Source organism: Brachyhypopomus gauderio, chromosome 18 (genome assembly GCF_052324685.1).
Source record: "Brachyhypopomus gauderio isolate BG-103 chromosome 18, BGAUD_0.2, whole genome shotgun sequence".
Taxonomy (NCBI): Eukaryota; Metazoa; Chordata; class Actinopteri; order Gymnotiformes; family Hypopomidae; genus Brachyhypopomus; species Brachyhypopomus gauderio.
This window is the reverse complement of record NC_135228.1, coordinates 2032320-2153249: the sequence shown is the minus strand read 5'-3', so window position 1 is coordinate 2153249 and position 120930 is coordinate 2032320. Positions and strand designations below refer to the sequence as shown.

The following is a 120930-nucleotide window of genomic DNA, read 5'->3' as shown; positions in this document are numbered from 1 at the left end:
AGATCCCTGTTACAAACGCACAAGGTGTCTGCCACAGAGAGCCCAGAGATCCCTGTTACAAACGCACAAGGTGTCTGCCACAGAGAGCCCAGAGACCCCTCTCCGAGAGACCCCCAAGGCATCTGGAGATGCACAAGGCATCTGCAAAAGAAAAAGCTAATTCCCCTCTCCAAACTCTCATCTTTTATACTTTAATCACAAGCACACAAGGTGTCCACGAGGTGAACATGAGGTGATCAAAGTATATGATTGGATGAACATAACACAAATCACACATGATTGGACAAATGTATATTGGCTTATCCCCTTGCATGCCCCATCCACGCTCAGCATCCTCGTGATGGCATGATGGACTGAGTGCCGCCGTAGTCCCTTCCAAGTGGAGATTAGGCGCCTCCAGCGAGGTCAGTTTAGGAACATCAGAGGCCGTCCAGAGAGAAGGCAAACACATCTGAGGCCTACTGAAGCCATTATTAACACACATATATGCAAAGAGCCCTAACATATACATATAATGTGTTTAATATATACTAAGAAAGCCTGGCATAAAGGGAAATCATAACATTTCCATCACACCGTTTAGGGATCGCCACAGCGGATCAAACTCCTCTATCTGGCCCTGTCCTGAGTGTCCTCCTCTGACCCACCAGCCACTCTCATATCCTCTACCACTGCATCCATAAACCTCCTCTTAGGTCTACCTCTCATGCATTACTATTTGCATTTTTTAATGGCATACTTATATATGGCTAGTCAGAGTAAATACGCAGTATAATCAGTAAGATTTATAGTAGAATTACCATATAGTTGCCCAGTTATTTGTTTTCTTTTTTATCACCTTATCTTTAATAGTCTCTGATATCTGTCTGATACTGTGCCAGACAACATTCACCAAAATTACATGGAAATTGGAGGATAATGCTGTTGTAAATAACAAAGAAGAGCTGTTTGCAAATATTCTAACATGCCATGTGGAATGCTGAATTTGTGTAACTTGTGCAACTACAGAAAGTTGGAAAGCATTATACTGGGCCATCACACAGAGGTAAATTAACTCTGATAGTCTCACGAAACCAATAGCACTTCTAGCAGCAACACAAGCAAAGGCCTTCCCATTCTAGGACTTGATTTCCACAAACCTGTTTAATTTTAGTGGATTACCTGTTCAGAAGTGCAGCTGATATGGCATTTGGAAAATCTGTATGAAATCAATCAATCTAATTTTATTTATATAGTGCTTTTTACAACAGTTGTTGTCACAAAGCAGCTTTACAAGTGCCGAGTCCTAGCCTCCAGTGAGCAAGCCAAAAGCGACAGTGGCAAGGAAAAACTCCCTAGTTTTTTTGCATGAAGAAACCTTGAGAGGAACCAAGACTCAGGGGGGGAGCCCATCCTCCTCTGGCCGACACCGGTCACCATGACAACAACAACAATTTAACAAATTAACAATTTAAACAGAAAGAAATAAAGAAAAAGAAAAGATGTAGTAATGTCCATCATGGTGTAGGCTCATCTGGTCAGGCAGTAGGTGGCTGGCACTGGATGGATCGCTTGTTTCTCCTCATCTCATTTTTCCTCGAGCAGGCGGGCAGCCATGTGGAGAAAATAAAACAGGGAAAATTAGCTCTGTATGAGGACATATACCGGACAGATTAAATTAAACACATTTCTGGAGTGTGGCAGCAACTCCAGCATTAAGTGAAACTATTACAGCCTAGCTAAAAAGGCAGAACCAGAAGGTAACATAGACTTGGGGGCATTCTGAGAAAATGGCATCCATCCACTGCACTGTCAACAAACTTGAGTGACCATGAGCAGTGACAGGACGACAGCACCAGAGCCCAAGTCTACCATAAAACCCTTCGCCTGTGAACCCCTGGATCTGTACCTTTATCTAAGGGGGGATGTTAATTATCAAACGGTAAACCAAATAGGTGGGTTTTCAACCTAGACTTAAAGATTGTGACTGTCTCAGAGTCCCGTACGCATTTTGAAAGGTTGTTCCAAAGCTGGGGGGCCTTATAAGAAAAGGCTCTTCCCCCTGCTGTTACCTTATTAATTTGTGGAACTAATAAAAGACCAGCACCCTGTGATCTTAGTTGACGTGGGGGTTCATAGTAGGAAATAAGTTCCTGGAGGTATTCAGGAGCAATCAGGATAAATGACAAACAAATACTGTTGTTCTATATTTAGAACATAAAGAGTGAACTAGAAACAACAAGTCCAACTGGGAAATTATGTTTATAATTAATTGTTATATATTCACCCTTACAGTCAGATATTTAAACATTTTTTTGAAGATGAAAACTTATGTAAGATCTCAAAAGTATAATACACTGAACAGATATCGCCTGATATGCCAAATTCACAGGATGATTGTAAAAATATTCTACAGTAAAAACTCTTCTTCTTCTGGATTTACACAGTCACTTATGTGGTCAATCAAAACTGCTTGTCAGATCTCTGAGACGATGTAAGAATCAGGAGATACAGCCATAGAAACTAAGACCAATGCACTGTATGCACAGTACATTCTATCGCCTGACATGCCAAATTCACAGGATGATTGTAAAAATATTCTACAGTAAAAAATCTTCTTCTGGATTTAAACAGTCACCTATGTGGTCAACCAAACCTGCTTGTCAGATCTCTGAGACGATGTAAGAATCAGGAGATACAGCCATAGAAACTAAGACCAATGCACTGTAGGCACAGTACATTCTATCGCCTGACATGCCAAGTTCACAAGATGATTGTGACACTGGCGAATAAGGAACCAACTTCAGCCTCGTAGCAAAACCATTTAAAAAATGAGTTTGCAGAATGTATAATCATTGCCAAGTAAAACGAAACGTGCTATTTTAATTTGAAAACATGAAAGATTATTTTATTAAATTATAACGCGCATGCGCATGCACTGACGAATTCCAACGGGATTCCATCAACTAGTTGTAGGTAGTGTGTTTTCTACCGATTATAACTACCGAATGCATCTTCTGCGGGGCGCATGCGCAGCACGTATGTTTAGAGGACACCTGGGGCCAGTCTGAACGTCCGCGAGCCCCCGTGGTGCGAAAAAAACACCGTCGCGAGCCACAGACATCGCGCTTGGTTAGCGCGTGACAGCAGCACCAGCCCAACCGTGGAGGACTGGACAAGTTTTTCCATGAGTAGCGCCACATCCAAACGTCTCAACACGCACGCAGTTTGGAGCAAAACCAAAATGAAGCGGTACGTACAAATATAAACCTCACTTTCAGAACTCAAAACATAACCACAGAACGACCTAACCAAGCCAAAAACACAATCTATTATCTCGGACGCAGCCCGCCAGCTGTTACGAACCAAACATAAATCTATCTAATAATATGGAGCCAGTTGTCTAGCTAAACGCACAAAGCACACTAGCCTCCTCATAACGTGATGCGCACCCGGAGACAACTGCCCCGATGTTGATATTTAAAAGTAATAATATAGTTGAAAACATTTTAAGGATATTTCATTGCAAATGGCAAATTTGATTTGTCAGTTACTTTACTAATTTATGTTTCTATTGGTTTGTCTCCTGGGCCAGTTGGTGACACTCCAGCAGTAACCAGTCATTTCACAGACTGTTGTGCTAATTTTTAAATTTTCTGTATGATACTGTTGTATGTTCACAAAATGACTTGTTTAACAGAACAATTTAAACACGAGGCCTCAGGCATGTTTTCAGTCGGTCTCTGTCGCCCCCTGCCGGTCAGACATGCAGCGGTAGTTTGTATGTGCACACATGCGCGACTGGAAGTTTGTTTACAATGATCAGAAACAAAGTGACCCATGGGATGCCACCAAGGATTTGGTGTCCTATTAAATGACTTCACATTAGGAAAAAATAGCTAATATTCTAATTATCTTTAGGGTCCTTTTCAGTTACATGGCCCTACAATCATCCTTATGGCACCACTGGACATTCCCATCATGTAAGAGAAATACTGACATGCTCGTGAAAACACTACAGTCCTTAAGAGTCTTTAATAAAGTGTGAGAAAAACACCATGCAACCAGCAGAAATATGAATCTGATGTGTCATGAATATTTAGAGAAAGTTTATAAAGCAACAGTTAAAGCAGCCAATTTAAAGAGTCAGGTAGTATTCACAGATGTCAAAGGAATCCTGAACGTTATTTAATGTATAGGTATTTATTGTTTGTTCATTTTTTAGCATCAGAGATACTGTGTGAATAACTTCACAGTTAAACAAAAAATCAGCATAGCAGTATTGGCCAAATAAGATGCTTTTTATGGAATAGTTCCTCTTAACCACCACTAGATGGAGCCAAATACTTACGTGTGCTTGCATTTGCACTGTACTGGTCCAAGATAAAAAGCGCATGCAGTTATTTTGAAAAATCTTGTAATGATTTAATGTGGGCTGCCACCACTAAAGAGAATATGTCCCTGTCTGCAAGATTAAATTAATACAATGAAATAGAACATGGAACAGTTTGTAAACTCAATTTCTACATGGAGAGAAATTGATTATTCCCGTGTCTGATTATTGCCATGATTTGGAAATTAGATTGAAGTGTACAGGACAACCCTGATTAGTAGACGGGAAAGTATGAGAAGTGTATGTGTGTGTCAGTGGTGCGTGTGGAGTAATTTAGCTTATGAAATACATTCTTATTAAGCCTGATCACTCCCAGTACAAACACACAGATCCATTCGTGATTACTGCAGTGGTCTCCCAGTAAAAATGCACAGATTTATGGGAATTTCCTGCTACCGCATCCTTTATCTATTCCACTATTACATACGTTTACTTCCAGTCAACATTCAAATGTTACTTTTATTTAAAAAAAAAAAATTGTCACCAACACACCTGAACCATATTGTTAATAAATGAATAATGATGTTTTATTTAAAGGTGTGTGTTTGCTACAATTGAACAAGAACAAACCAAATATTTCATCTCAGGGTTAGGGTTATGAGCCCACATTAAGAGTCCTTTTGTAATGTAATGTAATGTGCCATATTTGTGATTTTCACCCCAATCAAAATTTGTCCTCTACATTTACCAATCTGTGCAGTGAAAACACACACACACACACACACACACACACACACAGTAGTGATCACTAGGAGGCTATAGTGCACACGTCCCCAGAGCGGTGGGCAGCCCTGGCCCGGCGCCTGGGGATCAGTTGGGGTTAAGTGCCTTGCTCAAGGGCATTTCACTTTTGCAACTGTTAAAACTGGTAAAAACACAAATCCTGCAAACATTCAAGTCATGACCCTAGCAACCAGGCATGAGGTCATCCCCCTAAAATCCAGATACAAAGTCATAACAGCAGTCTACACAGACTAAACAAAATAGTTTTCCCCTGAATCAGCTTAGCAGAAACCTGCTAGTTGAGGTTCAAACATTTTTGCAGTCCTCAAAAACAGCCACAATCACACAGAGATCACAGTACATTAAAGGCAACGTCTGTTGAAATCCTCACAATTTCACACCGTAGCTGGTCTGCATGAAAGGGAAATAGCCCTCTCGCAGGACAAGTAAGACTTGGAGAAATTAGATCTTGAGGTCTGTCTCAAGCCTCCTAGAGGCAGACAGGGGTACAACAGCCTCCCTGACCTGAAAGACTGCTAACATATTCCATTTCAGCTTTGTATACTCCTCTTCACACTCATCTTGTTGCTTATTTCCTGTATCAAGTTTGGAGTCTTTCTAGGTCTTCAGTTCTTCTTGAGGCGCTGTGCTTTGTTCTCTGGTGTTCTGCTCTGAGGCGGCAGTTAGCCGTGCGGGGGAGGAACTAGTTGTGAGACCGAGCGGGGGAGGGTATATCAGGAGAGACAAAGGGGCCGTTTACGTCATCTCACAAGCCTCCAATTCAAGCCGCCACTACGCCGTCTACTCTGCATATTTCCCACAATACACTCCGGCGAGCTAAAGCAGTAAGAACTAAACCACTAATGCTTAAAAGTATTTACTTTTACAAATGTGAATCATTGTATATCTTATCTCCAGGGACATGCTAGTTATTTTGGACTATTCTGAGGGCATTTTGAGCCAAATAATCTTTTTTTTTCCCATTCCAGAGACAAGACGCATAGTAAAAGTCCCCAGCATTTATAGGGGACGTTCAGATGTCTTGTTCGTGCTTGCTACGGCAGCACATATACTAAAATTGGAACGATACAGAGAAGATTAGCATGGCCCCTGCGCAAAGGATGGGAGCCAATCTTCTCTGTGGCCAGTTTGGGCCCTTGGGGGCCCTTCCAGGTGCCAGGGGTGCTCTAGAAACCAAATTTGGGGTGCCCGATCTCATTCGAGACATCCCCAGGGTTCCTGGGTGCCCGCTTCACCCTAAACCCAGAATCTACCCAAATCTTGTACCATGTGACCTCTTTGGCAAGGAGGCGGGACAATGGTGACAGAGGGTGGGACATGTCTTGCATGTTAAGTAGCCATGTGCTTTACAAATTGCATGTCAAGTAGCCATGTGCTATGCACAACAAATGTTGTAATGAATGATTGAATTATATTTTTTGAATGATTGAATTATATTTTTAAATCATATTATATAAATATATATTTATTATATATTTCTGTTTTTAATCATCTTGATATTGTTGTAATTCTATTGAATATTTAATTATGCCACAATTTTTATAAAATCCAAATAAAACTGTTTATAAATTGTGGAAACAGCAAATTGTGTGAACAGTGTTTTCTTTAATCAACAATAAAAATCTGAATAAATAAACTTTTAAATAAATCAGTGCCAATCAGTATAATATAATTATAATAAATGCTTATAATATAATACATATATACATACATACATACATACATACATGCATACATACAGAAACATATTTACATAAACTATTTACAACATCAGGTAGGTGTTTGGATCACTGACCCTGTCCAGCACCTCCTCTCTTCATCTCCTCCACCCACTGCTCCACTGTCTTCCCCGCTGCTGTCGCACAGAAGTGCACCCCACGAAAGCGGCTGTGGCCAAACTCTTTAGTCTTTGGCTGGCCACATTGTTTACATAAATAATGTTCATGTTTGAGCCGCTTCGTGGGGACGGGCTGTCCATCAGCAGCAGGGGGTGCAGTGCTGGAGGCAGCAGCAGCAGCAGCAGCCTCTGCCTTCTTCTTCCACCGCCACGCTGTGGTCCGGGGCACTTTGGGCCCAGGCTGTGTGGCGGGGGCAGTTGGAGTGTCGGGGGTGGCAGAAGCTGGAGCAGCTGTGGCGTCACCGGAGGCGAGAGGATGGTGGCCTCGGACGCGCTGGGAAGCCTGTCCGGAAGCGTCCTCCTGGATGTTAAAATCGTACGCAGGGTGGGCGTACGTGGGACGCTCCCGGAGCTTGCTCAGCGCGGGAGGGAGGGGTTCCGAGGCCACCGTGGGAGTGCTGGACTGGCCAACGCTCAGGTGCAGAACCTCCTGTTCCTGCTTCTTCTTCCTGGCGTTGTACCTGTAACAGAAATGCAACACAGTCTATCAGTAATCAGCCTGTATAGCTCACAGTGTCAACGAGATCAATTTCAGACAAAGAAGACTGGATAAACTCACCACTGGGTCAGTGTCCTCTGATTGAGCTCAAAGAGCTGTATGCGTGTCCGAGCCATGAGGCCAGGGCTGCCCAGGACTACGTCCCTGATGACGCCGTAGTCCCTCATGATGGCAGCCCACCTGTTCACCCTGACGCCGGCGATGGTCTGCCCGCCAGGGTGAAGGCGACAAAGCGCCAGGCAAATGGCCTCGACAAGGCGGCTGACGCTGGGCCACTGAGCAGGCCCACTGCCTTGTCCGAGGAAGCAGCTACAGACAGACACAGACAGAAATCAGTGACACGGCTACAAGCCAACCTAGAAAATCCTGAAGCTACTGGATTACTGAAGGTTCTCCTACCGCTTCAGACTCTCTGTCCCAGCAACAACAGAGGTCTTGGAATGGCTGCTTTTGAAGCGTCCCTTCACCAGTCGGTCTCTGTGACGCGGCGGGTAGACAACACCGCCTTTGTCGCTCTCTGGCAGTTTGTCCCAGAGAGCCACGATGCCGTCTACCCTCTGCTGTGTCACAAAAGCCTGGTGACGCAGCTCCACCAGACTGTCGGCCAGGTTGACCACGTGATGATAGCCTGGAACACCGTCGGGTCCCAGACTCTCCTGGAAATTAAAGAAAGAGAAATCATTATACAGATATCAGACACTGTGGCGAAAGGGTCAGGACATAACAGCTGAATCCTGCTACGATTTAACACAATGAATAAACTACACTTACATCAGTACAGGCATGGGTCTGGGTAGCAACCTGGCCAGGGACGCTCTCCTCGGTTGGCTCGGACGTGGAGTCTTCGGCAGGGTCAGACTGGGCCTGCGACGATGCAGCCGGAGAACGAGGCCTCACTGCTGCACGATGGAGAGGCAGCAGTGGCTCGAGGCTGTGCTCAGAGCATGTGGGGTCCGCGTATTCGTCGAACCCCACATCCTCGAAGCCTTCGTCCTCCGGCTCTGGAAGGTCCTCGTCGCAAAGCCCATCCGGAGCGTCTGGATCCCTGCCGAGGTCCTCATGCAGCACTACGCCGGTCTGAGAGTACAGGTACTCCACCCCAATGAGTTCACCTACGTGAGGAATACAGACAAGAAAGTTTAAGTGTGTGTGTGGGTGCGAGAGAGAGAGAGAGAGAGAGAGAGAGAGAGAGAGAGAGACACACACACACAACATTACCTGTATACTCTCCAGGCCTTGTGTAATCCTCAGCCAGCTGGTGCCCAAGGAGTTGCTGGCTGAGCTGGTTGGCGTAGTGCTGCAGCTGGCCACTGTAGCAGACCCGAGCAGGATCGCTCCCCTCCACTGCTGCTGCCGCGCGGTCCTCGTTCCACCTCACCAACCCTTCCAGCAGGTACGCCTGGAAGTGCAGGGCACTTGCACTCGTACCTGTAACAGTCAAGCACAAGAGGCACTTAGCAAACAGTCCTGACGCGTACGTCTGCATGTACATCAGAGAGAAGGAGAGAGTGTGAGACACTCACCAGGCACGAAGCGGTTCAGGTGGAGGTGGAACGACTCCAGGGACGTGGACCCGCGCGCACAGCGATATACGGGCAGGATGACCCCTCCCCTGGTCACCTGCCCGACCCTCCTGTAGAGCTGAATGCCAGGAGGGTCCTGAATGCAGTGGAGGTGGCGCCTCTGGGTCTGCCAGATGTCCTCCATCTTCTCCCGGTCCAGAAGCCTGATGCCCATGGTGTCTGTTCTGTCCATGAAGTCCTCCAGCAGCTCCTGGATGAGCTCCTCGGACGCCTGGGCCCCGCGTGTGCGGCGGCGGCAGTGCCGAGCCAGCTCCTTAGCTGTAGGTCTGCTGGAAGACGTAGCATCAGTCAGGTGGCCTCTGGACCGCGGTGCCTCCCCGAGCTCCGACTGCTTGGCCTCTTCTAGTCGGGCCACATCCTCCGCATCCCACTCGAAGACGCAGAAGGAGAGGCGGCCCATGAAGAGGCCGTACAGCTGGTGGCTGTCCGTGGTGACACCCGCCGCGAAACGGCGCATGAAGTGCCACACGTCCAGCCTGACAACCAGCTGGTCCCACGCGTGGAACATGGCAGCTGCCTTGCCCTTGCCCGCGGTGGAACAGCAGTCCCGGTCTACGTAGAGGAGCTGGGGAGGATCCTCTCCGGCTCGCTGGTACCGCTCCATCAGCTTCACGCACATGGGCAGCAGGCCCTGGCCCTCTCCCGCCGTGAGGACGCTGATGAGGACCTGCCCAAACTCGTTGCCGACGTTTGTTGCCCATGCCGCCGTGCCGGAAGCAGCACCAGCAAGTTTCTTGGTCACCTGAACAGACAAGACACAGCGCATGACAAAAAAGCCCACCATAGAGATTACTGTGTGTGTGTGTGTGTGTGCTCCTATACAATCTTACCTTCTTAGTGGAGTCCATCTTTAAAATGGCTCCATAGATGGAGGTGACCCTGGCCTTCGTCTCCTCAAGCCGTGACAGTACATCCTGGGCATATACTGTCAGCAGCCATTTTGGAGTGGGCACTGGCACCATCGGGGGCAGCTGGTGGGTGATGGTGCTGGGGTCAGTGCCCGGGACCAGAAACTTTTTGAGCACGGAGAGGTACTCGGAGGACTGGGTCAGCCATTGCTGTCTGTGCCTGACACACAGATGCTTGTACAGCGAGGTCACACTGTTCCCGAGAGTGCGGCCTCGCATCAAGCTCACAACCTCCTTGTCGCAGGACAGCCTACAGCACAGAAAACCACAGGTTACATAGCAATCAAACACAACTTCTCACAAGCTTACAAATGCGCACGCACGCTCACTCATCGAGTGCACGCACGCTCACCTGTAAGTCAGGATCGCTGGAAACATCTCCCGATGGACGGGGTCCAGCTGATCCAGGATGTCCTGCGACCATCCCGCCACCTTCTTCTTACAGCGGCGGCACTCCAGGTACTCTGTGGCCATGAAGTACCAGCCGCTGAAGTTCAAGACCCTCCGGACGGTCTTGTACATCCCGCAGGCCGTCAGCTTATGGCCCAGCCGACGGCACTCGGGATGCACGCACAGCAGCTTGAATGCCCACATGCGGTAGGGCATCCACAGGAACAGCCTGCTGTGGAAGAAGGTGTCTGGCCATGACGGAGGTTGCGTGTAAACCAGCCGGGGTCCGGGAGGCGACCACCACAGGCGCAGGTTCTTGGTCAGCGCCAGCCTCCCAGACTGGTCTCTGGTGAAGAGAGCCCGGCTGACCCACTGATGCTGCTCTTTGGGCAGCGTCTGCTTCCAGCCCTCGGGCAGAAGCACCTTAGACAGACAGACAGATGTAATGAATACGGGCTTCGCATTTTCACTGAATCTACAACAAAAACCCCAGAGCTGGGGCTGGGATGCTCACCTCAGCAGTGGGCACTGGCTGCGTTTGCGAAGGCTGCTGTTCCGGTTCAGCCGTCGGTAGGGAGCGCTGAGGTGGGTCAGGGACCACGACAGAGGAAGAGGAAGCTGGAAGGACACGCGTTAATGAGCTTATGAAGGGGAGAAACATCATAACAGCATCGGTGTATGTAAGTGACAGCAGTCTCAAGAAACGTGTCATTACGTGCAGATACTATGTTAATGAAATAAGCAGATGAAACAAAGACGACTTGCCTCCCCCTCTCGACCCCATGTTACCCTCAAAAGTAATTAATGAGCTAAAGATTATGAAGATTGATGAAGTGCAGCATGAATTAATGAGCGTGCAGCGTGAGACTATTCTAGCACCACCACCCTTCATTACCTACCTTACCACTTCCATTTCCTTTCCAATACAGCTGCATTACAACAAAACAAGTTAAGTTAAGGCCAAACAACAAGACATTCAATCCAATACTAGTGTACTTCACTCAGTCCAACCTGCAGGACAACTCACCTTCAACGTCCAGTTCCACTGATGCAGCCAGCAGCTCGGCGTCTGTTGGATCCTGTGAGCTGCGGCTGGCTGTGGAAGTCCGGCGCTTGGACAAGCCTGTATGGACACAAGAGACACGTTATCAGACAGGAGTTGTGCTTGGAGGCACACACACACACACACACACACACACACACACACACACACACACGTCTCTACACATGCGAACTGTACAACCTGGGAGACGGGGCACTGCAGCTGGAGCAGGCACAGAGCAGGACGAGGACGCAGCGAGTGCTGGCCGGCTGCTCTTCTCCGCGTCTCTGCGCTGTACATACTTTTGCAGCGCCTCCATCTTGGTCCCAGGTCTGACCTTCTGCTGCCGGATCCACTGGACGTAGCTGTATTAAACAAAAAACCAATCGTGAGAGTGCAGCACGTTCCACCTTTAACATCCACTGCATGTCGTACATGAAGGTAGCACCTACCTCCTCTTCTCTCTGTCCTGGGCCTGGTACAGGTCCCTGTACGAGACGCTCTGGTGCACCCCAAACCCAACAAGACACTGGCCCTCCTGCCCAGAGGAAGAGGGCTCGTCCCTGGCACGGCGCTCCCTGACTGCTCTAGTCACGTCAGGAAACAGGTTGACGTACCGCACCAGGGCGTCTTTGTTGGCCATGGAGGGGGACACCAAAGCGTCTCCACCCTCGCGCTCCCGTTGATGGGCTGCCGACACCATCACGGCGTAGCCCACGTCATGGGTCAGCAGCCATCTGAATGTCTGACCCCGGTACTGGCCAAACTGGATGGTGCTTTCACTCAGCACCAGCCGGGCGTTCCCGGGGTCGCCTCCTCCAGCCTTCACCCGATCCTTGGCCTCATCCCTCACCCTGTCAGCGCTCCAAGGACGGGAAGAGGTCGGCCGCTGCTTGTAGGCGCTGACCAGCGCCGCGGCATCGGGTGAAGGTTGGAGGGTGAGATCACCACAGGCCTCACGCCTGAATGTAGGTGTGTAGTCCATTCTGTACAACAGGAGAGAGCAAAATGAGCATGCACACGACTACACACACACACACACATACATAAATACATGCATACATACATGCATCCATACATACATACATGCATCCATACATGCATGCATGCATGCATGCATGCATGCATGCATGCATACATACATACATATATACATGCATGCACGCGCACACACACACACACACACACACACACACACACAGACATGCGCACACAAGTGTGATCTCTAGTAAAAAAAAAAAGCTGTCTAACGAAAGAAAAAGAAACACATGATTATAAACCGTGTTTCAGTTACTGAACGCTTATAACGACGTCGTACGCTGTGCATCGCGTTACTACAGTTGCAACAGACACCTGTTTAAGACCGAGACTGTGTAGCAGTAGCCACCCGATCGTACACTTTGTATTTTGCACACAAATTACAGAGATCACGTAGCTGGATGCATTTAATCACTCATTTTAATGAATTTATTTTGCACAGAAAAGACCGAGACTGTGTAGCAGTTGTACATTCAACCATCGATGTTTAACGGCAGATAAATAGTCAGCCTTCGTATTTTGCACAGAAGTTACAGAGATCGCGTAACTGGATGCATTTAATCACTCATTTTAATGAATTTTAAACGTGTCAGCTCACTATCCAGCTGGTCCGACAGCCGCATTTTGAACAGAAACGACGGATCGAGACGCAACCGAGCGGCGGTTTTAGCTAAATGACACGGTCGATCTTCGCACTTTAAATCTCCACTACAGGCTATCGAGACAGAGGGAGGAAAGAAATAAACTGCACATAAGACTTACCAGAAAGTAAGAAGTAAAAATGCAAAAATCGAAAGGATGTTGATCTATCGAAGAAAACCTTTAGCGCTAACTGACAGCGAGAAAGGGGGTGCGAACGTGATCAGCAACGAGGTAGCAACGGAGAGCCAATGAGAATTCGAGAAGCACATTGGAACAGGCCAATGGCGCTCTGCACGTTTTCTGTTATATATTGGAACAGGCCAATGAGAGGACGCAAGCACATTGGAACAAATTGGAACAAATTGGAACAGAAGATCGGTCTGCCAGAGGCGCAAGGATGACACGCAAAATCGTGAAGCGTCCAATATTTTGGCCCCTGGGGGCCCCCCGGGGCCAATAGAGTCATCAGAACTCCTATAGAAGGCTCAGAGAGCCACAGGTACTTATCAATTATTAAAACCTATAAATAATATACACTACAAACAACTTTAAAATAAAAATAAACAGAAAAAAACTAACAGCTAAACATATGTAGACCTGTCAGATCGGTCAAACCATACATATACTGCATAAATATGTATATAACTACATGAAAATGTTCTATATATACATATCTATTCTCTGTACAAGGATGACACACAAAATTGTAAAGTGTCCAATATTTTGGCCCCTGGGGCCAATATTGGGCCCCGTGGGGGAAATAGTCATCAGAACTCTTATAAAAGGCTCAGAGAGCCACAGATCATTTCATGAACAAAAATGCACTGAAAACACATAACAAATGGCCAAAAATATATGAAATATACAGAAACTTTTCTATCATACATAAACCATGTTAAAATAGATAAAAATGGCTCTATTTTAAAATTATTTAAATCAAACAGACTCACATAGCCTTTAATGAAAAATCTCAAAAATTAACCAGAAGTTTGATAGACATTTTAAAGATTTAAATCAATCAAAATATGCTATATTAAAACTGCTCTTGAGCATTTGAGATTACATTCATATTTATGTAGGTTTCATTGTGCATTCTCAACTGAAGCCGAAATACAATGTTTTTCATTGGTAGGTATTTTGCACCATCTAGTGGACATGAAGAGAAACTCATGTAAATCCCCCTTGCTGAACTTATGCTTTATATGGTATAACCTACACAGCAATGTACATTTATTTTGTTTGTACGTTTTAATTTTGTTTCCTAAAATTCACATTTGTCTTGCCCTTCTTGGCTATCTTAGCTCTGTGTCACACAGAATGGTTTCCATGACTCCATGAAGTTTTGTTTCTTAGGCCTGAACTGGAGAAAGAGATCGGGAGCTACCCAGCTGTTGGTGTCACAGGAGAAACTCTTATTCAAATAAATGGTAGAAACTCACTACCAATATGGATCTGTTATTGTGATACCTCATCTTTCTGATGTGTCCTTGAGGCATTGGTGGGTCTCCTTCCAGACCCACTTGCACTTCTGACCCAAGTTCTCCACCGCCGGCTGCTTCAACACATGAGGATTCTAGGGGTACACTGGAAGTTGAAACCCCAGCACACACTCAAAAGGGGTGATGTGCATGGCAGAGAAAGTTCTGGGTGTATTCTGCCCAGGATACCACCATGCCCACAGGAACCTACCTAACACCTTGTTAACCAGTGTTGACACTTCTTTAAGACTTCCGCAATTTGTCTCGGCATGATGAACATCAGCTTCTGGACAAAATCCTCTTGCATAAAGCCCCCCGCACACAGCGAGCAACTAGCTGAGCAAACGGTCACGCGTGCCCGTTTGCTCAGCTAGTTGCTCGCCGTGTGCGGACGCTTGAGACAGAATTCTCTGCCTCTTGAGCCTGTGAGACATTTATCTAACGTGTTGGATATTTTCTGGCACGCGTGCCCGAAATCTCACCGTGTGCGCTCGGCTGAGCAATTTGGCTCAGCAACTTTTCGTCACCAGCCAATTGGAAGCTCGCTTGGAGTCACATGACACTTCAGTGTCACGTGGTACTAACGGTAGCGTAGACCAAAAGAAGAACAAGTTGCGGAGCTGCCGTAACTTGTTCATTATGGAAACTGTAAAATACATTTTTTTCTATTACTTTTTTTCTAATAAATACATTTATACAATTTCTGTGTTGTTTTTTGCTAAATCCAAGTCGAGTTGAAGAAGAGCATAGCCCCTGGTAAGTAGTTAACTGGATAGAATACAGCTACATGCAAAAATATATATATCAAATATACATCAAAAGTAGTAATCAAAAGTACAGAAAGAAGTTGAACAGATAATAAATGAGATACAAGAGGAGACAACAACCATGAGATATAAGATAGTTAACATGGCTTATTGCATCGAATTCGGCGATAGAATAAAATAATACTTTAATCAATTCGGTGTAGGGTTGCCACCTGTCCCGGTTTTCACGTGACTGTCCCGGTTTTCCTTCTTTTTAATATTCGGTCCCGGCAAAAAAAATTAATTTAATGTCCTGTTTTTCACTAGGTTAGTTCAAACGACTATTTAGACTGTTTCTGCACACTTTAAATCTGTCTTTTTTTCTCGCTGTGTCCATTTTACACCCCCCGGTAACATTTTACGTTCGCCACCCCGTCAACATTTTACACTCGCCACCCACCACCCCGTGTCAGTATGTCTGTTTTGTCAGACAGGTGGTAACCCTAATTCGGTGTCGTCAGTATATGGTGTCTCAACCAAATGAAAATGCTGCTATGTGTTTCATAAACACATGTTTCACGACACCGAATTTATTAAATTATTTTTTTCTTGTTCTATCGCCAAACTCTATGTAATAAGCCATGATAACTATCTTATATCTCATGGTTGTTGTTTATTATTTGTTCAACTTCTTTCTTTACTTTTGATTAGTGATGGCCGTTATCGGCGTTAACGCCGAAGTGTCATGTGACTCCAAGCGAGCTTCCAATTGGCTGGTGACGAAAAGTTGCTGAGCTTAAACAAAAGCTTAAACTAGTGACCATCTATCGACCACCGGGTCCTTACTCAGAATTTCTTAAGGAATTTGCTGAGTTTCTTTCGGAATTAGTCCTAACAATTGAAAGATTTCTAATTGTGGGTGATTTCAACATTCATTATGAAAATAAATCAGACCCACTGAAAACCGCGTTCGATTTCATACTAAACTCAGTAGGTATAGCCCAAAATGTGACAGGGCCTACTCACCGCTGTAAACACACCTTAGACTTAAGAAAGCAGAAAAATACCATATAAATAATGCTGTATTTTTCTGTTAAAAAAAGAGAAAGGATGTAATTTGTAATTATTGTCATAATACTTAAAATAAAGGACATTTTGTCAAATTACAAATAATGTCTGTAATTTTACAAAGTTTTGTATACAATTGGAAAAAATTTTTTTATACATTTAAATATTTACAGTTATTTTCCATAAAATTAGGATTTTTTTAGTGTAGAGGTTTTATTATTAAGTTTACTTCTGTTGTGAACAAACCAGTTGTCTCAGGTTGAGAGAATTTAATTTAATGGATGTAAATGCACTTTATATAGTGTAAGTGTTTACTTTTGCTTTTTTAATATATATATATATATATATATATATATATATATATAAAGGATTTTATCCTGCACTGGTCTATGGATGTGCAATAAATATCAAAAGTTAAACACCTTTCTGATCTACTCATTTCAACTGACTGTGAAAACTGCTTTTTCAAAAAAATCCTTATTCATTGGCACATAATTTTTTTTAACTGTAATGCAAATAGTTACTTTCCCTGGTAACAAGTTACTTTTATTATAGAGTAATTCAGTTACTAACTCAGTTACTTTTTTGAACAAGTAGTGAGTAACTATAACTAATTAAATTTTTTAAGTAACGTTCCCAACACTGTACACCAGTGATGTTTTGTCTTGTCCTTGTTGCTGTCAGAAGCCTCATAGCAGCACTCTGAGCTGTAGGTAGATGTGACAAGTTCAACTGATACCAACACAGAGCTGCAGTTGTCACACAGAGAAGAAATGAGAACATGAATGAAAACCTCCAGAGACAAAATTTATTTGAGTTTTTTTATTTTACTCAGATGGAATAAGTTTCATTTTCCAACTGTGTTTAGACATTTGTATTATGTTAGTAGCACATGTAATGTTATATATTGAAATTAAATAAACCCAGAACAAGAAATAAAAAATGATTATAGATTTGACAAATTTACACACACACAGTAGAATACAGGTAGATGGCAGAGATTAAAAAAGTATTAAGTCTCTAAAGCAGAAGTAAAAGTATTTAAGGCAGACAGAAGTCATTATGTATTCTCACTCCTCCTTCACTGCATTCAGACTTTGGTTTTCACCAGTTTGAGCTGTAGAAAAAAAGACTGAATTGATTAAAAGTGCAGGAGTCAGAATGTCTCACTATGATACACTATTACATTTGTATCTGTGAGATTCACACAGTACAGATGTGGTGAGAGATGTTTCAGACACAGAACTCTGTAAAACAACATGATCTTTGGTGACAGTTGTGCCATTTTAAATTACTTTCTACAGCTGCCAAAGTGTATTAATTCAAATCCTCTGTTGACTGTTTCTAGATATATGAGCTTTTATTCCAGTGTGTGTGATGTGTACAGGCAAAGATGAAGAGTTCTTACCTTGAGCTCTGTAGCATTTGACCCCCAGTATGATGGACACCAGCAGATATGGAGATGCTGCCAATAGACTACTGAACAGTCTGAGAACTGAGAATGGAGCTTCTGAATGTGACAGACCACACACACACACACACACACACATCTAAAATTTAAATTAAAAGATGTGATGGTGTGCTGTTTAGTTTACCGGGCTCAGAGTATACTCAATACCGACACACCCACTTATGCACACCCACAATGCATATAGCGCTTGACTACGCCACCCCTATACGATGGGAAAGGGGCCACTCAAATAAATGAGTGAAAAGAACCAGCAAATAACACAACAAGTATCTAATTGGATCACAATCTTTTATTGCAAATATAAAAATATGCAAACTTTGTTATAAAAATAGACACTCTATTGGGGGATAAGCTAGTTAAGTTATTACAAAGACTAAGTAGTACTGCACAGACTAAAAACCCCGTGGCCAAGGCTATGTACCACCCACAGTGTTTATTCCCAAATGACCACAAGCGCTAATTCTACTACACCAAATCCTTGTAACCACACTAAGCGGCTGCACCAACTGTGCTCACCAAGAAAGCCACACTGCCACAGCAAACACCCCACATAGGGCACAACCTAGACACAACACCCCCACAAAGGGCACAACCTGGACGCTGGAGTGGCCCACGCCTTGACCACAAACAAACAAATAAACTCTCCTCTCTCTGGGTGTTTACAGTTGTAGAGACCCTCATCTGACTTTGAGACAGTGTGGATGGTCATCTCTCCTGCATTCTGGTTCTGGATGAGTAATCCATCTTTATATAAATCAGCTCTGAGGTCTGATGTGACAGTGGGGTGAAGTAAACAGTGTAGAGTCAGAGGATCTCCCTCAGTTACAGGATGGACAGGACTCTCCAGGATCACAGAACCATCTAGAACAGAGAAAATTTTACTCATAATTTATGATGAGACTACAAAAAAATATTTCTACTGCCATAAACATCTACATTCATCAAAGTTGATATGTGATTAATCAATTTAATCTTTCATCACATTTAGCTTCCAATGCCAGAACTTTGGATTTAAGTAAAGCACATTATGTGAATGTATTTGTCAGGAATGTCACCTGATTGCGCCTCGTACAGCTGTTTCCTATCACCACGCCCACATTCCTAGCGTATTTAATCACTCTCGTCCCACTTCCTAGACGTGAAGTACTGCCGACTATGTTGACTACTGAGCGTTATTCTCTGGCTATTCTCCTTCTGTGTACCGACCTCTGCTTGTTCCCTAGACCTCCTCTCCTGCCTGATCCACGGATACCTCCCGGACTCTGCTTACCCCCTATGACATATATGTCAAAGTCAAGGCTGATTATCTATGCCTTGATTATCTACCTGGATGATATTTAATTACTATTAGGCCACAGCCGCCCGATGGTGTTTTGCACGCACAAACACTACATTCCCCACAATGCAACGGTAGCCCGCGAAGTCACTGCAGCGCACACAAGCGGCGAGGGTCTGCGCGGCGAAAATGACGTAATCGCAGTGGCTCCGCCCGTGCGCGAGGGCGTCACAAGCTGTCGATTCGCAAGGTCGTGCACCTCTCGAATTTTGTAACTGCGCGCACCAGTTAAACTTAATTAAGTTAAATATTTATACATATAGTCGATGATTCGAAAATGATTCGAAATAATTCGCTTTTTTATTCACAATATTTAATGGTTGTTTATTTTCAAAACGCCCAATCTTAACGTCTTCACGTTCTCTCATGTTTCGTCCTGGAATTACAAGAGGCTCGTATTTGTTAACGTTATACAAGAGAACTGTTCAGTCAGACAGATATTTGTTGTGAAACGAAGTAGTTACACTTTAGCCTAAATTCCAGCACTTTTCAAACCTTTATTACTTTATTCATTTAATGTACAGGACATGTTTTCTTTGAAGGAAGTTTGTTTTTATCTGTTTGCTTGTTGAAAAATGTTTTCACTTGAAATTACTGACAGATCCATAAGAAATTATTGCTTTATTCATTTAAGCATTAAATAATAAACACTGTTAGGTCTTGGTTAAATAGGCTATGTGCAATCATTTCAATATGTCTTAATAAACATTGAACCAGTCCGGCCCTCGGCTTGTAGCAAATTTGGTTTTTTGTACAACCCTGTTGAGTGTTTAACCTGCTCTACCAAATCTGATTCTCCTCAACAGTGCAGTAATGTTGCACCACTCATTGTTTTAATACTGCAGCACGTTCAGGAGTCTTTGTGGGTGTTTGTATCATGCAACTGAAGTTAATTCAGTAACTGCACAAGTCAACACGAGACCAGGAAAGAGACAAAAACACCAGAGAGGAATAAAAACAAGAACAAATCCAGGACCACAAGATTAAAAAATATCAGCAAAGTCATCAGAACTCAGCAGTGCAGTCAATGAAAGAACTGACAGTGATTCATGGATGAAGGAGGAGAGGAAGATGTACAGAGAGGGTAATGAGAGAATGATGAGGGACAGGTGATGAAGATGAGGGTCACTATAGAGATGAGGACACCTGGTGTCTAGAAGTGGTATTACTGACTGATGTATTTATGACAGTTTCATGAATCTGTAGTGTAAAGTAGTTCATAGATATTTCTAGTTTTAATAAAGGCCAATGTTCAGTCTTAGGACAGTACTGTCTCACACTCCTCTATAGTTCATAATATTGTGATCAAACATTTCCTTTTCCCCTTAATAAGTAAATGCACTACATGGAGACTCACTGTGTACTGTGATGTTGACAGGATTACTGCTCCCTCCAGATTCAGACTGACACCAGTACACTCCAGTGTGGGATGTGTAGAGGAATCTGATATTACAAGTAGATCCTGTAACTGATCCCCAGAATAATGAACAATCTGACACACTCCATCTGTGTTTGTATCGTATCACTCTCCATCCAGTAGTGTCACTCCGTCCCTCACAGCTCAGTGAGAGAGAGTCTCCACTAAAGTGTTGAGTTCTGTTGGGTCTGATGATCAGAGAGACTGGAGGAGATTCACCTTACAGACAGAAAATGCAATTATGATGTGTTATTATGACAGTCTAATCATTACATGTTTAATGATCTAATCATGTAATGAACACATATAACATGGAAATATCCAGTTTTACAACTAAGTTTAGCAATGAATATGTAAACATAGCAACCAGTTTTACACCTTTAAACATACTTAAAATCTTAACCTACTAATTATTCAGAGACTATTATGATTTTTTCTGTAATTTGAATAAAGCCTTTGGTTAAATACAGGATCCTTGTGTAAGTTTTCATTAGTTCTAGTATTTAGTTTTAGTTTTTTATACTTTGGGTTATTTGTCAGGTGCAGGATTCAAAAAGTTAAAAGTAAATATTGTGTAATAAAAACTCAACAAAAGATACCATTAAAAAAATAGTTGAACAACCAACAGTCCATAAGATAGAAGCCTAAAGTGCAAAATGTGTAATATTGCTGCTGAAAATTGTCAGACTAAGGACAGACACGAACATAGGAGCGTAACCATATTTTGGTTCGTGTGAAAAGCTAAACTTTTTGAAGGCAATCGAGTCACACAGTCGTGTTGACATCCAGTCTCAACACATTAACTAGTGCATCCACCCGCTTGTGGTTTTTCTGCATATTAACTAACCATCAGCGGATTCATTTTGGTTCTCCTTCCCGGTGCTACCTAGCCAGGACGGTGCTTCTCTTTCGGCTGAGCTACTCAGAGGCTAACTTGTCAAGGTAATGGCAGTTAGCCCTGTTGTGTGAGTTTTGAGATTCCTGGGGTTTTTCCTCTTGAGAACTACTCCATATATTTTATCACTCGTTTCCACTACAAGACATGTAGTCTTTCTCGTAGTCATATTTAAATAATCCCATACAGGACTCCCAGTTTTTTCCCAACTTTTGTTGTGGTAATTTTGCAGGCTAGCAAGGTGAGCAGGAGCTCTAAATAAGAGACGTGACGGACCATGAGGTGTCGTACGCTTCTGCCAGCTAATATAAAACTTCTAGTGAAAATTTTTTATTTCATATCAGTTCACAAGACATAAATTGACAAACACGAAAACGAAGGGTATCCTATCTATAATTTCTATAATATAGTTTTCTAAACATGGAATATAGTTACAGTTAGTTATCATGTTTTCTTTTAATTACCATTATAATTTTTTTCAGTTAACGAAAATGTTTTTTAAATATCAGTTTTCATTTTTTTTGTTCGTTTTTGCTAACAATTTTAACCTTGCCCCCCACTGGTTTTCTTACTCCCTACTGGTTCAGTGGGTTGAGTTGTGCTCTCCTGCTGCCTCTGTTCCTGGTTCTAGTCCCTGTTCTGTTATTCACCCCAGTTCTATTTCCCCTCAGGTGTCTTTCCCATTTAGTCCACCAGGGTAGAGGTCTGCACTCCCGCGGTAATCCCGCGGGACCCGACAGAATATCTTGCGGCGCGGGACAGAATTTAATTGTTATTGGCGGGAGCGGGAGTTGAATTAGTCCAGGCGATGCGGGAGCGGTACCACATATACATGTAGAAAAATCCCGCAAATTAATAGTCTAGAAAATTATAATAATAACAACGCAATGATTTCCATGCATAAGGAACAGGACGAAAACAACTAATCATTCAGTAAGTAAGCAATAAACTAATTCAAAATATTGGCTAAGCAAGTGATCACGTGAACATGAAGTGTGCGTCATTTTGTCATTTTGATACAGAAATGGCAGAGACTGTAGACCAGGGGTCGGCAACCTTTGAGACATGGAGTGCCAACTTTAACATGTCCAGTCAATGAGTGTGCCACTATGGCGGCGAGTTTAAATTGTTGACCGAGGAGGGGGGGAGGTGTAAATCGACACAAAAAGTATTATATCGCAATCGATCGCCAAGTTTAAACGCCTCCGCCGTTCGCGCGAGGTGTGCGTGCGGAGTCGCGCGCTACGGTCACTCGCGAAAGTATAATCCATTAATATAATAATTTATATTAAAATATATATATTTTTGCTGATGCTGGTCCAGCGTGTCGCGTGCCAGTGACTATGCCTCGGTGTGCCAATGGTGGCACGCGTGCCATAGGTTGCCGACCCCTGCTGTAGACGGTCAACCAGTTTCAGCTGTGGAAAATTCTATTAAAACAGGCGAATACACCACAATTAAGCCAACTACAGGAAAGTCTGATGTATGGAAGTCATATTCCATTGTAATTAATGGAGATGGAAATCGGCTTGTTGTGATACATGTCAGAAAGTGTTGGTGTACGTCACCTAACGGGATGTGTTTGGACTGTGATAAGAAATGGGACAGCGCGATCCATCGCTATATTGCTGTTTTAATTAATACATAAGAAAATTTCAAGTACTAAATCTAATTAATTCAATTCATATTAGGATTGCGGGCGGGGGCGACAGAAATGTGTATGTGGTGGGCGGGTGCGGGATTAAAACAAGCGATTTTTTGCCCGGTGCGGGCGGGAGCGGGATTAAAACAAGCAGGTGCGGGCGGGAGCGGGATTAAAACAAGCGATTTTTTGGCGGGAGCGGGTCTAAAACAAGCGGGAGCGGGCGGGAGCGGGATTAAAAAAGCAGTCCCGCGCAGACCTCTAGACCAGGGGTCGGCAACCTTTGAGACATGGAGTGCCAACTTTAACATGTCCAGTCAATGAGTGTGCCACTATGGCGGCGAGTTTAAATTGTTGACCGAGGAGGGGGGGAGGTGTAAATCGACACAAAAAGTATTATATCGCAATCGATCGCCAAGTTTAAACGCCTCCGCCGTTCGCGCGAGGTGTGCGTGCGGAGTCGCGCGCTACGGTCACTCGCGAAAGTATAATCCATTAATATAATAATTTATATTAAAATATATATATTTTTGCTGATGCTGGTCCAGCGTGTCGCGTGCCAGTGACTATGCCTCGGTGTGCCAATGGTGGCACGCGTGCCATAGGTTGCCGACCCCTGCTGTAGACGGTCAACCAGTTTCAGCTGTGGAAAATTCTATTAAAACAGGCGAATACACCACAATTAAGCCAACTACAGGAAAGTCTGATGTATGGAAGTCATATTCCATTGTAATTAATGGAGATGGAAATCGGCTTGTTGTGATACATGTCAGAAAGTGTTGGTGTACGTCACCTAACGGGATGTGTTTGGACTGTGATAAGAAATGGGACAGCGCGATCCATCGCTATATTGCTGTTTTAATTAATACATAAGAAAATTTCAAGTACTAAATCTAATTAATTCAATTCATATTAGGATTGCGGGCGGGGGCGACAGAAATGTGTATGTGGTGGGCGGGTGCGGGATTAAAACAAGCGATTTTTTGCCCGGTGCGGGCGGGAGCGGGATTAAAACAAGCAGGTGCGGGCGGGAGCGGGATTAAAACAAGCGATTTTTTGGCGGGAGCGGGTCTAAAACAAGCGGGAGCGGGCGGGAGCGGGATTAAAAAAGCAGTCCCGCGCAGACCTCTAGACCAGGGGTCGGCAACCTTTGAGACATGGAGTGCCAACTTTAACATGTCCAGTCAATGAGTGTGCCACTATGGCGGCGAGTTTAAATTGTTGACCGAGGAGGGGGGGAGGTGTAAATCGACACAAAAAGTATTATATCGCAATCGATCGCCAAGTTTAAACGCCTCCGCCGTTCGCGCGAGGTGTGCGTGCGGAGTCGCGCGCTGCGGTCACTCGCGAAAGTATAATCCATTAATATAATAATTTATATTAAAATATATTTTTTTGCTGATGCTGGTCCAGCGTGTCGCGTGCCAGTGACTATGCCTCGGTGTGCCAATGGTGGCACGCGTGCCATAGGTTGCCGACCCCTGCTGTAGACGGTCAACCAGTTTCAGCTGTGGAAAATTCTATTAAAACAGGCGAATACACCACAATTAAGCCAACTACAGGAAAGTCTGATGTATGGAAGTCATATTCCATTGTAATTAATGGAGATGGAAATCGGCTTGTTGTGATACATGTCAGAAAGTGTTGGTGTACGTCACCTAACGGGATGTGTTTGGACTGTGATAAGAAATGGGACAGCGCGATCCATCGCTATATTGCTGTTTTAATTAATACATAAGAAAATTTCAAGTACTAAATCTAATTAATTCAATTCATATTAGGATTGCGGGCGGGGGCGACAGAAATGTGTATGTGGTGGGCGGGTGCGGGATTAAAACAAGCGATTTTTTGCCCGGTGCGGGCGGGAGCGGGATTAAAACAAGCAGGTGCGGGCGGGAGCGGGATTAAAACAAGCGATTTTTTGGCGGGAGCGGGTCTAAAACAAGCGGGAGCGGGCGGGAGCGGGATTAAAAAAGCAGTCCCGCGCAGACCTCTAGACCAGGGGTCGGCAACCTTTGAGACATGGAGTGCCAACTTTAACATGTCCAGCCAATGAGTGTGCCACTATGGCGGCGAGTTTAAATTGTTGACCGAGGAGGGGGGGAGGTGTAAATCGACACAAAAAGTATTATATCGCAATCGATCGCCAAGTTTAAACGCCTCCGCCGTTCGCGCGAGGTGTGCGTGCGGAGTCGCGCGCTACGGTCACTCGCGAAAGTATAATCCATTAATATAATAATTTATATTAAAATATATATATTTTTGCTGATGCTGGTCCAGCGTGTCGCGTGCCAGTGACTATGCCTCGGTGTGCCAATGGTGGCACGCGTGCCATAGGTTGCCGACCCCTGCTGTAGACGGTCAACCAGTTTCAGCTGTGGAAAATTCTATTAAAACAGGCGAATACACCACAATTAAGCCAACTACAGGAAAGTCTGATGTATGGAAGTCATATTCCATTGTAATTAATGGAGATGGAAATCGGCTTGTTGTGATACATGTCAGAAAGTGTTGGTGTACGTCACCTAACGGGATGTGTTTGGACTGTGATAAGAAATGGGACAGCGCGATCCATCGCTATATTGCTGTTTTAATTAATACATAAGAAAATTTCAAGTACTAAGTCTAATTAATTCAATTCATATTAGGATTGCGGGCGGGGGCGACAGAAATGTGTATGTGGTGGGCGGGTGCGGGATTAAAACAAGCGATTTTTTGCCCGGTGCGGGCGGGAGCGGGATTAAAACAAGCAGGTGCGGGCGGGAGCGGGATTAAAACAAGCGATTTTTTGGCGGGAGCGGGCGGGAGCGGGTCTAAAACAAGCGGGAGCGGGCGGGAGCGGGATTAAAAAAGCAGTCCCGCGCAGACCTCTACACCAGGGTTCTTAACCCCTGATCACCCTCATTGTCCTGCTGACCCCTTAGACCCCAGAGTGAATGAAATGAACACCACCCATTTAGAGAGATTCATGCAAAAAAAAACAACAGCAGTTCTCAGTATTCAACCTCCCGTAAATATCTGCACTTTCTGCTTGATTATCTGATATATTATCTGATATATTACATTCTAATCAGGTAGTGCTCTGAAGCAGCTCGCCAAGTTCCCTTTCTGTGACTGTCACATTTTCACTTGTGGACTTGTGCCTCTCACTGTTGTCTAGATCATTGTCGATGTTGCTGTGGTTTATATAAAGATATGTTTTGCTTTTTGTTGTTGTCACTTTAAACATCATCAGTATCCTGTATCTACCATTATTATTTCAGACACCAACCCATATTGCTGTTGTATTTCCTCACCAGTGATCCATAGTGGCTGTAGGTTGCTGTACTGTGTCTGATTGGCTGGTTCTCCTCTCTCTGCTCTGCACACATAAACTCCTGTGTGATGAAGAGCAGCAGGACTGAGAGTGTAGGAGACTCCAGCTCCTGTGCTGCTGTCTGAGATGAGATCTACATAATACCTCACATAGCCATTAATGTCTAATACTGGAGTTAAATCTTATCTGTAGGGAACAACTCTGTACCAGCTGAATGTCCATCCTGTAGAGGAGTCTCTGACATCACAGCTTAGAGTCACTGAGACTCCTTCAGTCAGCCAGCTCTGTGGAGACACACTCAGTACTGTCTGGGTTCTCACTGTAACAGAGAAGAAACAAAATAAAAATGCCGAGTGTATAAATTGACTCATGTACAATACCAACCGTGTCATTAAGGAGTAAAGTCAGAATTCCATGTGTCTTGGTACAAACACACACTCTCCTGAAGTCATAATAACAGCATCACTGAGGTCTGAGTGTTACTGCTTGTGTTCATAGTGACGGTAGAAAGGTATAAATTACCTTGAGCAGGCCACATTTGAAGTGATATCAGCACTAAAAAAGTATGAGGTTAAAAGAATAAACACAAATTATTTATTGGATAAAACACTCAAGTCAAAATGAAAACAGTAAGGGCCATTCTCTGTTCGTTGGGGTTTTATATTCTCTATTTTCACGGACACTAGCATATAAATGTTTGCCATTGTCATGACCAGCGGAGATGCACTAATCCGGTGCAGTTACAAATATAGATTAGACTAGTTTGAGATGAGTAGCGCCTCTCCTGTGTGGTCAGAGTTTCCTGCTGAAGAGGAAAGGAGCTGGTGAGAGGAGGAGATATTCAAATGTCATGTTGTTGTGAAAAACTGAACATGTCCTTATGTCTTAATGTGGTTTCATGAAGTGAGACAGTGTGTGTTGTGTTTGCGTTTTAGAAAAGAGAAATTCAGAGAAGGCAGCCGTGAAGATACAGACCCCTAAACTAATGCTGCACCCGCAGGTTTTAAATGTCACACCTCCTGATGTGTCACTGCATCCATCTCGTCACACGCGCATTTATTTCTGTCTCCAAATAAATGGTGATAAATACTCGTGCACAATATAAAATGAAAAAGCAGCATTAACTCCACAGCACAGACACAAAATTGGAGCCAAGCGACTGCAGTGGAATTGACTTCACAGTAAAAGTAAACAGTAGCAGCTGAACTTCATATTTTCTACCCAGGACCCCTAAACTCTGAACCAGCTGAACATCCAGCTCATATTCTCTGAGTCCTTTTCACTCTGTATTGAGCACATGTCATAATATACAATCTGCTGTCAGTGATCTGCTTTCTACTCAGACTCACTAAATTCTCTCTCCTTCAGCTCTCACATAAAGTACACTTCTCTTTTCCTTTGATAGTACCTGGAATTTGCTGAGCACATTTCCCACCATTTCTCTCTCTGTTATTCACATTCACACAATTTCTCCTCTCAATATTTGAGTTGAACATATTTCAGATCACCTGTGGCAGATTTCCTCTCACTCCCATTATGAGTCTTTTAAATGTCTTCATATATTTGTCTATTATATTTATAATATATTTAATATATCTAGTATATTTAAATTAACGTGACCTATTTCTAACTCTCTCAACTCTGCATCTTGTCTGTGCATCACACTGTTACACTTCCTATTTGCTACAGACTTTTATTTTTTAGCAACTTACAATAAAGCTTGAGTTTGGAGTTTGAAAGCAAACACACATTGGTACAGTGAGGACACCTGACCACATGGGACTGGATCTCTGATACTCCCCTCAGATACACAACTATCTCACTGGACCTCATCACTCAGGATACTCAGACTGGATATTACCAACTTCATATAGCACCACTCACTCTAATGAAGACATGAAGAGCACATTTACTCACAGAGCATCACAGGCAGTGGACTGAGCCCCATACTGAACCAGTAATGACACACAGAATGAGCTACTGTCAGTATTAAATACTCAACACTTCATGTGTTCATGTAGTACAAACACATCTGAAAGAGAGAAGGGGGATGTGGTTACCCTTTTATGTTTCATGTCTATCATGTGTTTCACAGATCAGTAACAACTTTAGTGGACACAGACTAGAGTTCTAGTTCCTTCCCTTTTCTCATGAAGAGATCTCATTTTACTCCCTCTTACAGATACACTCACAACCAGATCTGGAGTATGAGGAGCAGCAGCAGATGTTCATTGTAAAGGTCGTGGTTGCCACTACCTGCAGTAAGAGCACTGCCCACCTGCTCAAGTGGGATGTAGAACAAATCTGGAAAATATCCAAGATACCAAAGTAGAATTACCAAAGTGTCGTTATGTCCATGTTTGTAGTTCCGTGGGTGTGGGTTGTCCGTGAGCGTGTTCGTAGTCGCACCTGTGCCTTGTCTCGAGATCACAAGGGTTTGTGTTAATCACCTATTTAATGTGCGTTCGCGCACTGTCTTGTGCTCGTCTTTGTCTAAAGTTCCGTGACTGTGTAAGTCTGTTACGGTGCTTACGCTCCCCACTGATCTTTACCATGTGTGTGTGTGTGAGAAATAAATGTTCTATAAAAGAAATAAACGTGTTGCACCTTCTACGCTCGTCGTGCCTCCTTCCGTCGGGCGTTACACATAGTGTATAGTGTATTTATCACTACAGTGTGTGTGTGTTTGTGTGTGTGTGTGTGTGTATGTGTGTGTGTGTGTGTGTGTGTATATACTCAGATTCACTGTAGAATACAGGTGGTCCTGTATGAAGACACTAACAGAGTGAGGCTGTAATGAGTTCTGTAGTTCTAGAGTGACATTCTTCATTTAGGGCCTCTAAGTGTCCATGTGGACAGACAGACAGACAGACCAGATCAGTGGGGAACCGTCAGGGCCCTCTACGCCCTCTCAGAGGGCCTAAAATATTCTTAAAACATAAATATAATATAATTTATCCAGTTTTATTTTATCTACTTACAGTTTGACAATCGACATCAAAACAATTACAAAAATAAGCAAATGTGGCGAGCAGAACTAACAAAACCCAAAAAGAAGATGCACGACTACGCCACCTAGGGGAATTTCACCCCAAGGAATTATACTGGGGCAAATGAAAGCCTCAGCACCAACTAAGACCATTAAAACAAAGGACACAAGTTCAAGACCACTGGACCAGAGAGGTAGTTCCAATAATTTCTTTAATATAAAAATATTATTTTGAGCAACTCTTTATAAAAAATATAATTTGCACAGACTCACAATGACAAGTAAAACAAGAGGGAACAGGGCTGCGGCCTTGGTAATTAAGATGGGAGCTAGTGGATCACCTCTATACTGTGCGCTCACCGTGACCACACTTCACAATCAATACTCTTCACTCCCTACCAAACCCGTGCACGAGATTCCACCACCAGGGACATCTGCCTCTGTCCGGCCTGCAGCTCCTGCCCTGCACAAACAATCAAATAATTACACAAAACCAAGACAATGAGAGGACCAGTAAATAAACAAACAAAAGAAAACTTCCTCACAAACACACCAACACGACACCCTTCACAAACAACACGAAAAACCAAACGCTTTACAGCGCAGTTTGTCACAAACACTATTTAAAGAAACCACGAAAGAAATCACACCACCAAATCACTGCAAACGAATAAAGGGATAAAGAAATAAAAACCACACACACTCAACCACATCAAACATGTAAACTAAGAAAAAGGTCGCCGCCAAACTAAGCCTAAAAACGTAGCAAGAAAACAAATAGAAAACACGAAACACACGATCACTCGGACAACGTGAACCACAAACGCCCCCAAACAAAACACAGCACAAAACAAAACTGACTAAAAACGAATCAAAGCAAAACAAAACAGCAGCACTGCTGGCTACTGAAACCACGCAGCAAACTATCCTGGGGCGAAAGTCTATAATGCTGTTGTCTTCTTTCCCCCTTATGACTGGAATCCGCTCATTGCTCCGACGGCCACTGCGAATTCTTCAGAACAGCGTGATGACTAACCAGGTTCTCAAAGGGCATATAGCAACTGCCCACCCGTGGTATATCAGCGCAGTAATTCTCATGGCGCGCCCACCGAACTTGACGGTATTAAGCTGGTCCACCAAAGGAAGCCAGGCCCAACAACAATAACTTGGCACCACTAAAGGTGCTGGAGAAGCAGGATGACGGAAGGGAGTCTGCCCCAGTAACCACACCCCTGCTATTTATAACACCAGGATAAACCTGCCCCGCGACTCGCACGGCTCCACCGCAATTTATAATTAGGGAGGGAATTAGTGAGATTGCCCCAACAATCTCACTCTGCCACACAAATAAATTATTCACCCATGTCTATTCAATCTGTGTTTGAAGGTGAGGGGTTAAGTTAAATGGAAACCTGTGAGCTTGTGTCTCCCCCTATCAGGACTGTGGTGCCCACTGTTCGTTTACAGAGGGCCTGGCAGTTACAATAGGATATATGCACATGGGGTGCTGACGTATTTCCGCTTAAATATTAGCCAGGTCAGCCTCTTCCACTTCCACACTGTTGTGTAGAGTTTATGGAAGTCACGATAATGTCTCACGCAAAGAAGTTTAAGTATCAGCGACCTGACAGCACTACAGCTGAACATTGTTGTGTACCCTTGTGTCAGGTCTCCAGTAAGTACAACAAAGTACTTAGTTTTCATACGTTTCCCTCCAATGCGGAAAACCGGGGTAAATAGATTGTTGCTATCCGGAAGGAGAACTTTACAATCACTCCGCATACCCGCGTATGTAGCCGGCATTTCAGGAAAGAGGATTTGCGTGAACCAGACTCCGATTCAGGATGGCGACGGTTGAAGAAGGGAGCGGTGCCGATGTTATTTGAGTGGAACAATTTCTCCGTCCCACTTTCAAGACCAGGAGTTTGGGAGAGGAGAAAGCGACCATCTGAGGATGACACACCTTTCACGGAGGCTGATAGACTCCCCGAGGACCACGACTACGCTTCGGCTACAGATCCCGCTGCTGTCGACTTAGTTCTCGAAGAAAATGCGCTTCTTAGAGAGGAGATCCTCCAACTGAAGCAAAAAATTGAGAAGCTTACTCTGGAGCATTGGTTTGGCATTCACCGCTTTGCTGGCTCGGACAGTGACATTCGGTTTTATACAAGGTAAGATGTTTAGCATCATGATACACTAAACTTACAACATAAGTAATGTAAACATACATTATACATACATACATACATACATACATTAAACATACATACATACATACATACATACATACATCAAACCTACGTACTGTATGTTCACCTTCATTATATGCTCTCTTTCAAATATACATTTGTTACTATTAAAATTAAGTTCTTAATAAGCACTGATACACATTTTGATCATAAAAGTAATTTTTTCTTTTAGGTTTGCATCCTATGACCTCCTTATGCTCTTCTGGGCCTTAATAGAGCCCTGTCTGCCATCTATGGTCAGTGTCACACAAGCAAAGAGAGACACCTTTGCAGAGCCAAGTTCCACTGTGGTAAGTACTCTTTGTTGTTATTGCAATTATGATTATAAGGACCATACAACATAAATATGACCTGGATAATGGCTTATAGAAAATTAATATAGACATGTAATATTATCTTGTTTTTTTAGACTCGTTACCTGCAGCCCATAGGTGAGATGTTCATGTTTCTGAACTATCTTGCACTGGGTTTAAAACAGCATGACCTTGCTGACCGGTATGGTGACTCCAGATCTGCAAATCCGATAGTAAGGACTCCTGCATGTGGTGCAGCAGAAGGTGCTGTTAAGCCCAAGAAGAATATGCTTATATAATAATATACGCAGGATATGCCGTGTAATAGCAAGGATCTCAAAGATTATTAGAAAGGTAAGGCTGTCTGTTATTTATTTATTATGTACTTCATAATGAATTGTTTGAAGCATTTTATTATTAATTTAGTCTGTTGTGTTGAGCATTATAAATACTCCATATGTTTTCTATAACCCACAACAAAGGAACACTTACACTATTGTATTGCTCTGTCAGACTGTGTTTGCCAGTCTAACAATGTGTGACAAATGGACTTTAAGCTTTGGACTAATTCACTTGATACAACAGAAACCCAAGGCTGCCAAACAGACAACATACAGGTCCAGCAAGGATGAAGACCAAACTCTGAGCTCTGTTGTACCTAAAAGTGAGGTTCTCATTCTTCATAAGCAAAGGAAAATAGTGTAGCAGAACACATTATAAAGCATGAATGTTGAGCACAGTTTATTTTATTTATAAAATAGAAGGTAGAATAGAAGGTCTTTAGGTCCATCTCAGAAGACAGATGCTACATGGATGAAGATGCTTTGGTCATCTCCTATGCAAAGATTGTAATAAAGCGGGGCAAATAAATCAATATAAAAGTGCTGCTATGTGTCACGGTATGGCGGGCCCCCTACTGGTCGCCCCTGTCTACAGCAGCAGCTGTCCTGTCAATTGTTGCGTTGTGTTCGTCCCTCGGGTGGGCGGAGCCCGTGATCCGTCTCACCTGAGGGTCGTTTGTTTGGCTATATATGTCTTGTCTTTGTACCAGTTGACCACTGGTTATTATATCCTTAATTTGGATCAAGTCACGGGTTTTTGGTTTGCACACTTTCTATATTAAGCCATCCTTTTTCCCTGAGACTTGGCGTGATCGCTTCCGTTTTATTTCGCTCACCCTGCCCGTCACACTATGAGATATAGAGAAGTTATTTCATTCACTATCTGCCAGAATCTAGTGAAAGGCAAGCTATTAATGAATAAATGTAGTAATAATGTAAATTTGTTGTAGACAGTGGAAGATGTTTTTGTAACATTTGTAGCGGATACAAATGTTAGTTTATGGATTATGAACGGCCCCCATGGATGGGAGCCAATCTTCTCTGTGGCCAGTTTGGGCCCTTGGGGGGGGGGGCACAATGGTGACAGAGGGTGGGACATGTCTTGCATGTTGAGTAGCCATGTGCTTTAATCAAATCAAATCAAATATATTTGTATAGTGCTTTTCACAACACATGTTGTTACAAAGCACTTTACAGGATTTACAAGGTTAACAACACTATGGGTCCAAATCCCTAATGAGCAAGCCAAAGGCGACAGTGGCAAGGAAAAACTCCCTAGATGGTGGGGAATAGGAAGAAACCTTGGGAGAACCAAGACTCAAAAGGGAACCCATCCTCCATTGGGCAGCCCGTTAACACACAAATTACACAAAAACAAATTATACAGACTAATACACAAGTCACAAACAAATCACACAATCAGGCTAAGTATAAGGTAACTAGAATGAAAGTTCTGGGTGTTGATATTGTCAATGTAAATGTCTTGTGATAAACGCCAGGTTTTCATTCCGTGTCAGAGTGATGATACTGGTATTGTAGGCTCCGACTGCAGTGTTACTCCCCAGGTGAACCTCGGAAAAGAAAGATATGTGATGTGGTAAATATGTAACAGATTATTCAAAGGCCAAACTAAACAGATAAAATCATCATTATCATCATTATCAACAGATAATCAACATCATTGCTGCTGACGTTAGGAACTTTCAACTTTCGTCGAAATTTTACCGTTGCTGCAACATAGAATTGTTGTAAGAATTTCAACCTCAACTAAAATGATGGTCCTGATCAAAAATCTACATTGTATCAATATCTCCTTGCTATCTGGGATTACATTACAAAAGGACTCTAAATATGGGCTCATAACCCTAACCCTGAGATGACATATTTGGTTTGCTCTTTGTTCAACTGTAGCAAACACACACCTTTAAATAAAACATTATTCATTTATTAAAAATATGGTTCAGGTGTGTTGGTGACAATTTTATTTTTTAATAAAAGTAACATTTGAATGTTGACTGGAAGCAAACGTATGTGATAGTGGAATAGATAAAGGATGTGGTAGCAGGAAATTCCCATTTACTGGGAGACCACTGCAGTAATCACGAATGGATCTGTGTCTTTGTACTGGGAGTGATCAGGCTTAATAAAAATGTATTTCATAAGCAAAATTATTCCACACGCACCACTGACACACACATACACTTCTCATACTTTCCCATCTACTAATCAGGGTTGTCCTGTACACTTCAATCTAAGCTCCAAATCATGGCAATAATCAGACACTGGAATAATAATTTCCGAGAGCATTCATTTAAACACCCAGTCTCCAAAATGCAACCTGCTGGACATTAGTTTCAAGCAGTTGATATTATTACACTAAGAAAGCTGTTTGACAATCGACATCTAAACAATAACAAATATATAAGGAAATAAATTATTCACCCGTGTCTATTCAATCTGTGTTGGAAGGTGAGGGGTTAAGTGGAAGCCTATGAGCCTGTGTCTCCCCCTATCAGGACTGTGATGCCCGCTGTTCGTTTACAGAGGGCAGTTATAATTCAGCAATACCAATTTCAAATGACAGCAAAATTGACCAATCATATCTTCCGTCTTAGTGGGCGGGCTTAACTGTATGATAATTTCCGCCCTCTGTGGCGACGCTAGCTGTCGTTAGCACCACCGCTAGCTAGTTTCGATTAATTCATTTGATGTCCTCGTGCGCGTTGTTTACATATTCCGCTCCCGAGGAACACGGAGCTGTGAACCTTATGTTTTTTGGACCCTTATTTTGCTTAAGAAGTTATCTAGTACATATGTTATTGTGTTTTTAAAGCTGTACTGTCGTCTGGATTTTTTATTTGTTTTTTATAATTGCAGTGGGATGGGAGCGTGCCCAGGTTTAACGGGTCACGGTTCGCTACTGGTTTTGACCGATCTGACAGGTCTACATATGTTTAGATGTTTGTTTTTTTCTGTTAATTTTTATTTAAAAGTTGTTTGTACTGTATATTATTGATAGGTTTTAATAATTGATAAGTACCTGAGCCTTCTATAGGAGTTCTGATGACTGTATTGGCCCCAAAATATTGGACGTTTCACGATTTAGCACGTCATCCTTTCACAGGAGCCATGCAAATGTACTCTGTAATTCGTCACTGTTACATGTGCTGCTGTAAGGCGCACAAACTAGATATCTGAACGTCCCCTATAAATGCTGCGGACTTTTACTGTGCGTCTTGTCTCTGGAATGCCCTCAGAACAGACCAAAATAAATAGCATGTCCCTGGAGATAAGATATACAATGATTCACATTTGTGTAAATACTTTTAAGCATTAGTGGTTCAGTTCTTACTGATTTAGCTCGCCGGAGTGTATTGTGGGAAATATGCAGAGTAGACGGCGTAGTGGCGGCTTGAATTGGAGGCTTGTGAGGTGACGTAAACGGCCCCTTTGTCTCTCCTGACATAAGGGCCGTAAGGTGAACATCGAAAAGTCCTTCAGAAAAAGAATTCCGCTCCGCGCTCTCCGTACCAAACACGCTTCAGTTCATAAAAAGAACGAGTTATGCTGAGGTTTAAAAAAGTTTCGCCGCTCAAAATACTGTACTTTTTTTGTTCGCAGCGTTTGATGTAAGGACTAGTGCCTGGTAGGCGTAATAACACTTTGGCTCTTGAGAGGTGCCACGGTTGAGACGTCATCAGAATGGACCAATCGGATCGCTGGTATGTCAGCTGAGCTAGTAAACGCAAGCAGACGTAGTAGTAGCAGCGTGTTCATCCAGCAGTACCGAAGAAGAGGAAATCTCGTCCGAAAGTGTTCAAAAAAAGAAATCCTCGAAACGTAAGATTTGTTACATGCATATATCATCTGTTAAGCATGAGGAAATACAGAATTTCACCAGCACAAAGTGGAATACTTATCGAAATAGTCTTCGGCAGTGGCTAGAGTTGAGGGGCGAGTGCAGAGACTAGCAGAAAGTTTCAAACAGTCTTGAACTGGATTTTGAAGAAATTCCCGATGATGCGGCTTTCCGTCCCACACGGTACCGGAGGATTATTGACCAGCGAGAGATCGAAAGAACTAAACGGCGTCTCGTGCGAGAAACAGAGAGGGGAGATGACCAACAGGCTATCCCTGCTTCAACTACTGGGACTCCGACCAGGAAACCGGTCCAGATCAAGCCTGCCCATCTCGAGCTCTGGCCCTGTTCTTCCTGACATCTGCATCGTTTACAAGAAAGGCTGCAAATTTGTCGTCGCGGGTGGCAGACGCTATAAAGAAGCTTTGATAAAAACACAGACTTTAACTGCAGGTAAGACTGGGTATCACCCTCACCCCCACCACACAGTAGGTAGTCTATGCAAATGCATCCCATCCAACAACACACACACACACACAGATGTTGGGAGAAGTTGAATGACTATGTAGCCTACACTGCTACACAATCCTTGTATTTGTCTAATTCTAATATCAATGTATGTCTGAATTGTCATAATGTGTTGTGCATGTGTGTGGGTGTGAAATTACTTTCCAATACATAACTATGGGCGGCCCCAGCAACCACACTTGTCTCTAGAGGTGTGTCCTGGCTGTGCTGTACATCTGTGTGCACAAGAAATCCTTTTTTTGGGTGCAACACCTAGCACAATTTTTCCAACCACACCACCAGGTAAAATTAAGTCTTCATTTTTTTGCCTGCCTATTTATTCATCCTTTGTTTTCTTTTGTACAAGGCAAGTTGCAGGAAGCTGTTGAAGTGAAGGATGACCAGAGCATCCTCATTCACATCAAGGACACAGACTGGAAGATGGAAACCTTCAAGTGACATGATGACAAGAAATCCAGCCCTGATTCTGTTCTACATGTCATACACTGTGGTTGCAGAGGGAGTGCCTGTGAGACAAACAGATGCTCCTGTTTCTCTGCAGGACTGTTGTACAGACTTGTGCAGGTGTTCCAGTTGTGTGAACACAAAGGAAACAGAGGATAAAGATGATGATAGGTGCCCTGACACTGACAGTGAGGAATAGCACATGTGTGTGTGTGTGTGTGTGTGTGTGAGAGAGAGAGGGAGAGAGATATATTTTACCTCTATTCTATTTGTATCATTGTCATTCCTTTTATTATGGTTATGTATATAAATTTATGCCGGTTGATGTGTATGCCCTCATTGTTTTGATTGTTTTTTATGTGTTGTTAGTGAATAAATGAATACCTGAAGGGTCCTTATTGATAATTACAATTATTTCCATTTATTCAAAAAAATGTCAACATGAAAAGGTAACCTTATCATCAACTTGCACAATTTGCTTGGAATTCATTTAGCGCCTGTTACAAACACATGGATGGCTATCAATAATTACTGAAATTGTTTCCATTATTTGAACAAAATGACAACATGAAAGGTCACTTGTATAATTGTGATTTGTGCTGTAAATAAAGCACTATTTATACTATTATTCATGTATTTCAGAGTATAGTATACTAAGTATTTATGTGGCCCTCAGAAATACATGAATGAGCGTCACATAAATACTAAATAGTGCGTTATTGTATATAAAGTGGGCATAAAATAATATTAATCAACGATATTGTTAATTATTATTTTATGCCCACTATAAAATTATATTTTGCGAGATTCCTTTCTGTAGGTTATATTTGACAGCACAAGGCAAGTTGTAATTTTTTCCAGTTTGTTGTCATAAATCGGCTACGTGATTGGTTTAGCGCGGTCACGCGGTGTGATGTGATGTCAAAATCGTCATTCAGCCTGAGGAGAATAGTTATTCAGAAAACGTCTCGGTTTAAACAAAGTACAGGATTCTGTGACGCGAAACTTTTTTGGTAAGTGCAATATAACTTGATAATTTTTATCAGCTAACGGGCATGTAGTACGGAGAGCGCAGAGAGGATCAGAACGATAACGGGGTTCACCTTATGGCCTATATATAGTGGCATGTCTGCTGACAAACTATGAAAGTGGGCCTCTTGTAAAGGCCTGGACAATGAAGCAAGGCTCATGATCTTCTGTTGGGCTTTTTTGAAGGTGGAAAAGTTGTTGATGTTTTTGATGTTTATTTCATTTTTATTACATTTTTTTAAACATTGTAACAGTATTTAGCTCTTGTGTTTATTTGCTCTTGCTTCATATGGATTGCGCTGCTGTAACACACGATTTTCCCCTCTGGGATAGATAGATAAATAAATAAATATCTATCTATCTATCGTTAGTCAAAAATCCCAACAGAGGATGTAATGTAATTATCTGTAGTTATGTATGTATTCATGTACATTATTGCACATTAGTGTTGTGACCAAATGCTGATTTACTGCAATAAATTTACTGTTTAAGTACTGTTTAATTTATTTTAGTAATAATTTGTCACCCACCTGAGAGTTCTGACTGCTTACCATACTGTATTAATTACACAAGACACTGACCAGATTAATGCGAATTTCTTTATTATAATAATTCATTTTCTATAAAATTATTACATTCATATCTTTTTAATGAATATAATTACAGCTATAATAAAACAACAACAATGAAATATATTTAAATACACCTTTAAACACAACTTACACAACAGCTGAAACTGAATCCAGTGCAGTGAAACACATTTATATACACACACAGGTGAAGTGAGCACACGTGCCCGGATCAGTGAGCAGCCTCTAGGGCTGAAGTGCCCTTGGGTAAGGCACCTAACCCTGAATTGGTCCACGGGCACTGTAGAGGCTGCTCACCGCTCCGGGCACGTGTGCTCACTTCACCTGTGTGTGTATATAAATGTGTGTTTCACTGCACTTGATGGGTTAAAGGAGGAGGACCAATTTCACTGTGTGTAAAAACATAGTGACAAATTCACTTTCTTATATCTGCACAAAAACAATTGGAATTTTAGTTACACATTAGTTTGTAAGACCTCTCCAACCTATCTATTTAGGGATGCATAGAGGTAAAATTAAAAAAAGAAATGGTTTTCATGATTTCTTTGTCTTGGGGGATTCTCTGAATAAACATGTCTTTCTGTGTATAGACCACAAAATCACACCAGTCCAATCCAGAGATCAGCATCTGGCCCTGAATCTGTCAAAAGTAAGGATGGGTTTTCCTGAGTGTTTGTGCCCTCACTGATCTCAATATATGGGCAGTCCACATAGCTTGTTACATTTGGGCATTTTATTTCAACAAGCCCAAACTCAGGCTGCTCCTTTGGATCATACACACTCCCATCGGGCGATGACCCCATCCATGGTGCATCAGGGTGGGTAAGAAACCCACAAGGATAGTGGTTAACCTCCCTTGCTTGGCAGTACTCCTCTACTGCTACAGGCTCCAGCTCAAGCCCCCTTCTCATGTCTGCAGTCTGATGGCTAGGTCTCACAAGCCTTTTTGCTAAATTTTCAGCAGAGCTCTGTCCTCTGGTGTGACAGACTTCTCTGAATTTGGAGGAGGTGACACGAGACTGTCTCAATTTATGCCACTCAACACAGGAACTCTGCTCTTTTGTAGAATTTTCTATTTTGTGTGCTGTTTCTAATGATGTTTCCAGGGACATCATGTGGAGCTGCTGATGTTCTGTGCAGATAAAGGAACAGGTAGAGGGTCCCAGCCTATATTCACGATGTGGTAGTTGGGGGGGAGAAGGTGCATCTGTGTGTGGACAGGTTTTTGGCACTCTCTTCATTGGCATATGATAAGATAACACACTTCCTTCTTGCACTTTTCCAAATGCAGAGTCAACCAGAAGTACATTACTTGATATGCCCATAGTTGTAATCATTGGAGCCACATCACTAGAAAGGCCACAGTAGACTTCATCCACCCTGAGTGCAGAAACTTCAGGCAGAAGTGAACTCACTCCCTTGTACAAGCTGCTCCTATGAATAAGACAAAGCACAAAAAAAGAAGAAGAAAAAGCATTTTTATTGTTTGCACAAAGTCTTATAAAGTATAAGCTCAAATGCAAGACCATGACTAGAGAAAGATTGTCGTGTTTAAGTAGCACTGGAAAAATGTGCCTGAAGCTATCTGATTTAGGCTTTCTTGTTTGATCAATTAACAGTATAAATACATATAACGTAGCACTGATAATTATACTAAAAATATCAATACATAAATCAACAACGATTAAAAAATAGTAATAGTATTAATACAAATATTAATAAAAAATTAAAAAAATTATAAAAACCTGATGCCTTTTGCTACCCTGCTTTCCTTAGGTCTGGCTGAAAGAATGGTCATCTCACTCACAAGACCAGGGGGGTATTCCACAAAGCGGGTTTAACAAACTCTAAACTTAACCCTGAACTCTGAGTTGTCTTACCCCAATCTGACATACTCAGAGTTTTCGGTTCCAAAACGGCTGATCGGAGTTAAAGTAATCAGGGTCGCTCAACTGAGTAGGTTGACCCAGACAGAAGCGTGTTCACGCGTAACTATAAAAGGCATCCTTAATGGAACGCAGATAAATAGGATTTATCATGGACTTAAATGCGAAAATCAGCCGAGCATCGTATTTCACACAACTGTAGCTTGAAGTATTAATGACTGCGTATGCAGAATATTTAGATATTATTAAACGTAAATGTAATACTGCGGTAGCTGCTAGAGAAAGGCAGTCAGCATGTCAAAAAATTGCCAACAGAGTTAATGCGTGAGTGAAAATGATATTTTTATATTTAGCAGAAGGGTGCGATTATATCATTATATTCTCCACATTTATAATACTGTATTGAGTTTTTAAATATTTTTTTAATTGAACACTTACTAATTCCAGATCTAATCTGAGTGGTGTGAAACACACATGGCATCAGATAAAAATGAAGTATAAGAATATAGTACAAAGTGGTATGGCTGTACATAACTATATCTTATTCTTAAAATATATTCTAAAATATATTTATTTACAGGAAAAATGAAATAATGAAACATTACAGTGAATGTGACTGTAATGTATATTAAAAGGTTACAGGGTGGATGGTGGGGTGGGTGGTGGTGGTGCATGATTTAATGTGAAAAGCAGTGATTGCAGATGGAGTCTCTGACAACTCCACCATCTCTGTTGTCACCCACATGCATGTAAGGTTCCTCATCTGTGGGCATGTCAGAGATGGTAGGCTGTCGCTCTTCCTGGATGGTTGCAATGTTGTGTAATACCACATATGCCATTATTATGTGGCACGCCCTATCAGGGGTTACTCTGACCTCCTTCAGGCACTGGAACCTGGCCTTGAGGATTCCTAGGGTCATTTAAATTCTTGCCCTGGTTTTGCTGTGGGCCTGATTGTAGTGGCACTGTGGTCCAGGTGCAGGATCTGAATAGGGAGTCATGAGGTATAGGGCAGGCAGGGATACCCTCTGTCTCCATGAAGGAGGCCGTCAGAGTGTCCTATAATCACACTAGGGTTTGCAATGATTTAACTATTACACTGCATGTGAACAACTAGCATAACTACCTCAGGCCTACTCTGTTCAGATTTGTTGTACAGTGTGGAATCATACATGGATCCTGGCCATCTGGCTTCAACATTTGTGATGAGGTGGGAAGCATCACATATGATCTTGATGGGGAGAACGGTCAGTTACAATAGCTACGTTATTTTTGTTACCATTAAAGATAAGTACATTATTCATTAAGGATTATAAAGGTTAGTACCTGTACATTTATGCTATGGATGGATTTTCTGTTTATGTAATCACCTTCATGTTCTAATGGTGCTGTAATACGTAGCATATGTAGGCAGGGGAGTAGCAGTTAATTCTGGGCCCTGTATACTCTTAATGTCAGTGGGCCCCTATAAATGCCAGAAAATGAGGCACATGAGCAAAATGGGCCCCTCTCCCTACTCGGGCACTGGGTAGCCAGGTCCACTTTTCCCCCCACTACCACACCCATGTATGTAGGTTCCATCAATGCAGCCAATCACTCTAGGAAATCCATAAAATGTTAATGGAATTAAGTTCGTTATATATTGCTTCTCCTTTGCTTAATTTCTTTATTGTCCGTGTGAATTAAAGACAAACCAACGATGCTGTGGAATTCCTCTTTGATGTCCATAACTGGCTTATGCCCAGGAAACACCACAAAACTGGGCACTAGTCATTTTAATGCCAGACATACTTTTCGGACAGACCGACATACAGTAGCTTTGCTGACAGGTTCCGCATCTCCTACACTATAAAAAAAACTTCCACTAGCAAAAAAAAGAAGAGCGATGTATAAAAATCTGGAGAGAATTGAGGGCTGATCCGCGATGTGTAATATTTGAAATGTGACGCTTAATAATGTTATTGATGTAAGTAATGGATTGTGCCGAAAAAAGATAACGTTCATTAAAAAAGAATCTGAAAATGATAGTAGGCCTACGTGTATTTGGGATTTTATAAGGCTTTCCCGATGAAGAGCTCGGCGAATAAATTGAGCTTTAATATCCACATGATCCTCGAGGAAAGGACATGTCATGATGACGTGTTTGTAACTCTGGTTCAGGTACAAGTTAACCTGCCAGCGAGCAGGTTAGCTTCAGAGCATAAGTTGCTATAGTAAAGGACTCAGGTTTTCTCTAAGCTCGGTTTCTGGAACGGAAAACCTTGAGTTTCCGTGTATTCTGAGTTAACTTACCCGGTTTTCTCGCTTAACCCGCTTTGTGGAATACCCCCCAGGTTTAAAACCCTGGATGTACACAAAATAATTTTCAATAAACAAACAAACTATATACATATATGAAATCAAAGTACCATGTTAAAAACATTAGTTACCATAGTCCTTGGTTTATGCCACTTGTGTTCAGTCTCAGTGCAGCTGTGTATTGGGGGAACAACAGTGATTCTCATCTGAGAATAATGTGCAGTCTGGTACAGAAGTGCAGCCACATGGCTGCACAAAGCTGCACCTGCAACACAAGTACACTGGCAGCTCTGTAGCTGCACCGGATGAGAATCACTACGCAAAATCTGTGAAAATACACAAATCTGTTATAATACATACTGGGTTGCAAGTGCAGTTGAACATGAAAACATTAATTTCTAAATATGAAATTTTTTTTATACAAGAGAATACATGAGTAAAGTGAGACGGTTGTGTTCTGAAAAACAAATATGGACCATATTACTACAGTTCATTGGCATGATATGTTAAAGGATAAGATTGAAGCCAAAACATTGTTAATCTCACTTTATTCATTGAAAATTCACACAGAACGTGTGAAAGTGACAACACAGAAGTCAATCTAGTTTCTGTGAATCTGTGTAAGTTACTGTGTACAGATTTTACACTAATATTACTGATGGAATATAGTACCAATCATGTACTTAACAGTAGCCTTTAACAGTATTAGATTTAAAGCTTTGATGTAATTCACAGAAACCTGACTAACAGGAACCTGTCTAATGAACCAGCCTGCACTGAACCTGCAGGATAACTTTCCCTTACGCTCAAACTGTGAGGCTTTTTTACTTCTCCTCATTGATCTATAGCTCTCTGCCCTAATGGTGACCTCTCCTGTCCTTGAGTCCTTGTTTGAAACTCAGACCGACAAAGATTAGTAACATTTTCATACATTAGCAGTATCACCACACTAGCATTGGGTAGTAAACAGTTTAGCCGCGGGTTAACATTACACGACCGGATCTTACCTTCATAATTGTGGACGTAGCTTGAAATGTAGAGTTTGAAGGCCTTCTCTTTCATGGTCGATGAGGTCCGACACGATGTGTGAATAATACGCGTAACGTCGTTGATCGTGATCCTGGGCAGATCCTGAAGCGAGCGAGTGTAAAACGCCATAGCTGCACTGATTACTAGCAAGACCGGAAGTGATGAAGCTGACTAACACGGAATGCGGAAGAGAGCGTGCATATAGGCTGTTAGCACCGCGATCATAATGCTAATTTCCGCTAGCAAGCCTATGGGATTTCTAATGTAACATTAGCATCAAGCTAATGGTCCATCGCACCGTGAATCGAGAATATCTTTACTATTGTTGTTGGAAACAGAAAGTGTTCAATTACAACAAATATTATATAGTATAGTAAAGGAAATATACAAAGAGCAACATTCAAACTATTTTATTTATTTATTTTTATTGTTTGGCGGGACTCATTAGAGAAATCGTCTCTACGTCTGCTGCTAATTTTAACGTTTGAAACACGAATCTACAAATGTTCTGCTGTTTGTTGTAGGATCGGTAACATATACAGTCTGCTTGGGCGTTAATCGCTTCACAGCAGGGGAGTGGGCTGCATGGACCTTACGAAATGTTCCGTAGCTGTCGGGAGATTAGTTTAAACAGCAGCGTGACTACGGGCCGGGGCCGCTAGTAATGTATGCCAGTCCGCCCCGACTCTAAACTACAGTCATTTGTTATGTATGAGGAGGGAGTAGATTAGTATTGTGACGCAATTCATTCGATTTTGGTGAGCGAGTATTTGCGGAGCAACGTTCATCACAAACGGTAAACATTTCAAACAAAAATAACTGCTGAAAAGTCGCGGCCGGGAGCTGAAGGGAACCAACTTCAGTATTAACGATCAGTTCCCCAAAGAAATCCTGGAGCGACGCAAGGTCTTGTTTCCCATCCGCAAGAGTTTCATCCAGGCAGGATCCCGGGCTGTAATATCAGTGGATAAACTACGTGAACGGTCAACTCTACCGCGACACCAACACAACACCATGGCTGTTCTAAACAGGTGAACTGTATCAACACCGACACCAACTCCTTACTACACATTACTTTTCGCCTAGAACAATAAGACATGTTTAAGTTTAAATAACTAATGCCGGTCTAATTAGCACCGTACCGTATGTTTTTCGTCATAAGTCCTAGTTGTTTATACTTTTTTTTGTTGTATATGCACTTTCAGTGTACGTCACCTTTTCCTTTTCCCTTCCCCTCTCTTTTTCTCTTTCTACACTCACCCAGCGATTTGTTCACCCACTTTCAAGACTGCAATGTATTGTATGCACACACACACGCACATGCAGGCAGGTATGCAAAACAGACACACACGTAGACATAGGCTATAGCACAATCTCACACTAACACACAGGAGATACACACACGCGACCGATTCATGCAGGCACAGACACACAGGCATATAGCGCAGACACATACACGAAACATTCAACACAGGCATACAACACAGAAGTGCAACACACACACCTTTAGCAACCATCCAACACTCAAACAAGTAGTTTTAACATTAGTTCACTGAAGTTCGTCACATGGAATGTACGTGGAACTGGTTCGAGGGAAAAGAGATTGAAAAATTTTTAATCGGCTAAATGACTTACAAGCAGATATTGTCTTTCTACAGGAAACTCATATGTCTAAAACACCTACATACACACTGACCTCTCCTCAGTTCCCACACTTGTACTCAGCCTGTTACAACTCAAAACAAAGGGGGGTGGCCATACTAATTAACAAAAGGATAAGCTTTTCCATTAGCAACAATATAACTGATCCAGATGGTAGATACATAATACTCAACCTATCCATTCTAAATATGCGTTTATGTTTTGCTAACATATATGGACCAAATGTTGACGACCCCTCCTTTTTCCACAATATTTTCACTGCACTCTCTGATCACTCTGACACCAAACTAATAATAGGAGGAGACTTCAACTTGGTACTTGATCCAGATATCGACAGGCTCAGTACAGCAGTGAGTCAAAGGAACTGGCAGTCTATAGACACCCTAAAACAATATATGAACGATTTTGGGCTCTCTGATGCGTGGTGTTCACAACACCCCACTCTCCGGGACTACTTTCTTTTCGGCAGTACACTTCTCACATTCTCGTTTAGACAACTTCTTAGTTAGCAATTCCATTATGACAGATGTCACAGACACTTGTATTCACCCTATCACTATCAGTGACCATGCACCGGTCTCTCTCTCTTTGACACAGAAAAGAACCACACCAGCAACGAGGAACTGGAGATTAAATACATCATTACTTAAGGAACAAGATTTCATTAATTACTTCAAAAAAGAATGGGCAACATATTTAGAATATAACGATCTACCAGGTACCTCTCCGTGTGTTCTTTGGGAAGCAGGGAAGGCAGTAATGCGGGGGAAAATAATATCCTACTGCACACATAAGAAAAAGACAGAAAAAACACAGGTATTAGAATTGGAAGGAAAAATAAAATCTTTAGAAGCTGCCCATGCTGCTTCACCACAAGAACACACACTGAACAAGCTGAGGAAACTCAAACTGGAATTAAATGAAATAATAGATAAAAAGACACAATTTTTACTGCAAAGACTGCGTTGGCAGAATTTTGAACATGGCAATAAATCCTAAATAAATAAGAAAATTCCTTGCTAATCAGTTAAAGCTTAATAAGGAAAAACAACTATCTCCTCTATTAAGAACTCAACAGGTAGCATTATTCACGACCCACAACAAATAAATAAAGCTTTTAAAGAGTTTTATAAAGCTTTATACGCATCACAGATTAATCCATCTGATTCAGCTATTGAAGAATTTATTAATAATATAAATCTCCCAAATCTGGAAAACGAACAAATTGTTGCACTGGATTCACCACTTGCTCTGCCCGAATTACATGAAGCCCTACAGCAGCTACCAAATAACAAAGCTCCAGGACCAGATGGATTTCCTGTAGAATTCTACAAAGAATTATGGTCGGTGCTAGAACCAACCTTTTTTAGAATGGTAAATCAAATTCAAAAAGATCATGTACTGTCTCCAGACATGAATTCTGCTAACATCAGTGTACTTCGAAAGCCAGGCAAAGACCCTACACTAGATTCTAAAATACAAACACAATACATTAACTAAACTTACTAAAATAAACATTACTTTCCATAGTATGTTTTAAAATATGAACTATATCAATGTTAAATATTTTTCAACCAAATTGAAATGCAATGCAATATTTATTTAATTAGTTGTAAAACATTGAAAATTCTGAATAAATGTAATCAGTCAATCATTTTTTTTATTTGTATTGTTCATAGTTCTGTCCTTTCACTTCCACATTTTGAATAAAAACAAATAACAATTTTTACCAAATTTATTTTTGTAATACACACATACATATCAGTGTAATATTCTGGTATGACTGTGTATAAACACCCCCACAGGACATTCTCACTGCTTGTTGCGTTCTTGCCGTCCACCCCCTCGGTCACAGGACAAGTTGAACCATCTGATGGCATGCAGAGTTATTTTAGTGTCTGTTGCTCTTGCAGAAGTGGGACATTTCCGAACAGAACCTAAACACAAATTAATGAGAAAGCAGTGCTGGACAACAGAATATTAACCACAGCTAATACAACAAAAAGAAAAAGGTTAAAAATAAATTGTTGAAAAAAAAGTGAGTAGACAGGCCAGCACATATTACTAGACTATTCACATTTACATGCAATTAATAATTTGGTAACACATTTTAACATTTAACATGTGATTTGGTACGCCTGTTTTCAAAGTGGAATCCCTACAAAACAACATTTTCTATAGATCAAATGGCAAACCCTGCTAAACGATGCACAGAATAATCTGCAACTTGCAGCATTACACTGAACAAAATCTCAAGCTCTGACAAACGGTTTAACTATATACAACTAACTAACTATATACTATATAATAACCATAATTATATGCCTAAATTTATCCACACACACAAAAATGAGGCCCCAACCCTTTTGAGTGACACGGCACTTACCAGAAAACATTTCTGGGTTTGAGTATTCAGTATTATAGCCTTGGATGCAGATCTGCGAACTATTTCCTGAAAACAAAAATAAGATGGGAAAATGCAGTAAATAAATAATGCTTGACATTAACAAGAAAGACAGAAATCAGAGGAAATACAGTGTGCCTCTGTATGATAATAATCCAGATACTCTCCATTCCCCTGGATTTACCTGGATCCTGATTCAGGATGCGAGATAGAAAGAGCTTGGAAGCAACAGACCTGCTTACTTCATTGATCGGTCCCTGGGGTTTAGCAGGTAAAGCCAAACAGATACAAATACATGCAATTACACAGCAGTGAACATTTTATATAATACATTTTAAATAGGGTGTGAATGGATGTTGCAGGTTGTGAATGGATGTTGCAGGTTGTGAATGGATGTTGCAGGTTGTGAATGGATGTTGCAGGTTGTGAATGGATGTTGCAGGTTATGTATGGATGTTGCAGGTTGTGTTGGAGCTTGTGTTGGTGTTGGAGGTTGTGTATGGATGTTGGAGGTTGTGTATGGATGTTGGAGGTTGTGTATGGATGTTGCAGGTTGTGTATGGATGTTGCAGGTTGTGTATGGATGTTGCAGGTTGTGTATGGATGTTGCAGGTTGTGTTGTTGAAGGTTGTGTATGAATGTTGGAGGTTGTGTTGGTGTTGCAGGTTGTATTGGAGGTTGTGTATGGATGTTGCAGGTTTTGTTAGTGTTGCAGGTTTTGTTAGTGTTGCAGGTTTTGATAGTGTTGCAGGTTTTGATAGTGTTGCAGGTTTTGATAGTGTTGCAGGTTTTGATAGTGTTGCAGGTTTTGATAGTGTTGCAGGTTTTGATAGTGTTGCAGGTTTTGATAGTGTTGCAGGTTGTGTATGGATGTTGCAGGTTGTGTTGTTGAAGGTTGGAGGTTGTGTTGGTGTTGCAGGTTGTGTTGGTGTTGCAGGTTGTGTTGGTGTTGCAGGTTGTGTATGGAAGTTGGAGGTTGTGTATGGAAGTTGGAGGTTGTGTATGGAAGTTGGAGGTTGTGTATGGAAGTTGGAGGTTGTGTATGGAAGTTGGAGGTTGTGTATGGAAGTTGGAGGTTGTGTATGGAAGTTGGAGGTTGTGTATGGATGTTGGAGGTTGTGTATGGATGTTGGAGGTTGTGTATGGATGTTGGAGGTTGTGTATGGATGTTGGAGGTTGTGTATGGATGTTGGAGGTTGTGTATGGATGTTGGAGGTTGTGTATGGATGTTGCAGGTTGTGTATGGATGTTGCAGGTTGTGTATGGATGTTGCAGGTTGTGTTGTTGAAGGTTGTGTATGAATGTTGGAGGTTGTGTTGGTGTTGCAGGTTGTATTGGAGGTTGTGTATGGATGTTGCAGGTTTTGTTAGTGTTGCAGGTTTTGTTAGTGTTGCAGGTTTTGATAGTGTTGCAGGTTTTGATAGTGTTGCAGGTTTTGATAGTGTTGCAGGTTTTGATAGTGTTGCAGGTTTTGATAGTGTTGCAGGTTGTGTATGGATGTTGCAGGTTGTGTTGTTGAAGGTTGGAGGTTGTGTTGGTGTTGCAGGTTGTGTTGGTGTTGCAGGTTGTGTTGGTGTTGCAGGTTGTGTATGGAAGTTGGAGGTTGTGTATGGAAGTTGGAGGTTGTGTATGGAAGTTGGAGGTTGTGTATGGAAGTTGGAGGTTGTGTATGGATGTTGGAGGTTGTGTATGGATGTTGGAGGTTGTGTATGGATGTTGGAGGTTGTGTATGGATGTTGGAGGTTGTGTATGGATGTTGGAGGTTGTGTATGGATGTTGGAGGTTGTGTATGGATGTTGGAGGTTGTGTTGGTGTTGCAGGTTGTGTTGGAGGTTGTGTATGGATGTTGCAGGTTGTGTATGGATGTTGCATTTTGTGTTGGATGTTGCATTTTGTGTTGGATGTTGCAGGTTGTGTATGGATGTTGCAGGTTGTGTATGGATGTTGCAGGTTGTGTTGGTGTTGGAGGTTGTGTTGGTGTTGGAGGTTGTGTATGGATGTTGGAGGTTGTGTATGGATGTTGGAGGTTGTGATGGTGTTGCAGGTTGTGTTGGAGGTTGTGTATGGATGTTGGAAGTTGTGTATGGATGTTGGAGGTTGTGTATGGATGTTGGAGGTTGTGTATGGATGTTGGAGGTTGTGTATGGATGTTGCAGGTTGTGTTGGTGTTGCAGGTTGTGTTGGAGGTTGTGTATGGATGTTGGAGGTTGTGTATGGATGTTGCAGGTTGTGTATGGATGTTGCATTTTGTGTATGGATGTTGCATTTTGTGTTGGATATTGCAGGTTGTGTTGGATGTTGCAGGTTGTGTATGAATGTTGCAGGTTGTGTATGGATGTTGCAGGTTGTGTATGGATGTTGCAGGTTGTGTTGGAGGATGTGTATGGATGTTGGAGGTTGTGTATGGATGTTACAGGTTGTGTATGGATGTTACAGGTTGTGTATGGATGTTACAGGTTGTGTATGGATGTTGCAGGTTGTGTTGGTGTTGCAGGTTGTGTTGTTGAAGATTGTGTATGGATGTTGCAGGTTGTGTTCGTTTTGCAGGTTGTGTATGGATGTTGGAGGTTGTGTATGGATGTTGGAGGTTGTGTATGGATGTTGGAGGTTGTGTATGGATGTTGCCGGTTGTGTTGTTGGAGGTTGCCGGTTGTGTTGTTGGAGGTTGTGTATGGATGTTGGAGGTTGTGTTGATGTTGGAGGTTGTGTTGATGTTGGAGGTTGTGTATGGATGTTGGAGGTTGTGTATGGATGTTGCAGGTTGTGTATGGATGTTGCAGGTTGTGTATGGATGTTGCAGGTTGTGTTGGAGGTTGTGTATGGATGTTGGAGGTTGTGATGGTGTTGCAGGTTGTGTTGGAGGTTGTGTATGGATGTTGCAGGTTGTGTATGGATGTTGCAGGTTGTGTATGGATGTTGCAGGTTGTGTATGGATGTTGCTGGTTGTTGTTGTTGGAGGTTGTGTATGGATGTTGCAGGTTGAGTATGGATGTTGCAGGTTGTGTTGGTGTTGCAGGTTGTGTTGGAGGTTGTGTATGGATGTTGGAGGTTGTGTTGGTGTTCCAGGGTGTGTATGGATGTTGCAGGTTGTGTATGGATGTTGCAGGTTGTGTATGGATGTTGCAGGTTGTGTATGGATGTTGCAGGTTGTGTATGGATGTTGGAGGTTGTGTTGGTGTTGCAGGTTGTATTGGAGGTTGTGTATGGATGTTGCAGGTTTTGTTGGTGTTGCAGGTTGTGTTGGTGTTGGAGGTTGTGTATGGATGTTGGAGGTTGTGTATGGATGTTGGAGGTTGTGTATGGATGTTGGAGGTTGTGTATGGATGTTGGAGGTTGTGTTGGTGTTGCAGGTTGTATTGGTGGTTGTGTATGGATGTTTCAGGTTGTGTTGGTGTTGGAGGTTGTGTATGGATGTTGGAGGTTGTGTTGGTGTTGCAGGTTGTATTGGTGGTTGTGTATGGATGTTGCAGGTTGTGTTGGTGTTGCAGGTTGTGTATGGATGTTGGAAGTTGTGTATGGATGTTACAGGTTGTGTATGGATGTTACAGGTTGTGTATGGATGTTACAGGTTGTGTATGGATGTTGCAGGTTGTGTTGGTGTTTGAGGTTGTGTTGGTGTTGCAGGTCGTTTTGGAGGTTGTGTATGGATGTTGGAGGTTGTGTTGGTGTTGCAGGTAGTATTGGAGGTTGTGTATGGATGTTGCAGGTTGTGTATGGATGTTGCAGGTTGTGTTGGTGTTGCAGGTTGTGTTGGTGTTGCAGGTTGTGTTGGTGTTGCAGGTTGTGTTGGTGTTGCAGGTTGTGTTGGTGTTGCAGGTTGTGTATGTATGTTGCAGGTTGTGTTCGTGTTGGAGGTTGTGTATGGATGTTGCAGGTTGTGTTGGTGTTGCAGGTTGTGTATGGATGTTGGAAGTTGTGTTGGTGTTGCAGGTTGTGTTGGTGTTGCAGGTTGTGTATGGATGTTGCAGCTTGTGTATGGATGTTGCAGGTTGTTTTGGTGTTGCAGGTTGTTTTGGTGTTGCAGGTTGTGTATGGATGTTGGAGGTTGTGTTGGTGTTGGAGGTTGTGTATGGATGTTGGAGGTTGTGTTGGTGTTGCAGGTTGTGTTGGAGGTTGTGTATGGATGTTGCAGGTTGTGTTGGTGTTGCAGGTTGTGTTGGTGTTGGAGGTTGTGTATGGATGTTGCAGGTTGTGTATGGATGTTGCAGGTTGTGTATGGATGTTGCAGGTTGTGTTGGTGTTGGAGGTTGTGTATGGATGTTGGAGGTTGTGTTGGTGTTGCAGGTTGTGTTGGAGGTTGTGTTGGTGTTGCAGGTTGTGTTGGTGTTGCAGGTTGTGTTGGAGGTTGTGTATGGATGTTGGAGGTTGTGTTGATGTTGAAGGTTGTGTATGGATGTTGGAGGTTGTGTTGGTGTTGCAGGTCGTTTTGGAGGTTGTGTATGGATGTTGGAGGTTGTGTTGGTGTTACAGGTAGTATTGGAGGTTGTGTATGGATGTTGCAGGTTGTGTATGGATGTTGCAAGTTGTGTTGGTGTTGGAGGTTGTGTATGGATGTTGGAGGTTGTGTTGGTGTATCAGGTTGTGTTGGAGGTTGTGTATGGATGTTGGAGGTTGTGTTGGTGTTGCAGGTTGTATTGGTGGTTGTGTATGGATGTTGCAGGTTGTGTTGGTGTTGCAGGTTGTGTTGGTGTTGCAGGTTGTGTATGGATGTTGGAGGTTGTGTTGGAGGTTGTGTATGGATGTTGGAGGTTGTGTTGGAGGTTGTGTATGGATGTTGCAGGTTGTGTTGGAGGTTGTGTATAGATGTTGCAGGTTGTGTATAGATGTTGCAGGTTGTGTTGGTGTTGCAGGTTGTGTTGGTGTTGCAGGTTGTGTTGGTGTTGCAGGTTGTGTTAGTGTTGGAGGTTGTGTTAGTGTTGGAGGTTGTGTATGGATGTTGGAGGTTGTGTATGGATGTTGGAGGTTGTGTATGGATGTTGGAGGTTGTGTATGGATGTTGGAGGTTGTGTATGGATGTTGGAGGTTGTGTTGGTGTTGGAGGTTGTGTTGGTGTTGGAGGTTGTGTTGGTGTTGGAGGTTGTGTTGGTGTTGGAGGTTGTGTTAGTGTTGGAGGTTGTGTTAGTGTTGGAGGTTGTGTTAGTGTTGGAGGTTGTGTATGGGTGTTGGAGGTTGTGTATGGGTGTTGGAGGTTGTGTATGGGTGTTGGAGGTTGTGTATGGGTGTTGGAGGTTGTGTATGGGTGTTGGAGGTTGTGTATGGGTGTTGGAGGTTGTGTATGGGTGTTGGAGGTTGTGTATGGGTGTTGCATGTTGTGTTGGTGTTGCATGTTGTGTTGGTGTTGCATGTTGTGTTGGTGTTGCATGTTGTGTTGGTGTTGCATGTTGTGTTGGTGTTGCATGTTGTGTTGGTGTTGCATGTTGTGTTGGTGTTGGAGGTTGTGTTGGTCTTGCAGTTTGTGTATGGATGTTGCAGGTTGTGTTGGAGTTGCAGGTTATGTTGGTGTTGCAGATTGTGTTGGAGGTTGTGTATGATGTTGGAGGTTGTGTTGGTGCTGCAGGTTGTGTATGGATGTTGCAGGTTGTGTTGGAGTTGCAGGTTGTGTTGGTGTTGCAGATTGTGTTGCAGGTTGTGTATGGATGTTGCAGGCTGTGTTGGTAATGCAGGTTGTGTTGGCGGTTGTGTTGGTGTTGCAGGTTGTTTTGGTCTAGCAGTTTGTGTATGGATGTTGCAGGTTGTGTTGGAGTTGCAGGTTGTGTTGGTGTTGCAGATTGTGTTGGAGGTTGTGTATGGATGTTGGAGGTTGTGTTGGTGCTGCAGGTTGTGTATGGATGTTGCAGGTTGTGTATGGATGTTGCAGGTTGTGTTGGTGTTGCAGATTGTGTTGGAGGTTGTGTATGGATGTTGGAGGTTGTGTTGGTGTTGCAGGTTGTGTTGAAGGTTGTGTATGGATGTTGGAGGTTGAGTTGGTGTTGCAGGTTGTGTTGGAGGTTGTGTATGGATGTTGGAGGTTGTGTTGGTGTTGCAGGTTGTGTTGGAGGTTGTGTTGGTGCTGGAGGTTGTGTATGGATGTTGCAGGCTGTGTTGGTAATGCAGGTTTTGTTGGTGCTGGAGGTTGTGTATGGATGATGCAGGTTGTGTTGGTGTTGCAGGTTGTGTATGGATGATGCAGGTTGTGTTGGTGTTGCAGGTTGTGTATGGATGATGCAGGTTGTGTTGGTGTTGCAGGTTGTGTTGGAGGTTGTGTATGGATGTTGCAGGTTGTGTTGGTGTTTCAGATTGTGTTGGAGGTTGTGTATGGATGTTGGAGGTTGTGTTGGTGTTGCAGGTTGTGTTGGAGGTTGTGTATGGATGTTGGAGGTTGTGTTGGTGTTGCAGATTGTGTTGGAGGTTGTGTATGGATGTTGGAGGTTGTGTTGGTGTTTCATGTTGTGTTGGAGGTTGTGTTGGTGCTGGAGGTTGTGTATGGATGTTGCAGGCTGTGTTGGTAATGCAGGTTGTGTTGGTGCTGGAGGTTGTGTATGGATGTTGCAGGCTGTGTTGGTAATGCAGGTTGTGTATGGATGTTACAGGTTGTGTATGGATGTTGGAGGTTGTGTTGGTGTTGCAGGTTGTATTGGAGGTTGTGTATGGATGTTGCAGGTTTGTGTTGGTGTTGCAGGTTGTGTATGGATGTTGGAGGTTGTGTTGGTGTTGCAGGTTGTGTATGGATGTTGCAGGTTGTGTTGCAGGTTGTGTTGGTGTTGCAGGTTGTATTGGTGGTTGTGTATGGATGTTGCAGGTTGTGTATGGATGTTGCAGGTTGTGTATGGATGTTGCAGGTTGTGTATGGATGTTGCAGGTTGTGTTGGAAGTTGTGTATGGATGTTACAGGTTGTGTATGGATGTTACAGGTTGTGTATGGATGTTGCAGGTTGTGTTGGTGTTTGAGGTTGTGTTGGTGTTGCAGGTTGTGTTGGTGTTGCAGGTTGTGTTGGAGGTTGTGTATGGATGTTGCAGGTTGTGTATGGATGTTGCCGGTTGTGTTGTTGGAGGTTGTGTATGGATGTTACAGGTTGTGTTGGTGCTGCAGGGTGTGTATGGATGTTGCAGGTTGTGTTGGAGGTTGTGTATGGATGTTGCAGGTTGTGTATGGATGTTGGCGGTTGTGTTGTTGGAGGTTGTGTATGGATGTTGGAGGTTGTGTTGATGTTGAAGGTTGTGTTAGAGGTTGTGTTGGAGTTGCAGGTTGTGTTGGTGTTTCAGATTGTGTTGGAGGTTGTGTATGGATGTTGGAGGTTGTGTATGGATGTTGGAGGTTGTGTTGGTGTTGCAGGTTGTGTTGGAGGTTGTGTATGGATGTTGGAGGTTGTGTATGGATGTTGGAGGTTGTGTTGGTGTTGCATGTTGTGTTGGAGGTTGTGTTGGTGCTGGAGGTTGTGTATGGATGTTGCAGGCTGTGTTGGTAATGCAGGTTGTGTTGATGCTGGAGGTTGTGTATGGATGTTGCAGGCTGTGTTGGTGTTGCAGGTTGTGTTGGTGTTGCAGGTTGTGTATGGATGTTGCAGGTTGTGTATGGATGTTGCAGGTTTTGTTGGTGTTGCAGGTTGTGTTGGAGGATGTGTATGGATGTTGGAGGTTGTGTTGGTGTTGCAGGTTGTATTTGAGGTTGTGTATGGATGTTGCAGGTTGTGTTGGTGTTGCAGGTTGTGTATGGATGTTGGGAGGTTGTGTTGGTGTTGCAGGTTGTGTATGGATGTTGCAGGTTGTGTTGGAGGTTGTGTATGGATGTTGGAGGTTGTGTTGGTGTTGCAGGTTGTGTTGGAGGTTGTGTATGGATGTTGGAGGTTGTGTTGGTGTTGCAGGTTGTGTTGGAGGTTGTGTATGGATGTTGGAGGTTGTGTTGGTGTTGCAGGTTGTATTTGAGGTTGTGTATGGATGTTGCAGGTTGTGTTGGTGTTGGAGGTTGTGTTGGTGTTGCAGGTTGTGTTGCAGGTTGTGTATGGATGTTGCAGGTTGTGTTGGTGTTGCAGGTTGTGTATGGATGTTGCAGGTTGTGTTGGTGTTGCAGGTAGTGTTGGAGGTTGTGTTGGTGCTGGAGGTTGTGTTGGAGGTTGTGTATGGATGTTGGAGGTTGTGTTGGTGTTGCAGGTTGTGTTGGAGGTTGTGTATGGATGTTGGAGGTTGTGTTGGCGTTGCAGGTTGTGTTGGTGCTGGAGGTTGTGTATGGATGTTGCAGGCTGTGTTGGTAATGCAGGTTTTGTTGGTGCTGGAGGTTGTGTATGGATGTTGCAGGCTGTGTTGGTAATGCAGGTTTTGTTGGTGCTGCAGGTTGTGTATGGATGTTGCAGGTTGTGTATGGATGTTGCAGGTTTTGTTGGTGTTGCAGGTTGTGTTGGAGGTTGTGTATGGATGTTGGAGGTTGTGTTGGTGTTGCAGGTTGTATTGGAGGTTGTGTATGGATGTTGCAGGTTTTGTTGGTGTTGCAGGTTGTGTTGGAGGTTGTGTATGGATGTTGGAGGTTGTGTTGGTGTTGCAGGTTGTATTGGAGGTTGTGTATGGATGTTGCAGGTTGTGTTGGTGTTGCAGGTTGTGTTGGAGGTTGTGTATGGATGTTGCAGGTTGTGTTGGTGTTTCAGATTGTGTTGGAGGTTGTGTATGGATGTTGGAGGTTGTGTTGGTGTTGCAGGTTGTGTTGGAGGTTGTGTATGGATGTTGGAGGTTGTGTTGGTGTTGCAGATTGTGTTGGTGGTTGTGTATGGATGTTGGAGGTTGTGTTGGTGTTGCATGTTGTGTTGGAGGTTGTGTTGGTGCTGGAGGTTGTGTATGGATGTTGCAGGCTGTGTTGGTAATGCAGGTTGTGTTGGTGCTGGAGGTTGTGTATGGATGTTGCAGGCTGTGTTGGTAATGCAGGTTGTGTTGGTGTTGCAGGTTGTGTATGGATGTTACAGGTTGTGTATGGATGTTGCAGGTTGTGTTGGTGTTGCAGGTTGTGTTGGAGGTTGTGTTGGTGCTGGAGGTTGTGTATGGATGTTGCAGGCTGTGTTGGTAATTCAGGTTTTGTTGGTGCTGGAGGTTGTGTATGGATGTTGCAGGCTGTGTTGGTAATGCAGGTTGTGTATGGATGTTGCAGGTTGTGTATGGATGTTGCAGGTTGTGTATGGATGTTGCAGGTTGTGTATGGATGTTGCAGGTTTTGTTGGTGTGGCAGGTTGTGTTGGAGGATGTGTATGGATGTTGGAGGTTGTGTTGGTGTTGCAGGTTGTATTGGAGGTTGTGTATGAATGTTGCAGGTTGTGTTGGTGTTGCAGGTTGTGTTGCAGGTTGTGTATGGATGTTGCAGGTTGTGTTGGTGTTGCAGGTTGTGCTGCAGGTTGTGTATGGATGTTGCAGGTTGTGTTGGCGTTGCAGGTTGTGTTGGAGGTTGTGTTGGTGCTGGAGGTTGTGTATGGATGTTGCAGGCTGTGTTGGTAATGCAGGTTTTGTTGGTAATGCAGGTTTTGTTGGTGCTGCAGGTTGTGTATGGATGTTGCAGGTTGTGTATGGATGTTGCAGGTTGTGTTGGAGGTTATATATGGATGTTGCAGGTTGTGTTGGTGTTGCAGGTAGTGTTGGAGGTTGTGTTGGTGCTGGAGGTTGTGTTGGAGGTTGTGTATGGATGTTGGAGGTTGTGTATGGATGTTGGAGGTTGTGTTGGTGTTGCAGGTTGTGTTGGAGGTTGTGTATGGATGTTGGAGGTTGTGTTGGCGTTGTAGGTTGTGTTGGTGCTGGAGGTTGTGTATGGATGTTGCAGGCTGTGTTGGTAATGCAGGTTTTGTTGGTGCTGGAGGTTGTGTATGGATGTTGCAGGCTGTGTTGGTAATGCAGGTTGTGTTGGTAATGCAGGTTGTGTTGGTAATGCAGGTTGTGTTGGTAATGCAGGTTGTGTTGGTGTTGCAGGTTGTGTATGGATGTTACAGGTTGTGTATGGATGTTGCAGGTTTTGTTGGTGTTGCAGGTTGTGTTGCAGGTTGTGTATGGATGTTGGAGGTTGTGTTGGTGTTGCAGGTTGTATTGGAGGTTGTGTATGGATGTTGGAGGTTGTGTTGGTGTTGCAGGTTGTGTATGAATGTTGCAGGTTGTGTTTGGATGTTGCAGGTTGTGTTGGTGTTGGAGGTTGTGTTGGTGTTGCAGGTTGTGTATGGATGTTGCAGGTTGTGTTGGTGTTGCAGGTAGTGTTGGAGGTTGTGTTGGATCTGGAGGTTGTGTTGGAGGTTGTGTATGGATGTTGGAGGTTGTGTATGGATGTTGGAGGTTGTGTATGGATGTTGGAGGTTGTGTATGGATGTTGGAGGTTGTGTTGGAGGTTGTGTATGGATGTTGGAGGTTGTGTTGGCGTTGCAGGTTGTGTTGGAGGTTGTGTTGGTGCTGGAGGTTGTGTATGGATGTTGCAGGCTGTGTTGGTAATGCAGGTTTTGTTGGTGCTGCAGGTTGTGTATGGATGTTGCAGGTTGTGTATGGATGTTGCAGGTTTTGTTGGTGTTGCAGGTTGTGTTGGAGGTTGTGTATGGATGTTGGAGGTTGTGTTGGTGTTGCAGGTTGTATTGGAGGTTGTGTTGGTGTTGCAGGTTGTATTGGAGGTTGTGTATGGATGTTGCAGGTTGTGTTGTGTTGGAGGTTGTGTATGGATTTTGGAGGTTGTGTTGGTGTTGCAGGTTGTGTATGGATGTTGCAGGTTGTGTTGGTGTTGCAGGTTGTGTTGGAGGTTGTGTATGGATGTTGCAGGTTGTGTTGGTGTTTCAGATTGTGTTGGAGGTTGTGTATGGATGTTGGAGGTTGTGTTGGTGTTGCAGGTTGTGTTGGAGGTTGTGTATGGATGTTGGAGGTTGTGTTGGTGTTGCAGATTGTGTTGGTGGTTGTGTATGGATGTTGGAGGTTGTGTTGGTGTTGCATGTTGTGTTGGAGGTTGTGTTGGTGCTGGAGGTTGTGTATGGATGTTGCAGGCTGTGTTGGTAATGCAGGTTGTGTTGGTGCTGGAGGTTGTGTATGGATGTTGCAGGCTGTGTTGGTAATGCAGGTTGTGTTGGTGTTGCAGGTTGTGTGTGGATGTTACAGGTTGTGTATGGATGTTGCAGGTTGTGTTGGTGTTGCAGGTTGTGTTGGAGGTTGTGTTGGTGCTGGAGGTTGTGTATGGATGTTGCAGGCTGTGTTGGTAATGCAGGTTTTGTTGGTGCTGGAGGTTGTGTATGGATGTTTCAGGCTGTGTTGGTAATGCAGGTTGTGTTGGTAATGCAGGTTGTGTTGGTAATGCAGGTTGTGTATGGATGTTGCAGGTTGTGTATGGATGTTGCAGGTTTTGTTGGTGTGGCAGGTTGTGTTGGAGGATGTGTATGGATGTTGGAGGTTGTGTTGGTGTTGTAGGTTGTATTGGAGGTTGTGTATGAATGTTGCAGGTTGTGTTGGTGTTGGAGGTTGTGTTGGTGTTGCAGGTTGTGTTGCAGGTTGTGTATGGATGTTGCAGGTTGTGTTGGTGTTGCAGGTTGTGTATGGATGTTGCAGGTTGTGTTGGCGTTGCAGGTTGTGTTGGAGGTTGTGTTGGTGCTGGAGGTTGTGTATGGATGTTGCAGGCTGTGTTGGTAATGCAGGTTTTGTTGGTGCTGCAGGTTGTGTATGGATGTTGCAGGTTGTGTATGGATGTTGCAGGTTTTGTTGGTGTTGCAGGTAGTGTTGAAGGTTGTGTTGGTGCTGGAGGTTGTGTTGGAGGTTGTGTATGGGTGTTGGAGGTTGTGTTGATGTTGCAGGTTGTGTTGATGTTGCAGGTTGTGTTGGTGTTGCAGGTTGTGTATGGATGTTGCAGGTTGTGTTGGTGTTGCAGGTTGTGTTGGAGGTTGTATATGGATGTTGCAGGTTGTGTTGGTGTTGGAGGTTGTGTTGGTGTTGCAGGTTGTGTTGGAGGTTGTGTATGAATGTTGCAGGTTTTGTTTGGATGTTGCAGGTTGTGTTGGTGTTGCAGGTTGTGTTGGTGTTGCAGGTTGTGTCGATGTTGCAGGTTGTGTTGATGTTGCAGGTTGTGTTGATGTTGCAGGTTGTGTATGGATGTTGCAGGTTGTGTTGGAGGTTATATATGGATGTTGCAGGTTGTGTTGGTGTTGGAGGTTGTGTATGGATGTTGCAGGTTGTGTATGGATGTTGCAGGTTGTGTTGGAGGTTGTGTATGGATGTTGGAGGTTGAGTTGGTGTTGCAGATTGTGTTGGAGGTTGTGTATGATGTTGGAGGTTGTGTTGGAGGTTGTGTTGGTGCTGCAGGTTGTGTATGGATGTTGCAGGTTGTGTATGGATGTTGCAGGTTGTGTTGGAGTTGCAGGTTGTGTTGGTGTTGCAGATTGTGTTGCAGGTTGTGTATGGATGTTGCAGGCTGTGTTGGTAATGCAGGTTGTGTTGGCGGTTGTGTTGGTGTTGCAGGTTGTATTGGTCTTGCAGTTTGTGTATGGATGTTGCAGGTTGTGTTGGTGTTGCAGATTGTGTTGGAGGTTGTGTATGGATGTTGGAGGTTGTGTTGGTGCTGCAGGTTGTGTATGGATGTTGCAGGTTGTGTTGGTGTTGCAGATTGTGTTGGAGGTTGTGTATGAATGTTGCAGGTTGTGTTGGTGTTGCAGGTTGTATTGGTCTTGCAGTTTGTGTATGGATGTTGCAGGTTGTGTTGGTGTTGCAGGTTATGTTGGTGTTGCAGATTGTGTTGGAGGTTGTGTATGATGTTGGAGGTTGTGTTGGAGGTTGTGTTGGTGCTGCAGGTTGTGTATGGATGTTGCAGGTTGTGTTGGTGTTGCAGATTGTGTTGCAGGTTGTGTATGGATGTTGCAGGCTGTGTTGGTAATGCAGGTTGTGTTGGCGGTTGTGTTGGTGTTGCAGATTGTGTTAGAGGTTGTGTATGGATGTTGGAGGTTGTGTTGGTGTTGCAGGTTGTGTTGGAGGTTGTGTATGGATGTTGGAGGTTGAGTTGGTGTTGCAGGTTGTGTTGGAGGTTGTGTATGGATGTTGGAGGTTGTGTTGGTGTTGCAGGTTGTGTTGCAGGTTGTGTTGGAGGTTGTGTTGGTGCTGGAGGTTGTGTATGGATGTTGCAGGCTGTGTTGGTAATGCAGGTTTTGTTGGTGCTGGAGGTTGTGTATGGATGTTGCAGGTTGTGTTGGTAATGCAGGTTGTGTTGGTAATGCAGGTTGTGTTGGTGTTGCAGGTTGTGTATGGATGTTGCAGGTTGTGTTGGAGGTTGTGTATGGATGTTGGAGGTTGTGTTGGTGTTGCAGATTGTGTTGGAGGTTGTGTATGGATGTTGGAGGTTGTGTTGGTGTTGCATGTTGTGTTGGAGGTTGTGTTGGTGCTGGAGGTTGTGTATGGATGTTGCAGGCTGTGTTGGTAATGCAGGTTGTGTTGGTGCTGGAGGTTGTGTATGGATGTTGCAGGCTGTGTTGGTAATGCAGGTTGTGTATGGATGTTACAGGTTGTGTATGGATGTTACAGGTTGTGTATGGATGTTGCAGGTTGTGTTGGTGTTGCAGGTTGTGTTGGAGGTTGTGTTGGTGCTGGAGGTTGTGTATGGATGTTGCAGGCTGTGTTGGTAATGCAGGTTTTGTTGGTGCTGGAGGTTGTGTATGGATGATGCAGGTTGTGTATGGATGATGCAGGTTGTGTTGGTAATGCAGGTTGTGTTGGTAATGCAGGTTGTGTTGGTAATGCAGGTTGTGTTGGTGTTGCAGGTTGTGTTGGTGTTGCAGGTTGTGTTGGTGTTGCAGGTTGTGTATGGATGTTACAGGTTGTGTATGGATGTTGCAGGTTTTTTTGGTGTTGCAGGTTGTGTTGGAGGTTGTGTATGGATGTTGGAGGTTGTGTTGGTGTTGCAGGTTGTATTGGAGGTTGTGTATGGATGTTGCAGGTTGTGTTGGTGTTGCAGGTTGTGTATGGATGTTGGAGGTTGTGTTGGTGTTGCAGGTTGTGTATGGATGTTGCAGGTTGTGTTGGAGGTTGTGTATGGATGTTGCAGGTTGTGTTGGAGTTGCAGGTTGTGTTGGAGGTTGTGTATGGATGTTGGAGGTTGTGTTGGTGTTGCATGTTGTGTTGGAGGTTGTGTTGGTGCTGGAGGTTGTGTATGGATGTTGCAGGCTGTGTTGGTAATGCAGGTTGTGTTGATGCTGGAGGTTGTGTATGGATGTTGCAGGCTGTGTTGGTAATGCAGGTTGTGTTGGTGTTGCAGGTTGTGTATGGATGTTGCAGGTTGTGTATGGATGTTGCAGGTTTTGTTGGTGTTGCAGGTTGTGTATGGATGTTGCAGGCTGTGTTGGTAATGCAGGTTTTGTTGGTGCTGGAGGTTGTGTATGGATGTTGCAGGTTGTGTTGGTAATGCAGGTTGTGTTGGTGTTGCAGGTTGTGTATGGATGTTGCAGGTTGTGTATGGATGTTGCAGGTTGTGTTGGTGTTGCAGGTTGTGTATGGATGTTGCAGGTTGTGTATGGATGTTGCAGGTTGTGTTGGTGTTGCAGGTTGTGTTGGAGGTTGTGTATGGATGTTGGAGGTTGTGTATGGATGTTGGAGGTTGTGTATGGATGTTGCAGGTTGTGTTGGTGTTTCAGATTGTGTTGGAGGTTGTGTATGGATGTTGGAGGTTGTGTTGGTGTTGCAGGTTGTGTTGGAGGTTGTGTATGGATGTTGCAGGTTGTGTTGTGTTGGAGGTTGTGTTGGTGCTGGAGGTTGTGTATGGATGTTGCAGGCTGTGTTGGTAATGCAGGTTTTGTTGGTGCTGCAGGTTGTGTATGGATGTTGCACATTGTGTATGGATGTTGCAGGTTGTGTATGGATGTTGCAGGTTGTGTATGGATGTTGCAGGTTTTGTTGGTGTTGCAGGTAGTGTTGCAGGTAGTGTTGAAGGTTGTGTTGGAGGTTGTGTATGAGTGTTGGAGGTTGTGTTGATGTTGCAGGTTGTGTTGGAGGTTGTGTTGGTGTTGCAGGTTGTGTATGGATGTTGCAGGTTGTGTTGGTGTTGCAGGTTGTGTTGGAGGTTGTATATGGATGTTGCAGGTTGTGTTGGTGTTGGAGGTTGTGTTGGTGTTGCAGGTTGTGTTGGAGGTTGTGTATGAATGTTGCAGGTTTTGTTTGGATGTTGGAGGTTGTGTTGGTGTTTCAGGTTGTGTTGGTGTTGCAGGTTGTGTTGATGTTGCAGGTTGTGTTGATGTTGCAGGTTGTGTTGATGTTGCAGGTTGTGTTGGAGGTTATATATGGATGTTGCAGGTTGTGTTGGTGTTGCAGGTAGTGTTGGAGGTTGTGTTGGTGCTGGAGGTTGTGTTGGAGGTTGTGTATGGATGTTGGAGGTTGTGTATGGATGTTGGAGGTTGTGTTGGTGTTGCAGGTTGTGTTGGAGGTTGTGTATGGATGTTGGAGGTTGTGTTGGCGTTGTAGGTTGTGTTGGTGCTGGAGGTTGTGTATGGATGTTGCAGGCTGTGTTGGTAATGCAGGTTTTGTTGGTGCTGGAGGTTGTGTATGAATGTTGCAGGCTGTGTTGGTAATGCAGGTTGTGTTGGTAATGCAGGTTGTGTTGGTAATGCAGGTTGTGTTGGTAATGCAGGTTGTGTTGGTGTTGCAGGTTGTGTTGGTGTTGCAGGTTGTGTATGGATGTTACAGGTTGTGTATGGATGTTGCAGGTTTTGTTGGTGTTGCAGGTTGTGTTGGAGGTTGTGTATGGATGTTGGAGGTTGTGTTGGTGTTGCAGGTTGTATTGGAGGTTGTGTATGGATGTTGGAGGTTGTGTTGGTGTTGCAGGTTGTGTATGAATGTTGCAGGTTGTGTTTGGATGTTGCAGGTTGTGTTGGTGTTGGAGGTTGTGTTGGTGTTGCAGGTTGTGTATCGATGTTGCAGGTTGTGTTGGTGTTGCAGGTAGTGTTGGAGGTTGTGTTGGATCTGGAGGTTGTGTTGGAGGTTGTGTATGGATGTTGGAGGTTGTGTATGGATGTTGGAGGTTGTGTTGGAGGTTGTGTATGGATGTTGGAGGTTGTGTTGGCGTTGCAGGTTGTGTTGGAGGTTGTGTTGGTGCTGGAGGTTGTGTATGGATGTTGCAGGCTGTGTTGGTAATGCAGGTTTTGTTGGTGCTGCAGGTTGTGTATGGATGTTGCAGGTTGTGTATGGATGTTGCAGGTTTTGTTGGTGTTGCAGGTTGTGTTGGAGGTTGTGTATGGATGTTGGAGGTTGTGTTGGTGTTGCAGGTTGTATTGGAGGTTGTGTTGGTGTTGCAGGTTGTATTGGAGGTTGTGTATGGATGTTGGAGGTTGTGTTGGAGGTTTTGTTTGGATGTTGGAGGTTGTGTTGGTGTTTCAGGTTGTGTTGGTGTTGCAGGTTGTGTTGGTGTTGCAGGTTGTGTTGGTGTTGCAGGTTGTGTTGGAGGTTGTGTATGGATGTTGCAGGTTGTGTTGGTGTTTCAGATTGTGTTGGAGGTTGTGTATGGATGTTGGAGGTTGTGTTGGTGTTGCAGGTTGTGTTGGAGGTTGTGTATGGATGTTGGAGGTTGTGTTGGTGTTGCAGATTGTGTTGGTGGTTGTGTATGGATGTTGGAGGTTGTGTTGGTGTTGCATGTTGTGTTGGAGGTTGTGTTGGTGCTGGAGGTTGTGTATGGATGTTGCAGGCTGTGTTGGTAATGCAGGTTGTGTTGGTGCTGGAGGTTGTGTATGGATGTTGCAGGCTGTGTTGGTAATGCAGGTTGTGTTGGTGTTGCAGGTTGTGTATGGATGTTACAGGTTGTGTATGGATGTTGCAGGTTGTGTTGGAGGTTGTGTTGGTGCTGGAGGTTGTGTATGGATGTTGCAGGCTGTGTTGGTAATTCAGGTTTTGTTGGTGCTGGAGGTTGTGTATGGATGTTGCAGGCTGTGTTGGTAATGCAGGTTGTGTATGGATGTTGCAGGTTGTGTATGGATGTTGCAGGTTGTGTATGGATGTTGCAGGTTTTGTTGGTGTGGCAGGTTGTGTTGGAGGATGTGTATGGATGTTGGAGGTTGTGTTGGTGTTGCAGGTAGTGTTGGAGGTTGTGTTGGATCTGGAGGTTGTGTTGGAGGTTGTGTATGGATGTTGGAGGTTGTGTATGGATGTTGGAGGTTGTGTTGGAGGTTGTGTATGGATGTTGCAGGCTGTGTTGGTAATTCAGGTTTTGTTGGTGCTGGAGGTTGTGTATGGATGTTGCAGGCTGTGTTGGTAATGCAGGTTGTGTATGGATGTTGCAGGTTGTGTATGGATGTTGCAGGTTGTGTATGGATGTTGCAGGTTTTGTTGGTGTGGCAGGTTGTGTTGGAGGATGTGTATGGATGTTGGAGGTTGTGTTGGTGTTGCAGGTTGTATTGGAGGTTGTGTATGAATGTTGCAGGTTGTGTTGGTGTTGCAGGTTGTGTTGCAGGTTGTGTATGGATGTTGCAGGTTGTGTTGGTGTTGCAGGTTGTGCTGCAGGTTGTGTATGGATGTTGCAGGTTGTGTTGGCGTTGCAGGTTGTGTTGGAGGTTGTGTTGGTGCTGGAGGTTGTGTATGGATGTTGCAGGCTGTGTTGGTAATGCAGGTTTTGTTGGTGCTGCAGGTTGTGTATGGATGTTGCAGATTGTGTATGGATGTTGCAGGTTGTGTATGGATGTTGCAGGTTTTGTTGGTGTTGCAGGTAGTGTTGAAGGTTGTGTTGGAGGTTGTGTATGAGTGTTGGAGGTTGTGTTGATGTTGCAGGTTGTGTTGGAGGTTGTGTTGGTGTTGCAGGTTGTGTATGGATGTTGCAGGTTGTGTTGGTGTTGCAGGTTGTGTTGGAGGTTGTATATGGATGTTGCAGGTTGTGTTGGTGTTGGAGGTTGTGTTGGTGTTGCAGGTTGTGTTGGAGGTTGTGTATGAATGTTGCAGGTTTTGTTTGGATGTTGGAGGTTGTGTTGGTGTTTCAGGTTGTGTTGGTGTTGCAGGTTGTGTTGGTGTTGCAGGTTGTGTTGATGTTGCAGGTTGTGTTGATGTTGGAGGTTGTGTTGGTGTTGCAGGTTGTATTTGAGGTTGTGTATGGATGTTGCAGGTTGTGTTGGTGTTGGAGGTTGTGTTGGTGTTGCAGGTTGTGTTGGAGGTTGTGTTGGTGTTGCAGGTTGTGTTGCAGGTTGTGTATGGATGTTGCAGGTTGTGTATGGATGTTGGAGGTTGTGTTGGAGGTTGTGTATGGATGTTGGAGGTTGTGTTGGCGTTGCAGGTTGTGTTGGAGGTTGTGTTGGTGCTGGAGGTTGTGTATGGATGTTGCAGGCTGTGTTGGTAATGCAGGTTTTGTTGGTGCTGCAGGTTGTGTATGGATGTTGCAGGTTGTGTATGGATGTTGCAGGTTTTGTTGGTGTTGCAGGTTGTGTTGGAGGTTGTGTATGGATGTTGGAGGTTGTGTTGGTGTTGCAGGTTGTATTGGAGGTTGTGTTGGTGTTGCAGGTTGTATTGGAGGTTGTGTATGGATGTTGGAGGTTGTGTTGGAGGTTTTGTTTGGATGTTGGAGGTTGTGTTGGTGTTTCAGGTTGTGTTGGTGTTGCAGGTTGTGTTGGTGTTGCAGGTTGTGTTGGTGTTGCAGGTTGTGTTGGAGGTTGTGTATGGATGTTGCAGGTTGTGTTGGTGTTTCAGATTGTGTTGGAGGTTGTGTATGGATGTTGGAGGTTGTGTTGGTGTTGCAGGTTGTGTTGGAGGTTGTGTATGGATGTTGGAGGTTGTGTTGGTGTTGCAGATTGTGTTGGTGGTTGTGTATGGATGTTGGAGGTTGTGTTGGTGTTGCATGTTGTGTTGGAGGTTGTGTTGGTGCTGGAGGTTGTGTATGGATGTTGCAGGCTGTGTTGGTAATGCAGGTTGTGTTGGTGCTGGAGGTTGTGTATGGATGTTGCAGGCTGTGTTGGTAATGCAGGTTGTGTTGGTGTTGCAGGTTGTGTATGGATGTTACAGGTTGTGTATGGATGTTGCAGGTTGTGTTGGTGTTGCAGGTTGTGTTGGAGGTTGTGTTGGTGCTGGAGGTTGTGTATGGATGTTGCAGGCTGTGTTGGTAATTCAGGTTTTGTTGGTGCTGGAGGTTGTGTATGGATGTTGCAGGCTGTGTTGGTAATGCAGGTTTTGTTGGTGCTGGAGGTTGTGTATGGATGTTGCAGGCTGTGTTGGTAATGCAGGTTGTGTTGGTAATGCAGGTTGTGTTGGTAATGCAGGTTGTGTATGGATGTTGCAGGTTGTGTATGGATGTTGCAGGTTTTGTTGGTGTGGCAGGTTGTGTTGGAGGATGTGTATGGATGTTGGAGGTTGTGTTGGTGTTGTAGGTTGTATTGGAGGTTGTGTATGAATGTTGCAGGTTGTGTTGGTGTTGGAGGTTGTGTTGGTGTTGCAGGTTGTGTTGCAGGTTGTGTATGGATGTTGCAGGTTGTGTTGGTGTTGCAGGTTGTGTATGGATGTTGCAGGTTGTGTTGGCGTTGCAGGTTGTGTTGGAGGTTGTGTTGGTGCTGGAGGTTGTGTATGGATGTTGCAGGCTGTGTTGGTAATGCAGGTTTTGTTGGTGCTGCAGGTTGTGTATGGATGTTGCAGGTTGTGTATGGATGTTGCAGGTTTTGTTGGTGTTGCAGGTAGTGTTGAAGGTTGTGTTGGTGCTGGAGGTTGTGTTGGAGGTTGTGTATGGGTGTTGGAGGTTGTGTTGATGTTGCAGGTTGTGTTGGTGTTGCAGGTTGTGTATGGATGTTGCAGGTTGTGTTGGTGTTGCAGGTTGTGTTGGAGGTTGTATATGGATGTTGCAGGTTGTGTTGGTGTTGGAGGTTGTGTTGGTGTTGCAGGTTGTGTTGGAGGTTGTGTATGAATGTTGCAGGTTTTGTTTGGATGTTGCAGGTTGTGTTGGTGTTGCAGGTTGTGTTGGTGTTGCAGGTTGTGTCGATGTTGCAGGTTGTGTTGATGTTGCAGGTTGTGTTGATGTTGCAGGTTGTGTATGGATGTTGCAGGTTGTGTTGGAGGTTATATATGGATGTTGCAGGTTGTGTTGGTGTTGGAGGTTGTGTATGGATGTTGCAGGTTGTGTATGGATGTTGCAGGTTGTGTTGGAGGTTGTGTATGGATGTTGGAGGTTGAGTTGGTGTTGCAGATTGTGTTGGAGGTAGGGTTGCAACGGTATGAGATTTTCACGGTATGATAACCGTCTCAGAAAATACCGCGGTATCACGGTTATCACGGTATCACAGTTAGTTTGTATATTATTAAAAGATACACTGACCCTTAAAGAAATTACAACAAGTTTTTTTTGTTCAATTAACTATTTATTGTAGAAACCTGCAACTATTGTATACAAAATGTCTCCTTTAAAAAAATAAGCTGTAAACATGTTTATATAAATACTGCAAAATTAGAGAAACCTAAATCATGGATTTCATTACAATTATTTAAGTTTAAATTATTTAATATCTGACAAACTCAGCCTGGGTCAGTGTCTGATCAACAACTGTTGTAAACGTCCGTTTTACTGCCAAGTTGGAATATAACCAGATACTGCAGAAAGAGAGGATTTATTTCTGACATCATCACAATAGAGATTTCTATTTTAAGGCTTTCACACCGAGTCTGGTTTTAACATATGAAAAACAGGCACGTTAGAATTTGAAAATGAACGCATGTCAATTAATGGCGTCTTTCACATCCAATGAAAGCAAGGACCTTAAAAAGCTAGAATTATACTTTCACTAGTGACCGTAGCGCGCGACTCCGCACAGTTCTTTTGTATTACGTTAACAAATACGAGCCTCTTGTAATTCCAGGACTAAACGTGAAGAGAAACGTGGAGAGAACGTGAAGACGTTAAGATTGGGCGTTTTGAAAATAAACAACCATTAAATAATGTGATGAAAAAGCGAATTATTTCGAGTATATGTATAAATATGTAACTTTATTAAGTTTAAGGTGCTGGGAAATATTGAAACGGACCTTTAAAATGACGTACAGGTGCTTTAATTCCACCTTATAAAGGTGTATGAACCCTGCAAATATGACTTTGTTCATTGCGCTGAGGCGCGGCGCACGCAAAGTTACAAAATTCGAGAGGTGCACGACCTCGCTAATCGACAGCGCGTGAGACCCTCGCGCACGGGCGGAGCCACCGCGATTACGTTATTTTTGCCGCTGACATTAGTTTAGCTTTTTTTTTTGTTAAAAAATTTGTTAAGTCTGATACACGTTCTGCCATTCTCACCGCTGTGCTGAGTAGCTGAACCGGAGCGGAGTTGCGCATGCGCGGGTCAGTTTCTCCGCTGGCTTGCTTTTTACCGGTAATAAGCAAACGCACACGGTATGATAACCGTGCATTTTAATACCGTGGTATACCGTGAAACCGGTTACCGCTGCAACCCTAGTTGGAGGTTGTGTATGATGTTGGAGGTTGTGTTGGAGGTTGTGTTGGTGCTGCAGGTTGTGTATGGATGTTGCAGGTTGTGTATGGATGTTGCAGGTTGTGTTGGAGTTGCAGGTTGTGTTGGTGTTGCAGATTGTGTTGCAGGTTGTGTATGGATGTTGCAGGCTGTGTTGGTAATGCAGGTTGTGTTGGCGGTTGTGTTGGTGTTGCAGGTTGTATTGGTCTTGCAGTTTGTGTATGGATGTTGCAGGTTGTGTTGGTGTTGCAGATTGTGTTGGAGGTTGTGTATGGATGTTGGAGGTTGTGTTGGTGCTGCAGGTTGTGTATGGATGTTGCAGGTTGTGTTGGTGTTGCAGATTGTGTTGGAGGTTGTGTATGAATGTTGCAGGTTGTGTTGGTGTTGCAGGTTGTATTGGTCTTGCAGTTTGTGTATGGATGTTGCAGGTTGTGTTGGTGTTGCAGGTTATGTTGGTGTTGCAGATTGTGTTGGAGGTTGTGTATGATGTTGGAGGTTGTGTTGGAGGTTGTGTTGGTGCTGCAGGTTGTGTATGGATGTTGCAGGTTGTGTTGGTGTTGCAGATTGTGTTGCAGGTTGTGTATGGATGTTGCAGGCTGTGTTGGTAATGCAGGTTGTGTTGGCGGTTGTGTTGGTGTTGCAGATTGTGTTAGAGGTTGTGTATGGATGTTGGAGGTTGTGTTGGTGTTGCAGGTTGTGTTGGAGGTTGTGTATGGATGTTGGAGGTTGAGTTGGTGTTGCAGGTTGTGTTGGAGGTTGTGTATGGATGTTGGAGGTTGTGTTGGTGTTGCAGGTTGTGTTGCAGGTTGTGTTGGAGGTTGTGTTGGTGCTGGAGGTTGTGTATGGATGTTGCAGGCTGTGTTGGTAATGCAGGTTTTGTTGGTGCTGGAGGTTGTGTATGGATGTTGCAGGTTGTGTTGGTAATGCAGGTTGTGTTGGTAATGCAGGTTGTGTTGGTGTTGCAGGTTGTGTATGGATGTTGCAGGTTGTGTTGGAGGTTGTGTATGGATGTTGGAGGTTGTGTTGGTGTTGCAGATTGTGTTGGAGGTTGTGTATGGATGTTGGAGGTTGTGTTGGTGTTGCATGTTGTGTTGGAGGTTGTGTTGGTGCTGGAGGTTGTGTATGGATGTTGCAGGCTGTGTTGGTAATGCAGGTTGTGTTGGTGCTGGAGGTTGTGTATGGATGTTGCAGGCTGTGTTGGTAATGCAGGTTGTGTATGGATGTTACAGGTTGTGTATGGATGTTACAGGTTGTGTATGGATGTTGCAGGTTGTGTTGGTGTTGCAGGTTGTGTTGGAGGTTGTGTTGGTGCTGGAGGTTGTGTATGGATGTTGCAGGCTGTGTTGGTAATGCAGGTTTTGTTGGTGCTGGAGGTTGTGTATGGATGATGCAGGTTGTGTTGGTAATGCAGGTTGTGTTGGTAATGCAGGTTGTGTTGGTAATGCAGGTTGTGTTGGTAATGCAGGTTGTGTTGGTGTTGCAGGTTGTGTTGGTGTTGCAGGTTGTGTTGGTGTTGCAGGTTGTGTTGGTGTTGCAGGTTGTGTTGGTGTTGCAGGTTGTGTTGGTGTTGCAGGTTGTGTATGGATGTTACAGGTTGTGTATGGATGTTGCAGGTTTTTTTGGTGTTGCAGGTTGTGTTGGAGGTTGTGTATGGATGTTGGAGGTTGTGTTGGTGTTGCAGGTTGTATTGGAGGTTGTGTATGGATGTTGCAGGTTGTGTTGGTGTTGCAGGTTGTGTATGGATGTTGGAGGTTGTGTTGGTGTTGCAGGTTGTGTATGGATGTTGCAGGTTGTGTTGGAGGTTGTGTATGGATGTTGCAGGTTGTGTTGGAGTTGCAGGTTGTGTTGGAGGTTGTGTATGGATGTTGGAGGTTGTGTTGGTGTTGCATGTTGTGTTGGAGGTTGTGTTGGTGCTGGAGGTTGTGTATGGATGTTGCAGGCTGTGTTGGTAATGCAGGTTGTGTTGATGCTGGAGGTTGTGTATGGATGTTGCAGGCTGTGTTGGTAATGCAGGTTGTGTTGGTGTTGCAGGTTGTGTATGGATGTTGCAGGTTGTGTATGGATGTTGCAGGTTTTGTTGGTGTTGCAGGTTGTGTATGGATGTTGCAGGCTGTGTTGGTAATGCAGGTTTTGTTGGTGCTGGAGGTTGTGTATGGATGTTGCAGGTTGTGTTGGTAATGCAGGTTGTGTTGGTGTTGCAGGTTGTGTATGGATGTTGCAGGTTGTGTTGGTGTTGCAGGTTGTGTATGGATGTTGCAGGTTGTGTATGGATGTTGCAGGTTGTGTATGGATGTTGCAGGTTGTGTTGGTGTTGCAGGTTGTGTTGGAGGTTGTGTATGGATGTTGGAGGTTGTGTATGGATGTTGGAGGTTGTGTATGGATGTTGCAGGTTGTGTTGGTGTTTCAGATTGTGTTGGAGGTTGTGTATGGATGTTGGAGGTTGTGTTGGTGTTGCAGGTTGTGTTGGAGGTTGTGTATGGATGTTGCAGGTTGTGTTGTGTTGGAGGTTGTGTTGGTGCTGGAGGTTGTGTATGGATGTTGCAGGCTGTGTTGGTAATGCAGGTTTTGTTGGTGCTGCAGGTTGTGTATGGATGTTGCACATTGTGTATGGATGTTGCAGGTTGTGTATGGATGTTGCAGGTTGTGTATGGATGTTGCAGGTTTTGTTGGTGTTGCAGGTAGTGTTGCAGGTAGTGTTGAAGGTTGTGTTGGAGGTTGTGTATGAGTGTTGGAGGTTGTGTTGATGTTGCAGGTTGTGTTGGAGGTTGTGTTGGTGTTGCAGGTTGTGTATGGATGTTGCAGGTTGTGTTGGTGTTGCAGGTTGTGTTGGAGGTTGTATATGGATGTTGCAGGTTGTGTTGGTGTTGGAGGTTGTGTTGGTGTTGCAGGTTGTGTTGGAGGTTGTGTATGAATGTTGCAGGTTTTGTTTGGATGTTGCAGGTTGTGTTGGTGTTGCAGGTTGTGTTGGTGTTGCAGGTTGTGTTGATGTTGCAGGTTGTGTTGATGTTGCAGGTTGTGTTGGAGGTTATATATGGATGTTGCAGGTTGTGTTGGTGTTGCAGGTAGTGTTGGAGGTTGTGTTGGTGCTGGAGGTTGTGTTGGAGGTTGTGTATGGATGTTGGAGGTTGTGTATGGATGTTGGAGGTTGTGTTGGTGTTGCAGGTTGTGTTGGAGGTTGTGTATGGATGTTGGAGGTTGTGTTGGCGTTGTAGGTTGTGTTGGTGCTGGAGGTTGTGTATGGATGTTGCAGGCTGTGTTGGTAATGCAGGTTTTGTTGGTGCTGGAGGTTGTGTATGAATGTTGCAGGCTGTGTTGGTAATGCAGGTTGTGTTGGTAATGCAGGTTGTGTTGGTAATGCAGGTTGTGTTGGTGTTGCAGGTTGTGTTGGTGTTGCAGGTTGTGTATGGATGTTACAGGTTGTGTATGGATGTTGCAGGTTTTGTTGGTGTTGCAGGTTGTGTTGGAGGTTGTGTATGGATGTTGGAGGTTGTGTTGGTGTTGCAGGTTGTATTGGAGGTTGTGTATGGATGTTGGAGGTTGTGTTGGTGTTGCAGGTTGTGTATGAATGTTGCAGGTTGTGTTTGGATGTTGCAGGTTGTGTTGGTGTTGGAGGTTGTGTTGGTGTTGCAGGTTGTGTATCGATGTTGCAGGTTGTGTTGGTGTTGCAGGTAGTGTTGGAGGTTGTGTTGGATCTGGAGGTTGTGTTGGAGGTTGTGTATGGATGTTGGAGGTTGTGTATGGATGTTGGAGGTTGTGTTGGAGGTTGTGTATGGATGTTGGAGGTTGTGTTGGCGTTGCAGGTTGTGTTGGAGGTTGTGTTGGTGCTGGAGGTTGTGTATGGATGTTGCAGGCTGTGTTGGTAATGCAGGTTTTGTTGGTGCTGCAGGTTGTGTATGGATGTTGCAGGTTGTGTATGGATGTTGCAGGTTTTGTTGGTGTTGCAGGTTGTGTTGGAGGTTGTGTATGGATGTTGGAGGTTGTGTTGGTGTTGCAGGTTGTATTGGAGGTTGTGTTGGTGTTGCAGGTTGTATTGGAGGTTGTGTATGGATGTTGGAGGTTGTGTTGGAGGTTTTGTTTGGATGTTGGAGGTTGTGTTGGTGTTTCAGGTTGTGTTGGTGTTGCAGGTTGTGTTGGTGTTGCAGGTTGTGTTGGTGTTGCAGGTTGTGTTGGAGGTTGTGTATGGATGTTGCAGGTTGTGTTGGTGTTTCAGATTGTGTTGGAGGTTGTGTATGGATGTTGGAGGTTGTGTTGGTGTTGCAGGTTGTGTTGGAGGTTGTGTATGGATGTTGGAGGTTGTGTTGGTGTTGCAGATTGTGTTGGTGGTTGTGTATGGATGTTGGAGGTTGTGTTGGTGTTGCATGTTGTGTTGGAGGTTGTGTTGGTGCTGGAGGTTGTGTATGGATGTTGCAGGCTGTGTTGGTAATGCAGGTTGTGTTGGTGCTGGAGGTTGTGTATGGATGTTGCAGGCTGTGTTGGTAATGCAGGTTGTGTTGGTGTTGCAGGTTGTGTATGGATGTTGGAGGTTGTGTATGGATGTTGGAGGTTGTGTTGGTGTTGCAGGTTGTGTTGGAGGTTGTGTTGGTGCTGGAGGTTGTGTTGGAGGTTGTGTATGGATGTTGGAGGTTGTGTATGGATGTTGGAGGTTGTGTTGGAGGTTGTGTATGGATGTTGCAGGCTGTGTTGGTAATTCAGGTTTTGTTGGTGCTGGAGGTTGTGTATGGATGTTGCAGGCTGTGTTGGTAATGCAGGTTGTGTATGGATGTTGCAGGTTGTGTATGGATGTTGCAGGTTGTGTATGGATGTTGCAGGTTTTGTTGGTGTGGCAGGTTGTGTTGGAGGATGTGTATGGATGTTGGAGGTTGTGTTGGTGTTGCAGGTTGTATTGGAGGTTGTGTATGAATGTTGCAGGTTGTGTTGGTGTTGCAGGTTGTGTTGCAGGTTGTGTATGGATGTTGCAGGTTGTGTTGGTGTTGCAGGTTGTGCTGCAGGTTGTGTATGGATGTTGCAGGTTGTGTTGGCGTTGCAGGTTGTGTTGCAGGTTGTGTTGGTGCTGGAGGTTGTGTATGGATGTTGCAGGCTGTGTTGGTAATGCAGGTTTTGTTGGTGCTGCAGGTTGTGTATGGATGTTGCAGATTGTGTATGGATGTTGCAGGTTGTGTATGGATGTTGCAGGTTTTGTTGGTGTTGCAGGTAGTGTTGAAGGTTGTGTTGGAGGTTGTGTATGAGTGTTGGAGGTTGTGTTGGTGTTGCAGGTTGTATTGGAGGTTGTGTATGGATGTTGGAGGTTGTGTTGGTGTTGCAGGTTGTGTATGAATGTTGCAGGTTGTGTTTGGATGTTGCAGGTTGTGTTGGTGTTGGAGGTTGTGTTGGTGTTGCAGGTTGTGTATCGATGTTGCAGGTTGTGTTGGTGTTGCAGGTAGTGTTGGAGGTTGTGTTGGATCTGGAGGTTGTGTTGGAGGTTGTGTATGGATGTTGGAGGTTGTGTATGGATGTTGGAGGTTGTGTTGGAGGTTGTGTATGGATGTTGGAGGTTGTGTTGGCGTTGCAGGTTGTGTTGGAGGTTGTGTTGGTGCTGGAGGTTGTGTATGGATGTTGCAGGCTGTGTTGGTAATGCAGGTTTTGTTGGTGCTGCAGGTTGTGTATGGATGTTGCAGGTTGTGTATGGATGTTGCAGGTTTTGTTGGTGTTGCAGGTTGTGTTGGAGGTTGTGTATGGATGTTGGAGGTTGTGTTGGTGTTGCAGGTTGTATTGGAGGTTGTGTTGGTGTTGCAGGTTGTATTGGAGGTTGTGTATGGATGTTGGAGGTTGTGTTGGAGGTTTTGTTTGGATGTTGGAGGTTGTGTTGGTGTTTCAGGTTGTGTTGGTGTTGCAGGTTGTGTTGGTGTTGCAGGTTGTGTTGGTGTTGCAGGTTGTGTTGGAGGTTGTGTATGGATGTTGCAGGTTGTGTTGGTGTTTCAGATTGTGTTGGAGGTTGTGTATGGATGTTGGAGGTTGTGTTGGTGTTGCAGGTTGTGTTGGAGGTTGTGTATGGATGTTGGAGGTTGTGTTGGTGTTGCAGATTGTGTTGGTGGTTGTGTATGGATGTTGGAGGTTGTGTTGGTGTTGCATGTTGTGTTGGAGGTTGTGTTGGTGCTGGAGGTTGTGTATGGATGTTGCAGGCTGTGTTGGTAATGCAGGTTGTGTTGGTGCTGGAGGTTGTGTATGGATGTTGCAGGCTGTGTTGGTAATGCAGGTTGTGTTGGTGTTGCAGGTTGTGTATGGATGTTGGAGGTTGTGTATGGATGTTGGAGGTTGTGTTGGTGTTGCAGGTTGTGTTGGAGGTTGTGTTGGTGCTGGAGGTTGTGTTGGAGGTTGTGTATGGATGTTGGAGGTTGTGTATGGATGTTGGAGGTTGTGTTGGAGGTTGTGTATGGATGTTGCAGGCTGTGTTGGTAATTCAGGTTTTGTTGGTGCTGGAGGTTGTGTATGGATGTTGCAGGCTGTGTTGGTAATGCAGGTTGTGTATGGATGTTGCAGGTTGTGTATGGATGTTGCAGGTTGTGTATGGATGTTGCAGGTTTTGTTGGTGTGGCAGGTTGTGTTGGAGGATGTGTATGGATGTTGGAGGTTGTGTTGGTGTTGCAGGTTGTATTGGAGGTTGTGTATGAATGTTGCAGGTTGTGTTGGTGTTGCAGGTTGTGTTGCAGGTTGTGTATGGATGTTGCAGGTTGTGTTGGTGTTGCAGGTTGTGCTGCAGGTTGTGTATGGATGTTGCAGGTTGTGTTGGCGTTGCAGGTTGTGTTGCAGGTTGTGTTGGTGCTGGAGGTTGTGTATGGATGTTGCAGGCTGTGTTGGTAATGCAGGTTTTGTTGGTGCTGCAGGTTGTGTATGGATGTTGCAGATTGTGTATGGATGTTGCAGGTTGTGTATGGATGTTGCAGGTTTTGTTGGTGTTGCAGGTAGTGTTGAAGGTTGTGTTGGAGGTTGTGTATGAGTGTTGGAGGTTGTGTTGATGTTGCAGGTTGTGTTGGAGGTTGTGTTGGTGTTGCAGGTTGTGTATGGATGTTGCAGGTTGTGTTGGTGTTGCAGGTTGTGTTGGAGGTTGTATATGGATGTTGCAGGTTGTGTTGGTGTTGGAGGTTGTGTTGGTGTTGCAGGTTGTGTTGGAGGTTGTGTATGAATGTTGCAGGTTTTGTTTGGATGTTGGAGGTTGTGTTGGTGTTGCAGGTTGTGTTGGTGTTGCAGGTTGTGTTGGTGTTGCAGGTTGTGTTGATGTTGCAGGTTGTGTTGATGTTGGAGGTTGTGTTGGTGTTGCAGGTTGTATTTGAGGTTGTGTATGGATGTTGCAGGTTGTGTTGGTGTTGGAGGTTGTGTTGGTGTTGCAGGTTGTGTTGGAGGTTGTGTTGGTGTTGCAGGTTGTGTTGCAGGTTGTGTATGGATGTTGCAGGTTGTGTATGGATGTTGGAGGTTGTGTTGGAGGTTGTGTATGGATGTTGGAGGTTGTGTTGGCGTTGCAGGTTGTGTTGGAGGTTGTGTTGGTGCTGGAGGTTGTGTATGGATGTTGCAGGCTGTGTTGGTAATGCAGGTTTTGTTGGTGCTGCAGGTTGTGTATGGATGTTGCAGGTTGTGTATGGATGTTGCAGGTTTTGTTGGTGTTGCAGGTTGTGTTGGAGGTTGTGTATGGATGTTGGAGGTTGTGTTGGTGTTGCAGGTTGTATTGGAGGTTGTGTTGGTGTTGCAGGTTGTATTGGAGGTTGTGTATGGATGTTGGAGGTTGTGTTGGAGGTTTTGTTTGGATGTTGGAGGTTGTGTTGGTGTTGCAGGTTGTGTTGGTGTTGCAGGTTGTGTTGGTGTTGCAGGTTGTGTTGGAGGTTGTGTATGGATGTTGCAGGTTGTGTTGGTGTTTCAGATTGTGTTGGAGGTTGTGTATGGATGTTGGAGGTTGTGTTGGTGTTGCAGGTTGTGTTGGAGGTTGTGTATGGATGTTGGAGGTTGTGTTGGTGTTGCAGATTGTGTTGGTGGTTGTGTATGGATGTTGGAGGTTGTGTTGGTGTTGCATGTTGTGTTGGAGGTTGTGTTGGTGCTGGAGGTTGTGTATGGATGTTGCAGGCTGTGTTGGTAATGCAGGTTGTGTTGGTGCTGGAGGTTGTGTATGGATGTTGCAGGCTGTGTTGGTAATGCAGGTTGTGTTGGTGTTGCAGGTTGTGTATGGATGTTACAGGTTGTGTATGGATGTTGCAGGTTGTGTTGGTGTTGCAGGTTGTGTTGGAGGTTGTGTTGGTGCTGGAGGTTGTGTATGGATGTTGCAGGCTGTGTTGGTAATTCAGGTTTTGTTGGTGCTGGAGGTTGTGTATGGATGTTGCAGGCTGTGTTGGTAATGCAGGTTGTGTATGGATGTTGCAGGTTGTGTATGGATGTTGCAGGTTGTGTATGGATGTTGCAGGTTTTGTTGGTGTGGCAGGTTGTGTTGGAGGATGTGTATGGATGTTGGAGGTTGTGTTGGTGTTGCAGGTAGTGTTGGAGGTTGTGTTGGATCTGGAGGTTGTGTTGGAGGTTGTGTATGGATGTTGGAGGTTGTGTATGGATGTTGGAGGTTGTGTTGGAGGTTGTGTATGGATGTTGCAGGCTGTGTTGGTAATTCAGGTTTTGTTGGTGCTGGAGGTTGTGTATGGATGTTGCAGGCTGTGTTGGTAATGCAGGTTGTGTATGGATGTTGCAGGTTGTGTATGGATGTTGCAGGTTGTGTATGGATGTTGCAGGTTTTGTTGGTGTGGCAGGTTGTGTTGGAGGATGTGTATGGATGTTGGAGGTTGTGTTGGTGTTGCAGGTTGTATTGGAGGTTGTGTATGAATGTTGCAGGTTGTGTTGGTGTTGCAGGTTGTGTTGCAGGTTGTGTATGGATGTTGCAGGTTGTGTTGGTGTTGCAGGTTGTGCTGCAGGTTGTGTATGGATGTTGCAGGTTGTGTTGGCGTTGCAGGTTGTGTTGGAGGTTGTGTTGGTGCTGGAGGTTGTGTATGGATGTTGCAGGCTGTGTTGGTAATGCAGGTTTTGTTGGTGCTGCAGGTTGTGTATGGATGTTGCAGATTGTGTATGGATGTTGCAGGTTGTGTATGGATGTTGCAGGTTTTGTTGGTGTTGCAGGTAGTGTTGAAGGTTGTGTTGGAGGTTGTGTATGAGTGTTGGAGGTTGTGTTGATGTTGCAGGTTGTGTTGGAGGTTGTGTTGGTGTTGCAGGTTGTGTATGGATGTTGCAGGTTGTGTTGGTGTTGCAGGTTGTGTTGGAGGTTGTATATGGATGTTGCAGGTTGTGTTGGTGTTGGAGGTTGTGTTGGTGTTGCAGGTTGTGTTGGAGGTTGTGTATGAATGTTGCAGGTTTTGTTTGGATGTTGGAGGTTGTGTTGGTGTTTCAGGTTGTGTTGGTGTTGCAGGTTGTGTTGGTGTTGCAGGTTGTGTTGATGTTGCAGGTTGTGTTGATGTTGGAGGTTGTGTTGGTGTTGCAGGTTGTATTTGAGGTTGTGTATGGATGTTGCAGGTTGTGTTGGTGTTGGAGGTTGTGTTGGTGTTGCAGGTTGTGTTGGAGGTTGTGTTGGTGTTGCAGGTTGTGTTGCAGGTTGTGTATGGATGTTGCAGGTTGTGTATGGATGTTGCAGGTTGTGTATGGATGTTGCAGGTTGTGTTGGTGTTGCAGGTAGTGTTGGAGGTTGTGTTGGTGCTGGAGGTTGTGTTGGAGGTTGTGTATGGATGTTGGAGGTTGTGTTGGTGTTGCAGGTTGTGTTGGAGGTTGTGTATGGATGTTGGAGGTTGTGTTGGTGTTGCAGGTTGTGTTGCAGGTTGTGTATGGATGTTGCAGGTTGTGTTGTTGTTGCAGGTTGTGTATGGATGTTGCAGGTTGTGTTGGTGTTGCAGGTAGTGTTGGAGGTTGTGTATGGATGTTGGAGGTTGTGTTGGAGGTTGTGTATGGATGTTGCAGGTTGTGTTGGAGGTTGTGTTGGTGTTGCAGGTTGTGTTGCAGGTTGTGTATGGATGTTGCAGGTTGTGTATGGATGTTGGAGGTTGTGTTGGAGGTTGTGTATGGATGTTGGAGGTTGTGTTGGCGTTGCAGGTTGTGTTGGAGGTTGTGTTGGTGCTGGAGGTTGTGTATGGATGTTGCAGGCTGTGTTGGTAATGCAGGTTTTGTTGGTGCTGCAGGTTGTGTATGGATGTTGCAGGTTGTGTATGGATGTTGCAGGTTTTGTTGGTGTTGCAGGTTGTGTTGGAGGTTGTGTATGGATGTTGGAGGTTGTGTTGGTGTTGCAGGTTGTATTGGAGGTTGTGTTGGTGTTGCAGGTTGTATTGGAGGTTGTGTATGGATGTTGGAGGTTGTGTTGGAGGTTTTGTTTGGATGTTGGAGGTTGTGTTGGTGTTTCAGGTTGTGTTGGTGTTGCAGGTTGTGTTGGTGTTGCAGGTTGTGTTGGAGGTTGTGTATGGATGTTGCAGGTTGTGTTGGTGTTTCAGATTGTGTTGGAGGTTGTGTATGGATGTTGGAGGTTGTGTTGGTGTTGCAGGTTGTGTTGGAGGTTGTGTATGGATGTTGGAGGTTGTGTTGGTGTTGCAGATTGTGTTGGTGGTTGTGTATGGATGTTGGAGGTTGTGTTGGTGTTGCATGTTGTGTTGGAGGTTGTGTTGGTGCTGGAGGTTGTGTATGGATGTTGCAGGCTGTGTTGGTAATGCAGGTTGTGTTGGTGCTGGAGGTTGTGTATGGATGTTGCAGGCTGTGTTGGTAATGCAGGTTGTGTTGGTGTTGCAGGTTGTGTATGGATGTTACAGGTTGTGTATGGATGTTACAGGTTGTGTATGGATGTTGCAGGTTGTGTTGGTGTTGCAGGTTGTGTTGGAGGTTGTGTTGGTGCTGGAGGTTGTGTATGGATGTTGCAGGCTGTGTTGGTAATTCAGGTTTTGTTGGTGCTGGAGGTTGTGTATGGATGTTGCAGGCTGTGTTGGTAATGCAGGTTGTGTATGGATGTTGCAGGTTGTGTATGGATGTTGCAGGTTGTGTATGGATGTTGCAGGTTTTGTTGGTGTGGCAGGTTGTGTTGGAGGATGTGTATGGATGTTGGAGGTTGTGTTGGTGTTGCAGGTAGTGTTGGAGGTTGTGTTGGATCTGGAGGTTGTGTTGGAGGTTGTGTATGGATGTTGGAGGTTGTGTATGGATGTTGGAGGTTGTGTTGGAGGTTGTGTATGGATGTTGCAGGCTGTGTTGGTAATTCAGGTTTTGTTGGTGCTGGAGGTTGTGTATGGATGTTGCAGGCTGTGTTGGTAATGCAGGTTGTGTATGGATGTTGCAGGTTGTGTATGGATGTTGCAGGTTGTGTATGGATGTTGCAGGTTTTGTTGGTGTGGCAGGTTGTGTTGGAGGATGTGTATGGATGTTGGAGGTTGTGTTGGTGTTGCAGGTTGTATTGGAGGTTGTGTATGAATGTTGCAGGTTGTGTTGGTGTTGCAGGTTGTGTTGCAGGTTGTGTATGGATGTTGCAGGTTGTGTTGGTGTTGCAGGTTGTGCTGCAGGTTGTGTATGGATGTTGCAGGTTGTGTTGGCGTTGCAGGTTGTGTTGGAGGTTGTGTTGGTGCTGGAGGTTGTGTATGGATGTTGCAGGCTGTGTTGGTAATGCAGGTTTTGTTGGTGCTGCAGGTTGTGTATGGATGTTGCAGATTGTGTATGGATGTTGCAGGTTGTGTATGGATGTTGCAGGTTTTGTTGGTGTTGCAGGTAGTGTTGAAGGTTGTGTTGGAGGTTGTGTATGAGTGTTGGAGGTTGTGTTGATGTTGCAGGTTGTGTTGGAGGTTGTGTTGGTGTTGCAGGTTGTGTATGGATGTTGCAGGTTGTGTTGGTGTTGCAGGTTGTGTTGGAGGTTGTATATGGATGTTGCAGGTTGTGTTGGTGTTGGAGGTTGTGTTGGTGTTGCAGGTTGTGTTGGAGGTTGTGTATGAATGTTGCAGGTTTTGTTTGGATGTTGGAGGTTGTGTTGGTGTTTCAGGTTGTGTTGGTGTTGCAGGTTGTGTTGGTGTTGCAGGTTGTGTTGATGTTGCAGGTTGTGTTGATGTTGGAGGTTGTGTTGGTGTTGCAGGTTGTATTTGAGGTTGTGTATGGATGTTGCAGGTTGTGTTGGTGTTGGAGGTTGTGTTGGTGTTGCAGGTTGTGTTGGAGGTTGTGTTGGTGTTGCAGGTTGTGTTGCAGGTTGTGTATGGATGTTGCAGGTTGTGTATGGATGTTGCAGGTTGTGTATGGATGTTGCAGGTTGTGTTGGTGTTGCAGGTAGTGTTGGAGGTTGTGTTGGTGCTGGAGGTTGTGTTGGAGGTTGTGTATGGATGTTGGAGGTTGTGTTGGTGTTGCAGGTTGTGTTGGAGGTTGTGTATGGATGTTGGAGGTTGTGTTGGTGTTGCAGGTTGTGTTGCAGGTTGTGTATGGATGTTGCAGGTTGTGTTGTTGTTGCAGGTTGTGTATGGATGTTGCAGGTTGTGTTGGTGTTGCAGGTAGTGTTGGAGGTTGTGTATGGATGTTGGAGGTTGTGTTGGAGGTTGTGTATGGATGTTGGAGGTTGTGTTGGAGGTTGTGTATGGATGTTGGAGGTTGTGTTGGCGTTGCAGGTTGTGTTGCAGGTTGTGTATGGATGTTGCAGGTTGTGTATGGATGTTGCAGGTTGTGTATGGATGTTGCAGGTTTTGTTGGTGTGGCAGGTTGTGTTGGAGGATGTGTATGGATGTTGGAGGTTGTGTTGGTGTTGCAGGTAGTGTTGGAGGTTGTGTTGGATCTGGAGGTTGTGTTGGAGGTTGTGTATGGATGTTGGAGGTTGTGTATGGATGTTGGAGGTTGTGTTGGAGGTTGTGTATGGATGTTGCAGGCTGTGTTGGTAATTCAGGTTTTGTTGGTGCTGGAGGTTGTGTATGGATGTTGCAGGCTGTGTTGGTAATGCAGGTTGTGTATGGATGTTGCAGGTTGTGTATGGATGTTGCAGGTTGTGTATGGATGTTGCAGGTTTTGTTGGTGTGGCAGGTTGTGTTGGAGGATGTGTATGGATGTTGGAGGTTGTGTTGGTGTTGCAGGTTGTATTGGAGGTTGTGTATGAATGTTGCAGGTTGTGTTGGTGTTGCAGGTTGTGTTGCAGGTTGTGTATGGATGTTGCAGGTTGTGTTGGTGTTGCAGGTTGTGCTGCAGGTTGTGTATGGATGTTGCAGGTTGTGTTGGCGTTGCAGGTTGTGTTGGAGGTTGTGTTGGTGCTGGAGGTTGTGTATGGATGTTGCAGGCTGTGTTGGTAATGCAGGTTTTGTTGGTGCTGCAGGTTGTGTATGGATGTTGCAGATTGTGTATGGATGTTGCAGGTTGTGTATGGATGTTGCAGGTTTTGTTGGTGTTGCAGGTAGTGTTGAAGGTTGTGTTGGAGGTTGTGTATGAGTGTTGGAGGTTGTGTTGATGTTGCAGGTTGTGTTGGAGGTTGTGTTGGTGTTGCAGGTTGTGTATGGATGTTGCAGGTTGTGTTGGTGTTGCAGGTTGTGTTGGAGGTTGTATATGGATGTTGCAGGTTGTGTTGGTGTTGGAGGTTGTGTTGGTGTTGCAGGTTGTGTTGGAGGTTGTGTATGAATGTTGCAGGTTTTGTTTGGATGTTGGAGGTTGTGTTGGTGTTTCAGGTTGTGTTGGTGTTGCAGGTTGTGTTGGTGTTGCAGGTTGTGTTGATGTTGCAGGTTGTGTTGATGTTGGAGGTTGTGTTGGTGTTGCAGGTTGTATTTGAGGTTGTGTATGGATGTTGCAGGTTGTGTTGGTGTTGGAGGTTGTGTTGGTGTTGCAGGTTGTGTTGGAGGTTGTGTTGGTGTTGCAGGTTGTGTTGCAGGTTGTGTATGGATGTTGCAGGTTGTGTATGGATGTTGCAGGTTGTGTATGGATGTTGCAGGTTGTGTTGGTGTTGCAGGTAGTGTTGGAGGTTGTGTTGGTGCTGGAGGTTGTGTTGGAGGTTGTGTATGGATGTTGGAGGTTGTGTTGGTGTTGCAGGTTGTGTTGGAGGTTGTGTATGGATGTTGGAGGTTGTGTTGGTGTTGCAGGTTGTGTTGCAGGTTGTGTATGGATGTTGCAGGTTGTGTTGTTGTTGCAGGTTGTGTATGGATGTTGCAGGTTGTGTTGGTGTTGCAGGTAGTGTTGGAGGTTGTGTATGGATGTTGGAGGTTGTGTTGGAGGTTGTGTATGGATGTTGGAGGTTGTGTTGGAGGTTGTGTATGGATGTTGGAGGTTGTGTTGGCGTTGCAGGTTGTGTTGGAGGTTGTGTTGGTGCTGGAGGTTGTGTATGGATGTTGCAGGCTGTGTTGGTAATGCAGGTTTTGTTGGTGCTGCAGGTTGTGTATGGATGTTGCAGGTTGTGTATGGATGTTGCAGGTTTTGTTGGTGTTGCAGGTTGTGTTGGAGGTTGTGTATGGATGTTGGAGGTTGTGTTGGTGTTGCAGGTTGTATTGGAGGTTGTGTATGGATGTTGCAGGTTGTGTTGTGTTGGAGGTTGTGTGGATTTTGGAGGTTGTGTATGGATTTTGGAGGTTGTGTATGGATTTTGGAGGTTGTGTATGGATGTTGCAGGTTGTGTTGTGTTGGAGGTTGTGTATGGATTTTGGAGGTTGTGTATGGATTTTGGAGGTTGTGTATGGATTTTGGAGGTTTTGTTTGGATGTTGGAGGTTGTGTTGGTGTTTCAGGTTGTGTTGGTGTTTCAGGTTGTGTTGGTGTTGCAGGTTGTGTTGGTGTTGCAGGTTGTGTTGGAGGTTGTGTATGGATGTTGCAGGTTGTGTTGGTGTTTCAGATTGTGTTGGAGGTTGTGTATGGATGTTGGAGGTTGTGTTGGTGTTGCAGGTTGTGTTGGAGGTTGTGTATGGATGTTGGAGGTTGTGTTGGAGGTTGTGTATGGATGTTGGAGGTTGTGTTGGCGTTGCAGGTTGTGTTGGAGGTTGTGTTGGTGCTGGAGGTTGTGTATGGATGTTGCAGGCTGTGTTGGTAATGCAGGTTTTGTTGGTGCTGCAGGTTGTGTATGGATGTTGCAGGTTGTGTATGGATGTTGCAGGTTTTGTTGGTGTTGCAGGTTGTGTTGGAGGTTGTGTATGGATGTTGGAGGTTGTGTTGGTGTTGCAGGTTGTATTGGAGGTTGTGTTGGTGTTGCAGGTTGTATTGGAGGTTGTGTATGGATGTTGCAGGTTGTGTTGTGTTGGAGGTTGTGTATGGATTTTGGAGGTTGTGTTGGTGTTGCAGGTTGTGTTGGTGTTGCAGGTTGTGTTGGAGGTTGTGTATGGATGTTGCAGGTTGTGTTGGTGTTTCAGATTGTGTTGGAGGTTGTGTATGGATGTTGGAGGTTGTGTTGGTGTTGCAGGTTGTGTTGGTGTTTCAGATTGTGTTGGAGGTTGTGTATGGATGTTGGAGGTTGTGTTGGTGTTGCAGGTTGTGTTGGAGGTTGTGTATGGATGTTGGAGGTTGTGTATGGATGTTGGAGGTTGTGTTGGTGTTGCATGTTGTGTTGGAGGTTGTGTTGGTGCTGGAGGTTGTGTATGGATGTTGCAGGCTGTGTTGGTAATGCAGGTTGTGTTGGTGCTGGAGGTTGTGTATGGATGTTGCAGGCTGTGTTGGTAATGCAGGTTGTGTTGGTGTTGCAGGTTGTGTGTGGATGTTACAGGTTGTGTATGGATGTTGCAGGTTGTGTTGGTGTTGCAGGTTGTGTTGGAGGTTGTGTTGGTGCTGGAGGTTGTGTATGGATGTTGCAGGCTGTGTTGGTAATGCAGGTTTTGTTGGTGCTGGAGGTTGTGTATGGATGTTGCAGGCTGTGTTGGTAATGCAGGTTGTGTTGGTAATGCAGGTTGTGTATGGATGTTGCAGGTTGTGTATGGATGTTGCAGGTTGTGTATGGATGTTGCAGGTTGTGTATGGATGTTGCAGGTTTTGTTGGTGTGGCAGGTTGTGTTGGAGGATGTGTATGGATGTTGGAGGTTGTGTTGGTGTTGCAGGTTGTATTGGAGGTTGTGTATGAATGTTGCAGGTTGTGTTGGTGTTGGAGGTTGTGTTGGTGTTGCAGGTTGTGTTGCAGGTTGTGTATGGATGTTGCAGGTTGTGTTGGTGTTGCAGGTTGTGTTGGTGTTGCAGGTTGTGTATGGATGTTGCAGGTTGTGTTGGCGTTGCAGGTTGTGTTGGAGGTTGTGTTGGTGCTGGAGGTTGTGTATGGATGTTGCAGGCTGTGTTGGTAATGCAGGTTTTGTTGGTGCTGCAGGTTGTGTATGGATGTTGCAGGTTGTGTATGGATGTTGCAGGTTTTGTTGGTGTTGCAGGTAGTGTTGAAGGTTGTGTTGGTGCTGGAGGTTGTGTTGGAGGTTGTGTATGGCTGTTGGAGGTTGTGTATGGCTGTTGGAGGTTGTGTATGGCTGTTGGAGGTTGTGTTGGTGTTGCAGGTTGTGTATGGATGTTGCAGGTTGTGTTGGTGTTGCAGGTTGTGTTGGAGGTTGTATATGGATGTTGCAGGTTGTGTTGGTGTTGGAGGTTGTGTTGGAGGTTGTGTTGGTGTTGCAGGTTGTGTTGGAGGTTGTGTATGAATGTTGCAGGTTTTGTTTGGATGTTGCAGGTTGTGTTGGTGTTGCAGGTTGTGTTGGTGTTGCAGGTTGTGTTGGTGTTGCAGGTTGTGTTGATGTTGCAGGTTGTGTTGATGTTGCAGGTTGTGTATGGATGTTGCAGGTTGTGTTGGAGGTTATATATGGATGTTGCAGGTTGTGTTGGTGTTGGAGGTTGTGTATGGATGTTGCAGGTTGTGTATGGATGTTGCAGGTTGTGTATGGATGTTGCAGGTTGTGTTGGAGGTTGTGTATGATGTTGGAGGTTGTGTTGGAGGTTGTGTTGGTGCTGCAGGTTGTGTATGGATGTTGCAGGTTGTGTTGGAGTTGCAGGTTGTGTTGGTGTTGCAGATTGTGTTGCAGGTTGTGTATGGATGTTGCAGGCTGTGTTGGTAATGCAGGTTGTGTTGGCGGTTGTGTTGGTGTTGCAGGTTGTGTTGGTCTTGCAGTTTGTGTATGGATGTTGCAGGTTGTGTTGGTGTTGCAGATTGTGTTGGAGGTTGTGTATGGATGTTGGAGGTTGTGTTGGTGCTGCAGGTTGTGTATGGATGTTGCAGGTTGTGTTGGTGTTGCAGATTGTGTTGGAGGTTGTGTATGAATGTTGCAGGTTGTGTTGGTGTTGCAGGTTGTATTGGTCTTGCAGTTTGTGTATGGATGTTGCAGGTTGTGTTGGTGTTGCAGGTTATGTTGGTGTTGCAGATTGTGTTGGAGGTTGTGTATGATGTTGGAGGTTGTGTTGGAGGTTGTGTTGGTGCTGCAGGTTGTGTATGGATGTTGCAGGTTGTGTTGGTGTTGCAGATTGTGTTGCAGGTTGTGTATGGATGTTGCAGGCTGTGTTGGTAATGCAGGTTGTGTTGGCGGTTGTGTTGGTGTTGCAGGTTGTATTGGTCTTGCAGTTTGTGTATGGATGTTGCAGGTTGTGTTGGTGTTGCAGGTTGTGTTGGAGGTTGTGTATGGATGTTGGAGGTTGAGTTGGTGTTGCAGGTTGTGTTGGAGGTTGTGTATGGATGTTGGAGGTTGTGTTGGTGTTGCAGGTTGTGTTGGAGGTTGTGTTGGAGGTTGTGTTGGTGCTGGAGGTTGTGGATGGATGTTGCAGGCTGTGTTGGTAATGCAGGTTTTGTTGGTGCTGGAGGTTGTGTATGGATGTTGCAGGTTGTGTTGGTAATGCAGGTTGTGTTGGTGTTGCAGGTTGTGTATGGATGTTGCAGGTTGTGTTGGTGTTGCAGGTAGTGTTGGAGGTTGTGTTGGATCTGGAGGTTGTGTTGGAGGTTGTGTATGGATGTTGGAGGTTGTGTATGGATGTTGGAGGTTGTGTATGGATGTTGGAGGTTGTGTATGGATGTTGGAGGTTGTGTATGGATGTTGGAGGTTGTGTTGGAGGTTGTGTATGGATGTTGGAGGTTGTGTTGGCGTTGCAGGTTGTGTTGGAGGTTGTGTTGGTGCTGGAGGTTGTGTATGGATGTTGCAGGCTGTGTTGGTAATGCAGGTTTTGTTGGTGCTGCAGGTTGTGTATGGATGTTGCAGGTTGTGTATGGATGTTGCAGGTTTTGTTGGTGTTGCAGGTTTTGTTTGAGGTTGTGTATGGATGTTGGAGGTTGTGTTGGTGTTGCAGGTTGTATTGGAAGTTGTGTATGGATGTTCCAGGTTGTGTTGTGTTGGAGGTTGTGTATGGATTTTGGAGGTTGTGTATGGATGTTGCAGGTTGTGTATGGATGTTGCAGGTTGTGTTGGTGTTGCAGGTTGTGTTGGAGGTTGTGTATGGATGTTGCAGGTTGTGTTGGTGTTTCAGATTGTGTTGGAGGTTGTGTATGGATGTTGGAGGTTGTGTTGGTGTTGCAGGTTGTGTTGGAGGTTGTGTATGGATGTTGGAGGTTGTGTTGGTGTTGCAGATTGTGTTGGTGGTTGTGTATGGATGTTGGAGGTTGTGTTGGTGTTGCATGTTGTGTTGGAGGTTGTGTTGGTGCTGGAGGTTGTGTATGGATGTTGCAGGCTGTGTTGGTAATGCAGGTTTTGTTGGTGCTGGAGGTTGTGTATGGATGTTGCAGGCTGTGTTGGTAATGCAGGTTGTGTTGGTGTTGCAGGTTGTGTATGGATGTTGCAGGTTGTGTATGGATGTTGGAGGTTGTGTTGGTGTTGCAGGTTGTATTGGAGGTTGTGTATGAATGTTGCAGGTTGTGTTGGTGTTGGAGGTTGTGTTGGTGTTGCAAGTTGTGTTGCAGGTTGTGTATGGATGTTGCAGATTGTGTTGGTGTTGCAGGTTGTGTTGCAGGTTGTGTATGGATGTTGCAGGTTGTGTTGGCGTTGCAGGTTGTGTTGGAGGTTGTGTTGGTGCTGGAGGTTGTGTATGGATGTTGCAGGCTGTGTTGGTAATGCAGGTTTTTTTGGTGCTGCAGGTTGTGTATGGATGTTGCAGGTTGTGTATGGATGTTGCAGGTTTTGTTGGTGTTGCAGGTAGTGTTGAAGGTTGTGTTGGTGCTGGAGGTTGTGTTGGAGGTTGTGTATGGGTGTTGGAGGTTGTGTTGATGTTGCAGGTTGTGTTGGAGGTTGTGTTGGTGTTGCAGGTTGTATTTGAGGTTGTGTATGGATGTTGCAGGTTGTGTTGGTGTTGGAGGTTGTGTTGGTGTTGCAGGTTGTGTTGCAGGTTGTGTATGGATGTTGGAGGTTGTGTTGGTGTTGCAGGTTGTGTATGGAGGTTGCAGGTTGTGTTGGTGTTGCAGGTAGTGTTGGAGGTTGTGTTGGTGCTGGAGGTTGTGTTGGAGGTTGTGTATGGATGTTGGAGGTTGTGTATGGATGTTGGAGGTTGTGTTGGTGTTGCAGGTTGTGTTGGAGGTTGTGTATGGATGTTGGAGGTTGTGTTGGCGTTGCAGGTTGTGTTGGTGCTGGAGGTTGTGTATGGATGTTGCAGGCTGTGTTGGTAATGCAGGTTGTGTTGGTGTTGCAGGTTGTGTATGGATGTTACAGGTTGTGTATGGATGTTGCAGGTTTTGTTGGTGTTGCAGGTTGTGTTGGAGGTTGTGTATGGATGTTGGAGGTTGTGTTGGTGTTGCAGGTTGTATTGGAGGTTGTGTATGGATGTTGGAGGTTGTGTATGGATGTTGGAGGTTGTGTATGGATGTTGGAGGTTGTGTTGGTGTTGCAGGTTGTGTATGGATGTTGCAGGTTGTGTTTGGATGTTGCAGGTTGTGTTGGTGTTGGAGGTTGTGTTGGTGTTGCAGGTTGTGTTGCAGGTTGTGTATGGATGTTGCAGGTTGTGTATGGATGTTGCAGGTTGTGTTGGTGTTGCAGGTTGTGTATGGATGTCGCAGGTTGTGTTGGTGTTGCAAGTAGTGTTGGAGGTTGTGTTGGATCTGGAGGTTGTGTTGGAGGTTGTGTATGGATGTTGGAGGTTGTGTATGGATGTTGGAGGTTGTGTTGGAGGTTGTGTATGGATGTTGGAGGTTGTGTTGGCGTTGCAGGTTGTGTTGGAGGTTGTGTTGGTGCTGGAGGTTGTGTATGGATGTTGCAGGCTGTGTTGGTAATGCAGGTTTTGTTGGTGCTGCAGGTTGTGTATGGATGTTGCAGGTTTTGTTGGTGTTGCAGGTTGTGTTGGAGGTTGTGTATGGATGTTGGAGGTTGTGTTGGTGTTGCAGGTTGTATTGGAGGTTGTGTATGGATGTTGCAGGTTGTGTTGTGTTGGAGGTTGTGTATGGATTTTGGAGGTTGTGTTGTGTTGGAGGTTGTATTGGAGGTTGTGTATGGATGTTGCAGGTTGTGTTGGTGTTGCAGGTTGTATTGGAGGTTGTGTATGGATGTTGCAGGTTTTGTATGGATGTTGCAGGTTGAGTATGGATGTTGCAGGTTGAGTATGGATGTTGCAGGTTGTGTTGGAGGTTGTGTATGGATGTTGGAGGTTGTGATGGTGTTGCAGGTTGTGTTGGAGGTTGTGTATGGATGTTGCAGGTTGTGTATGGATGTTGCAGGTTGTGTATGGATGTTGCAGGTTGTGTTGGTGTTGCAGGTTGTGTTGGAGGTTGTGTATGGATGTTGCAGGTTGTGTTGGTGTTTCAGATTGTGTTGGAGGTTGTGTATGGATGTTGGAGGTTGTGTTGGTGTTGCAGGTTGTGTTGGAGGTTGTGTATGGATGTTGGAGGTTGTGTTGGTGTTGCAGATTGTGTTGGTGGTTGTGTATGGATGTTGGAGGTTGTGTTGGTGTTGCATGTTGTGTTGGAGGTTGTGTTGGTGCTGGAGGTTGTGTATGGATGTTGCAGGCTGTGTTGGTAATGCAGGTTGTGTTGGTGCTGGAGGTTGTGTATGGATGTTGCAGGCTGTGTTGGTAATGCAGGTTGTGTTGGTGTTGCAGGTTGTGTATGGATGTTACAGGTTGTGTATGGATGTTGCAGGTTGTGTTGGTGTTGCAGGTTGTGTTGGAGGTTGTGTTGGTGCTGGAGGTTGTGTATGGATGTTGCAGGCTGTGTTGGTAATTCAGGTTTTGTTGGTGCTGGAGGTTGTGTATGGATGTTGCAGGCTGTGTTGGTAATGCAGGTTGTGTATGGATGTTGCAGGTTGTGTATGGATGTTGCAGGTTGTGTATGGATGTTGCAGGTTGTGTATGGATGTTGCAGGTTTTGTTGGTGTGGCAGGTTGTGTTGGAGGATGTGTATGGATGTTGGAGGTTGTGTTGGTGTTGCAGGTTGTATTGGAGGTTGTGTATGAATGTTGCAGGTTGTGTTGCAGGTTGTGTATGGATGTTGCAGGTTGTGTTGGTGTTGCAGGTTGTGCTGCAGGTTGTGTATGGATGTTGCAGGTTGTGTTGGCGTTGCAGGTTGTGTTGGAGGTTGTGTTGGTGCTGGAGGTTGTGTATGGATGTTGCAGGCTGTGTTGGTAATGCAGGTTTTGTTGGTGCTGCAGGTTGTGTATGGATGTTGCAGGTTGTGTATGGATGTTGCAGGTTTTGTTGGTGTTGCAGGTAGTGTTGAAGGTTGTGTTGGTGCTGGAGGTTGTGTTGGAGGTTGTGTATGAGTGTTGGAGGTTGTGTTGATGTTGCAGGTTGTGTTGGAGGTTGTGTTGGTGTTGCAGGTTGTGTATGGATGTTGCAGGTTGTGTTGGTGTTGCAGGTTGTGTTGGAGGTTGTATATGGATGTTGCAGGTTGTGTTGGTGTTGGAGGTTGTGTTGGTGTTGCAGGTTGTGTTGGAGGTTGTGTATGAATGTTGCAGGTTTTGTTTGGATGTTGGAGGTTGTGTTGGTGTTTCAGGTTGTGTTGGTGTTGCAGGTTGTGTTGGTGTTGCAGGTTGTGTTGGTGTTGCAGGTTGTGTTGGTGTTGCAGGTTGTGTTGATGTTGCAGGTTGTGTATGGATGTTGCAGGTTGTGTTGGAGGTTATATATGGATGTTGCAGGTTGTGTTGGTGTTGCAGGTAGTGTTGGAGGTTGTGTTGGTGCTGGAGGTTGTGTTGGAGGTTGTGTATGGATGTTGGAGGTTGTGTATGGATGTTGGAGGTTGTGTTGGTGTTGCAGGTTGTGTTGGAGGTTGTGTATGGATGTTGGAGGTTGTGTTGGCGTTGTAGGTTGTGTTGGTGCTGGAGGTTGTGTATGGATGTTGCAGGCTGTGTTGGTAATGCAGGTTTTGTTGGTGCTGGAGGTTGTGTATGGATGTTGCAGGTTGTGTTGGTAATGCAGGTTGTGTTGGTAATGCAGGTTGTGTTGGTAATGCAGGTTGTGTTGGTAATGCAGGTTGTGTTGGTGTTGCAGGTTGTGTATGGATGTTACAGGTTGTGTATGGATGTTGCAGGTTTTGTTGGTGTTGCAGGTTGTGTTGGAGGTTGTGTATGGATGTTGGAGGTTGTGTTGGTGTTGCAGGTTGTATTGGAGGTTGTGTATGGATGTTGGAGGTTGTGTTGGTGTTGCAGGTTGTGTATGGATGTTGCAGGTTGTGTTTGGATGTTGCAGGTTGTGTTGGTGTTGGAGGTTGTGTTGGTGTTGCAGGTTGTGTATGGATGTTGCAGGTTGTGTTGGTGTTGCAGGTTGTATTGGAGGTTGTGTATGGATGTTGCAGGTTTTGTATGGATGTTGCAGGTTGAGTATGGATGTTGCAGGTTGAGTATGGATGTTGCAGGTTGTGTTGGAGGTTGTGTATGGATGTTGGAGGTTGTGATGGTGTTGCAGGTTGTGTTGGAGGTTGTGTATGGATGTTGCAGGTTGTGTATGGATGTTGCAGGTTGTGTATGGATGTTGCAGGTTGTGTTGGTGTTGCAGGTTGTGTTGGAGGTTGTGTATGGATGTTGCAGGTTGTGTTGGTGTTTCAGATTGTGTTGGAGGTTGTGTATGGATGTTGGAGGTTGTGTTGGTGTTGCAGGTTGTGTTGGAGGTTGTGTATGGATGTTGGAGGTTGTGTTGGTGTTGCAGATTGTGTTGGTGGTTGTGTATGGATGTTGGAGGTTGTGTTGGTGTTGCATGTTGTGTTGGAGGTTGTGTTGGTGCTGGAGGTTGTGTATGGATGTTGCAGGCTGTGTTGGTAATGCAGGTTGTGTTGGTGCTGGAGGTTGTGTATGGATGTTGCAGGCTGTGTTGGTAATGCAGGTTGTGTTGGTGTTGCAGGTTGTGTATGGATGTTACAGGTTGTGTATGGATGTTGCAGGTTGTGTTGGTGTTGCAGGTTGTGTTGGAGGTTGTGTTGGTGCTGGAGGTTGTGTATGGATGTTGCAGGCTGTGTTGGTAATTCAGGTTTTGTTGGTGCTGGAGGTTGTGTATGGATGTTGCAGGCTGTGTTGGTAATGCAGGTTGTGTATGGATGTTGCAGGTTGTGTATGGATGTTGCAGGTTGTGTATGGATGTTGCAGGTTGTGTATGGATGTTGCAGGTTTTGTTGGTGTGGCAGGTTGTGTTGGAGGATGTGTATGGATGTTGGAGGTTGTGTTGGTGTTGCAGGTTGTATTGGAGGTTGTGTATGAATGTTGCAGGTTGTGTTGCAGGTTGTGTATGGATGTTGCAGGTTGTGTTGGTGTTGCAGGTTGTGCTGCAGGTTGTGTATGGATGTTGCAGGTTGTGTTGGCGTTGCAGGTTGTGTTGGAGGTTGTGTTGGTGCTGGAGGTTGTGTATGGATGTTGCAGGCTGTGTTGGTAATGCAGGTTTTGTTGGTGCTGCAGGTTGTGTATGGATGTTGCAGGTTGTGTATGGATGTTGCAGGTTTTGTTGGTGTTGCAGGTAGTGTTGAAGGTTGTGTTGGTGCTGGAGGTTGTGTTGGAGGTTGTGTATGAGTGTTGGAGGTTGTGTTGATGTTGCAGGTTGTGTTGGAGGTTGTGTTGGTGTTGCAGGTTGTGTATGGATGTTGCAGGTTGTGTTGGTGTTGCAGGTTGTGTTGGAGGTTGTATATGGATGTTGCAGGTTGTGTTGGTGTTGGAGGTTGTGTTGGTGTTGCAGGTTGTGTTGGAGGTTGTGTATGAATGTTGCAGGTTTTGTTTGGATGTTGGAGGTTGTGTTGGTGTTTCAGGTTGTGTTGGTGTTGCAGGTTGTGTTGGTGTTGCAGGTTGTGTTGGTGTTGCAGGTTGTGTTGGTGTTGCAGGTTGTGTTGATGTTGCAGGTTGTGTATGGATGTTGCAGGTTGTGTTGGAGGTTATATATGGATGTTGCAGGTTGTGTTGGTGTTGCAGGTAGTGTTGGAGGTTGTGTTGGTGCTGGAGGTTGTGTTGGAGGTTGTGTATGGATGTTGGAGGTTGTGTATGGATGTTGGAGGTTGTGTTGGTGTTGCAGGTTGTGTTGGAGGTTGTGTATGGATGTTGGAGGTTGTGTTGGCGTTGTAGGTTGTGTTGGTGCTGGAGGTTGTGTATGGATGTTGCAGGCTGTGTTGGTAATGCAGGTTTTGTTGGTGCTGGAGGTTGTGTATGGATGTTGCAGGTTGTGTTGGTAATGCAGGTTGTGTTGGTAATGCAGGTTGTGTTGGTAATGCAGGTTGTGTTGGTAATGCAGGTTGTGTTGGTGTTGCAGGTTGTGTATGGATGTTACAGGTTGTGTATGGATGTTGCAGGTTTTGTTGGTGTTGCAGGTTGTGTTGGAGGTTGTGTATGGATGTTGGAGGTTGTGTTGGTGTTGCAGGTTGTATTGGAGGTTGTGTATGGATGTTGGAGGTTGTGTTGGTGTTGCAGGTTGTGTATGAATGTTGCAGGTTGTGTTTGGATGTTGCAGGTTGTGTTGGTGTTGGAGGTTGTGTTGGTGTTGCAGGTTGTGTATGGATGTTGCAGGTTGTGTTGGTGTTGCAGGTAGTGTTGGAGGTTGTGTTGGATCTGGAGGTTGTGTTGGAGGTTGTGTATGGATGTTGGAGGTTGTGTATGGATGTTGGAGGTTGTGTATGGATGTTGGAGGTTGTGTATGGATGTTGGAGGTTGTGTTGGAGGTTGTGTATGGATGTTGGAGGTTGTGTTGGAGGTTGTGTATGGATGTTGGAGGTTGTGTTGGCGTTGCAGGTTGTGTTGGAGGTTGTGTTGGTGCTGGAGGTTGTGTATGGATGTTGCAGGCTGTGTTGGTAATGCAGGTTTTGTTGGTGCTGCAGGTTGTGTATGGATGTTGCAGGTTGTGTATGGATGTTGCAGGTTTTGTTGGTGTTGCAGGTTGTGTTGGAGGTTGTGTATGGATGTTGGAGGTTGTGTTGGTGTTGCAGGTTGTATTGGAGGTTGTGTTGGTGTTGCAGGTTGTATTGGAGGTTGTGTATGGATGTTGCAGGTTGTGTTGTGTTGGAGGTTGTGTATGGATTTTGGAGGTTGTGTATGGATGTTGCAGGTTGTGTATGGATGTTGCAGGTTGTGTTGGTGTTTTAGATTGTGTTGGAGGTTGTGTATGGATGTTGGAGGTTGTGTTGGTGTTGCAGGTTGTGTTGGAGGTTGTGTATGGATGTTGGAGGTTGTGTTGGTGTTGCAGATTGTGTTGGTGGTTGTGTATGGATGTTGGAGGTTGTGTTGGTGTTGCATGTTGTGTTGGAGGTTGTGTTGGTGCTGGAGGTGCTGTATGGATGTTGCAGGCTGTGTTGGTAATGCAGGTTGTGTTGGTGCTGGAGGTTGTGTATGGATGTTGCAGGCTGTGTTGGTAATGCAGGTTGTGTTGGTGTTGCAGGTTGTGTGTGGATGTTACAGGTTGTGTATGGATGTTGCAGGTTGTGTTGGTGTTGCAGGTTGTGTTGGAGGTTGTGTTGGTGCTGGAGGTTGTGTATGGATGTTGCAGGCTGTGTTGGTAATGCAGGTTTTGTTGGTGCTGGAGGTTGTGTATGGATGTTGCAGGCTGTGTTGGTAATGCAGGTTGTGTTGGTAATGCAGGTTGTGTTGGTAATGCAGGTTGTGTTGGTAATGCAGGTTGTGTATGGATGTTGCAGGTTGTGTATGGATGTTGCAGGTTTTGTTGGTGTGGCAGGTTGTGTTGGAGGATGTGTATGGATGTTGGAGGTTGTGTTGGTGTTGCAGGTTGTATTGGAGGTTGTGTATGAATGTTGCAGGTTGTGTTGGTGTTGCAGGTTGTGTATGGATGTTGCAGGTTGTGTATGGATGTTGCAGGTTGTGTTGGCGTTGCAGGTTGTGTTGGAGGTTGTGTTGGTGCTGGAGGTTGTGTATGGATGTTGCAGGCTGTGTTGGTAATGCAGGTTTTGTTGGTGCTGCAGGTTGTGTATGGATGTTGCAGGTTGTGTATGGATGTTGCAGGTTTTGTTGGTGTTGCAGGTAGTGTTGAAGGTTGTGTTGGTGCTGGAGGTTGTGTTGGAGGTTGTGTATGGGTGTTGGAGGTTGTGTTGATGTTGCAGGTTGTGTTGGTGTTGCAGGTTGTGTATGGATGTTGCAGGTTGTGTTGGTGTTGCAGGTTGTGTTGGAGGTTGTATATGGATGTTGCAGGTTGTGTTGGTGTTGGAGGTTGTGTTGGAGGTTGTGTTGGTGTTGCAGGTTGTGTTGGAGGTTGTGTATGAATGTTGCAGGTTTTGTTTGGATGTTGCAGGTTGTGTTGGTGTTGCAGGTTGTGTTGGTGTTGCAGGTTGTGTTGATGTTGCAGGTTGTGTTGATGTTGCAGGTTGTGTTGATGTTGCAGGTTGTGTATGGATGTTGCAGGTTGTGTTGGAGGTTATATATGGATGTTGCAGGTTGTGTATGGATGTTGCAGGTTGTGTATGGATGTTGCAGGTTGTGTATGGATGTTGCAGGTTGTGTATGGATGTTGCAGGTTGTGTTGGAGGTTGTGTATGGATGTTGGAGGTTGAGTTGGTGTTGCAGATTGTGTTGGAGGTTGTGTATGATGTTGGAGGTTGTGTTGGAGGTTGTGTTGGTGCTGCAGGTTGTGTATGGATGTTGCAGGTTGTGTTGGAGTTGCAGGTTGTGTTGGTGTTGCAGATTGTGTTGCAGGTTGTGTATGGATGTTGCAGGCTGTGTTGGTAATGCAGGTTGTGTTGGCGGTTGTGTTGGTGTTGCAGGTTGTATTGGTCTTGCAGTTTGTGTATGGATGTTGCAGGTTGTGTTGGTGTTGCAGATTGTGTTGGAGGTTGTGTATGGATGTTGGAGGTTGTGTTGGTGCTGCAGGTTGTGTATGGATGTTGCAGGTTGTGTTGGTGTTGCAGATTGTGTTGGAGGTTGTGTATGAATGTTGCAGGTTGTGTTGGTGTTGCAGGTTGTATTGGTCTTGCAGTTTGTGTATGGATGTTGCAGGTTGTGTTGGTGTTGCAGGTTATGTTGGTGTTGCAGATTGTGTTGGAGGTTGTGTATGATGTTGGAGGTTGTGTTGGAGGTTGTGTTGGTGCTGCAGGTTGTGTATGGATGTTGCAGGTTGTGTTGGTGTTGCAGGTTGTGTATGGATGTTGCAGGCTGTGTTGGTAATGCAGGTTGTGTTGGCGGTTGTGTTGGTGTTGCAGGTTGTATTGGTCTTGCAGTTTGTGTATGGATGTTGCAGGTTGTGTTGGTGTTGCAGATTGTGTTAGAGGTTGTGTATGGATGTTGGAGGTTGTGTTGGTGTTGCAGGTTGTGTTGGAGGTTGTGTATGGATGTTGGAGGTTGTGTATGGATGTTGGAGGTTGTGTTGGAGGTTGTGTATGGATGTTGGAGGTTGTGTATGGATGTTGGAGGTTGTGTTGGAGGTTGTGTTGGTGCTGGAGGTTGTGTTGGTGCTGGAGGTTGTGTATGGATGTTGCAGGCTGTGTTGGTAATGCAGGTTTTGTTGGTGCTGCAGGTTGTGTATGGATGTTGCAGGTTGTGTATGGATGTTGCAGGTTTTGTTGGTGTTGCAGGTTGTGTTGGAGGTTGTGTATGGATGTTGGAGGTTGTGTTGGTGTTGCAGGTTGTATTGGAGGTTGTGTATGGATGTTGCAGGTTGTGTTGGTGTTGCAGGTTGTGTTGGAGGTTGTATATGGATGTTGCAGGTTGTGTTGGTGTTGGAGGTTGTGTTGGAGGTTGTGTTGGTGTTGCAGGTTGTGTTGGAGGTTGTGTATGAATGTTGCAGGTTTTGTTTGGATGTTGCAGGTTGTGTTGGTGTTGCAGGTTGTGTTGGTGTTGCAGGTTGTGTTGATGTTGCAGGTTGTGTTGATGTTGCAGGTTGTGTTGATGTTGCAGGTTGTGTATGGATGTTGCAGGTTGTGTTGGAGGTTATATATGGATGTTGCAGGTTGTGTATGGATGTTGCAGGTTGTGTATGGATGTTGCAGGTTGTGTATGGATGTTGCAGGTTGTGTATGGATGTTGCAGGTTGTGTTGGAGGTTGTGTATGGATGTTGGAGGTTGAGTTGGTGTTGCAGATTGTGTTGGAGGTTGTGTATGATGTTGGAGGTTGTGTTGGAGGTTGTGTTGGTGCTGCAGGTTGTGTATGGATGTTGCAGGTTGTGTTGGAGTTGCAGGTTGTGTTGGTGTTGCAGATTGTGTTGCAGGTTGTGTATGGATGTTGCAGGCTGTGTTGGTAATGCAGGTTGTGTTGGCGGTTGTGTTGGTGTTGCAGGTTGTATTGGTCTTGCAGTTTGTGTATGGATGTTGCAGGTTGTGTTGGTGTTGCAGATTGTGTTGGAGGTTGTGTATGGATGTTGGAGGTTGTGTTGGTGCTGCAGGTTGTGTATGGATGTTGCAGGTTGTGTTGGTGTTGCAGATTGTGTTGGAGGTTGTGTATGAATGTTGCAGGTTGTGTTGGTGTTGCAGGTTGTATTGGTCTTGCAGTTTGTGTATGGATGTTGCAGGTTGTGTTGGTGTTGCAGGTTATGTTGGTGTTGCAGATTGTGTTGGAGGTTGTGTATGATGTTGGAGGTTGTGTTGGAGGTTGTGTTGGTGCTGCAGGTTGTGTATGGATGTTGCAGGTTGTGTTGGTGTTGCAGGTTGTGTATGGATGTTGCAGGCTGTGTTGGTAATGCAGGTTGTGTTGGCGGTTGTGTTGGTGTTGCAGGTTGTATTGGTCTTGCAGTTTGTGTATGGATGTTGCAGGTTGTGTTGGTGTTGCAGATTGTGTTAGAGGTTGTGTATGGATGTTGGAGGTTGTGTTGGTGTTGCAGGTTGTGTTGGAGGTTGTGTATGGATGTTGGAGGTTGTGTATGGATGTTGGAGGTTGTGTTGGAGGTTGTGTATGGATGTTGGAGGTTGTGTATGGATGTTGGAGGTTGTGTTGGAGGTTGTGTTGGTGCTGGAGGTTGTGTTGGTGCTGGAGGTTGTGTATGGATGTTGCAGGCTGTGTTGGTAATGCAGGTTTTGTTGGTGCTGCAGGTTGTGTATGGATGTTGCAGGTTGTGTATGGATGTTGCAGGTTTTGTTGGTGTTGCAGGTTGTGTTGGAGGTTGTGTATGGATGTTGGAGGTTGTGTTGGTGTTGCAGGTTGTATTGGAGGTTGTGTATGGATGTTGCAGGTTTTGTTGGTGTTGCAGGTTGTGTTGGAGGTTGTGTATGGATGTTGGAGGTTGTGTTGGTGTTGCAGGTTGTATTGGAGGTTGTGTATGGATGTTGCAGGTTGTGTTGGTGTTGCAGGTTGTGTTGGAGGTTGTGTATGGATGTTGCAGGTTGTGTTGGTGTTTCAGATTGTGTTGGAGGTTGTGTATGGATGTTGGAGGTTGTGTTGGTGTTGCAGGTTGTGTTGGAGGTTGTGTATGGATGTTGGAGGTTGTGTTGGTGTTGCAGATTGTGTTGGTGGTTGTGTATGGATGTTGGAGGTTGTGTTGGTGTTGCATGTTGTGTTGGAGGTTGTGTTGGTGCTGGAGGTTGTGTATGGATGTTGCAGGCTGTGTTGGTAATGCAGGTTGTGTTGGTGCTGGAGGTTGTGTATGGATGTTGCAGGCTGTGTTGGTAATGCAGGTTGTGTTGGTGTTGCAGGTTGTGTATGGATGTTACAGGTTGTGTATGGATGTTGCAGGTTGTGTTGGTGTTGCAGGTTGTGTTGGAGGTTGTGTTGGTGCTGGAGGTTGTGTATGGATGTTGCAGGCTGTGTTGGTAATTCAGGTTTTGTTGGTGCTGGAGGTTGTGTATGGATGTTGCAGGCTGTGTTGGTAATGCAGGTTGTGTATGGATGTTGCAGGTTGTGTATGGATGTTGCAGGTTGTGTATGGATGTTGCAGGTTGTGTATGGATGTTGCAGGTTTTGTTGGTGTGGCAGGTTGTGTTGGAGGATGTGTATGGATGTTGGAGGTTGTGTTGGTGTTGCAGGTTGTATTGGAGGTTGTGTATGAATGTTGCAGGTTGTGTTGCAGGTTGTGTATGGATGTTGCAGGTTGTGTTGGTGTTGCAGGTTGTGCTGCAGGTTGTGTATGGATGTTGCAGGTTGTGTTGGAGGTTGTGTTGGTGCTGGAGGTTGTGTATGGATGTTGCAGGCTGTGTTGGTAATGCAGGTTTTGTTGGTGCTGCAGGTTGTGTATGGATGTTGCAGGTTGTGTATGGATGTTGCAGGTTTTGTTGGTGTTGCAGGTAGTGTTGAAGGTTGTGTTGGTGCTGGAGGTTGTGTTGGAGGTTGTGTATGAGTGTTGGAGGTTGTGTTGATGTTGCAGGTTGTGTTGGAGGTTGTGTTGGTGTTGCAGGTTGTGTATGGATGTTGCAGGTTGTGTTGGTGTTGCAGGTTGTGTTGGAGGTTGTATATGGATGTTGCAGGTTGTGTTGGTGTTGGAGGTTGTGTTGGTGTTGCAGGTTGTGTTGGAGGTTGTGTATGAATGTTGCAGGTTTTGTTTGGATGTTGGAGGTTGTGTTGGTGTTTCAGGTTGTGTTGGTGTTGCAGGTTGTGTTGGTGTTGCAGGTTGTGTTGGTGTTGCAGGTTGTGTTGGTGTTGCAGGTTGTGTTGGTGTTGCAGGTTGTGTTGATGTTGCAGGTTGTGTATGGATGTTGCAGGTTGTGTTGGAGGTTATATATGGATGTTGCAGGTTGTGTTGGTGTTGCAGGTAGTGTTGGAGGTTGTGTTGGTGCTGGAGGTTGTGTTGGAGGTTGTGTATGGATGTTGGAGGTTGTGTATGGATGTTGGAGGTTGTGTTGGTGTTGCAGGTTGTGTTGGAGGTTGTGTATGGATGTTGGAGGTTGTGTTGGCGTTGTAGGTTGTGTTGGTGCTGGAGGTTGTGTATGGATGTTGCAGGCTGTGTTGGTAATGCAGGTTTTGTTGGTGCTGGAGGTTGTGTATGGATGTTGCAGGTTGTGTTGGTAATGCAGGTTGTGTTGGTAATGCAGGTTGTGTTGGTGTTGCAGGTTGTGTATGGATGTTACAGGTTGTGTATGGATGTTGCAGGTTTTGTTGGTGTTGCAGGTTGTGTTGGAGGTTGTGTATGGATGTTGGAGGTTGTGTTGGTGTTGCAGGTTGTATTGGAGGTTGTGTATGGATGTTGGAGGTTGTGTTGGTGTTGCAGGTTGTGTATGAATGTTGCAGGTTGTGTTTGGATGTTGCAGGTTGTGTTGGTGTTGGAGGTTGTGTTGGTGTTGCAGGTTGTGTATGGATGTTGCAGGTTGTGTTGGTGTTGCAGGTAGTGTTGGAGGTTGTGTTGGATCTGGAGGTTGTGTTGGAGGTTGTGTATGGATGTTGGAGGTTGTGTATGGATGTTGGAGGTTGTGTTGGAGGTTGTGTATGGATGTTGGAGGTTGTGTTGGAGGTTGTGTATGGATGTTGGAGGTTGTGTTGGCGTTGCAGGTTGTGTTGGAGGTTGTGTTGGTGCTGGAGGTTGTGTATGGATGTTGCAGGCTGTGTTGGTAATGCAGGTTTTGTTGGTGCTGCAGGTTGTGTATGGATGTTGCAGGTTGTGTATGGATGTTGCAGGTTTTGTTGGTGTTGCAGGTTGTGTTGGAGGTTGTGTATGGATGTTGGAGGTTGTGTTGGTGTTGCAGGTTGTATTGGAGGTTGTGTTGGTGTTGCAGGTTGTATTGGAGGTTGTGTATGGATGTTGCAGGTTGTGTTGTGTTGGAGGTTGTGTATGGATTTTGGAGGTTGTGTATGGATGTTGCAGGTTGTGTATGGATGTTGCAGGTTGTGTTGGTGTTGCAGGTTGTGTTGGAGGTTGTGTATGGATGTTGCAGGTTGTGTTGGTGTTTTAGATTGTGTTGGAGGTTGTGTATGGATGTTGGAGGTTGTGTTGGTGTTGCAGGTTGTGTTGGAGGTTGTGTATGGATGTTGGAGGTTGTGTTGGTGTTGCAGATTGTGTTGGTGGTTGTGTATGGATGTTGGAGGTTGTGTTGGTGTTGCATGTTGTGTTGGAGGTTGTGTTGGTGCTGGAGGTTGTGTATGGATGTTGCAGGCTGTGTTGGTAATGCAGGTTGTGTTGGTGCTGGAGGTTGTGTATGGATGTTGCAGGCTGTGTTGGTAATGCAGGTTGTGTTGGTGTTGCAGGTTGTGTTTGGATGTTACAGGTTGTGTATGGATGTTGCAGGTTGTGTTGGTGTTGCAGGTTGTGTTGGAGGTTGTGTTGGTGCTGGAGGTTGTGTATGGATGTTGCAGGCTGTGTTGGTAATGCAGGTTTTGTTGGTGCTGGAGGTTGTGTATGGATGTTGCAGGCTGTGTTGGTAATGCAGGTTGTGTTGGTAATGCAGGTTGTGTTGGTAATGCAGGTTGTGTATGGATGTTGCAGGTTGTGTATGGATGTTGCAGGTTTTGTTGGTGTGGCAGGTTGTGTTGGAGGATGTGTATGGATGTTGGAGGTTGTGTTGGTGTTGCAGGTTGTATTGGAGGTTGTGTATGAATGTTGCAGGTTGTGTTGGTGTTGGAGGTTGTGTATGGATGTTGCAGGTTGTGTATGGATGTTGCAGGTTGTGTATGGATGTTGCAGGTTGTGTATGGATGTTGCAGGTTGTGTTGGCGTTGCAGGTTGTGTTGGAGGTTGTGTTGGTGCTGGAGGTTGTGTATGGATGTTGCAGGCTGTGTTGGTAATGCAGGTTTTGTTGGTGCTGCAGGTTGTGTATGGATGTTGCAGGTTGTGTATGGATGTTGCAGGTTTTGTTGGTGTTGCAGGTAGTGTTGAAGGTTGTGTTGGTGCTGGAGGTTGTGTTGGAGGTTGTGTATGGGTGTTGGAGGTTGTGTTGATGTTGCAGGTTGTGTTGGTGTTGCAGGTTGTGTATGGATGTTGCAGGTTGTGTTGGTGTTGCAGGTTGTGTTGGAGGTTGTATATGGATGTTGCAGGTTGTGTTGGTGTTGGAGGTTGTGTTGGAGGTTGTGTTGGTGTTGCAGGTTGTGTTGGAGGTTGTGTATGAATGTTGCAGGTTTTGTTTGGATGTTGCAGGTTGTGTTGGTGTTGCAGGTTGTGTTGGTGTTGCAGGTTGTGTTGATGTTGCAGGTTGTGTTGATGTTGCAGGTTGTGTTGATGTTGCAGGTTGTGTATGGATGTTGCAGGTTGTGTTGGAGGTTATATATGGATGTTGCAGGTTGTGTTGGTGTTGGAGGTTGTGTATGGATGTTGCAGGTTGTGTATGGATGTTGCAGGTTGTGTATGGATGTTGCAGGTTGTGTTGGAGGTTGTGTATGGATGTTGGAGGTTGAGTTGGTGTTGCAGATTGTGTTGGAGGTTGTGTATGATGTTGGAGGTTGTGTTGGAGGTTGTGTTGGTGCTGCAGGTTGTGTATGGATGTTGCAGGTTGTGTTGGAGTTGCAGGTTGTGTTGGTGTTGCAGATTGTGTTGCAGGTTGTGTATGGATGTTGCAGGCTGTGTTGGTAATGCAGGTTGTGTTGGCGGTTGTGTTGGTGTTGCAGGTTGTATTGGTCTTGCAGTTTGTGTATGGATGTTGCAGGTTGTGTTGGTGTTGCAGATTGTGTTGGAGGTTGTGTATGGATGTTGGAGGTTGTGTTGGTGCTGCAGGTTGTGTATGGATGTTGCAGGTTGTGTTGGTGTTGCAGATTGTGTTGGAGGTTGTGTATGAATGTTGCAGGTTGTGTTGGTGTTGCAGGTTGTATTGGTCTTGCAGTTTGTGTATGGATGTTGCAGGTTGTGTTGGTGTTGCAGGTTATGTTGGTGTTGCAGATTGTGTTGGAGGTTGTGTATGATGTTGGAGGTTGTGTTGGAGGTTGTGTTGGTGCTGCAGGTTGTGTATGGATGTTGCAGGTTGTGTTGGTGTTGCAGATTGTGTTGCAGGTTGTGTATGGATGTTGCAGGCTGTGTTGGTAATGCAGGTTGTGTTGGCGGTTGTGTTGGTGTTGCAGGTTGTATTGGTCTTGCAGTTTGTGTATGGATGTTGCAGGTTGTGTTGGTGTTGCAGATTGTGTTAGAGGTTGTGTATGGATGTTGGAGGTTGTGTTGGTGTTGCAGGTTGTGTTGGAGGTTGTGTATGGATGTTGGAGGTTGAGTTGGTGTTGCAGGTTGTGTTGGAGGTTGTGTATGGATGTTGGAGGTTGTGTTGGTGTTGCAGGTTGTGTTGCAGGTTGTGTTGGAGGTTGTGTTGGTGCTGGAGGTTGTGTATGGATGTTGCAGGCTGTGTTGGTAATGCAGGTTTTGTTGGTGCTGGAGGTTGTGTATGGATGTTGCAGGTTGTGTTGGTAATGCAGGTTGTGTTGGTAATGCAGGTTGTGTTGGTGTTGCAGGTTGTGTATGGATGTTGCAGGTTGTGTTGGAGGTTGTGTATGGATGTTGGAGGTTGTGTTGGTGTTGCAGATTGTGTTGGAGGTTGTGTATGGATGTTGGAGGTTGTGTTGGTGTTGCATGTTGTGTTGGAGGTTGTGTTGGTGCTGGAGGTTGTGTATGGATGTTGCAGGCTGTGTTGGTAATGCAGGTTGTGTTGGTGCTGGAGGTTGTGTATGGATGTTGCAGGCTGTGTTGGTAATGCAGGTTGTGTATGGATGTTACAGGTTGTGTATGGATGTTACAGGTTGTGTATGGATGTTGCAGGTTGTGTTGGTGTTGCAGGTTGTGTTGGAGGTTGTGTTGGTGCTGGAGGTTGTGTATGGATGTTGCAGGCTGTGTTGGTAATGCAGGTTTTGTTGGTGCTGGAGGTTGTGTATGGATGATGCAGGTTGTGTTGGTAATGCAGGTTGTCTTGGTGTTGCAGGTTGTGTTGGTGTTGCAGGTTGTGTTGGTGTTGCAGGTTGTGTTGGTGTTGCAGGTTGTGTATGGATGTTACAGGTTGTGTATGGATGTTGCAGGTTTTTTTGGTGTTGCAGGTTGTGTTGGAGGTTGTGTATGGATGTTGGAGGTTGTGTTGGTGTTGCAGGTTGTATTGGAGGTTGTGTATGGATGTTGCAGGTTGTGTTGGTGTTGCAGGTTGTGTATGGATGTTGGAGGTTGTGTTGGTGTTGCAGGTTGTGTATGGATGTTGCAGGTTGTGTTGGAGGTTGTGTATGGATGTTGCAGGTTGTGTTGGAGTTGCAGGTTGTGTTGGTGTTGCAGGTTGTGTTGGAGGTTGTGTATGGATGTTGGAGGTTGTGTTGGTGTTGCAGGTTGTGTTGGAGGTTGTGTATGGATGTTGCAGGCTGTGTTGGTAATGCAGGTTGTGTTGATGCTGGAGGTTGTGTATGGATGTTGCAGGCTGTGTTGGTAATGCAGGTTGTGTTGGTGTTGCAGGTTGTGTATGGATGTTGCAGGTTGTGTATGGATGTTGCAGGTTTTGTTGGTGTTGCAGGTTGTGTATGGATGTTGCAGGCTGTGTTGGTAATGCAGGTTTTGTTGGTGCTGGAGGTTGTGTATGGATGTTGCAGGTTGTGTATGGATGTTGCAGGTTGTGTATGGATGTTGCAGGTTGTGTTGGTGTTGCAGGTTGTGTATGGATGTTGCAGGTTGTGTTGGAGGTTGTGTATGGATGTTGGAGGTTGTGTATGGATGTTGGAGGTTGTGTATGGATGTTGCAGGTTGTGTTGGCGTTGCAGGTTGTGTTGGAGGTTGTGTTGGTGCTGGAGGTTGTGTATGGATGTTGCAGGCTGTGTTGGTAATGCAGGTTTTGTTGGTGCTGGAGGTTGTGTATGGATGTTGCAGGTTGTGTTGGTAATGCAGGTTGTGTTGGTGTTGCAGGTTGTGTATGGATGTTGCAGGTTGTGTATGGATGTTGCAGGTTGTGTATGGATGTTGCAGGTTGTGTTGGAGGTTGTGTATGGATGTTGGAGGTTGTGTATGGATGTTGGAGGTTGTGTATGGATGTTGCAGGTTGTGTATGGATGTTGCAGGTTGTGTTGGTGTTTCAGATTGTGTTGGAGGTTGTGTATGGATGTTGGAGGTTGTGTTGGTGTTGCAGGTTGTGTTGGAGGTTGTGTATGGATGTTGCAGGTTGTGTTGTGTTGGAGGTTGTGTATGGATTTTGGAGGTTGTGTATGGATTTTGGAGGTTGTGTATGGATGTTGCAGGTTGTGTTGGTGTTGCAGGTTGTGTTGGAGGTTGTGTATGGATGTTGCAGGTTGTGTTGGTGTTTCAGATTGTGTTGGAGGTTGTGTATGGATGTTGGAGGTTGTGTTGGTGTTGCAGGTTGTGTTGGAGGTTGTGTATGGATGTTGGAGGTTGTGGTGGTGTTGCAGATTGTGTTGGTGGTTGTGTATGGATGTTGGAGGTTGTGTTGGTGTTGCATGTTGTGTTGGAGGTTGTGTTGGTGCTGGAGGTTGTGTATGGATGTTGCAGGCTGTGTTGGTAATGCAGGTTGTGTTGGTGCTGGAGGTTGTGTATGGATGTTGCAGGCTGTGTTGGTAATGCAGGTTGTGTTGGTGTTGCAGGTTGTGTATGGATGTTACAGGTTGTGTATGGATGTTGCAGGTTGTGTTGGTGTTGCAGGTTGTGTTGGAGGTTGTGTTGGTGCTGGAGGTTGTGTATGGATGTTGCAGGCTGTGTTGGTAATTCAGGTTTTGTTGGTGCTGGAGGTTGTGTATGGATGTTGCAGGCTGTGTTGGTAATGCAGGTTGTGTATGGATGTTGCAGGTTGTGTATGGATGTTGCAGGTTGTGTATGGATGTTGCAGGTTTTGTTGGTGTGGCAGGTTGTGTTGGAGGATGTGTATGGATGTTGGAGGTTGTGTTGGTGTTGCAGGTTGTATTGGAGGTTGTGTATGAATGTTGCAGGTTGTGTTGGTGTTGCAGGTTGTGTTGCAGGTTGTGTATGGATGTTGCAGGTTGTGTATGGATGTTGCAGGTTGTGTTGGTGTTGCAGGTTGTGTTGCAGGTTGTGTATGGATGTTGCAGGTTGTGTTGGCGTTGCAGGTTGTGTTGGAGGTTGTGTTGGTGCTGGAGGTTGTGTATGGATGTTGCAGGCTGTGTTGGTAATGCAGGTTTTGTTGGTGCTGCAGGTTGTGTATGGATGTTGCAGGTTGTGTATGGATGTTGCAGGTTTTGTTGGTGTTGCAGGTAGTGTTGAAGGTTGTGTTGGTGCTGGAGGTTGTGTTGGAGGTTGTGTATGAGTGTTGGAGGTTGTGTATGAGTGTTGGAGGTTGTGTTGATGTTGCAGGTTGTGTTGGAGGTTGTGTTGGTGTTGCAGGTTGTGTATGGATGTTGCAGGTTGTGTTGGAGGTTGTGTTGGTGCTGGAGGTTGTGTTGGAGGTTGTGTATGGGTGTTGGAGGTTGTGTTGATGTTGCAGGTTGTGTTGGAGGTTGTGTTGGTGCTGGAGGTTGTGTATGGATGTTGGAGGTTGTGTTGGTGTTGCAGATTGTGTTAGAGGTTGTGTATGGATGTTGGAGGTTGTGTTGGTGTTGCAGGTTGTATTTGAGGTTGTGTATGGATGTTGCAGGTTGTGTTGGTGTTGGAGGTTGTGTTGGTGTTGCAGGTTGTGTTGGAGGTTGTGTTGGTGTTGCAGGTTGTGTTGCAGGTTGTGTATGGATGTTGCAGGTTGTGTATGGATGTTGCAGGTTGTGTATGGATGTTGCAGGTTGTGTTGGTGTTGCAGGTAGTGTTGGAGGTTGTGTTGGTGCTGGAGGTTGTGTTGGAGGTTGTGTATGGATGTTGGAGGTTGTGTATGGATGTTGGAGGTTGTGTTGGTGTTGCAGGTTGTGTTGGGGGTTGTGTATGGATGTTGGAGGTTGTGTTGGCGTTGCAGGTTGTATTGGAGGTTGTGTATGGATGTTGCAGGTTGTGTTGTGTTGGAGGTTGTGTTGGTGTTGCAGGTTGTGTTGCAGGTTGTGTATGGATGTTGCAGGTTGTGTTGTTGTTGCAGGTTGTGTATGGATGTTGCAGGTTGTGTTGGTGTTGCAGGTAGTGTTGGAGGTTGTGTATGGATGTTGGAGGTTGTGATGGAGGTTGTGTATGGATGTTGGAGGTTGTGTTGGAGGTTGTGTATGGATGTTGGAGGTTGTGTTGGCGTTGCAGGTTGTGTTGGAGGTTGTGTTGGTGCTGGAGGTTGTGTATGGATGTTGCAGGCTGTGTTGGTAATGCAGGTTTTGTTGGTGCTGCAGGTTGTGTATGGATGTTACAGGTTGTGTATGGATGTTGCAGGTTTTGTTGGTGTTGCAGGTTGTGTTGGAGGTTGTGTATGGATGTTGGAGGTTGTGTTGGTGTTCTAGGTTGTATTGGAGGTTGTGTATGGATGTTGCAGGTTGTGTTGTGTTGGAGGTTGTGTATGGATTTTGGAGGTTGTGTATGGATTTTGGAGGTTGTGTATGGATGTTGCAGGTTTTGTTGTGTTGGAGGTTGTGTATGGATTTTGGAGGTTGTGTATGGATTTTGGAGGTTGTGTATGGATGTTGGAGGTTGTGTTGGTGTTGCAGGTTGTGCTGCAGGTTGTGTATGGATGTTGCAGGTTGTGTTGGTGTTGCAGGTTGTGTTGGAGGTTGTGTTGGTGCTGGAGGTTGTGTATGGATGTTGCAGGCTGTGTTGGTAATGCAGGTTTTGTTGGTGCTGCAGGTTGTGTATGGATGTTGCAGGTTGTGTATGGATGTTGCAGGTTGTGTATGGATGTTGCAGGTTGTGTATGGATGTTGCAGGTTTTGTTGGTGTTGCAGGTAGTGTTGAAGGTTGTGTTGGAGGTTGTGTTGATGTTGCAGGTTGTGTTGGAGGTTGTGTTGGTGTTGCAGGTTGTGTATGGATGTTGCAGGTTGTGTTGGTGTTGCAGGTTGTGTTGGAGGTTGTATATGGATGTTGCAGGTTGTGTTGGTGTTGGAGGTTGTGTTGGTGTTGCAGGTTGTGTTGGAGGTTGTGTATGAATGTTGCAGGTTTTGTTTGGATGTTGGAGGTTGTGTTGGTGTTTCAGGTTGTGTTGGTGTTGCAGGTTGTGTTGGTGTTGCAGGTTGTGTTGGTGTTGCAGGTTGTGTTGATGTTGCAGGTTGTGTTGATGTTGCAGGTTGTGTTGATGTTGCAGGTTGTGTTGGAGGTTATATATGGATGTTGCAGGTTGTGTTGGTGTTGCAGGTAGTGTTGGAGGTTGTGTTGGTGCTGGAGGTTGTGTTGGAGGTTGTGTATGGATGTTGGAGGTTGTGTATGGATGTTGGAGGTTGTGTTGGTGTTGCAGGTTGTGTTGGAGGTTGTGTATGGATGTTGGAGGTTGTGTTGGCGTTGTAGGTTGTGTTGGTGCTGGAGGTTGTGTATGGATGTTGCAGGCTGTGTTGGTAATGCAGGTTTTGTTGGTGCTGGAGGTTGTGTATGGATGTTGCAGGCTGTGTTGGTAATGCAGGTTGTGTTGGTAATGCAGGTTGTGTTGGTGTTGCAGGTTGTGTTGGTGTTGCAGGTTGTGTATGGATGTTGCAGGTTTTGTTGGTGTTGCAGGTTGTGTTGGAGGTTGTGTATGGATGTTGGAGGTTGTGTTGGTGTTGCAGGTTGTATTGGAGGTTGTGTATGGATGTTGGAGGTTGTGTTGGTGTTGCAGGTTGTGTATGAATGTTGCAGGTTGTGTTTGGATGTTGCAGGTTGTGTTGGTGTTGGAGGTTGTGTTGGTGTTGCAGGTTGTGTATGGATGTTGCAGGTTGTGTATGGATGTTGCAGGTTTTGTTGGTGTTGCAGGTAGTGTTGAAGGTTGTGTTGGTGCTGGAGGTTGTGCTGGAGGTTGTGTATGGATGTTGCAGGCTGTGTTGGTAATTCAGGTTTTGTTGGTGCTGGAGGTTGTGTATGGATGTTGCAGGCTGTGTTGGTAATGCAGGTTGTGTATGGATGTTGCAGGTTGTGTATGGATGTTGCAGGTTTTGTTGGTGTGGCAGGTTGTGTTGGAGGATGTGTATGGATGTTGAAGGTTGTGTTGGTGTTGCATGTAGTGTTGGAGGTTGTGTTGGATCTGGAGGTTGTGTTGGAGGTTGTGTATGGATGTTGGAGGTTGTGTATGGATGTTGGAGGTTGTGTTGGAGGTTGTGTATGGATGTTGCAGGCTGTGTTGGTAATTCAGGTTTTGTTGGTGCTGGAGGTTGTGTATGGATGTTGCAGGCTGTGTTGGTAATGCAGGTTGTGTATGGATGTTGCAGGTTGTGTATGGATGTTGCAGGTTGTGTATGGATGTTGCAGGTTTTGTTGGTGTGGCAGGTTGTGTTGGAGGATGTGTATGGATGTTGGAGGTTGTGTTGGTGTTGCAGGTTGTATTGGAGGTTGTGTATGAATGTTGCAGGTTGTGTTGGTGTTGCAGGTTGTATTGCAGGTTGTGTATGGATGTTGCAGGTTGTGTTGGTGTTGCAGGTTGTGTTGCAGGTTGTGTATGGATGTTGCAGGTTGTGTTGGCGTTGCAGGTTGTGTTGGAGGTTGTGTTGGTGCTGGAGGTTGTGTATGGATGTTGCAGGCTGTGTTGGTAATGCAGGTTTTGTTGGTGCTGCAGGTTGTGTATGGATGTTGCAGGTTGTGTATGGATGTTGCAGGTTTTGTTGGTGTTGCAGGTAGTGTTGAAGGTTGTGTTGGTGCTGGAGGTTGTGTTGGAGGTTGTGTATGAGTGTTGGAGGTTGTGTTGATGTTGCAGGTTGTGTTGGAGGTTGTGTTGGTGTTGCAGGTTGTGTATGGATGTTGCAGGTTGTGTTGGAGGTTGTGTTGGTGCTGGAGGTTGTGTTGGAGGTTGTGTATGGGTGTTGGAGGTTGTGTTGGTGTTGCAGATTGTGTTAGAGGTTGTGTATGGATGTTGGAGGTTGTGTTGGTGTTGCAGGTTGTATTTGAGGTTGTGTATGGATGTTGCAGGTTGTGTTGGTGTTGGAGGTTGTGTTGGTGTTGCAGGTTGTGTTGGAGGTTGTGTTGGTGTTGCAGGTTGTGTTGCAGGTTGTGTATGGATGTTGCAGGTTGTGTATGGATGTTGCAGGTTGTGTATGGATGTTGCAGGTTGTGTTGGTGTTGCAGGTAGTGTTGGAGGTTGTGTTGGTGCTGGAGGTTGTGTTGGAGGTTGTGTATGGATGTTGGAGGTTGTGTATGGATGTTGGAGGTTGTGTTGGTGTTGCAGGTTGTGTTGGGGGTTGTGTATGGATGTTGGAGGTTGTGTTGGCGTTGCAGGTTGTATTGGAGGTTGTGTATGGATGTTGCAGGTTGTGTTGTGTTGGAGGTTGTGTTGGTGTTGCAGGTTGTGTTGCAGGTTGTGTATGGATGTTGCAGGTTGTGTTGTTGTTGCAGGTTGTGTATGGATGTTGCAGGTTGTGTTGGTGTTGCAGGTAGTGTTGGAGGTTGTGTATGGATGTTGGAGGTTGTGATGGAGGTTGTGTATGGATGTTGGAGGTTGTGTTGGAGGTTGTGTATGGATGTTGGAGGTTGTGTTGGCGTTGCAGGTTGTGTTGGAGGTTGTGTTGGTGCTGGAGGTTGTGTATGGATGTTGCAGGCTGTGTTGGTAATGCAGGTTTTGTTGGTGCTGCAGGTTGTGTATGGATGTTGCAGGTTGTGTATGGATGTTGCAGGTTTTGTTGGTGTTGCAGGTTGTGTTGGAGGTTGTGTATGGATGTTGCAGGCTGTGTTGGTAATGCAGGTTGTGTATGGATGTTGCAGGTTGTGTATGGATGTTGCAGGTTTTGTTGGTGTGGCAGGTTGTGTTGGAGGATGTGTATGGATGTTGGAGGTTGTGTTGGTGTTGCAGGTTGTATTGGAGGTTGTGTATGAATGTTGCAGGTTGTGTTGGTGTTGCAGGTTGTGTTGCAGGTTGTGTATGGATGTTGCAGGTTGTGTTGGTGTTGCAGGTTGTGTTGCAGGTTGTGTATGGATGTTGCAGGTTGTGTTGGCGTTGCAGGTTGTGTTGGAGGTTGTGTTGGTGCTGGAGGTTGTGTATGGATGTTGCAGGCTGTGTTGGTAATGCAGGTTTTGTTGGTGCTGCAGGTTGTGTATGGATGTTGCAGGTTGTGTATGGATGTTGCAGGTTTTGTTGGTGTTGCAGGTAGTGTTGAAGGTTGTGTTGGTGCTGGAGGTTGTGTTGGAGGTTGTGTATGAGTGTTGGAGGTTGTGTTGATGTTGCAGGTTGTGTTGGAGGTTGTGTTGGTGTTGCAGGTTGTGTATGGATGTTGCAGGTTGTGTTGGAGGTTGTGTTGGTGCTGGAGGTTGTGTTGGAGGTTGTGTATGGGTGTTGGAGGTTGTGTTGATGTTGCAGGTTGTGTTGGAGGTTGTGTTGGTGCTGGAGGTTGTGTATGGGTGTTGGAGGTTGTGTTGGTGTTGCAGATTGTGTTAGAGGTTGTGTATGGATGTTGGAGGTTGTGTTGGTGTTGCAGGTTGTATTTGAGGTTGTGTATGGATGTTGCAGGTTGTGTTGGTGTTGGAGGTTGTGTTGGTGTTGCAGGTTGTGTTGGAGGTTGTGTTGGTGTTGCAGGTTGTGTTGCAGGTTGTGTATGGATGTTGCAGGTTGTGTATGGATGTTGCAGGTTGTGTATGGATGTTGCAGGTTGTGTTGGTGTTGCAGGTAGTGTTGGAGGTTGTGTTGGTGCTGGAGGTTGTGTTGGAGGTTGTGTATGGATGTTGGAGGTTGTGTATGGATGTTGGAGGTTGTGTTGGTGTTGCAGGTTGTGTTGGGGGTTGTGTATGGATGTTGGAGGTTGTGTTGGCGTTGCAGGTTGTATTGGAGGTTGTGTATGGATGTTGCAGGTTGTGTTGTGTTGCAGGTTGTGTATGGATGTTGCAGGTTGTGTTGTTGTTGCAGGTTGTGTATGGATGTTGCAGGTTGTGTTGGTGTTGCAGGTAGTGTTGGAGGTTGTGTATGGATGTTGGAGGTTGTGATGGAGGTTGTGTATGGATGTTGGAGGTTGTGTTGGAGGTTGTGTATGGATGTTGGAGGTTGTGTTGGCGTTGCAGGTTGTGTTGGAGGTTGTGTTGGTGCTGGAGGTTGTGTATGGATGTTGCAGGCTGTGTTGGTAATGCAGGTTTTGTTGGTGCTGCAGGTTGTGTATGGATGTTGCAGGTTGTGTATGGATGTTGCAGGTTTTGTTGGTGTTGCAGGTTGTGTTGGAGGTTGTGTATGGATGTTGGAGGTTGTGTTGGTGTTCTAGGTTGTATTGGAGGTTGTGTATGGATGTTGCAGGTTGTGTTGTGTTGGAGGTTGTGTATGGATTTTGGAGGTTGTGTATGGATTTTGGAGGTTGTGTATGGATGTTGCAGGTTGTGTTGTGTTGGAGGTTGTGTATGGATTTTGGAGGTTGTGTATGGATTTTGGAGGTTGTGTATGGATTTTGGAGGTTGTGTATGGATGTTGGAGGTTGTGTTGGTGTTGCAGGTTGTGCTGCAGGTTGTGTATGGATGTTGCAGGTTGTGTTGGTGTTGCAGGTTGTGTTGGAGGTTGTGTTGGTGCTGGAGGTTGTGTATGGATGTTGCAGGCTGTGTTGGTAATGCAGGTTTTGTTGGTGCTGCAGGTTGTGTATGGATGTTGCAGGTTGTGTATGGATGTTGCAGGTTGTGTATGGATGTTGCAGGTTTTGTTGGTGTTGCAGGTAGTGTTGAAGGTTGTGTTGGAGGTTGTGTTGATGTTGCAGGTTGTGTTGGAGGTTGTGTTGGTGTTGCAGGTTGTGTATGGATGTTGCAGGTTGTGTTGGTGTTGCAGGTTGTGTTGGAGGTTGTATATGGATGTTGCAGGTTGTGTTGGTGTTGGAGGTTGTGTTGGTGTTGCAGGTTGTGTTGGAGGTTGTGTATGAATGTTGCAGGTTTTGTTTGGATGTTGGAGGTTGTGTTGGTGTTTCAGGTTGTGTTGGTGTTGCAGGTTGTGTTGGTGTTGCAGGTTGTGTTGGTGTTGCAGGTTGTGTTGATGTTGCAGGTTGTGTTGATGTTGCAGGTTGTGTTGATGTTGCAGGTTGTGTTGGAGGTTATATATGGATGTTGCAGGTTGTGTTGGTGTTGCAGGTAGTGTTGGAGGTTGTGTTGGTGCTGGAGGTTGTGTTGGAGGTTGTGTATGGATGTTGGAGGTTGTGTATGGATGTTGGAGGTTGTGTTGGTGTTGCAGGTTGTGTTGGAGGTTGTGTATGGATGTTGGAGGTTGTGTTGGCGTTGTAGGTTGTGTTGGTGCTGGAGGTTGTGTATGGATGTTGCAGGCTGTGTTGGTAATGCAGGTTTTGTTGGTGCTGGAGGTTGTGTATGGATGTTGCAGGCTGTGTTGGTAATGCAGGTTGTGTTGGTAATGCAGGTTGTGTTGGTAATGCAGGTTGTGTTGGTGTTGCAGGTTGTGTTGGTGTTGCAGGTTGTGTTGGTGTTGCAGGTTGTGTATGGATGTTGCAGGTTTTGTTGGTGTTGCAGGTTGTGTTGGAGGTTGTGTATGGATGTTGGAGGTTGTGTTGGTGTTGCAGGTTGTATTGGAGGTTGTGTATGGATGTTGGAGGTTGTGTTGGTGTTGCAGGTTGTGTATGAATGTTGCAGGTTGTGTTTGGATGTTGCAGGTTGTGTTGGTGTTGGAGGTTGTGTTGGTGTTGCAGGTTGTGTATGGATGTTGCAGGTTGTGTATGGATGTTGCAGGTTTTGTTGGTGTTGCAGGTAGTGTTGAAGGTTGTGTTGGTGCTGGAGGTTGTGTTGGAGGTTGTGTATGGGTGTTGGAGGTTGTGTTGATGTTGCAGGTTGTGTTGGTGTTGCAGGTTGTGTATGGATGTTGCAGGTTGTGTTGGTGTTGCAGGTTGTGTTGGAGGTTGTATATGGATGTTGCAGGTTGTGTTGGTGTTGCAGGTTGTGTATGGATGTTGCAGGTTGTGTTGGTGTTGCAGGTTGTGTTGGAGGTTGTATATGGATGTTGCAGGTTGTGTTGGTGTTGGAGGTTGTGTTGGAGGTTGTGTTGGTGTTGCAGGTTGTGTTGGAGGTTGTGTATGAATGTTGCAGGTTGTGTTGGTGTTGCAGGTTGTGTTGGTGTTGCAGGTTGTGTTGATGTTGCAGGTTGTGTTGATGTTGCAGGTTGTGTTGATGTTGCAGGTTGTGTTGATGTTGCAGGTTGTGTATGGATGTTGCAGGTTGTGTTGGTGTTGGAGGTTGTGTATGGATGTTGCAGGTTGTGTATGGATGTTGCAGGTTGTGTTGGAGGTTGTGTATGGATGTTGGAGGTTGAGTTGGTGTTGCAGATTGTGTTGGAGGTTGTGTATGGATGTTGGAGGTTGTGTTGGCGTTGTAGGTTGTGTTGGTGCTGGAGGTTGTGTATGGATGTTGCAGGCTGTGTTGGTAATGCAGGTTTTGTTGGTGCTGGAGGTTGTGTATGGATGTTGCAGGCTGTGTTGGTAATGCAGGTTGTGTTGGTAATGCAGGTTGTGTTGGTAATGCAGGTTGTGTTGGTGTTGCAGGTTGTGTTGGTGTTGCAGGTTGTGTTGGTGTTGCAGGTTGTGTTGGTGTTGCAGGTTGTGTATGGATGTTGCAGGTTTTGTTGGTGTTGCAGGTTGTGTTGGAGGTTGTGTATGGATGTTGGAGGTTGTGTTGGTGTTGCAGGTTGTATTGGAGGTTGTGTATGGATGTTGGAGGTTGTGTTGGTGTTGCAGGTTGTGTATGAATGTTGCAGGTTGTGTTTGGATGTTGCAGGTTGTGTTGGTGTTGGAGGTTGTGTTGGTGTTGCAGGTTGTGTATGGATGTTGCAGGTTGTGTATGGATGTTGCAGGTTTTGTTGGTGTTGCAGGTAGTGTTGAAGGTTGTGTTGGTGCTGGAGGTTGTGTTGGAGGTTGTGTATGGGTGTTGGAGGTTGTGTTGATGTTGCAGGTTGTGTTGGTGTTGCAGGTTGTGTATGGATGTTGCAGGTTGTGTTGGTGTTGCAGGTTGTGTTGGAGGTTGTATATGGATGTTGCAGGTTGTGTTGGTGTTGCAGGTTGTGTATGGATGTTGCAGGTTGTGTTGGTGTTGCAGGTTGTGTTGGAGGTTGTATATGGATGTTGCAGGTTGTGTTGGTGTTGGAGGTTGTGTTGGAGGTTGTGTTGGTGTTGCAGGTTGTGTTGGAGGTTGTGTATGAATGTTGCAGGTTGTGTTGGTGTTGCAGGTTGTGTTGGTGTTGCAGGTTGTGTTGATGTTGCAGGTTGTGTTGATGTTGCAGGTTGTGTTGATGTTGCAGGTTGTGTTGATGTTGCAGGTTGTGTTGATGTTGCAGGTTGTGTATGGATGTTGCAGGTTGTGTTGGTGTTGGAGGTTGTGTATGGATGTTGCAGGTTGTGTATGGATGTTGCAGGTTGTGTTGGAGGTTGTGTATGGATGTTGGAGGTTGAGTTGGTGTTGCAGATTGTGTTGGAGGTTGTGTATGATGTTGGAGGTTGTGTTGGAGGTTGTGTTGGTGCTGCAGGTTGTGTATGGATGTTGCAGGTTGTGTTGGAGTTGCAGGTTGTGTTGGTGTTGCAGATTGTGTTGCAGGTTGTGTATGGATGTTGCAGGCTGTGTTGGTAATGCAGGTTGTGTTGGCGGTTGTGTTGGTGTTGCAGGTTGTATTGGTCTTGCAGTTTGTGTATGGATGTTGCAGGTTGTGTTGGTGTTGCAGATTGTGTTGGAGGTTGTGTATGGATGTTGGAGGTTGTGTTGGTGCTGCAGGTTGTGTATGGATGTTGCAGGTTGTGTTGGTGTTGCAGATTGTGTTGGAGGTTGTGTATGAATGTTGCAGGTTGTGTTGGTGTTGCAGGTTGTATTGGTCTTGCAGTTTGTGTATGGATGTTGCAGGTTGTGTTGGTGTTGCCGGTTATGTTGGTGTTGCAGATTGTGTTGGAGGTTGTGTATGATGTTGGAGGTTGTGTTGGAGGTTGTGTTGGTGCTGCAGGTTGTGTATGGATGTTGCAGGTTGTGTTGGTGTTGCAGGTTGTGTATGGATGTTGCAGGCTGTGTTGGTAATGCAGGTTGTGTTGGCGGTTGTGTTGGTGTTGCAGGTTGTATTGGTCTTGCAGTTTGTGTATGGATGTTGCAGGTTGTGTTGGTGTTGCAGATTGTGTTAGAGGTTGTGTATGGATGTTGGAGGTTGTGTTGGTGTTGCAGGTTGTGTTGGAGGTTGTGTATGGATGTTGGAGGTTGAGTTGGTGTTGCAGGTTGTGTTGGAGGTTGTGTATGGATGTTGGAGGTTGTGTTGGTGTTGCAGGTTGTGTTGGTGCTGGAGGTTGTGTATGGATGTTGCAGGCTGTGTTGGTAATGCAGGTTTTGTTGGTGCTGGAGGTTGTGTATGGATGTTGCAGGTTGTGTTGGTAATGCAGGTTGTGTTGGTGTTGCAGGTTGTGTATGGATGTTGCAGGTTGTGTTGGAGGTTGTGTATGGATGTTGGAGGTTGTGTTGGTGTTGCAGATTGTGTTGGAGGTTGTGTATGGATGTTGGAGGTTGTGTTGGTGTTGCATGTTGTGTTGGAGGTTGTGTTGGTGCTGGAGGTTGTGTATGGATGTTGCAGGCTGTGTTGGTAATGCAGGTTGTGTTGGTGCTGGAGGTTGTGTATGGATGTTGCAGGCTGTGTTGGTAATGCAGGTTGTGTATGGATGTTACAGGTTGTGTATGGATGTTACAGGTTGTGTATGGATGTTGCAGGTTGTGTTGGTGTTGCAGGTTGTGTATGGATGTTACAGGTTGTGTATGGATGTTGCAGGTTTTTTTGGTGTTGCAGGTTGTGTTGGAGGTTGTGTATGGATGTTGGAGGTTGTGTTGGTGTTGCAGGTTGTATTGGAGGTTGTGTATGGATGTTGCAGGTTGTGTTGGTGTTGCAGGTTGTGTATGGATGTTGGAGGTTGTGTTGGTGTTGCAGGTTGTGTATGGATGTTGCAGGTTGTGTTGGAGGTTGTGTATGGATGTTGCAGGTTGTGTTGGAGTTGCAGGTTGTGTTGGTGTTTCAGATTGTGTTGGAGGTTGTGTATGGATGTTGGAGGTTGTGTTGGTGTTGCATGTTGTGTTGGAGGTTGTGTTGGTGCTGGAGGTTGTGTATGGATGTTGCAGGCTGTGTTGGTAATGCAGGTTGTGTTGATGCTGGAGGTTGTGTATGGATGTTGCAGGCTGTGTTGGTAATGCAGGTTGTGTTGGTGTTGCAGGTTGTGTATGGATGTTGCAGGTTGTGTATGGATGTTGCAGGTTTTGTTGGTGTTGCAGGTTGTGTATGGATGTTGCAGGCTGTGTTGGTAATGCAGGTTTTGTTGGTGCTGGAGGTTGTGTATGGATGTTGCAGGTTGTGTTGGTGTTGCAGGTTGTGTATGGATGTTGCAGGCTGTGTTGGTAATGCAGGTTGTGTTGGCGGTTGTGTTGGTGTTGCAGGTTGTATTGGTCTTGCAGTTTGTGTATGGATGTTGCAGGTTGTGTTGGTGTTGCAGATTGTGTTGGAGGTTGTGTATGGATGTTGGAGGTTGTGTTGGTGCTGCAGGTTGTGTATGGATGTTGCAGGTTGTGTTGGTGTTGCAGATTGTGTTGGAGGTTGTGTATGAATGTTGCAGGTTGTGTTGGTGTTGCAGGTTGTATTGGTCTTGCAGTTTGTGTATGGATGTTGCAGGTTGTGTTGGTGTTGCAGGTTATGTTGGTGTTGCAGATTGTGTTGGAGGTTGTGTATGATGTTGGAGGTTGTGTTGGAGGTTGTGTTGGTGCTGCAGGTTGTGTATGGATGTTGCAGGTTGTGTTGGTGTTGCAGATTGTGTTGCAGGTTGTGTATGGATGTTGCAGGCTGTGTTGGTAATGCAGGTTGTGTTGGCGGTTGTGTTGGTGTTGCAGGTTGTATTGGTCTTGCAGTTTGTGTATGGATGTTGCAGGTTGTGTTGGTGTTGCAGATTGTGTTAGAGGTTGTGTATGGATGTTGGAGGTTGTGTTGGTGTTGCAGGTTGTGTTGGAGGTTGTGTATGGATGTTGGAGGTTGAGTTGGTGTTGCAGGTTGTGTTGGAGGTTGTGTATGGATGTTGGAGGTTGTGTTGGTGTTGCAGGTTGTGTTGGTGCTGGAGGTTGTGTATGGATGTTGCAGGCTGTGTTGGTAATGCAGGTTTTGTTGGTGCTGGAGGTTGTGTATGGATGTTGCAGGTTGTGTTGGTAATGCAGGTTGTGTTGGTAATGCAGGTTGTGTTGGTGTTGCAGGTTGTGTATGGATGTTGCAGGTTGTGTTGGAGGTTGTGTATGGATGTTGGAGGTTGTGTTGGTGTTGCAGGTAGTGTTGGAGGTTGTGTATGGATGTTGGAGGTTGTGATGGAGGTTGTGTATGGATGTTGGAGGTTGTGTTGGAGGTTGTGTATGGATGTTGGAGGTTGTGTTGGCGTTGCAGGTTGTGTTGGAGGTTGTGTTGGTGCTGGAGGTTGTGTATGGATGTTGCAGGCTGTGTTGGTAATGCAGGTTTTGTTGGTGCTGCAGGTTGTGTATGGATGTTGCAGGTTGTGTATGGATGTTGCAGGTTTTGTTGGTGTTGCAGGTTGTGTTGGAGGTTGTGTATGGATGTTGGAGGTTGTGTTGGTGTTCTAGGTTGTATTGGAGGTTGTGTATGGATGTTGCAGGTTGTGTTGTGTTGGAGGTTGTGTATGGATTTTGGAGGTTGTGTATGGATTTTGGAGGTTGTGTATGGATGTTGCAGGTTGTGTTGTGTTGGAGGTTGTGTATGGATTTTGGAGGTTGTGTATGGATTTTGGAGGTTGTGTATGGATTTTGGAGGTTGTGTATGGATGTTGGAGGTTGTGTTGGTGTTGCAGGTTGTGCTGCAGGTTGTGTATGGATGTTGCAGGTTGTGTTGGTGTTGCAGGTTGTGTTGGAGGTTGTGTTGGTGCTGGAGGTTGTGTATGGATGTTGCAGGCTGTGTTGGTAATGCAGGTTTTGTTGGTGCTGCAGGTTGTGTATGGATGTTGCAGGTTGTGTATGGATGTTGCAGGTTGTGTATGGATGTTGCAGGTTTTGTTGGTGTTGCAGGTAGTGTTGAAGGTTGTGTTGGAGGTTGTGTTGATGTTGCAGGTTGTGTTGGAGGTTGTGTTGGTGTTGCAGGTTGTGTATGGATGTTGCAGGTTGTGTTGGTGTTGCAGGTTGTGTTGGAGGTTGTATATGGATGTTGCAGGTTGTGTTGGTGTTGGAGGTTGTGTTGGTGTTGCAGGTTGTGTTGGAGGTTGTGTATGAATGTTGCAGGTTTTGTTTGGATGTTGGAGGTTGTGTTGGTGTTTCAGGTTGTGTTGGTGTTGCAGGTTGTGTTGGTGTTGCAGGTTGTGTTGGTGTTGCAGGTTGTGTTGGTGTTGCAGGTTGTGTTGATGTTGCAGGTTGTGTTGATGTTGCAGGTTGTGTTGGAGGTTATATATGGATGTTGCAGGTTGTGTTGGTGTTGCAGGTAGTGTTGGAGGTTGTGTTGGTGCTGGAGGTTGTGTTGGAGGTTGTGTATGGATGTTGGAGGTTGTGTATGGATGTTGGAGGTTGTGTTGGTGTTGCAGGTTGTGTTGGAGGTTGTGTATGGATGTTGGAGGTTGTGTTGGCGTTGTAGGTTGTGTTGGTGCTGGAGGTTGTGTATGGATGTTGCAGGCTGTGTTGGTAATGCAGGTTTTGTTGGTGCTGGAGGTTGTGTATGGATGTTGCAGGCTGTGTTGGTAATGCAGGTTGTGTTGGTAATGCAGGTTGTGTTGGTGTTGCAGGTTGTGTTGGTGTTGCAGGTTGTGTTGGTGTTGCAGGTTGTGTATGGATGTTGCAGGTTTTGTTGGTGTTGCAGGTTGTGTTGGAGGTTGTGTATGGATGTTGGAGGTTGTGTTGGTGTTGCAGGTTGTATTGGAGGTTGTGTATGGATGTTGGAGGTTGTGTTGGTGTTGCAGGTTGTGTATGAATGTTGCAGGTTGTGTTTGGATGTTGCAGGTTGTGTTGGTGTTGGAGGTTGTGTTGGTGTTGCAGGTTGTGTATGGATGTTGCAGGTTGTGTATGGATGTTGCAGGTTTTGTTGGTGTTGCAGGTAGTGTTGAAGGTTGTGTTGGTGCTGGAGGTTGTGTTGGAGGTTGTGTATGGGTGTTGGAGGTTGTGTTGATGTTGCAGGTTGTGTTGGTGTTGCAGGTTGTGTATGGATGTTGCAGGTTGTGTTGGTGTTGCAGGTTGTGTTGGAGGTTGTATATGGATGTTGCAGGTTGTGTATGGATGTTGCAGGTTGTGTATGGATGTTGCAGGTTGTGTTGGTGTTGCAGGTTGTGTTGGAGGTTGTATATGGATGTTGCAGGTTGTGTTGGTGTTGGAGGTTGTGTTGGAGGTTGTGTTGGTGTTGCAGGTTGTGTTGGAGGTTGTGTATGAATGTTGCAGGTTGTGTTGGTGTTGCAGGTTGTGTTGGTGTTGCAGGTTGTGTTGATGTTGCAGGTTGTGTTGATGTTGCAGGTTGTGTTGATGTTGCAGGTTGTGTTGATGTTGCAGGTTGTGTTGATGTTGCAGGTTGTGTATGGATGTTGC

At 45.0% G+C, this 120930-nt stretch overlaps 3 protein-coding genes, 1 long non-coding RNA gene, 1 other non-coding gene and 1 pseudogene across 19 annotated transcripts; 2 read left to right on the top strand and 4 right to left on the bottom strand.

The window, feature by feature from the left end:
* Positions 1-6143: 6143 nt before the first annotated feature.
* Positions 6144-6219, top strand: LOC143482470 (U6 spliceosomal RNA; annotated as a pseudogene).
* A 677-nt stretch (positions 6220-6896) lies between these two features.
* On the bottom strand, positions 6897-9290 carry LOC143482291 (uncharacterized). Of its 2 annotated transcripts, none has more exons than XM_076980628.1 (6): positions 9036-9290; positions 8731-8940; positions 8284-8557; positions 7912-8168; positions 7573-7821; positions 6897-7474 (listed from the first exon to the last, which is right to left on the bottom strand). In XM_076980628.1, the coding sequence occupies exons 5-6, from the start codon at positions 7677-7679 to the stop codon at positions 6904-6906; spliced, it is 678 nt and encodes a 225-aa protein (XP_076836743.1). In that variant the 5' UTR covers positions 7680-7821; positions 7912-8168; positions 8284-8557; positions 8731-8940; positions 9036-9290; the 3' UTR covers positions 6897-6903. The 2 variants fall into 2 exon arrangements, with proteins under 2 accessions (XP_076836743.1, XP_076836744.1); XM_076980629.1 differs by having other exon boundaries at positions 8731-8911.
* Positions 9291-17330: 8040 nt separating this feature from the next.
* LOC143482193 (low affinity immunoglobulin gamma Fc region receptor III-A-like) lies at positions 17331-28427 on the bottom strand. Its single transcript, XM_076980474.1, has 7 exons — positions 28402-28427; positions 27007-27039; positions 26692-26803; positions 26465-26545; positions 20572-20850; positions 17816-18739; positions 17331-17524 (listed from the first exon to the last, which is right to left on the bottom strand). The coding sequence occupies exons 3-6, from the start codon at positions 26726-26728 to the stop codon at positions 18441-18443; spliced, it is 696 nt and encodes a 231-aa protein (XP_076836589.1). The 5' UTR covers positions 26729-26803; positions 27007-27039; positions 28402-28427; the 3' UTR covers positions 17331-17524; positions 17816-18440.
* A 7008-nt stretch (positions 28428-35435) lies between these two features.
* On the bottom strand, positions 35436-35539 carry LOC143482472 (U6 spliceosomal RNA). The gene has a single exon (XR_013122235.1). It is a non-coding gene; the product is annotated as a U6 spliceosomal RNA (small nuclear RNA).
* A 3793-nt stretch (positions 35540-39332) lies between these two features.
* Positions 39333-44606, bottom strand: LOC143482301 (uncharacterized). 4 transcript variants are annotated; one of them, XR_013122180.1, is made up of 3 exons: positions 43795-44606; positions 43122-43316; positions 39333-40240 (listed from the first exon to the last, which is right to left on the bottom strand). XR_013122180.1 is itself a non-coding variant. In XM_076980637.1 (3 exons), the coding sequence occupies exons 1-3, from the start codon at positions 44146-44148 to the stop codon at positions 39406-39408; spliced, it is 1029 nt and encodes a 342-aa protein (XP_076836752.1). In that variant the 5' UTR covers positions 44149-44606; the 3' UTR covers positions 39333-39405. The 4 variants fall into 4 exon arrangements, 1 of the variants encoding a protein (XP_076836752.1); XR_013122179.1 differs by having other exon boundaries at positions 43998-44606; XR_013122181.1 differs by having other exon boundaries at positions 43122-43286; positions 43998-44606.
* A 5247-nt stretch (positions 44607-49853) lies between these two features.
* LOC143482302 (uncharacterized) lies at positions 49854-92288 on the top strand. Of its 11 annotated transcripts, none has more exons than XR_013122184.1 (5): positions 49854-49937; positions 50846-51337; positions 51468-51709; positions 55050-55174; positions 89756-89987. It is a non-coding gene; the product is annotated as an uncharacterized LOC143482302 (long non-coding RNA). The 11 variants fall into 11 exon arrangements; XR_013122188.1 differs by having other exon boundaries at positions 49854-50141; positions 50898-51337; XR_013122185.1 differs by having other exon boundaries at positions 49854-50291; positions 50918-51337.
* Positions 92289-120930: the final 28642 nt, after the last annotated feature.

Excerpts from the sequence above, each read along its gene's own strand:
- LOC143482301 (XM_076980637.1), bottom strand. The coding sequence starts at position 44,148 with ATGGCGTTTTACACTCGCTCGCTTCAGGATCTGCCCAGGATCACGATC. Across the intron at positions 43,165-43,997 it reads CTACGTCCACAATTATGAAG|CTGCACTGAGACTGAACACA; the intron begins GTAAGATCCGGT and ends CCCAATACACAG. Across the intron at positions 40,241-43,121 it reads GGCATAAACCAAGGACTATG|GAGCAGCTTGTACAAGGGAG; the intron begins GTAACTAATGTT and ends TCTTATTCATAG.
- LOC143482291 (XM_076980628.1), bottom strand. The coding sequence starts at position 7,679 with ATGAGGGACTACGGCGTCATCAGGGACGTAGTCCTGGGCAGCCCTGGC. Across the intron at positions 7,475-7,572 it reads CAGAGGACACTGACCCAGTG|GTACAACGCCAGGAAGAAGA; the intron begins GTGAGTTTATCC and ends TTTCTGTTACAG.
- LOC143482193 (XM_076980474.1), bottom strand. The coding sequence starts at position 26,728 with ATGTCAGAGACTCCTCTACAGGATGGACATTCAGCTG. Across the intron at positions 20,851-26,464 it reads ACAGCCACTATGGATCACTG|GTGAATCTCCTCCAGTCTCT; the intron begins GTGAGGAAATAC and ends TCTGTCTGTAAG. Across the intron at positions 18,740-20,571 it reads TGTCAACATCACAGTACACA|ATGGTTCTGTGATCCTGGAG; the intron begins GTGAGTCTCCAT and ends TCTCTGTTCTAG.